This window comes from Pelodiscus sinensis, unplaced genomic scaffold (assembly GCF_049634645.1).
Source record: "Pelodiscus sinensis isolate JC-2024 unplaced genomic scaffold, ASM4963464v1 ctg53, whole genome shotgun sequence".
Classification (NCBI taxonomy): domain Eukaryota; kingdom Metazoa; phylum Chordata; order Testudines; family Trionychidae; genus Pelodiscus; species Pelodiscus sinensis.
The window spans coordinates 6,936-117,401 of NW_027465900.1; the positions used below are offsets into that span (position 1 = coordinate 6,936).

The 110,466-nt window shown below is 52.8% G+C and overlaps 1 long non-coding RNA gene across 1 annotated transcript; it reads left to right on the forward strand.

The window, feature by feature from the left end:
- Nucleotides 1–1,935: 1,935 nt before the first annotated feature.
- On the forward strand, nt 1,936–62,810 carry LOC142824391 (uncharacterized). The gene is made up of 3 exons (XR_012899289.1): nt 1,936–2,193; nt 8,958–9,063; nt 62,679–62,810. It is a non-coding gene; the product is annotated as an uncharacterized LOC142824391 (long non-coding RNA).
- Nucleotides 62,811–110,466: the final 47,656 nt, after the last annotated feature.

A 110,466-nucleotide genomic window follows, 5' to 3' on the forward strand; every position in this document is an offset into this window, starting at 1 on the left:
GAGGTAGATACGCTGGAGGGCAGGGATCGGGTCCAAAGTGACCTGGACAGATTAGAGAATTGGGCCAAAAGAAATCTGATTAGGTTCAACAAGGACAAGTGCAGAATCCTGTACTTAGAATGGAAGAATCCCAAACATTGTTACAGGCTGGGGACCGACTGACTAAGTCGCAGTTCTGCAGAAAAGGACCTGGGGATTACAGCGGACGAGAAGCTGGATATGAGTCAGTGTGCCCTTGTAGCTATAAGGGCATAAGCACATGGTCAGACCAACTGTCCAGCCAGCCCAGTGTTCTGTCCACCGACAGTGGCCATTACCAGATGTGTTCCCTCCCTCAAGGACGGGACACAACAATCCTCACATGATCCCTCCTCTGTCACCCTCCTCCAGACAAACAGAGGCCAGGGACACCATTTCTACCCTGCCTTGCTAATAGCAGTTGATGGACCTAACCTCCATGAATCTATCGAGCTCTTTTTTGAACCCTGTTAAAGTCCTAGCCTTCACCACATCCTCTGGCAAGAAGCTGCAGAGGTTGACTGTGCACTGAGTGAAGAAAAACTTCCTTTTGTTTGTTTTAAGAAGGCTAATGGCATATTAGGTTGCATTAGGAGGAGCATTGCCAGCAGATCCAGAGATGTCATTATTCCCCTTTATTTGGCACTGGTGAGGCCACATCTGGAGTACTGCGTCCAGTTCTGGACCCCCCACTACAGAAAGCATGTGGACACACTGGAGAGGGTCCAGTGGAGGCAACCAAAATGATAAGGGGGCTGGAGCACATGACCTATGAGGAGAGGCTGAGGGATTTGGGCTTGTTTAGTCTGCAGAAGCGAAGAGTGAGGGGGGATTTCAGAGTAGCCTTTAACTTCCTGAAGGGAGGTTCCAAAGAGGGTGGAGAGAGGCTGTTCTCAGTGGGGGCGGATGGCAGAAGAGGAACAATGGTCTCAAGTTGCAGTGGGGGAGGTCTAGTTTGGAGATTAGGAAAAACTATTTCCCTAGGTGGGTGGGAAGCACTGGGATGGATTCCCTCGGGAGGGGGTGAAGTCTCCATCCCTAGAGGTGTTTAAGTCCGAACAAAGCCCTGGCTGGGTTGATTGAGTTGGGGTTGGGCCTCCTTTGGGCAGGAGGCTGGACTTGGTGACTCCTGGGATTCTAGGATCCCATGAGTCTTTGGGATGGCTGGAACTTCCTGCTTTGGGGCTGAAGCCAATCTAACTATTGTTACACCCGGGGGCTACCTCCGTCCGAAAGGCAGATTAACCCCTAGGTGCTGCTGCGCAGCTTCTCGCAGTGCCCCTGGGGCATTTGGTGCTGCCACTGCTCAGCAACCGGACACGAGAGCGACGGGCCCGCGGGTCCCGCCCGCTCCCAGCGCTGGGCGACCGGACACGAGAGCGACGGGCCGGCGGGTCCCGCCCGCTCCCAGCGCCGGGCGACCGGACACGAGAGCGACGGGCCGGCGGGTCCCGCCCGCTCCCAGCGCCGGGCGACCGGACACGAGAGCGACGGGCCCGCGGGTCCCGCCCGCTCCCAGCGCCGGGCGACCGGACACGAGAGCGACGGGCCCGCGGGTCCCGCCCGCTCCCAGCGCCGGGCGACCGGACACGAGAGCGACGGGCCCGCGGGTCCCGCCCGCTCCCAGCGCCGGGCGACCGGACACGAGAGCGACGGGCCTGGTGGGGGGGGGGGGGTAGTGGCGGTGCCTGCCCACGTGCTGGGTCCCGGCCGCAGGCAGTGCAGCTGGTGCAGCTGGTGCAGCTGGGCAGTCCGGGCTCTCCCCGTTTGCACCCAACAGGCTCCCGGCCCGAGCCCTGGGCACTGGTGCATTTGCATACTGGGACGATGGGACTCGGCCTCATTTGCATAATGGCAGGCAGGCGGCGGCTCGCCCCTGCCCCGCTGCAGCATCGCCAGCCCAGCACCTGCGGTAGCTGCCGGGCTGAGCTGCAGCGACCCACTCCCGCCACTAGGGGGCGCGCTCGCCCCCTGCCGCTCTATGGCTCGCGCCTTCTAGAGGGGCTGCCCTGGGGCCGCTCGCGCCACGCCCCTGTGCTCTATGGCGCCTCCAGGAAGGCCCCGCTGGGGGCGGCCAAGCAACTGCCTGTCCGAGCGCTCGCGCGGCTCAGGCGCGCAGCGGGCGGCTGGGAGCAGGCCCTTCGCGGAGCGCAGGCGGCAGCCATCTTGCGTGAGGTGAGCCGGGACGCGGCGGCCATTTGTACTAGGGGCAGCGTCACCGCCACCCGAGCCTGGCAGCCATCTTTCCTGAGGGCAGCCCGCAGCCTGGGTCCCGGCGGCGGCCATTTCGAGAACGGGCAGGGTTAGGCCGGCAACCGGGGAGACGCCCCGCCCCGCCAGTATCGCGAGACTTCCCGTTCGCCCCGCCCCCACAGGCAAGGGCGGAGCGCGGGCCGAGCCCCGCCCCCATAGCTGAGGGGAGCCGCGGGCCGGAGCCCTTGAGGGGCTGGGAGCGGGGGGGGGGCGTCACAGGGTGAGAGCCTGCGGCTGCTGCCCGCCATCCCTGCGGGCCCCTGGATCTAGGGGTGGGGAGCCCCTTCCCACTGGGCGCGCTCCCCACCCCAGCCAATCAGCGCCTGGGGCGGGGGAGCGCGGGACGCCCCCTCCCGCCCGGCAAGGAGCTCGCGCCACTAGCCCCGCCCCTCCACCCGGCCAGCGGCACTTCAAAGCGCCACGTGCTCTGGGGGCGGGCGCGTGACGCCCCCTCTGCTCCGCCCCAGCGCGCGCTGCTCGGGGGGGCGGGGGCACCGCCCGAAGGGTTCAGCCCCTAATTGGCCGGGGGGCGGGGGAGTGGGCGGGTCTCCCCAGGCCGGGTCCCGCCCGCGGAGGCCCCTTGCCCACCCCTGCCCTAGCGCGCCACCTAGCGGTGAGCCAGGCAGTGCGCCGGGGTGCCCCGTCACTCAGTGCCGGGACCTGACACCTGGCTGAGGCTGCGAGTCAGACTCGGGACACACCCCGCGCACGGCTGCCTGTGCACGGCACTTGCCGGGTGTGTCACGGGCAGTTGCATGCTGCTCTAGGATACAACATTCCTGTGTGGCTGGGCGAAGCCACGCGTGTCACCTCTGCCTGTAATTAAAGGCTGTAGCATAATGCACGTGCACTAGGAGAAGTGTTAATTTGGGCATTTCTGAAGTGCACTTGATTTGGCAACCTCTCAGTCCTTAACTTCCCATTGCCAATGGCCCCTGCTTTAGTTCGGCTGAAGCAGCCATAACTAATGTCAAAAATACTTTATGAATTTATGTCCATAATAGCAATACTTAGAGGTGCCAGCCCTGGTTATGTCCAGATACATACCAAAGACTGCCTCCACCCCCAGAGACCCTTATAGTCAAAGTACAAGTCTAAGGATTTTATAGTTATTTGCGGATCTGACTGTCAGGGCTTCTTTTCCCCTATGATGGTCATGAATTCAGATCTGGAACAGGACTCCATAGAGCCTTATAAATTCAGAGTACATAAAGGCACAATTCTGGCACCAGCTGTGAGAGAGAGGTAGGCTCACAGGAGGCCAAACTTTGGCCTCCTGTTTTAATTCATTGAACAAAATTTTTGTTTGCAGCTCAAGAGCTGGGTCAGGGGAGGTATTTTGCATACAGTTCAGTGGTTGTTGACTAGAAAGGGTGCATGATGAGCTACCATAATATCTCCGTGCAATCAGTATTGGTGCTGAACGGTCTTGGCACAGTTACTACACTGAAGCTGTTCTTTACCTTGCAACTCACAGCTGGACACCACTGAAATCCAGTCCTACTCAGGAAGGTCCCCACTGTGTGCATTTTGCTGGCTTTCAGGGTAATTATTATTCAAATCCAGCTGTGATATATAAGGCCAGTGACAGTGTAGCACAAATGCTGCTACTTCAAGCACTTGTATAGCTGCTTCTCAGACACTAGGAGTCAATAGCAGCACACTGCTGCTTTTAGAACAGCCTGCTGCAGAGAGCAGCCAAAGGGTTGTCTGATACCATTTGTGTTAATTCCATTTAAACTATTTATTTCAGCATGAATCTCATCTGCTGGATTTCAAGTCATTCCGTCTGTACATGGGACGGATCTGTATACATGTCAGTGAAAGCCCTGGGGGTGGCTAGCAAAGAAAGAGGTGCAAGGTTTGACAGTACCATTGCTTGTTCCTGTAGCTCTGTTCTGAATCCGGAGTTTTATCTTTAGAGACTATTTGTCACTCTATTGAAGTAGAGGAAAGAGGCCCTGGGGTTTGTTCTGAGTGGGTATGGAGGTTTATATTGGCATGTCACTATGCTGGCTGGAGTTGCTCAACTCCCATAGCTACAGATAAGGAGTTAGATATTCAGACTGCTGGAGTGAGCTCCCAATGTATATTATGCACTGAGAAATCAAGTCCCCCTTCATCAACTTGGTTAGATCTTCAGCCACTCAATTTACAACACTGAACACGTTTTTATGCTAGCAGCAACAGCCTGCTCTTTCAGTGTCTCCTGTTATTTCCATTACATAGCGCTGCTTCTGGAACTGGGCACTTTTCTTGGAGTATTGGCCATTACTTTATAAAACTTTGGTGCCATGGGTGAACCTCTGGCCTGGGGAGGCTAGCTCCCCAGCCCTGCCCCTTCTGCCCAAGGCCCTGCTCCTTCTGAAGCCCAGTCCCCCCACACTGTGGCTGCTGGACCCTGACTCAATATAGCACCACCCCCCGTCAGGAGGCCAGCCCCACCCAGGCCCAGTATTGCCAGGCAGTGTAGCCCTAGCCTTGGCATCACTCAGGGGAGCAGAGTGGGCGGGTCGTAACAGCCAGACTGGGTCAAACCGAAGGTCCGTCTAGCCCAGTGTCCTGTTTGGAAGGCACAGCATAGGATAATGGAATTAAAGAGCATCACGCACATGAATGAGGAGCCACCATTTTATCCTTTAGAGGATTTGAGCTTGCAAAAGTGCCCTGCACCGATGCCCTACTCTTGCCCCTGGAAAGGAGAAGTATCAGGCTCAAATCTTTCCTGCAGGAAGCCCTTGCCTGACGTCACTGAGCGCTCAAGGTTCGCAAGGATGGTTGTCCACGCGGTGACGATTTGGTGTGTGATGCATTTATGACTAATTTAGAACTGAAACATGGTTATCATTCACCATTGCCTAGCTGACTTATAATTAGCAATTGGGTGTGCAGCATAATTAGAGGGAGCTGAAACAAACCTATTGAAAGTAAGTTTCATATGGCAAGAGAGATGCTGATCAGGTACATCATGGAATTCTAGCTCACTTTGATTTAGAAGAGGACATAGTTCTTTGGGCTTGCCTACATGGCAAAACTGACAGGCATAAATATAGCAGAATACTTATTATTAGGGTTATTCCACTCTAGCTGGGCCAGTTTCCTCACATAGACAAGCCCTAAGTAAGGCTAATTAGTCCAGCAAGCGGTAATTTGTTGAAAGAGGCATGTTGAGGTGCTACCTGGCTTGCTCTGCAGTCAGATGCATTTGGGGTAGCGATAGGCTAGCCGGTAAGATCTCTCTGCCTGATAATGAAGCTTTCCAGGAACAATGCAGCCCTTTCCAGGAAGCGCATACCCCTCCGATCTGCCCCTTCCTGCTGTACCTTGTCGCTAAAAAAGCTTTAGCATTCAGGCTTCTTTATTGTTTGCCAACTGTTAAAGAGACTGTTATTTTAGCACCGAAAACAAGCCCTTGTAATAGGGTGTTTGTGCTCTGTGTTGGCAGGCCTGTAATTTGTGTGCAGAGTTATGGTTACCACAGAATTACTCCTCCTGGGGATGAGAGGAAGCTGGCTATGTGGAGGTCAGCATGTTAATGCATAGCGTGCAATGAAAAACACTCTCTACAGGAGCCAGATTCCCCCAACATTAGGAGTTTCCAGATCAGAGTTCTGCCCTGCACCAGATTTGGCTCACTCATGTAGGCAGCGAGACACGCCTTCAGTTACAGCATCATGGAGAAAGGCACAGAGTCCCACAGACACAGAGCTCCAGCCGTAGCCCTGAGCATCACAAGACACAGAGACAGTCGGTGACCTTCAGCATTCCCCCCCAGCCATTAGCATTGCAGTACCTGAGGGCTAATTTCAGCACCCAAACACAGACCTGGGTGCCTGAATAGAGATACTTGTAAACCACCTGTAACGATGCCCCTCACTCCTTGTTCCCAGAGTGCCATTCTCCAGCACAACCAGCCACACCATGCTGACAGTTTCCCTCTGCTCTGTAGCACCAGATGAGAAAAGCTGCACCCTCAAAAGGAAGCCTCCCCCTTGTCCCCCTCTAAACTGAATCCTTCTCCACAGGGAACTAGTAGCATGCCCAGCCCTGTGCCCATACACTCAGCTAGGGGCTCTCCAAGGCCTGTGGGATGTTCCGCTCAGCCTGGCTGCCAGGTTTTGAACCCAAGGGGCTACTAGAGATGGCCAGTACCCATGCTCCCCATCCATGAAGATTGTTTAGGGAAGAGATTAGCTACCCAGGTCTGACACGCCTGTGTATTCAGAGAAAAACTTGCCTCCTCTCAGGGGGACGTTGTCATCTGACTTTCCCAGTCAGCCACCTTGTAACAGCTCTCTGTAGGTGGTAGAGCTAGCAGAGCCACTGCACTTTCCCAGGTAGCTTGTGGGGAAGGGGAAAAGCAAGACTGGGTACTTACCAGCTGATGAGCCAAGCATTGCTCCTAGTTGCAAAGCCTGCAGCTGTGAAGTTCTGCCAATTTAAGGATCCAATCCACCCCCCCCCCCCACTGGCATCCTGGGTGGAAATTAACATAAAAGGGAACTCCTGGCCCATCCAGAGCCTGACCCTGGAGAAGGAAAGAGCTGTGCTAGTGCTACTGTAGGCTGGCACAGCAACTAAGGGCAAGTGTTCTTATTCCCCTCCTAGTAGGGAAGCACTGACAGTCTGCCGATCACCTAAGTGCAGGGGAGCCATGAGGAACAAGACCTACTTCTCGTGCAGCTCTTTTCCTTAGCAGGCAGGTCTCAGAGGCTAGAGCTTGTGAAATCCTGAGTCCCAGGTCTGCCCTTGCCCCACTGGCCTTGAACCTTCCCCTTCCCTGAAGATGCCCTTTTCTTCCTGCTCCTCTGGCTCTGTGCGCTCTTGCAATGGCACTCAGTCCCCAAGCCCTTAGCAGTAATCAGCAAGGGCCTGGAGGTAAGGGAGTGCGGCTGGGTAGTCAGTAACTAACAGGCTTTGCAAGTGTTTAGCAGTCTTCCTTCTGCCAGTGTTCTCCATTCCCAGTCTGCCAGTAGGAACCTGCCTGCGCAAAGTCCCCCGGGGCCCGTGAAGTCTGAGGTCTGTCCTATCATAGGCAGGGGCAGGGGGGTCTTCAGGAGCTGGTAGCCAGCCACCTGCATTCCTCGGCATCCCTTTACCTGGGGCTAGGCCTGCTGTGTAATCAGCAGCTCTGGAGTTTGGGGCCTGTTTCTTCTAGCTCGGAGAGCTTACTTGGGAACACCTTGCTGCTAAGCCTGGGAGCAGTGTCTGCCTTCCCTCGGGCTGCAGGGAGCGCTCGCAGGTTTATAGGCTCTTTCGAAAAAGGGGTTTATTTTGAAAGATCCATGTCTAAACTGCCATTTTTCTAGGGAAAAGCCCTGGGTTGAAAAAAACCGGGGCTGCCATTATGCAAATGAAGCACAGGAAATTTAAATCCCGGCTTCATTTGCAATTTTGAAGTGTCTAATTTCAAGAAAAGGGATGTCGTCTAGATGTACCCTTAGAGAAGGGGAATCTGTGGGGGAGGGGTTGTCAGAGGGGAGCTGATGGGGTGTGAGGAGGTGTGATGGCGCGTTGGGGTTCCCCAGTCTCCTGCAGCCCCGGAATGGCACGAACAGACTTCACCAGCCAGTAGAATACAGGTAGCTTATTGCTTCTCCACGATACAGCGCAGCACAGATGTAATCTAGTTACAGGAACTGGGGGCTAAGAGGCCTCAGTGCCCCCCTTGAGATAGGGGAATCCCAGCCCCCTCCCCAGTTCCTTCTCCCCTGCTTTCCAGCCAGGAACTAACTCCCCCTCTCCAAGCCCTGCCCCCAGCCAGGGCAGCATCCACCTCCCTTTGTTTCTCCCCATGGGGGGTTGGCTGGTTCAACGGGTATGGAGTCACCTTTGCATAATAAGGTTTTCCTTGCTGGGTCTTGCTCCAGACAGCAGAGGTCACCACAGCCCAGCAAGTACCCCCACTACGTCACAGGAGGCTTGAGGGGGTGTTGGAAGGGAGCCGATGGGGTGTATGTGTGTGTTTGTGGGGGCACTGGAAGGTTTGGAAGGGAGCTGATGGGCTGTTTACATGTGGGGTTACTGCTGCATGTTCACATTTTACAGTGTTTCTTGGCCCATGGACTGTGTGGGTTTTGGGGCTCGGGGGCATTAGAGGGGAGCAGTAGGGATGGGATTAGGGACCCTGAAGGATAGCTCATGGGGTTGGGATCTCAGGGGCTGTTGGAGGGAAGCTGATGGGGCATGGGGGTGCTTGGGAGCTTGGAGGGGAGCGGCTAGTTGGTATGTGTGGTGTTGATGCTGGATGTTCACGCTCATGTGGTGGGTTTGGGACTCAGGGGCCGTTAGAAGGGAGCCACTGGGGCGTGCGGGTGGGTTTGTGGGTCAGTGGGGAGGGGATGGTGTTTTCTCTCTGCACAGCTCTGTTGGGGAGGTTCTTTTTCTCTTCTGAAGCCGGCGGCTGTCTCTGGGAATGTGTGTGCAGAGGCCTGGATTCTGGCAGCCCTGACAGCACAGTCACCAGGTTGGTACCTGGGAGACCAACCACAAATGACTGAATTTAGCCCACTAGCCTCCTAGCCAGCAAGGATGTCTGCCCAGGAGGGAAAGGGGCTCTGCACGGACACTGGAGTCACTTGTAGAGACTTGGGCCTCAGAAAGCAGATGGCCACATGGGCCACAAAAGCCAAGTGAGTAGCTTCCTTTGTTCTGGACTGGACTCATTTCATTGCTGTGTATTCCAGCAGGCTGCCCTGTGTCCGTGAGTGAGGGGAGCACCGTCTGCCCGTAAGCCTGCAAGCAGACTGGTGTAGCTGCACACCTGGCGTCTCGTACTGAAGAGATTTTCAGGTAAGCGTGAACGGAAGGTTTCTTTTTCTAAACATTGCCCATCACAGTCAGGCTCGGGGGCAGCCTGCCAGTCTGTCAAATGAGCTGAGGTGATGATAAACCTGTTTGCTTTATAATCTTACAGCACAAGAAATATGGACAACTGCTTTGGATAAAATAGAGCTTCACGGTTTCAAATCACTTTATATTTTGGAAGGAATGGGACATGGGAAACAATTGCCCAACACTGACATGCTGCTCAGACTGGAGAGAGATTACTCTTCTGGCTGGACAGGAGAATGGCGCTTAGAAATTGTCTCGGTAACTGACTCAGCAGAGTTCACCAGTTCAGTATTTGTGGATGCGCTGAACTGGGCATGTGTCGCGGGAGCAGAATTTGGCACGCGGATAGGACGTTCCTGCTGCAGACACATGTTAAACATCCAGCAGGGTTTGTTTTTTCTATATTTTTGTTTAAAAATACTTTACAGACAACTACTAGTGCTTTGAGGAGAGCTTTTTACGTTGAATCTTGATTCCAAGTTTACTATCGGTTAGAGAATAAACTTCATTGACAAAGAGAAAAGATATGCATAATAATCCAATGCAAGTGGCATCCCTGTCCAGAGTGTCCCAGCAATCTTCTGTTGGAGACTTGTCCTTCTGTGGGATCAGTGATTTCTCCATTGCACCAGGCCTCAGCACTTTGCCCTGTCTCCGCTTTTCCTCTCGCCAGTCTCTCTCTGAGCGGAGTTTGCACTGTGTGCCCTGGGTGAGTATTTCAAAGGGGAGGATTCTAAAACCAGGGAGAGCTCACTGACTAGTTGTGTTGTCTGTAACCTTGACCGTTTGTCACCCAGGCATTCCCGGTCTAGCATACTTGTTCTTCTCCGTTTGTATCTCTCCTACATGGCTGTCCATCTTCTTCAGACCTTGCTCTCTCCACCTAAGTTATTTTATCTTTCAGCTGAGGAGTCCAGCAGCCTGACTTGAACAATCACTGCTTTGTGCTAACAGAACTGTAGCCAGTTTCGAAATAGGCTTGGGGGAGTGTCATTGTGGGTGGCTCAATGGAAACGCCAGTGGGAGGTAAATGCCAAATTAATCTTAGGCTGCAGGAGAGATTAACAAACTGTACGGCCTGATGGAGCACTCTCAGAACTACCCTGACCTCCCACGGAACATGCTAGAGAATTTCACCCAGTAATTGCTGCAGAAAATCAGTAGCTTTGGGCTGAGCTAGAAAGAGACCCCTGGTTTGAGAGATACATTTTGGGTGATGGGGAGCCCATCCCATCCCTACGTCAGGTGCTCCACTGGTTATCTGCCCTCCCTGCTGACAATCTGGGGAAGGGACTGGGCTAGAAACTGAGAATGCCGTTATGTACAGTGATGTAAGCCCTCCCCTTCTGCCTTGTGCTCAGGTCTTCACTTATTTTTATGCCATAGTTAAAAGGCTACAAGTAGGTACCTTTTTGATTGGCCTTTGATGAACAAAATCCAAATCATGAAAATGAGATTTTATTTGCATTAGTGTCTATGGCATTTCATTTCATTTCATTTCATTGATGTGGCTTTCCACAGGCAGTGTATACATTGTGAAATGATTTAAAAGTCATCTTATCATAGGAATCTTTACAGAGATCTAAGAGAGGCTCAGTCATGAGATATATTTTACAAATCAGGAGTTCACATTTTACTTTTCCAGTGCAAACTAGACTTGCAAAACTCTGGATAAAGTCTGTGTAGTAAGCACTCTCATTCTTTTTCCTTATGATTTTCCAAACACAAGGCTGCAGCAGACATGGCTTCAATAAAATGTATGAAGGCATAAATCGTTACCCAAGGAACCAAAGTCTCCTTCTCCACAAGGCAATAAAACACTGAAATTACTTTCTGAAAGCTTACCTGCGTGGCTTTTCCCTCCCGGCTTCTTCCCCACATCCATCAGATAAAACTTTGACACCGAGATCTCTTTTGCGTCAGCTGTTCACAAAGCTCTTTTCAGTTTCTACTGCACTGCCTCTTAGAAGAGTGCCTGTGTGGAGTCTGACTGCAGCTGGCTGCATTCTGGTCCATGGAGGAGAAGAAACTGGCTCAGAATCACCCAGGGTGGTGAATCCTTCATGTCCCTAGTTTGTCTGCACTTGAATTCTTAGTTGTGTCTTGACACATGAACTAACAGGAATTAAATACTGTTAGAGACACTGAACAAACCTTGGTTGCTCATTGTTTCACTGTAGGCTCTTAAAGGTCTGTCTTCAGTACAATTCACAATGATGTTTTGTAACGATCAAAACATGACGAAAAACTCAAGTGCAGACAAGCCCTTGTAGGGTTGCATAGGAGTGTGTCCTGACTGGTGGGCTGTCACACATCCACATCCAACACAGAGTTAAAATTCTCCATCCTTTGGAGCCATCATCCATGGATTAGGAAGGTTTTCCTTTTAATAATTGAGGGAAGAAGTAGAAAAGGTCCTGTGATCCTGCCCGGTCTTTGAAGAGTTTTAACGTTAAAATTCTGTTCCAAATGCAGGGTCTACTGTCGGCCGTTTTTCTGCTTGGGATTATCTTGCTTAGGGTGGTACAAGGTTGGAAAGCCAGATGACTCCCACCTCTGGGGATGGCATGCCCAAGAACCACTGGCTCCTGCAGTATAAAACCTGCCAGTAATGCTCTACAGATGCAGAGTACTGGAGCATGCCAGCTGCTGCCCGGGGGAGAGAAGTCCATACGTGCTAGAGTCTAGAGGTGCAGTTCTGCCTTCATGCTCTCCGTGCAGTCCCTGGTCAGTGGGGTACAGATGGTGTAAGTGGGGGGAGAACTTGGCTCCTGACACTGGAATGGCCAAAGTACCATCTTAATCATAGGAGCAAGCTGCTGCAGAAGCCTGGCCAGCAATGATGGCTGGATTCCTACAGCTCCTCACTGTAAAATATAATTGCCCCAGTCACACCCTGGCTCTGCACTAGTGAGCATGGCACGGCAGCACAAACAGAATGCTCTCCGCAATGGCAGGCTGGTTTCCCAAGAGCCTGTATATCGGAAAAGCAGCAGTCCCTTAGCGCGGATAAAGGCTGTCTGCCCAAGAGTGCCTCTGACCTTGAGAAAGTCTGTTTGCTCAATAGGGAGCCTATCAGCTGCTCGAAGCCGCAGAGTGAAGTGATCACTTTGCATGTTTCATTTCTTATTTTACCTTTGCCTTGTAAATTCTGATTGATCAAACAGAAGTGACTGTCCCCGCCAATCTGTCCTGCTGACTTGTAATTCACTGCTTAGCCATTCGCAAGAGTGCGGAAGGTCATATGGCCCTTTGATTGCTTCACCTGGGCAGGGTGCCCGGGAGAGCCAGGTTAATACAAGATTTTAGTCTCTGGGCCAGTGAACAGCTCCCATCTGAGAGCATCCACAGGGTGTTCAGTCGGTGTGTGCCATAATCATCTCAGCTGGTATCCGCTGACGCAGGACGTGGTGCTGAGAAGTAATAATCTGTAGATTTCAAACCCCTGCAGGCCAGTGCTTCTCAAGCCATGAAGCTGGCTTCCTTTCGTCTGCTCTGCTGTGAGACGGAGGCTGAGTGGGTTAATCACTCCACATTGACCTCTGTGTGTGAGAGGTTAAGACAGAGGTGTAATTGTGAGCTTTAATGAATCCGTGTTTGCACAGCGTGTTGGGAAACCTAACCGTGATCCTGGGTTGTTCTCTGACTCAGTACTTGGCTACGCACAAGCGCTCAGTCCGAGTATAAGAAAACCAGGCTTTCGTCACAAGGGAGAGGGAAGCATTGCAATGATGATTCAAAAGCAGACATGCCCCCCGCAACATCCTAGCCAATGTGTGTGCCTCAGTTTCCCCCGCCTTGTGGAAGATGACAGGATGTCCCCTTCCCTCTGCTGCACCCCACACATAGATGTCACCTGAGACCAGAGATTTCTCTGCATGCTGAGATGCATTCAGGTGGGCTCACCTTCCACCCCCAGGGGGGGAGGTGGCTGAGCAGTCCCTTCCTGCTGCTGCTCCCTGCCACATGCCCCCCTCCGCCTTGGATGCTGCAGCCTTTGTGTATTTGAGCTAGTTTGTAGGAGCATGACGTATAAGACTGATCAGTGTTTAGAGGAACCAAGTATTAGACCAGCTGAACTGCAAGAGCCTGTAGGCGGAGGTTTGCAAGATTTTAGCTTAGCTGTTCTGGGCTTTGGAGACCAAATAACCTTTCTGGCTATTTCTCAGGCCACAAGTCAGCGCCTGAGCAATAGCTGGAAAGGTTGCAGGACAAGAGGTACCAACTGGCAATATTGTGAAAGTTTAGTTGAGAAGATTTATTTTAAATTTTAAAATGCTGTAACAGCAAATATTGTCTCTCAGGCATCGCAGCCATGAGACAGGTCAGTGTCAGCGAGAACCCGGACTGCCTATAGAATTAGGGGCCCCTGTGTTTCTAGGGGACACGGACCCATATGGAAGAGCGGGTTGCTACTTTCAGGTGCATGCCCAGAGCAGGACAATTGGGATTCCCTCGGAAAGGCCAGGAGGAACTGCTTCTCTCTTGATGATCAGGCTGCGTGAGGGCCCGCAGTCTCCCCTCCATCTAGGGGGTGCCCGTACGTCTGGGGCCATAATGGGTACACGGAGATATTTCGGAGCTATTAAGTATACAGGCAGTCCCCGGGTTATGTATAAGATAGGGACTATAGGTTTGTTCTTAAGTTGAATTTGTATGTAAGTCGGAACTGGCTCCAGATTCAGCCGCTGCTGAAACTGATCAGCGGCTGACTACAGGAAGCCCTAGGCAGAGTTGCTCTGCCCCCGGCTTCCTGGAATTAGCCGCTGATCAGTTTCAGCAGCGGCTGAATCTGGACTCCTGGGACAGAACAGCTGGGGCACTGCCGGGTAAGTCCCCGCAGGACCAGCCTGGCAGCACCCCAGCTGCTCTACCCCAGGCGTCCCGCAACAAAAGCCTGGTCTGCTGGGGGGGGGCGCACTAGCTGCACCCCGTCCCCCCCCCAGCAGACCAGGGAGACCCGAGCAAAGCTGCGGAGCGCAGAGGTCCCGCCGCCTCTGCGGCTTTGCTCCTGTCTCCCTGCTGTGCATAGGCTTTGCTCCTGTCTCCCTGATCCAGTGCACAGCAGGGAGACAGGAGCAAAGCTGCAGAGGCGGGGGTCCCCGCTGCCTGTGCGGCTTTGCTCCGGGGCAAAGGAGCAAAGCCGCACGGGCAGCAGGGTCCCGCCGCCTGTGCTGCTTTGCTCGGGTCTCCCTGCTGTGCTGGGGAGTCCCCCCCAGCACACTAGGGAGACCCGGAGCAGCTTTCTTGCCCCGGAGGACGCAGTGGCGGGACCGCTGCGCTCTGGGTGGTCCCGCCGCCCGCAAGCTCCGGGGCGAGAAAAGCCCCGTTCGTAAGTGCGGATCCGACATAAGTCGGATCTGCGGAAGTCGGGGACTGCCTGTACTCGATAGGACGCGTAACGTTGGTAACTTAATAGAACTGCTAGAAATAGATGGGCTTGGGACTGCCTGTGTTACTCGCTGGTGGTTTCATGTGTTCCTAGACTAGATCCAGAACACAGAGAACTCGGCTGAACTTGAAGCTGGAGAGGCCGGACCAAACCCCACTGATATATAATGAATACTAGCAGACTTACCCAGTGTTGCCCGGGTCTGGCCTGGGGAGAAGGGAGTGTGCAGGCCACCTGCTTGCTCACCCCAGGCTGGCCTGGGATCCGATGGGGGGTTGGCCTGGTTGGTGCTTGGTGGGGAAGGCAGCTGGGGATTTGGGGAGAGTGGTTTGGGGTTGGGGAGGGGGACTGGCTCAGGGCTGGGAGTTGGGGGCCCTGACTGGGGTTGGGGGATGGGGCTGCACAGGCCTCCCCTGGGCTGGTGCTTCCTGAGCCGGGCCCTAGCCTGGGAGGCAGGATGGCAGGGGAGCATGCAGGCCTCCCGCATTGCTCCCTGGGCCGGTGAAGAGGAAAAGGGGGGGCCCACACAGACTGGCCCAAAGCAGCCATGCTGGGCATCCCAGTGATGCAGGTTGGGGGGGAGGGCTGGCCGGCCCCGGTGCCGCTTCTGGGGGAGCAGCAGGTCGGGGTTTTAGGCAGGGAGGCCATTTCTAGTGGCAGGCTAGATAGTGGATCTCCATTGCCAGCTGGCCTCTCCCTTGGTGGTATGGCTGCCCCCAGTGGTGACTCTTTAGGACAACTCTCCCCTGCACTCCCGGCCCCCAGTGGAGAGTGTGAGGATCGCATCCCTCCTCTTTCTCCCCCTCCCTTTCCACAGTATGGGAAACTATCAAATTCCAGGCACGTCCCATTGTCCTGGCACCACCAAACCCTGACCTTGTTGTACGTTAGGAGAAGAGGAAGCTGGCCTAACAATCAGACTCTCAGGCGCACGCGCACACACACACACACACACACACACACACACACTCTCTCTCTCTCTCTCTCTCTCTCTCTCTGTATACATAGATTAAAGAGGATCAAAAGCCACCGTAGAGTCGGCAGAGAGGAATGTGCACCAGGGAACTTTCACTGTCATGTACTGTATTTTTTCCCCAAGTGACCCCCCCTGGCTCCCAGCCGTGGAAGAGATTGAAAACACCTTTAGAAGCCAGATTCTGAAATCAGATGCAGCTCACAGGGAAATAAAGGCCACCCCTCTGACAACCGTGAGTGTGTTCATCTTGGGCCAGGCTGTAGGCCAAATCCCGGCATTCCCGCTGGTTGGCCAATGGCACGGGCTGAGAGCATATGTTCCGGCACGTGATGGGCTGGCACGGGGGGGTGATCACTGAAGACAAGCCGAGAACTCTGCCAATGCTGAGATGCTGTTACTCCTAGTGACATCACTTTTTCATCAGCTGAGCCTTCAGTGCTGGGCACTGTCCCGTGGGTACCTGGGTAAAGCCATTTGCTAATTGAATGTAGACTGGCGATGGAGAGAGCGTTCGTGAGCCTACGTGAAGAGCTTGCAGTAGGGAGTGCTGCTGGGAAACCTGCTAGCGAATCCCTCCTGCTCCACGCCCACAGGCCTGGCTTTGGGAAGTTGGCGCCTGGGCTGCCCCCGTGCTTCCCGGCCCCATTGTCTGGGCCAGCGGATGCTGATTTGGTGGCTAACAGCTGCAAGGAGATGGAGATGTTTTCCACGTGGGTTCAGGCTGCGTTGCCACCACATAGAGCTGCTCCAAACATGAAGACGATCTTGACAGGAATCGTTGCCCAAGTGTTTCCTGGTGGTTCATTTCCCCGTCCCAGCGCGAATCTTTGACGAATGTCGGGGCTGGAATCTGATGCGTGGTGAGCAGCCCTTCTGTAGACTAAGGCAGCTGTCGTCGGGCTTCTCCAGCGTGCAGCAGTGGCCAGCTGGCTGGAGGGTCTCTGGAGCTTCCTTTTCGTTCCGGGGGAACATGCTGCCTGGGATGCCTGGGGATAGAGTTGTGTCCTAAAAAGTCATCTCCCTTTACGCATCCTGTTGTCGCCACAAGGACAACAAAGGAGCAAATAGAGGGCCACAGCATGGCTCCGCCCGTGGGTCTCTGTGGCTGTGAATGGGTATTTAGCAGGCACAGCGCTGCCTTGACAGGTGGGCGGATAAAACAGTCCAACAGTCTTACGTTCTGTGATTGCCCAGCAGAGGGAGGGTTCAGGCTGGGTTAGGGCGTGAGGTGTTACCGCGAGGATGTGAGTGGTTAACTGGCTAACCGGTAAGCATCACCCTTATTGGTTATGGTTGACCTGCGGGGGCTGGAGTAGCCCCCCACCTACCGCGGGCAGGGGACTGCTCCAGCCTGGCGGGTCCTGCCACAGGCAGAGAGTGCTCCAGCCCACACAGAGCAGCCCGCGTCCACACGAGGCCCTGTCCTGTGTGCTGCAGGCAGGGCCTTTCTGGCCTGGCTGGAGCAGCTCCCACCCACAGCACGGGGCCTGCTCCAACCCAACATGAGCAGGCAGGGGGGCTGCTCCCCCCAGTCCACCCCCCTCATTCAAGCAGTTAAACAAAACATTGAACCCATTGACCAATTAAATGGGATTTTACATCCCTAGCTGACAACTGGAATATAGGTTGGACCTCCCTGGTCCGGCACCCTCGGGACTTGACTGGTCCCGACCCAGGGAGTTTGCCAGGCTAGAGGAAGTCAGTGCTGGCCCCTCTGCTGTTGGCTGCTGGGTCCTGCTGCTGAACTCCGGGCCCTGGTTCCCCAGACTCCAGCTCTTGGCTCCGGCCACTGGACTCTGCTCCCATCTGCCAGGCCATGTTCCTGGCTGATTGGTGGGCTCTGCTCCTGGCCAGTAGCTCCCAGCTGCTGGGCTCTTCACTGGCTCCCAGCATCCAGGCTCCAGCCCTGGGCCCCAGCCCTAGCTGCTGGGCTCTGCAGCCAGTTCCTGCCCACCAGACCCTTGCCCCGGCTGCTGAGCTCTGGCCCGAGCTACTGGCCACTGGCCCTGGGCTCTTCTCCCAGCTGCCAGCCCAGCTTCCTGGTCTGGCAATATCTGTGGTCCTGCTGCACCAAGTGCTCCAATCCCGGAGCCCCCAGATGATGCTGGACCATGGATGCTGCCGGAGCAGAGAGTTCTGGACTAGAGAGGTTCAACCTGTCCTTCCTTCCAGCCCTTAATGTGAGAACAGTGTGGATGAGGACACTCGGATAGACTTGTCCTCCGGCCTGGATTGTGCAGCCTGACTCCCTGGACTCAGCCCACTGGGCCTGCTGTGTTCTAAGGCAGTGGTTCCCCACCTGTTCGAGTACACCGAACCCTTTGCGATCCGTTAAAATGTTGCAGACTGCCCAAGGAGAGTGGCGGGAAGCAGCAGCCAGCACGTCCCTTGGCCCACATGGCTTCCTCAGCTCGTATCCCCTCCATCCTCTGCCCATCCATGGAGGATATGGCAAGGGAGCTCCTGTGGCCAAAGGCAGCTCCTGCCCTGGCACTCTGCCCCTGGCCAGGCACCGAGCCCTGGGGGGAGAAGAAAAGGAAAAGGAAAAGAAAAGTAAGGATCAGGCCCAGGGTGAGGGCTGGAGCCTAAATGGCAGCACAGCTGGCAAAGGGAGGCTGGACTGTGCCCCCTGGGGTATCAAGATCCCATCCCGAGGCAGGAGGCAGCATGCATGCAGCTGGTTGTGAACGGTGAGCCCCAGGCGAACATTGCCTGGCGGAAAGTCCCAGTCCTTCGGTGGGACCGATCCTTTCTTTTCCTTTCCGCAGACCCCTGCAGTACTATTGTGGACCCTGGAGTCCACAGACCACAGGCTGGGATCCACTGTTCCAAGGGTTAAATGTGCACTGGTCTCTGGGCTGTGACATTTGGAAAAGTCATTCCGTTGTGCGTGCTCTTGCTTCTCTGAATTGTTTCCTTGCTTTGAACGTTGACTTAGCAATGGAATCAGCTCTCAGATAAGAGGCCTCGCTCCCAGCTGGGGTAAATTAGCAGAGGTGAGAATCCAGCCCTCTGGAGAGCTCTGCTTCCAGCCGGCTAACTCAAAAACTTTAGAAAGGGCAGGGTACATGGGGAGGGCCTTGAATTCAGTCGCTCCCCTCCTATTACAAGCAATAAGCCTGTACTCATCTCTTTGTCTAGCATAAAATGCATCTGAGGTGCAATGAATCACATCACATCGTTTTTCAGATAGTGCTTGTCTTTGCTCTTCTAGCTAGACTCTTTGGATTCACCCTGGCATTCAGAGCCGCCTCTCTCGACGCGGAGGCAAATGCTGAGTGGCGCTGCACAGAAGTTTGGAAAATCCAGGACAAATATACACACTGAAATGCCGAAGGGACTCAGATGAGCATCCCAAAGGCTCAGGGATTTGCTTGCCGGTGCAGGGCGTAGGTGCTGTGAGCAGGTCGTGCTGATAGACGGAGGCAGGGAGGTGGGAGTGAATGCAGATGAAGAGCACTACAAGCAACACGTCGGCCCTTGGAAAGAAAGTGAGGCAGGGCGAGCACCTCTGGCCGAGTCAGGGGATCAGGGTGTGAGACAGAGGCAGGAGAGTCAGGAGAACAGGGGCTCTGGGGAAAGCTGCAGGAACTGGGGGCAGGCCCTCCCTGGAAAGAGGGAGCAATTATCAAAGAGCCGGGAGAAGGAGCCAGTGCTGGGTGGCTGGAAAGGGCCGGGGGCCAGCACAGGGCTTAGCCCCTGGTCCTTCTGGAGCTGGCCTTGTGGTGTGTGTGGATAGGGCATGCACAGGAGGGGTTTCGGGTGGAGGCAGTGGGTGGGGGCAGGGCACTGGGCTGTGGAAGGGGGTTTGGGTGCGGACAGTGGGCGGGGGCAGGGACTTGGGGTGCATGAGAGGGTGCGGGGATCAGGCTGTGGGAGGGGGTTTGGGTGGGGGCAGGGGCTTGGGGTGCATGACAGGAAGCGGCGTGAGTTCACTGGCCATGGTATGCAGACAGCTTGCCTGCTTGAGTCTTGCTGTGCCACCAGCAGGCCAGCTGATGGCGGGTGGTGAAGGGGGCAGTTTCCCTGGAGCCTGGTGATCCGAAAGGGCCTGGGGCTCCCAGCTGCATCTCCACAAAGGCAGCCGGCATCTTGAGCCCTTTAAATTGCCGCTGGAGTCCTGTGCAGTGCGCTCCGGGCAGTGCCGAGGGCTGGGTGTAGGGCAGGGTGCACTGTAGGCAGCACTAAGGGCTGAATGAGCAGAAGAAAGCGCTTCCAGGAAAGGCCACTGGAATAAGAATGTCTCCCTGTGGGCAGGCTCCAGCTGGGCTCCAGGCAGGCTCTAGTCTCTAGCTGGGCTCTAGTTGGGCTCCAGGCAGGCTCTAGTCTCTAGCTGGGCTCTAGTTGGGCTCCAGGCAGGCTCTAGACTCTAGCTGGGCTCTGTTCTCTTTGACTGAGGTGTATATTAGGGATGTTAGCAACTAGTCGAGTAGATGACCAGTCGAGTCCCCCCCTTGTGCCTGTATCAGAGGCAGCAAGCGGGAAGCAGGAGCTGGGGCTGGGGGGAGCCAGCTTAAAAGCCACTTCCCTCCAGCACCATGGAGGGGCAGGGGAGGAAGAGGCACAGCAGGGGACCAGGCACCAGCTGGGAATCAGCTGACACTACATCTCTGCTTTTTAAATTGAGTAAGAGCCACTGGGGCTGATTCCCAGCTCGCTGATCCAGCTAATGCCTGGCTCGCGCCCGGTCCCAGCTGCGCCTCTGCACTGGCTGGCTCTTACTCCTTTTAAAAGGGAGAGCCTCAGCGGAGTTAGATCCCAGGGCAGGGCACTAACCCCACTGTGACTCTGCAGTTTCCCCCTTACCGAGTAGTCGATGGGAATTCCATCAACTACTCAATTACCTGATTAAACGTCATTTAACATCCCTAGTGCATATATCAGGCCAGGTCCTCAGCCCCATTCTGGCGACACGGTGCTACTGTGGCAAGGAATTCCCGGAGCATAGACCTGCTTGTCTGCTCTGTTCCGCATTAGTTCTGTTCTCCTTGGATGCCCTTCCTGCCCTGGTTTAGGTACATCAGGTTTTAAATTCATTTACCTAAACGATGCTCTTTCCTAGCAGAGAGAAATTGGTAGCTACAGATCTCTAAACAGGCTGCGGTCACCTTGGCAGCCCCCGAGCGATGCTCAGGGCCATTTAGTCCCCAAGCAGCCCAGAACCAGCCTGGGCACGAGGTGTCGAGACCCTAGTGAAGAGGTGCAGATAGGCATTGGCCAGGCGATGAAAGTGGCACTGCGTTTACACCCTGTGAAGGCAGACCTGGGAAAGTAACGCGTTGTATAACTGCCTGGGTACAAATGCTGGACGTCTACATCCCGTGCTGCTCTGTGCCTGATGAGGCTCCAGCCCCAAGGTTTGAAATGACAATGTGCAGTGCAAAGTAAAGGGTTGGTCCCGTCTGACCTTGCTCATCAGGCAACTTTAGAGTCTACATCCTGCCAGCCAACTGCTGTCCAGGGTCCTGGGAAAATTCTTTCTGGAGGCGCTGTTCCCACTGTGGGAGGTCAACTGGAAAAACACTTCTGGCAACTTCTTACTCATCAGTGAGGTGATGCCAAAGGAGGCACCCTCAGCATTCGGTTTAGCGGGTCTTTACTAGACCCGCTAATTCGAACACCGGAAGATTGATCACAGCAGTGTTGATCTTCCTGCATGTCTAGCCCTGGCCTGGCGTGTGGAGAGGAAGTCTGGTGTCAGATTGTTTAGCAATGCAGTGATGTGGGCTGCACCGTGCCACCTTGTCTTGCTTGGCAGTATTTTATTTTGCAGTTATGGTGAATGGTGGGACTAGTAACTTAACAGCTGTCGGTTTTGGGCCTTCTCTGTACCTGGTGGTATTCATGTGTATGTGGCTGTCAGTAGAAAAACTGCTCGTGGTCAGTACTGTAGTGTATTTTGAGATCTGAACGAGTACCAAGAGACAGACAGGTCCTGGTCCTTCAACCCTCTTTCACACAAGCAGTCACAAAGACGAGGGAAGTTTGTAATGGGACTATGATGAGCAGCTTTCGGCCAGTAGCCCAATAAAGACAAGCTGGTCCATCTGTTCAGAGAGGAAATGCCTTCAGAAATGCTATGCAGCTTGTTTTATAGTTAAAAGCTTTCCTCTTTTCAGTATTCAGGCTGCTGAAAACGCCCATGTAATTCATTTATTTTTCTTTTCTCATGGGTAGGTGATTTTATGCATTCCTAATCCATCTCTAGTACGTGGTGTGATTCTTCATTTCTTTCTAGAAACTCATTATCTGGTCTTCCATTCTGATTAATTAGTAGTAGTGCAAATATCCATGGCTGCACAGAGGATGTTGTCAAGACATAATGCCTGTCTATGTTCAGCTTCTTGATGATGGCACAGAATCGAGTGAGTGTCTGAAAGGCTTTAAGATCTTCAATCTCTTAATGTTCTATAGAAATAAATTATGGCGATGGTTGTCTTATCTGGTGTTCAGCCAAAAGGGAGGGGGTGAGCCAATAAGCTGCATTCTCTCCAGAGACCACTTGGATGATTGTGTTTGCATCTGGGCACGCCGATCCTTCAAAAGGTGTTAGTAATGCAATAGCCGCCATTTTGGCTGACATCAGGGCTGGAATGGGGACCTCCAGAATGGAAAGCATGAGCTAAAAAGCAAGCCTTGGAGAGGAGGCTGCAGCAGATTCCCAGCCTGGGGGCTTAAGCACAAAGGGGAAGGAATAAAACACATCAGCTAGTGGGTTATGAGAATCCTTAGTGCCCTGTAGGTGAACAGTGCTTTGCAGGTGTTACTATTTACCCAGCTAGGATCCTGGCAAATCAGAGGGAGTTCAGAACAAAACAATAAAGTGCTCCCCATGCTGACAGCACTGAGTTGAAGGGAATATCCATATTTAACACGTCACCTCAGGACAGGATGCAGAGATAACATTTCACGATACCTTAAATGACTGCTTCTTGGAGCAGCTGGTTCTGGAACCCACAAGGGGAGAGGCAATTCTGGATTTAGTCCCAAGTGGAGTGCAGAATCTGGTTCAAGAGGTAAATATATAACTGGACCATTTGGAAATAGTGACCATAATAAAATTTAACATCCCTGTGGTGGGAAAAACACCTCAGCAGCCCAACACTGTGGCATTTAATTTTAGAAAGGGGAACTACGCACAAAAGAGGAGATTAGTGAAACAGTAATCAGAAGGTACAGTGACAAAAGTAAAATCCCTGCAAGCTGCATGGAAACTTTTCAAAGATACCGTAATAGAGGCCCAACTTAAATGTATACCCCAAATTAAAAAACATAGTAAGAGAACCAAAAAAGTGCCACTGTGTCTAAACGATCAAGTAAAAGAAGCAGACACAGATAAAGACATCTTTTCAAAAGTGGAAGTCAAATCCTAGTGCTACAGATGTGGGCGCCTCATCTTGAAAAAGATATATTTGCTTTGGAAAACGTTCAGGGAAGGGTAACAAAAATTATTAGGGTTTGGAATGGGTCCCATATGAAGACATATTAAAAAGATTTGGACTTTTCATCTTAGAAAAGAGGAGACTAAGGGGGGGATATTGTAGAGGTCTATGAAATCATGACTGGTATGGAAAAAGTTAATAAGGAAGTTATTTACTGATTCCCGCAATATAAGAACAAGGGGTCACCAAATAAAATTAATAGGCAGCAGGCTTAAAACAAACAAAAGGAAGTTTTTCTTCATGCAGCACACAGTCAACCTGTGGAACTCCTCGCCAGCGGATGTTGTGAAGATTAGGACTTTAATAGGGTTCAAAAAAGAACTAGAGTCATGGGGGTTAGGTCCATCAATGATTATTAGCCAGGATGGGTAGGAATGGTGTCCCTAGCCTCTTTTTCTCTGGAGGTGGGTGATCAAATGAGGATTACTTGTTGTGATCCCTCCCTCTGGTGCATCTGGTATTGGCCACTGTCAGCAGACAGGACACTGGGCTAGATGGACCTTTAGTCTGACCCAATCTGTTCTTATGTTCTTAAGGCTCAGACTGGACAGTGAGTCTTTGCTGGAGGTAACCAGGGTGGAATCATTTAGGCTGGTCAGTGGTAAGGAGGATCTCGGATGGGATGAAAGTCAGCTGAAGAGGTGGGTTGTGCCCGTGAAAGCTCATGATGCCATGTTAGTCTCTAAGGTGCTGCAGAACTATTTGCTGTTTTTAAGCAAAGAAAACATTTGCCTGAATACCAGGGACCGATGCTAACTGTGTGGCCCATTTGGCTGTGGGTGGGATTGACACACAGGCCAGCCCTTCATTCTTTTTGAAGCAAGTCTGGGGCGAGTACTTCCCCACAGGTTGTAGGGCAGGGATGGTGCCTCACTGTTGATAATGGGCTGGGGGAGAGAACGGAAAAGTTCTGGGGGTATGCAGCGGGGCAGAGCATATAAATTTGGGCAGAAATGGGGGTGGAGGTGCAGCACGTGACCTGTGCCACCTCTGGAGGGGGAAGTCCTCTCTGGTCAGGGGAACGGATACAATGCCACCCTAAGTTTTCCATCTCTGTTTTTGTCTCATGGCGTCATTCTGTCTTGCGGGGGTTTTGGTGGGGACCATTCTGACGTCTCATCTGACCTCCTACATAACCCCGGCCAAAGACTTTCTCATGGTGATTCCTGCAGCAAATCCATAGCCTCTGGTGGAGGTAGAGAGCTAGCTTTGGTGGCCCTGGCTCTGACCGGAAATGTGTGGTTTTCTCGGGCAAACCCCTTGCTAATAGGTGCCTCCTTTTGCTGTTCGATTCTGCATTTTGTAAGCTCCTGCCTGGGTTCGGTTCCTGTCCGTGGAGATGGCTTGCAAATGAAATGCCCAGGGCAGGCCTACGATTCCTTTTAGCCGACTTGTCCTGCTGCGCATGCGGCTGAAGCGTGTACTCAATGAGGCATCGCAGCTTTTCTGAGTGCCCAATGCACTTGGAGTCTGCTGCTGTGGGAAGAGGGGGATGGGCAAAACGTAATGCTTCTATGGGAGAATCACCGCAACCTGTGGGATGTTTCTGGTGTCTCTGCCCATCACAGGGCACAGATGGGGCTTGGTATTAGGGAGCAAAAATCAAGTCTGAAAGTTAGACTCCCGAGTCCCATTACGACGGTGAGCCCACTGCGTCTAGCTTTGCTTTTGTTTTGCCTTCTTTCCGCACTGGATTACGAACCTGTGTGTAGACATAACGTGTGTGTGGGAAGCCGAGATCCCTGTTTCTAAGAACTGTGCTTGTCCTAGGATGTGTGTTGCCCTTTCCTGCCCCTAGCTCGTCTGGGGCAGGGATTGTCCTGCATTGTGGGGTTATGGTTACAGCTCCCCTGGTTAACCTCGAGGCGCTACTGCAATAGGGATGTTTAATGATAATTACACTGGGGCTTAATTAAGAGGGAGTGTTTAAATGAATTGCGAGTCATTTGGGACCAACGTGCTAACTCCTCCCTGGAAATGAGAAGTGAAGGGAAGATGAGTGTTCTCTGTGCGGTAGCCGGGGCTGTTCTGTGCTTTCAGAGCGGTGACCGGGCTGGTAACCCTGTGGGGGGTTGATGAGAAGCAATGACTCGAGAAGATTAGCAGCAAAGCGAGGGCTGGGCCAGAGTCAGCAGCCCTCTCCCTTTGCTGACTTACCCCAGCGGGGCCTGAGCCACGCCTGGGAGCTGGAGCCCTGCTTTGCCCGGCTGCAGGAGTGGGAGCTGAGGGAACAGCGGTTGTCGTGCGCCACGAAGGGCCTAGCGCAGAGCCCGGGTGTGACGGACCGGCCCATGTCTGGGCACAGCTGAGGGCATCTGCTCAGGGCGAATTGCTCAAATCCGGGGCTCCTTATAGCCCCCAGACTGGTGACCTCTCCACACAGGCCACACACCAGTCCCACAGAGCGCTTCAGCAACCTGCCTGAAGCCTCCCGAGCAAAACCCCTCCGACACCCCAGCAATATCCGTGCCCCGGATGGCCCCGGGCCTATACACAGGTGGGGGGGGGGGTCCTAGCACCCAATCCCACCTACCCCGAACAAGTTCTGTCCGGTTCCAAGAAACCAGCCACAGATCCCTGGTCAATTTACCCTCTGGACCTTACCCACAAATCACGCTGGGCCAATCCTTTAGCATCTAACAACTAAAGGTTTATTAACACAAGAAAGAAAAGCCTGAGAGTAAGGTTGTTAAAGAATAGTACATTACATGCACCGAATCTCCCAGTCCTCGATGCAGGCTCTAGCAGAGATGTTACAGCTGCTGGTTTAAAAGTTCTTGTTGCACATCCCAGGATCAGGATGGGTTCACAGGTCTTCCAGGCTCTTCAATCCCTGCAATGCTGCCTCTGGGATGAAGTGCCGAGCTGAAGACAAAATAGCATCGACAACATGGCCTCTTTATACCCCCTTGTGACGGCGCGTTGGGGGTTCCCCGTCTCCTGCACCCCGAAATGGCACAAACAGACTGCACCAGCCGGTGGAATAGAGGAAGTTTATTGCCTCTCCAGGATACAGCACAGCACAGATGTAGTCTGGTCACAGAGCTGGGCTAGGATGCCTCAGGCCCCCTTGAGATGGGGGAGACTGGGCCCCTAAACTCCAGCCCCTTCTCCTAGGCTCTCCTCCATGCTCTCCCACAGTAACTAACTCAATTCCCTTGCAGCCCTGCCCCCCAGTCAGGGCAGCATTCCACCTTCCTTTGTTCCTCTCCATGGGGGGTGTCTGGCCACTGGTTCAACAAGTTTGGCATTACCTCTGCCTAGCGAGGTTTTCCCTGCTGGGTCTTGCTCCAGACAGCAGGGGTCACCACAGCCCAGCAAGTACCCCCACTACGTCACACCCCTTCCTGGCCTCTTCTGGTCTCAGCCGGTCACCTGGTCCTCAGCCTCTCTCTGCTGGCAGCTCTTGGGTCTCCGCCCTCATGCTTTAGGTGTGTCCTGGGTCCATCAAGTGCCATTGTTCCACAGGGCTTCACTACTCAGCCTGTCCATAGCAATGCTTAACCACATTCCGAGAAATATTCAGCTTCCACACAGATTACAGATTCCTATTTACTCACACAGACATTATACACTCACATAAATAGCGTACACAGGATCAGAAAACAACAAGCTCCCATTCAATACCCCACATGGCCCCCTTCTATATCATTGTTGGGGCCAGCACCCCCACCTATGGGTGCAGCCACGATCCGGCTGCTTCCCTCAAATTCCAGTAACGTGACACCGGGTTCCATTTCTAACCTGGTTCTTCGAGGCTTTGTGTCCAGAGGAGACTCCCCCTCGGCTGACGGGTGGAATGAAGGCAGAGGACGCTCTGGTCCCAGCGCTGAGAGGAGGGTGCCCTGGGGTGTGGCAAAGTACAGCGTGGACGTCTGCTCCGCCATGGGCACGTGGCCCTCAACAGGACACAGGGTATGTCTACACTACCCCCCTAGTTTGAACTAGGGGGGTAATGTAGTCATACGGAGTTGCAAATGAAGCCCGGGATTGGAATTTCCCGGGAACAAGGTGTACAGCTAGTTTGGATAGGAAGCCTAATCCGAACTAGCTAGTTCGTGCCGCGTGTAGCCGCGCGGCACGGGGTCCAAACTAGCTGGCATTTAAAAATGGCGCCGGCCGGCTTCATGCAAATGAAGCCCGGGAAATTCAAATCCCGGGCTTCATTTGCAACTCCGTATGACTACATTACCCCCCTAGTTCGAACTGGGGGGTAGTGTAGACATACCCGCAGGCAGTTGAGTCCTCGCTGTGGCTGTGCGCTGCGCGAACGGGAGCGTCGGCTGGGCTGGGGCCCACACAAACAGTCGACCCTTGGGGCAGACTGGCTGGCTGAAGGTGCTAAACCCGCTCGAGCAGAGAGGAGAGGTTGTTTGTGAAGGGTTGTGAACTCCCACGTGAGAGAACACCGTGGACTTATTTCTAAGCCGCACAGATGTCCACGGGCCACAGGGGATGTCTCGCCTGAAGAAGTACTGTGGGTTGGGAAGCTCCCTCCCCTGACACTTCAAACAGCACCGCCTCCTTCCCTGCACCCGTTGGCTGCCCAGACCCAAGCTACCAGCATGCACCTGGTTCTGGGAAAGACGCTCCCGAGGCGATTCCACAGACAGGTTGCATTTCCTAGCTAATGGCTTTGATTTGTACCCCAGCGACCATTTGCCTTTCTTTATGTGAACCTGGTTTCCAAATTCCAGTACGACACTTTTCATAGAAAATCCTCTTGGCCCACATTGTAAGTAGTCTTGAGGGACAGGTATAACATCCGACTCCATTTTATGTGACTCAAGCTAACGGCCATCGGCAATGATCAGAAGGCCATCTCTCACCCTTACTCCGCGTGACTGGCTTCAGAGGCACCCTGAATAATCCCTGCTCCCAATTTCTTAGAGTGCTGAGATGTGGCTGAGAGGAGGCTTGGAGAGCAGAGCAGTGGACAGTCACAAGCCTCGATTATCTGGTGGCACGTCAGAGAGGTTCCTTTTGCTGTAGAAGGAGCAGTGAAACCCATTTCAGCCACAGGCTAGCCTCTAGCTACTACAGTCTGTGCAGAGCTCCTTACACATTTCCCTAAACACCCTGAGCTGCATTTGCGGGAGATTGTTCTTGCAGTTGAACTAAATCACTTGTCTGGGGAGACGGTGCTAAATGTGCTAATGCATTTCATTACTGTACTCCCGAAGCAGCCTCGGGGACCGTTTCTATTGGGCTTCCACGTGAGGTCATAACAGAGAAAATAAAATCATGGAGGATGATGCTAGATTTAAATTCCTGTCCCACAAATGCAGCCCACTGAGGATCGCTTTTCTTTGCTGGTTACTGCTGGCTGTGAGCATGGACACAGTCCAGAGTCGCTCAGTCTGTGTTGCCAAGGACAAACCAAGTATGTAAAATTTCAGTCTAGAGCCCAGTGGATGGCAAAGTAATTCAGGATTGTGACTTCCTCTCCCTTAGTGCTGGGCACGGTAGGGGTCTGGTCTTGATTTGGGCCTCTGGGCATTATGATAATGCAAGTAACTAGAAACAGTGTGTGATCTCCTCTACACCACTACATGTCTTGGAGTTAGGGTTGCCAGTGTCCGGTTTTGAACTGGACAGTCCAGTACTTGAGCTTTCTGTCCGGGAAACAAATTGAGAAAATACTGGACATAGAAATGTCGGGTATTTTCTAATTAAGTCAGTTTTATTATTCTCATGAGCAGGGCTTGCCAAGTGGCATTGAGCCCCGCTCGCCAGCTGCGCTGAAGCGCACGCTGTGCATGCACAGACTGTGCTGTGCATGTGCTGACCGCGCTGACCCCGCTGCGCAGCCGCACCGGGCTAAAATCTACTTGCCACGGGCGAGTAGATTGCCTGATTTGTCCAGCCCTGATCATGAATATCAGTACGTAGTTGTGTACTGCCTGACTGGTAGACGCGCTCACATTGTGTGAGTGTGTCTACCAGCCAGGCAGTACACAACTACGCAGTAGAGAGGGCGGGGGCAGGGTGGGATGGAATCCTCGGAGCCGGACTCACCCATGTGCCCTGCTGGGACCGTGTGTGGGACGGGCAGCACCCCGGGATCTGTGTGCACCCGGGCCAGCCCTGCTTCCCGCCAGCCAGTTCCCTCCTGCTCCCCCTGAACCCCCTCCTGCCCAGCCCTGCTCTCCACCAGCTGGTTCCCCCCCTGGCCAGCCCTGCTCCCCCCAATCCTCTCCTGGCCAGTCCTGCTTCCCGCCGGCTGGCTTCCCCTCCCGCCACTGATCTCCCCCGTACAGCCCCACGCCCTGCCAGATGGCTCTCCCCCTCCCCCCCACCTGAGATCAAGTGTGTCCGGTATTTTTTTGAAACCAACCTACTTGGAGTAAGCCTGGACTTACTGAGCTGTAAATAGATCAGAATTGGACCCGCAGACTTCAGAGTGGAAGACCATGTCTGTGGTGGAGACGAAACATACCCTCGATTGCCATTCGACTCTCCATGTGGGTATGGCTGTGCTCAGACCTGGAGCTGCAAGTAGGTGATAGATGTGGGAAGTAAGTGGCCATTCTTCCAGCTGGTCTTCACACAGGAGTTGCGCTTGGTTTAACTTGGTTTAAAATCCAAGGCTGTTTAACCCCAAAGTAGTTAAACAAATGCTAACCCTTGTCTGGACGCACTTATATCAGTTTTAAAATGGCTCCAGCAGGTTGGCTTGCCAGGAGTCATTTACAAGCCAGGTGTATTCTACAGAGCCCACTCACAAAATCACAGCAGTTAAACTAAGCCAGGTTAAAATTTTAAACCCGTCTGCTTTGCGTGTGAGACTGGGGCTCAGTCCTGCCACTCTCCAGGCGCTCACCACGATTCACTGGGTGATCTCTGTGGGTCCCCGTGTAAAGACTGAGTTTGGTTCTAGACAAGGGATACTCAGCAGGTGGCCCGTGGGCTGCTTGTGGCCCGTGGCCTGTTTGTTTGCGGACCGCCCTGTGGTTTGGGTTTATGCAAGACTCAACACGCAGACCGCAGGTGGGAGCCAGCACAAAAAAATCGTCAGCATAATGGTCTTCTGTTGCTATGCGCTTTAGTACATTCCTGGACTGTCACTGCTCATTAACAGTGCTGTCATATGGGTGGAAATCGGGTAATCTTGCATTGTATTAATATCAGCAGAACTGACGTCAATGGGGCCTGCGTGTGGTGTAGTCTTGCCTTAATCTTAGTATTCATGCCTGTCAGTGTGAAAGATGCTATTTGCATATATTTGCATATACATTTGCATGATATGCAACCACACTTAGGTTGCGGCCCTCGGCATGTGCTGTGACTATCCTTGTGGCCCCCGGGGCTTCCAAAGCTGAGTAGCCCTGGTCTAGACTCTCTAAAGAGCAAGCACTGAAGGGGGCTCCTGCCTGTGACCACTGGAAGTGCTTGGACTCCCGTGTCGGTGAATCGCTTTCCTAGGATCCCAGCTGCATAGAAGCTGCAGCCCCTGGCCTCGTCGGGGTGTGTGGAGAGAGCTCTGCCGAAGGCACGGTCGGTAGCCGGATCAGCTTAGCAGGGACACCTGCAGCGACTGCAATGTCTGACAAGGGGAAGGGGCAGCTGCAATCCCTGAGGAAAGGGTTGACGATCGAGCCGCACACAGGGAAGGCAGGCTATCTCACCAGCCACTCACGTGCTCTGTGAATTGCTCCCTTCTCAGGGCGTAGGCTTGGCCTGGGAATAGATGGAAGGTTACTGAAAGCTTTAGCTGTCAGCTGTGTGCATTGATGCCCAGGTGAATTGGCACTCGGGGAGGACCTGTCTGGAGTTCTTCCAGGCCATGGATGTGTTCTCTCTTTTGGACAGTAAAATTAAGCTCTTTGTTGAGGAAATCGAAGTGGATACTCTGCGAGTCTTCTGTTCCCGCCGTTGTACAGGCACATACGGTGACTAGATGGCTCTGGACAAACTCCCCTAGAACCAAGCGAAATCCACGAAGCGCCTGGTGTAGGACGAGAGGTAAGACACGCTAATGCTCATTATGCGCTTTCGCGTCAGTAGAGCAGTCACAGGACACGACAGCGCCAACCCTCGCCTCGCCTGGTCTGACAGAAGCGCGAGATCGCACTGCTTGTTAGAACTTCTGTCCTAGGGCGTTCTGTTCTTCAGCTCATCATTAAAGAGCGCTAATAGCGCAGCCCCTCACAGGTCCTGGAGCTCCACTTGCCCCTTGAATCAGCTCTTCACACAGCCGCGCTGCAGAGGCAAAGCGGGGAGATATGTGGCAGTACAAAGGAGCGTAAATCCTTTTGGAAAGTTGCCAGTGCCGTCAATTAAAGAGATTAAAGAAGTAAAAGAGCTTGATGAGATCCTTATTCCGCAGGCACCAGCACAGCATCAAAAGGCAGATTATGTTGATTCTTCTGACTTTGAGAAAACATTTGTTCCTAATGCTGGAAGTGCGAGTCTCTCGTTCAGCCGTGCTTGTTCTCTGACAAGCAGCTTACATGAGCACTTGATTGCGCTTGTCAGGACAGATCGGTGCGAGCCATGTGCACCAATGGGGCTGCGCACAGGCCGGCTCTCGGCAGGTAATTATCTGGGAAGGAGTGGGGAAGCCCCTGCCAAATGAATGGTTTTTAGCTTGGGGAATGCATCCCGGCAGGGCTTCAGTGAGTACCCATTCTGAACTTCCCTTTAAAAGCATGTCTGGGGAGTAACTGGTTAGTTTTTTACAAGAACTGTGAGTAGTTGCAAAGCAGCATCTTTGCTAGTTTAGTCTGTCGTGCTAGTAAAACCCCCACAGCCAAAGGGTGGCCTGATGAGATCTCACCAGGCCTGGTGCTGGCATCTCCAGAAACCCAGAGGGGATGATTGCTCCCGTCGCGTGCCCACAGTGGAATGAGGAGGGTGGAGTATTCCACTGGTACTAGGAAGGCAGGATAAGGGATGTCCTGAAGATTGGGTGCTGGGTCGGGGTCTGGAGTGGTCTAGTGGATAGGGCATTTACCAGGGGAGCACAGTGTGCTGGTTCCGAGTCCTGTCCCTCCTCCCCCACCAACACTAGCTTGCCCAGGGACGGAGCAGGCTCTGGCGTGAGGAAGGCAGGATAAGGGATGCCATGAAGGTAGGGTAGCGGCCTAGTGGATAGGGCACTCGCCTGGGGAATGCAGGGTGGTGAGTTACCCTGTGCAGAACTGCAGTTGCGGTTGTACATGCCGGGCATATTCTGCAGCTGCTCGGTTCCCAGAGGGTGCAGCACAGGGAGGGGCTCCCGCATCGCTCTACCACTGGCAAACAGGCTGTCGGGCACGGCAGGGCGCACCAAACAGGGCTGGAGCTGCCTCTTCCTCTCCCGGGGCCTGATGCGGGGTCATGAGGAAGTCTGGCCAGCATGTGCTGCCTTGGCAGAGAGAGCAGAGCTCTCCTCACACAGCTCCAGCGCCCTGTTTCTCCTCTTGGTCTCGTCTCGTCATTGTGGACCAAATAAGCACCCGATTAGCTTTCTTCGGCCGTGTCTGCACTAGGGAGTTCTTTCCAAACAGTAACTCCTGGCATGACTAGTTTGAAATGAGCTCATTGCTCTTCACCAGCAGGGGTTATGAGTTAGAAATAACGGGCTTGGTAATGTGGACACTCCCCGTGTTATTTCACAATTTCGAAATAACTCCCCAGTGTAGACTGGCCCTTCCAGTCTTCTGGCGCTTCCTCACTCCTCCAAGCCTTACTGAAAATCCGTTTCCAGTCCAGACAGCTCCTCAGCCAGCCCTTTGAAAACGCTTGGATGCAAGTTCTCTGGCCTTGCTGATGTAAACATATCTGGCATTAGTCATTTCTCGTTAGCACCCCCATCCCTGACCCCACACCTCCTCCATTAATATCTAGAACAGTGCAGCCCATCACCACTTTCCAAACTCTTGGAGTGGCCCCATCAAACCTTACTGCCCACTCCTGTTTTGGGGGGACTTCTCTGCAGCCAGAGGCTCCATTGGCCAGTTGGCTTTCTCGGCTGCCATTCCCCCTCGCTCGTAGCACTCCTCACTGCAATTATTTCCAGCCGGCTCCAGGCAGTGGCCGAGTAGCATGAAAAGTTCCTCTGCCTCACGGGGCCAGGATTCCCATCCAGCTGAGCTGACTCATTCTGCCAGCTAATTCATCCCCATTCTTGAGAAAAATCTAATAACCCGCAGTAAAGGCAGCTTCCTAAGCCCTGCCCCTTGAGACCGTCCCCGCACAAACCCCTCTGATGGCACTGGCCCGTCGAACCAACAGTGCGCAGGAGGGTGTGGAAGGAGGGTCTGAGTCCCTGCGTAAGCCATGTCAGGCAGCACTCCCCGCCTGGGACCCTGTTCTTCGGGCAGCCCACGGGCAGCAAGCACCGGTGGATGGTCAGAAGCAACATCCAGAACTGGCATGTGACTTGTACCGTGCAATTGCCGCTCCTAGTGGTGCCGAGACCACGTCCCCAGAGAGAACGAGTCTGCTCGACAGCCTTAGCTGGGAGCCAGCTGGCCTGTAGCTCGTGCACTGAGCTCCCGAGGTCCTGGGTTGAATTCCCCCGTCGGCGTTACACCACTGCTCATCAGGCTGCCACATTTGTTCCCGTGCTGGAATGTGGATCAGGGCTTGGCCCTCCACTTGGTCTGTAACTTTGGAGCTTTGTTTTAGCAAGTGTTACAAAGGCATCAGTGTCTCCTGCAAATCTTCTCACTGACACAGGACCGGGTTTGTAGCATGGGTGGTGTGACGACGTGTCGGGTTCCCCCGTTCCTGCACCCCCGTAATGGCATGGACAGACTCCCCCAGCCAGTAGGACTGAGGGAGTTTATTGCTTCTCCAGGACACAGCACAGCACAGATGTCACCTGGTTACGGGAACTAGGGCTAGGAGGCCTCAGGACCCCTCGAGATGGGGTGACTGGGCCCTACAATCCCAACCTCCCTCCCTAGCCCCTTCTCCCCTGCTTCCCAGACAGTTACTGCCTCCCTCCCAGCCCTGCCCCCCAGCCAGGGGTTGGTCTCTGCCTTCCTCCCTTTGTCTCTCTCCCTGGGAGGCAACTGGTCTGACAGGTTGGGAGCCCCTTGCCTAGTGACTTATCCGCTGTCCTGCTTAGCCGTGCTACAAACAGCCACCAGTGGGGGTCACCCACAGCCCACTGGCCAAGCCTAACAAGCAGCAAGGCACCACCACCACACCACACTGGGTTACAGAGCAGACAGGCCCCCACTACGCCACAGGTGGTCAGTGCTGCTTCTCCAGGAAGGGGCTAGAGATGGGCAAGGGCAGCTGTGCTCTGAGTGTATTTCGCCCTCGTCGATGCTGCTTTGTCTTTTGGCTAATGGCTTGTTAGCTGTTTTGTGTATGTGCTGTGTGAGGCAGTGTCTGCGCCCTGGGCCAAGTAACACCGGCACGGAAGGCCTGGCTGGCCCATTCGTGGGGATGGAAGTTTTGCCATTGGCTGTAATGAGGCCAGGATTTAACGCCATGGCCCTTATAGGAACGTGCCGTTAACGAAGGGCGAGAAGGGGGAGTGAGCGGGTCTCTAAGTGGAAAGGTGGCCAAAGCATTAAACAGAAACATGCCTAGACTCTGGGCCTGGGCTTGAGCTCTCATGCGAATGTCGCTGTTTTCCTACGTACCATTGTGCACTTGAGCCCCCAACTGTTCAGTTCTCACCGGGAGCTCACTGCCGCGTATTTTTCCAGGCAGTTTCGTACAGCTAGAAATGGAAGGCTGCTTGTTGGCCAGGAATACAGTCGGGAGGTAGGCGAGGACGGTACCTTTGCCTTCAGTGGGGGCAGGGTTACGCCAAGCTCTGTGCAGCACAGGAATTCTGGGCGACCGCACCCAGTCGCTGAAGTGGCTTGAAAGCTGAGTGCTGTGTTTGTGACAAGGCAGGAGGCCCTCGGTTCTGTAACTCCCCTCAGCCTGGCACGCTCACTGCACCCAACATTGCTGTCAGGATTTGCCTGGCCAGGGTATAGTGTGAAATCTGCTGACTCACCGGTCAGAGGCGTGGTATAAGAACGGCCAGGCTGGGTCAGACGAAAGGTCCATCTAGCCCAGCGTCCTGGCTCTGCCAGCAGAACATGCCCGGTGCCCCAGAGGGACGGACAGCTGCTCTGTAAAGTTGTGTGTGATGGAAATACGCTTGTTCTGGAGGCGGGATTGTGAGGCCTACGTGTCCCTGCCAGAGGAAAGGGGATTTGCTTCTGCTGGCGTCTCTCGTGGCAGTTGAGCAGGGTGCCCAAGAAATCTGACTGCCAGGGGGTGGGACTGGCCGCCCAGGCCGGATCCTTCGATGTGCCCTGATCTGTTTGCTGCCTCTGAGGCACCTGCATTAGCCACGGTTGGGAGACAGGACCCTGGACTCGCGGGACTCCTGGTTTGAACTCAGCCAGTGTTGGAGTCAGATGAGGGGCAGTTCATTGGCATCTGAGGTAAATACCAGGTACCAGGCAGCTGAGGAAAGAATGTAGAGTCAGCTTGTTGGAGGCTTGGTTCCCAGCCTCATCCTGGCTCTTGAGACAAGGACAACGAGAGAAGCAAAAGGGGCATCTTGTTCTCCATCACTGAAGGACCAAAGAGGCCAGCGCGCTCCCTCTGGCTGGCGGGTCCCCTGGCCCTCCGGGTGGGCCGATGATGCTGAGCAGTAGCTTTGGGTAAGACAGGTGGCCAATGGTTTTAATTCATTATTCATTTATTGTGTGATGTTAGGGTAATGTCAAACCGTACCTGTTAAATGCATGGACAGTAGAGTTAATTTGCAGGATTATCAAAGAATAAGACAGTTCCTTGAAATACTGACCTCTGTGCTGGACACGAGTAAGCCTCGCAAAGGTGCAGCAGCTACATTGATACCGGGGTTCCACTTAAATAGAAAAAACTGGTTAAAGAATGTTTCCTATTGGACTCTTCCTGCCTTGGTACAATAGGCAATCGCTGGGCACTTCTCTGAAGCATGGGAGCTGGTCAGTGCCCCGCCAGCCTCCATCCAAACCAGGATCTGTCTCCGAGATGCTGTAGGGAAGGCTCAGGAAGCCCTGCACATAGCGTGCTTCTCCCCAGCTCCCTCTGCCAGAGGCTGATTCCTGGAGGCAGGAGGATTTAGCTGTTTCTCCATTATGACCTTCCTAAGGTAGCAGTGGGTAGTCTCACCCCTTACAAACGTCCCGTGCTTTGCTGAGCCCAGCTGGGCTCCTGGCCCCACGGTCACACAGGCAGATCCTGGTGTGAGTGTGAACACCAATCCATCGTGCCTTGTCTTCATTGGCCTTGAGAGCGTCTGCTCCCTAGAGCCCTTCCTGGCGGGGGCCCCGCAGCGCTTGGCTGCACTCAGGGCTCTGGCTAGGTCTTGCTCACTTCCTCGCAAGCTCTTAGCCTTGTCTGTGCTCCAGCTTTGGCCCTGCTCCCTGGCTGGAGTGGCGGGCCGGAGTGGGACAAGCTGGGCAGAGACGGGAAGCCCCCGTGCTCCGATCCCATTCCCCAGCTGGAGCGCCTGGGCTGCGCTGCAGCCCTCTCGGGCTCACCCGTGGCTACACCCCTGCTTTGACAGCCAGACCCGGCATCTCCAGTGCAGCGAGCTGGCCTGGGATGTGGCAGAGGGTACTTGGTGCAGTGGCTCGCCATCGCGGGGTGGCACCGGGCCAGTAACACACAGGAGATGCTCGCCACACGAGTTCTGTGGAGCACAGTGGGTGGAGGAGCCGACAGCCCAGGGAAGCGACTTCAGCTGTTTTTAACATTCCGAGCCACCCCGAGGGGGAGCCCTGTGATTGGTTATGTAGCTGGAGCTGCTCCAGGCCCTGGGAACCGCTTAGAGCAATTAGAGCCTTTCTGCTGCCTGGAAAAGTAACTTCCTAGGAAGCATCGCTCCACTGACAGTATCTCCAATAATCAGTGTCCTGCTGCAGGCCGCTCCCTGGGCCGCAGGGCTGGGCGTGGGCGGGGGCGGGAGTGGGCAGGGGCGCTTCCTGCACCGCAGGGCTGGGCGTGGGCAGGGGCGGGAGTGGACAGGGCTGCATCCTGCGCCGCAGGGCTGGGCGTGGGCGGGAGTGGGCAGGGCTGCTTCCTGCGCTGCAGGGCTGGGCGTGGGCGGGGGCGGGAGTGGGCAGGGCTGCTTCCTGCGCTGCAGGGCTGGGCGTGGGCAGGGGCGGGAGTGGGCAGGGCTGCATCCTGCGCCGCAGGGCTGGGCGTGGGCGGGAGTGGGCAGGGCTGCTTCCTGCGCTGCAGGGCTGGGCGTGGGCGGGGGCGGGAGTGGGCAGGGCCGCTTCCTGCGCCGCAGGGCTGGGCGTGGGCGTGGGCGGGAGTGGGCAGGGCCGCTTCCTGCGCCGCAGGGCTGGGCGTGGGCAGGGGCGGGAGTGGGCAGGGCTGCATCCTGCGCTGCAGGGCTGGACGTGGGCAGGGGCGGGAGTGGGCAGGTCCGCTTCCTGCACCGCAGGGCTGGGCGTGGGCAGGGGCGGGCGTGGGCAGGGCTGCTTCCTGCGCCGCAGGGCTGGGCGTGGGCAGGGGCGGGCGTGGGCAGGGCTGCATCCTGCGCCGCAGGGCTGGGCGTGGGCGTGGGCGGGAGTGGGCAGGGCTGCATCCTGCGCTGCAGGGCTGGGCGTGGGCGGGAGTGGCCAGGGCTGCATCCTGCGCCGCAGGGCTGGGCGTGCTCAGGGGTGGGAGTGGGCAGGGGCGGGAGTGGGCAGGGCTGCTTCCTGCACCGCAGGGCTGGGCGTGGGCGGGGGCGGGAGTGGGCAGGGCTGCATCCTGCACCGCAGGGCTGGGCGTGGGCATGGGCGGGAGTGGGCAGGGCTGCTTCCTGCGCTGCAGGGCTGGGCGTGGGCGGGGGCGGGAGAGGGCAGGGCTGCTTCCTGCGCCGCAGGGCTGGGCGTGGGCAGGGGTGGGAGTGGGCAGGGCTGCTTCCTGTGCCGCAGGGCTGGGCGTGGGCAGGGGCGGGAGTGGGCAGGGCTGCTTCCTGCGCCGCAGGGCTAGGCACACACAGGGCCGGGTGTGGGCAAGGCTGCATCCTGCGCCGCAGGGCTGGGCGTGGGCGGGGGCGGGAGTGGGCAGGACCGAGCAGGGACGGGAGTGGGCAGGGCTGCTTCCTGCACCGCAGGGCTGGGCGTGGGCGGGGGTGGGAGTGGGCAGGGCTGCTTCCTGCGCCGCAGGGCTGGGCGTGGGCAGGACCGAGCAGGGGCGGGAGTGGGCAGGGCCGCTCCCTGTGTTGCAGGGCTAGGCACACAGGGCCGGGCGTGGGCAAGGCTGGTTCCTGTGCCACAGGGCAGGGCTGGGCACGCTGTGGGGAGCAGCCTATGAATGCAGGCAAGGGCTGTGCCCAAGCAGAGGTGCTGGATGGGATCTGGGGGAAGGGAGCAAGGCCCAGATGATGTGCTGCGTACTGGCAGGGAGCTGGAAGCGGGGGGACGGGGCTGTTCAAACCCGAGAGCTGGTGCCAGGCAGAGTCAGTCAATTGTCTTTGAAAAGTGGAGCCAAGCAGCCGGCTGCCCTGTTTGCAGTGCTCTCCTGCTCACCACGCTCCTCTCAGCGACGTGCCGGTATCCATCGAGGGGCCTGTTCGCTGAAGTTAATGACATAAGCTTGGTTTTCGCAATGTGCGTGATTCCGTCCGGCGCAGCACAAGGCGTTGGCTGCCAAACTCCATGTGTCTTTGGACCGTCTCCTGGTGAGCGGCAGGTGGGGCAGGGTTGGGATTACGCCCGTGGGGTGCGTCTACAAAGCAGCCTTATTTTGGAATAACTGACCTTAGAGTGCGTCTGCACTGCAAGCTGCCATTTCGACATAACGGCGAGCTGCAGGGCTTCTGAGTCCGGCGCCTGGAGCCCTCATGTCCGGAGGAGTAGGGGGGTGGGAGAAGAGCGCTCTCCCTTCCATTCCTGCTATGGGGCAGCGCTAAACGCCGCAATGAGCTGTTTCGACAGAAGCTGTGCATTTGGCATAGCTCAAGTTGCGTTGCTTATCCCGGCCTACCCCTGCTGTGGAGCTGTGCCCAGGAGAGTTAGGCCTGTGCTGAAATGCATTGCTGAGTGGAGGCTCTAGACCAGGGCTCAGCCGCCTTTTCAAACCAAGGAGCCAAACTACATTCAAATCCAGAACAAGCGGTCAGCAAAGAGCCGCCTAAGGACGCCCATTGGCATGACTGAAAACGTGCAACTTTCTGTGACTGGCGATTGGCATGACAATTAATAACAGCAGACGTGAAACACTGTGCTCAAACTGTATTGAGTGGGACTGCTGCTGCTGCATCTTTTTGCCCAGTTCTTTGAAGTTTGCATCGTAACTGGTCAATTCCAGCTTCGTACGCACATTCAGGCTGTTGTCTGTCAGTCTTATGGCAGGGGGCTGGGACTGAGGGGGTGCAGGAGTCTGGGTTGGAATGTCTGAGGGGCTCAGGGCAGGGGGCTTGGGTGTATGATGGGCACATGGCTGGGCTGGGGGGTGAAGGGGTGTTATGGCAGGGGGCTGGGGCTGGGGGGCTGCAGGAGTCTGGGTTGGGGTGCAGGAAGGGTTTGGGGTTGAGGTGTGGGGGAGCTGCAGGAGGCAGGGCAGGGCTCTGGGGGTGGGAAGTAGAGTATGTGGGGAGGATCTGGGGCCCGATTATCCTACCCCGGCTGGGGCTGGATGAGGGGCCGGGCCAGGATCACTGCAGCCGGGTCATGGCCTCCCCTCCTACCCATGCTGCAACACGAGGGAGTCCGCCACCAGCCAATCCTGCGGCCAGATGGGCACTGGACCAGGGGGCTTGCCCCAGGGTTGGGGCCAGGACACTGCGGTGAGATGGGGGCCGAGCTGGGTTGTGGCAGCAGTTGCAAGGTCCCCAGGAGAACGGCGGCTGGGGACACCACAGCAGTTGGATGAGGCATCTGCCACCCCCAGCCCCTCTCACTGTCCCGGCTAGAAGCACGCCCTGAGCTGGCCCATCAAACGAGCAGAGTGTGTCGCCGGCCCTGCGCAGCACAACCCGCTCTCACCAGGGCACACGGCCTCCTCTCCCCTCTGGGTGCAGGTGAAAGACACAGACAGAGCAGCTTGCCATGCCTCATTGCGCCTTTTAACATTTGGAATCAAGTTTTCATTCTAATTTCAAAAGCTGTGTGTATTGTGGGAATGCAGAAGAGCCAGACTGGGTACCATACTGAGCCATAGGCTGCTGACACGGCTGCTTTGGAAGGCTAAGCTGCTCAGGCGTATTTGGGCGTCTTCCCGGGGAGAGAGGGTACCTGGCTACCAGTGATGGTGCAGAATGCTGCCGTCTGAACTGTTCTGAAAAAGTCTGAACTAAACTCTCAACCAGAGGGTGAAAGAAAAGACAACGAAGATTTAATGTAAGTTACCAAAGGCTTCAATGACTATTCACCGTAAAGGCGGCAGACAAGACTGATTGCCAGCAGCAGCTGTCCAGGGAGGGAGGCAGCGAACTCCTCTGCAGGGGGGATAATGATGCCCTTCGGAGTCCCAGGATTTTTGAGATAGTGGAATGAAGCCTGTAATACAGCTCCTCTGGGCTGTGCTAGTTCTCCTGGCTGTCTCGTTACGCCCAGCTGGAGCCACCTGAAGACTCGTTTTGGAGCCGGTGGGGCTCGCTTTGTGGCCCTCACATCCATTCTGAAGCTTTGACAATAGCTGAGAACTGCAGAACTCTGCTGCTGTCCAACCTGCACCATTTTCATCCTCGTGCGCTTTCCCGGCACACAATGCGCCTGGCCAGGCCTGCCGTGAAGGGAAGGGGGCAAGTGCCCAGGGGTCTGGCATTTCAAAGGGGCTCGGGATTCTGGCTGCTGCCACATGTGGAGGGGTTTGCACAACCTTCCTTGGCTTGCCATGTCTGGCTAAGAAGGCCAGGCCCTGTTAAAGTCCGATGCTGGCGAGCATGCAGGCAGGCCTCAGGCCGAAACAAGTCTGTGGAAATGTAACTTCTTGCCCTCGGTCATTGAGTAAGGCCTGACTGCAAATCGCTAACAAAATGCTGAAACTGCCAAGCGTGGCCGTGACTAACATTTCCAGAATTATCACGCGAGGCCTGCAGGGCCGGGGCGACATGGCGGCACTCCGTGTTTCTCAGAAGTGCTTGCTGCAAAAGGGGCAAACAGCTTAAGAGAATGGCATGGATTAGGGGCCAGGAAGCGAAGGGGGCCAGCGTAGGAGGGAGTGCTGGAGGAGGGATGTGCGTGTGTCTGGAGCAGTGTGTGCCAATGCTGGGGGGGGGGGGAGCAGCCAAATGTCGCTCTGTTAGAAAAGGAGCTTCTGCAAACATCGGCTCGGGAGGTAGGGAGCAGGGGAGCCCCCAGACCCTGCTCATCGTAACTAGAAGCCAGGGCCTGCTCATCCGGCCACGCAGCGCCAGGCGCCTCGGCGTGGGAACCACCGAGACCCCAGACCTCCTGTCTGGAGCACTGGGGGTCCAGGGCTGAGTTTAAGTTGAAGCCTGTAACAACTGGCTTGCACTAGGGATTAGGGTAGAGAGTGTGTTATACCTTGTGCTGTGTTCATAGTTAATGCATGACTCGTACTATAATCATGCTTATAGTGCTTGCAAAATGTATGGGGTTGTGTTACTGTGACGACACGTCGGGGTTCCCCCGTTCCTGCAGCCCCGTAGCAGCGAGAACAGACTCCACCAGCCAGTAGAACAGAGAGGGGTTTATTGCTCCTCCGGGATACAGCACAGACGTGATGTGGTTACAGGAGTCAGGGCCAGGCAGCCTCAGACCCCTTGGGTTAGCGTCCATCACCCCTAGCCCCTCAGCCCTCAGCTCAGGCTGTTCCCTTCATGGTTCCCAGCCAGCAACTGACCCTTCCCCCAACACTCACTTCTTTTGTTCCATCCCTTCCCTTAACTGGTAGAACGGGTTCGGTCACTGTCATGGGGGCCCCTAAGACGCCCCCCCGCTGGGCAGTGCTTACAGACAGAGGCCAGTAGGGGTCGCCCACAGCCCAGGCACAGCAACCAGCAAGGTACTGACACTACATCACAGTTACCTACGTAATTCTTGCTAATGCATGCCTTGCTTACGTCCATGGTAGTGGCTGTAAGATTTGCAAAACTTTTGGGCTGGCTGTAACTGCTCAAGCTTCATAACAAGTAAGGAAGTGGTGAAGTTTCTCTCTCTGGTGTGTTCCGATTTCCCTTGGATCTAAAAATACACAGAACCACAGGACACCGCAGTAGCAGTGGTGGTGGCCAAAGCCTGTGGCCCTTTAAATTGCCGCTGGAGCACCACCGGGCCACGTGCTCCGAGCAGTGTCAAGGGCTGGCTGTTCTTGGCCCCGCCCCTTCTGGGTTCACGGAGCTGGCCCCTCCCATGCTACCTAGCGGCCTGCAGAGGCTGGCGGCTCTGCTGCACCAAACACCCCATGGCAGTGTCGCCATGTGCAGTGCGCACGTGCCTTGCTGAACTCACAGCGCTTTGGCCGAGGTGTGTGTGCCTGTGCCTTAGCCGTGCTCTTGCTCCCCGCAGGGCGGCAGCACTTCAGGCAGAGTGCTGGCAGGGGGCGTTCCCCAAAGGGTCATGAAGGCACGGCTATTGAGAATGGAAGGGCCGGATGATCAAACTAGGAGACAGCATGGGATGGGCAGGCGGGGACAGCAGGGAGATGTCTAAGCAGAGAGTATTTAAGTTAAGGGAGGGGGAAAGGGCCATTCCAGGGTGGGCCAGGCCCTGGCTTCTCCTAGCCAGCTGTGGGTGGGATTGCTAGTCTCTGCAGAGCTCTGGTACCCTGGCAAGGCGGCCTGGGGGAGGGCAGGGGGTTAAGCGCCCTCTTGAGTTTTGGGCCAGGCCCAGCTTGCTGCTATCCTGCCTTGCCCCCAGCCGGAGCCAGAGGAATGCAGGTGGCTGGGGCTGCTCATGGCTGCCCCCTCTCCCCCGGAACGCAGGCTCCTGGGGCAGAACAAAGGCCCCGCCCCTGCCTGGCTCTCGGCTGCAATCCGGAGGGTTCAGGCAAGAAGGGAACTGCAGGTGCAAATGCAAACCCCAAAGGGGCAGCCGCTGCCATGCTGCTTCCTTGCCCCTCTCCCACCTTCCTGCTCCTTCTCCTGCCCCACAGCACACCCTCAGCTTTGCTCAGCCAATCGGAACGCAGAGGTGTGTCCGGCCGACCCAATGGCAGGGCGGGGAGCTTCTGCAGCACTTTTTTCGAATTCATTGAGACAAGCAGGCACAGGGAGTGATGGGGACAGGAGCCCTGTAGGGTCAGGCTTGCTGCAGATTTCACCAGGATCTGCCCGTCCGCCCCTTGTGACATCGTAGACCTGGGTTGCCGCCCGAAGCACAGGCAGGCTAGCCCAGCTTGGGGTGGCTGCAGCAGACCTACAGAATGGTCCCTGAGAACTTTCCCTGCTGGCCAGAAACAAGCATGAGCTGTCATGGAGCCCTAGAGAGCTGGCAGGGATCTCGCAAGGTCATCGAGTCCAGTCCCTGCCCTCACGGCAGGACCCAGCACCATCTAGCGCATCCCTGACAGGCGTCTGTCCACCCTGCTCTTACATATCTCCAGGGATGGAGATCCATGCTCCTTGCTTAAATTACACTTCAAACTTTCTCTTTTGGCCTTTCCCAGCTCTCCGGTTTTTGGGGCCTGGCAATACCCCAGCGCCAATGTGGCCATGTATTTTTCCATTTAATCTCATTTGGCTGTGAGAGTCTTTCCTTGTCGGCTATGGGCTTTGGGTCCGGTTACAGGGAGGGCCATATAAGCTGTTATGCACAAATAGCAATTCCTCTGCGAATGCCTGGACCTTAGCACACTTTCCTGGGGTGCACTTTTCTAGACCTCTTCTCCAGAACACCTTTTAAGGAGCCTCTGCTCCTTTACGTGGGCGGATACAAGTAACTGCTGCCCTTCCACAGTCATGTGGCTGCCGGGCTGTCCATCCTTCTCTTCCAACGTGAGTAATCTTAGCCCCTCTTTGCTGACTCTGGGAGATTTCTCAGGGTGCCGCAGTCTCTCAAACTGGAGCACCATCCGTGAGTTTCGTTGGTGTGATGTTCATTCTCTCAAACACTTCCAACGTAATCCTTTGTATTTGTATAAACCCTTCAGTGCACATAAACCCAAGCCAATGTGAACAATTTGTAAGGTTGCCAACATTTATTACAGTCTAGATCCATGCTGCTAGCATCCATCATTGACTTAGACAGTGACTTTTTAAGAGGTTGTGTTTTAAAGTTTGGTGCCTCTGCTATTTTGGAGCCATCATTCATTTCACCCCTCCCATCTTCGGTAACTAATGCACTTTCTCCCTAGTATTATTTTCCCTCTTTTACATGTTCATCTTAACCCCTGTAGTTCAGCATCAGCCTGTATGTGAATGGTGAAAGATCCAGTTACAACGTGCAATCTGTTCCATGAGTTAGAAACATCTCCCTGAAGAGTCTAGAGAGCATGCAGCCGCTGTGCTGGCCCTCAAGCCAGGAGGTGCTGCACCTCAGTACCCCGAGTTGCAGCACTTGTAACTTACGTTTTAAAGGCTACTGTTACGGCGTATGCACACCCCGTCACAGCTGCGGACAGGTCTGATGGAAAATAGTTTCTAGACCAAGAGTCCCGGGCAACGTTTCAAACCTAAGCGTTGGGGCACTAAGCCATTGAAAGTGAAATGAATGGCAAATTATAGCACTGGTTTGTTTTCAGTTCTGTGCTTAGGTAAATGGAGAAAGTGAAGCCCAGAACAGAAGCCCTGCAGCCTTTCCCTGCCCTGAAGAAACAAGCATTGTGTGGGTTCCACCTAACACTTCCCAGCTCTCTAGTTCTGGAGTGCCGGGGTCGCCAACCTTTTTACACAGGAGATCACTTTCTGAATTTAAGTGAAATCCAAGATCTACCTGAAACCCAAATACCCTTGCCCCACCTCCTTTGTGCTCCTTGCCCCACCTCTCTGAGGCCCCGCCCCTGCTCACTCCATCCTCCCTCCCTCCCTCATCCTCCCTCAATTTCACCAGGCTGGGCAGAGGGTTGGGGCGCAGGCTCTGGTCTTGGGTTAAGCGATTTAGAGTGTGAGGGGCTCTGAGCTGAGCTGGGGCAGGCCGTTGGGTTACAGGAGGGGGTTCCAGGTGCAGGCTCTGGGAGGGTGTTGTGATGGGGTGGGGGGGTGGCTCAGAGAGAGGTGGGGCAAGGATATGCCTCAGGACTAGGGCTTAAGGCATAGGAGGTGGTTCATGACTGGGGTAGGGGTTCAGGATGTGGGTTCCAGCTGGGCCCTGCTGACCTCAGGTGGCTCCTGGGTGGGGGTGCAGTGGGGCTAAGGCAGGCTCACCCCTGCCCTGGCCCTGCACCACTCCCTAAAGCAGCCAGCAAACTTGGCCTATTGCCAGTCCTGTGCCCCCTCTCTGCTCTGTGGAGACAGGATACAGGGTGGGAGGGGGCACCCTGACATCAGCACCCGCCTCTCCCTCCCCTGCCCTGCTCAGCAAGCAGGAGGCTCCTGGGGGAACAGCTCCAAGGCAAAGAGCCAGAGCTAAGCAGCAGTGGGGGAAGGGGCGGCTGAAGCGCCGGCACTTGACAGCCATGGGGCCAAACCAGCCAGGATCCCCTGGCAGAGGCTCCAAGATCCACCGGTAGATCCCGATCTCCTGCTTGGTGACCGCTGCTGTAGTGAATGGCAATCCTACAGTGTGGCCATTGTTCTACCCCCTTCACCCCCCGTCCGCTTGTAGGTGGGGGGCTTGGCTTTGCCAGCAGAGGGTTTTGAGGCAGGCCCCGGGGCCGTGACACAGAAACACCAATGCCTCTGTGAATGGGGAGATTTGGTAAAATCCATGCAGAGGGGATTGTGCTTTTCTATGACCTCTTCCCCCAGATCTCGTTTGAGAAGCTGCGTTTTGCAGCTTTCTGCGGGATCTACTTGGCCAGCTGCTAAATATTCTGGTCTCCTGTTCTACCGACCGTTTAACATTTCGGAGGGTGGCAGAGGCTCACAAAGGTGAGTGCGCTCAGTGAATTTCAAGGAGGTGATGTTTGCTCTGTCAAATCTTCACTGCAACCCACTAGAAACCTCCTTTCCACTTCCTTTGTATTTATCATAGCTCTTCATAGAAACCCGCCCGTGAACATGACCCTAAGCCAGACTGAACAATTTGTACAATTTGGCAGCCAACATGTTTGTTATAGGTCCGCACTGCTAACATCCATCATTTGATTACACTCTGCATAGGGATTCTTCCTAAAGGTATAGACCGTGGTGGGAATAAAAAATTGGTTAACTAGACTGGGCTATTTTAGACACGTTTTGGAGTGACTGGACTATTGATGCAGAACATAGCACCAGGATTCATGGTTAAAGTTGCTTCCCCCCAAATCTGAAATTGATGCCTGTGAGGGGGTGTATCAACCCTGCACTAGGCCTGAAGGAGTTCACCTGGCGCCCCTGGCTGGGGAGGCCCCGCCCCCACAGCCCTGCTGGGCATGCTCCAGGGGAGGCTGGCTATAAAGGCCGGTGGAGCAGCTCAGTCAGGACTGATGACTGCTGCGGAAGGAGGTGCTGCCGGAGCCCCTGGGGGGAGCACTGATGGACCCAGCCATGGCGGCCACGCCGAGAGGGGCTGCGGGGGAAGCCCCTGGACTGGAGCGAGGGGATGAAGAGGACAGCCCACCAGAGACGGGTCAGAAGCCCAGGGCAGAGAGTAGTTCCCCAGGAGCTCAGCGTGTTGCGGTGGGATTCCCTGCTGAGCTACCAGTTGACACTGCTGGGCTGGGACCCGGTGGAGAGAGAGGGCCTGGGTCCCCGGCCCTTCCTCACCAACGCTGTACAGGAATCTCCGCCTCTGTTCTGCTCCTGGCTGCTAGGCCAGACCACACTGACCATGGGGGGAATTGCACTGACTTTGTGCCCATTAGGCAATGCTACCCTGAGAGGGGCGTAGAATGGACTGTGGCTGGTAGGCAAGGGTGCCGTTTCAGGAGGGTGGGGGGAGCAGCAGACGGGTGCCCCAGTCTCTTTGGGAGCGAGGCGAAAGTACATGGCTTCTGTGCATGCCTCTCGCTCCTTGCTGGGGAAGGGAGTGGGCAGAGGAGTCATTCACAGAACCCAGGTACTTTTCCCCCGCTCCCTGGCAGTCAGGGGAACGGGGAGAAAGGCAAGTCACGTCCTGGTGCCCGCAGCTGCTGCTCCCCACCCTGCTCTCCCCACCCGCCCTTGCTGTTAGAGCCGCGCAGGGGTTGTCTTAGACTGGTGATACTCACACCGCGAGTGACATAAAACCACCGTGTGATCGAATCATTAACCAGCCTAAGTCATTAACCGAGAAGGAGGCTTTTATTCTGTTACTAGCCAATTAAGTTATCCACGTGCACTGAGTTATTAACATATTTTCTGGGAGAGAATATCTATTATTCTTTTATATAAAATGTACGTTTCTCAGTCATACATTTAACTATAAATATACAGGACTAGCAGATTTACCCCTCAGGTTCTTAACTCAAATATGGGTTTTTTTTTCACTTAAATCATTGCTCTGGGGTGGAGCATGGGAATGGGGGGGCCAGTGTGCAGGCTGCTTGGGGGGAGACAGGACAACCCCAGGGCTCTCTCACTACAGCAGCTTGAGGCCAGGTGAAAAGCACCTCTCCATGGCCGCTGCAGCTCCAGCAGGCACAGCTGGGGGAGGGGTGCATGTCCCCCTGCTGTGGGACAGACACACATTCAGACACACAGATAACTTTCTGAAATATATAGTAGATAGTATTGCTTTCTCCATCCCTGACCCTACTGCCCCAGTGGGGTTACAGCTGTCCCCATCCCCATCTCTGGCCCTTGCTGCCCCCTGTGGTCATTCTGCAGTATAACTGTCTCTCCCACCAGACCCCTCCCTTTCTTTCTCAGAAAAAGGAATGGAATCCCAGGCATATCCCCTTGTCCTGGCTCAACCAAACCCTGATCTTGCTGTAAGTTAGGAGAAGAGGAAGCTACATCCCGAATGTGGTGAGCCTAGCTCTTACCATTTAGGAGGCGTTGTTGACTAAATGGACTCACAGACAGATGGTCACACAGACAGACACACACATTCTCTCAAAGACATAGTAGATTATAGCCAGCTACTACTGTGGTTCTTTGGGCAATGTCGATCACTGATTTGGCTCCCGAGCTACTGACATCTGAGTATCGGTGGTCTAGCCGAAAACAGGTAACAGATGCAGACAATTGATGTTGGTGTTCCATTTTTTGAAACTAAAAGAACAAATGTAGAGTTCTAGAGAAGGAGGACTCCCTGGCAGGAAAAGATCTTGTCCAATTCTAAAAAGCTGGAGACATTCTTGCTCTGCCAGGCAGTGTTTTTGATAGCACAAAATAGAGGGTCTTTCAATATTATTGAGCTGAAGATGTTACATTATCTCTTCACCAGAATGTCTTACAGCTTGAGCCATTTTTGATTGTTAGTGGCAGGCAGATGATTTGTTATTGCAGGTTTTCCCCTAGTTTTAAATCGATGTGCAGGTGTTTGAATCAGAGCCAGCGACTTAAACAAGTCTGGAAATTTATCAACAATGATGTTTTACCTTATGGGTGTATGTGAAGCAGTTTCTGGGATTTGAATTCTCAACTTGTTAATTCTGTGAGCGTTCCTGTTCATGCTTGAATATGGCTAGCAGCTGGGATTTGCTGGGGGCAATTAAATACTTGGCGTCTAAAGAGTACATATTTGGGGATGTGCAATGAAATCTAATCACTGCATATCTCTGAGCTCGACTACCTTGGGATTTATATACGACAGAGTGTAGGTTGGTGGCGGTGTAGTCGGGGTGATAAATTTGGGAGGCATGCGGTCCATCCTAAAACAAATATGTAGCCTTTTGAAAGCAAACGTTAGATACATTGCACTCAGCTATACAATTTATCAACCCCAGCTCACCTGCTCACTAAGCCTTCTCCCAGGACTCAGTCACACAGGAAGCCACACTCCCTTCATCCAGCATTCACAAAAAACAATCAATTTGCCCACCATCCACTCCATATGTAGAATTATCTCTACCTGAGACAAGAATAGGTGAGGCAGTTTTTTTCCTCCACCCCTGCAGGGTGTTGATGCTGATAGGAACTCAGGCTGCCCACAGCAGCAGTAATCTATTATCACACACACAAAGAATAAAGATGTCTGGCTGGTGGTCGGTATCAAGTGGGATGCCCCAAGGATCAGTTCTAGGCCCGATTTTGTTCAATATCTTTATTAATGACCTGGCTGAGGGGATGGGTTGCACCCTCAGCAAGTTTGCAGATGACACTAAGCTAGGGGGAGAGGTAGATACGCTGGAGGTCAAGGATAGGGTCCAGACTGACCTAGACAGATTAGAGGATTGGGCCAAAAGAAATCTGATGAGGTTCAACAAGGACAAGTGTAGAGTCCTGCCCTTGGGACGGAAAAATCCCAAGCATTGTTACAGGCTGGGGACCGACTGGCTAAGTAGCAGTTCTGCAGAAAAGGACCTGGGGATTGCAGTGGATGAGAAGCTGGATAGGAGTCAACAGGGCGCCCTTGTTGCTAAGAAAGCTAATGGCATATTAGGGTGCATTAGGAGGAGCATTGCCAGCAGATCTAGAGAAGTGATTATTCCCCTTTATTCGGCTCTGGTGAGGCCACATCTGGAGTATTGTGTCCAGTTCTGGGCCCCCCACTATAGAAAGGATGTGGATGCATTGGAGAGGGTCCAGTGGAGGCAACCAAAATGATTAGGAGGCTGGAGCATATGACCTATGAGGAGAGACTGAGGGATTTGGGCTTGTTTAGTCTGGAGAAGAGAAGAGTGAGGGGGGATTTGATAGCAGCCTTTAACTTCCTGAAGGGAGGTTCCAGAGAGGCTGGAGAGAGGCTGTTCTCAGTAGTGACGGATGCAGAAAAAGAAGCAATGGGCTCAAGTTACAGTGGGGAAGGTCCAGGTTGGATATTAAGAAAAACTCTTTCCCTAGGAGGGTGGTGAAGCGCTGGGATGGGTTTCCTAGGGAGGGGTGGAATCTCCATCCCTAGAGGTGTTTAAGTCCCGGCTTGACAAAGGCCTGGCTGGGTTGATTTAGTTGGGATTGGTTCTGCTTTGGGCAGGGGGCTGGACTTGATGACTCCTGAGGTCTCTGCCAACCCTGAGATTGCATTGTTCTATGAATAGCCCACAGGTCAGGGCAAAACTTGGCCTGCTGCCACGTCCGGTCCACAGCCCAACAGGAGTCTCAGCCCGGCTTCCTGCCTGCCCTGTCCACACATACTGCTCAGAGAAGCTGGCTGCGGGCGCCATGTGCCTCTCTGAACAGTGTGATCCCAGGGGGAAGCGGGAGAGAGGCTCTGCACTGTCCCTGTCTCCACCATAATCTCACAGCTCTCTCGGACCAGTTTCTGCCCAATGGACGATGCCTGCTTGCAGGACAGGAAGCACGCGAAATACCCCACCTGCGCGGCTTGCGGTGCTCGGAACAGCACACGGCCCTCCCGTAGCCTCTGGTACCCCAGCCGCTCCTTCCCCCCAACCCTCTGTACTCCTCCTAGACACTGCACCCCAATCTCCTGCCCCAGTAACAACCCCCTCCCAGAGTCTGCCCCTCTAAGTCAGAACCCTCTCCTGCACCCACACCCATACTCCCTCCTACACCATAATCCCCTGCTCCAGGTACAATCTTTTTCAGCCAAACTCCCTCCCAGATCCCCTCCCGCACCCATCCCTTACCCTGAGCTGCCTTCTGCACTCGGCCTCCATGCCAGACCCTGCACCCGCTCCATTAGTATCAGAGAAGAGTGCGGCCCTTGACCACCTTCCAAAATCTTGGTGTGGCCCGCACCAAAAGTTATTGCCCACCCCTGCCCGAGAGAAATCGTATCCCACCTCTAGTTCCACATTCCAAGAACCTCGCCCCAATGTACCCACCTGGCCCCTGGGTCTGCTCATACCTGCAGTTCTCCTAGGCTTGGATGCATCCTTCTCTTGTGTCCTTGGGATGCAGAGTGAACGCTTTCCCTCTGCCGGCATTCTTCAAACCCATGCGAGAGGAGAGCCCAGGGGCTGGGAAGCTATTCCCAGGGGGGCAGCAGAGAGTGCCTGTGAACTCTAAGGGGAAACCCAAAAACTTGACTAAAAGTGACCAACTTTCTCCAGGTTTTACAGTCACCCTGCAGAATGTAACTAACCAAGAGTGACAGGCAGGGAGCGGCGTTTCTTCCCTCTTCTGAGACCTAGATGCTCCCTCCCACATGAACAGCACCGTACCCCCTTTGCACTGGGGACATTTGTGAAGCTTTGGCTGGATTTGTGCGCAAGACAACCACTCTGCCCTGCGCGCTTTTTTATTTTCCAGCCCATGTGTGTTTTCAACCCAAGAATAGCATTTTTCCAATAAAAAAGTGTTCATATTGCATTTGTGCTAATGTACTTCTATTTGAAATAGACAGTGCATTTCCGAATGCTAATAACTCCTGCTTTGTTACCAAGAATAGAAGAAAACAATTAGTAATCAGCAGAGGGAGTTTAATATTTTAATTTTCCAGCTGCTGTTCAGAATAGCTCTGTGCATGCCTAATAGATGCAATTCTTCCAAAAGAAGGACACAGGAATAATGCACCATCATTGCAGAGTCTGGGAACAGAACAGTTGGTAGGAAGTGATAGGCTGGGTGCTTTATTGGCATTTATTTAAACAAAATCTGAAACGCTAAAAACCCATCAGGCGAGGCGTTCCTAACCCTGGCACAGAGCGACAGGCGATGGAGCGCGGGCAGCGGGACTGGATGCTCAAACCGAAGAGAAGGTTTTAACGAAGTCCCTGAGTTCGGGCTGAGGTGGGATATCTCAGAAGCCGACATGCTGCTTTGCTCTGTGCACAGTGGGTGAATCCCTCCTCTCTCAGGCCTCGTCAATCCCGTGGTGTTTGCTGGGCCTGTGCACAGGCTGGCCTGGCTTGTTGTGCAGAAGCACCTAATATTCTGCACTACCCGACGCCTGCCACGCTGAGCTCCACCTCCTGGGTGCAGGTGGCACTAACCCTAAGCTCACTGGTCCGCTCACTTTTCTGGGGGCTGCAGATACTCCGACTCCTCCACGACCTCCCTCAGCCAGAGGGGCCCATCCCCCCATGGCAACAACAGGCCCTGTCAGAGGAGCCAGACTGGGATTGCGCTGCCTCCGCTTGCTGGCGCGTGTCTCGACTGACGGCAGAGGGCGGGTTGCTCCTGCCAGGTGCCGAGGGAGGGCGGAGCCAGGACAGCGTGGGAGGCAGGGCGGGGCTTGGAACAGCTGCGCCAGAGGAGCTGCCACTGCGGGATGCTGGTGCTGCTGCGGTTCCCGGGCGACCCGGCGGCTCCGCGGATGCCACTTGCTGGCTGTGGCCGGCCGCGTCTGTGCAGGGCTCCAGTCCTGAGCTGTGCCCAGTGACCTCCCCCCACGCCAGCTCAGCACGTTTACATAGCGGCCCACTTTGGGCCACTCCCCCTGCGGAGTTGCCAGTTTTGGCTTCTTCCCATGGCCCGATCTTTAATTCCTGGGACTCCAGGACAGCTGCCACTCACCCCCCTGCCAGGAGCTGGGGGAGCTGGGCCTGCCAGGCCTGGAGGAGGGGGAGCAGGGGAAGCCCAGGGAAGTTGGATAGGAAGGAGCCCTGGCAGTTGGGCTCAGGGGGTGGACTCTGAAGCCCACTTCCTGGCTATAGCGGGGCAGAGCCAGCTTCCCAGCCCCTACAGCTGCGTCCTCCCACGCGGCCAGGAACAGCCGGGTGGTTGCACCCAGGCCACCCATCTGCATGGCCAGCAGCATCCCCCCTGCAGCCTGGTGTCCTGGCTGTGAGCGATCTCAGCTGCTGCGCGGCCTGGTGGGATGGACGAGGCCTGAGCGAGAGGAGGGATTTACTCACACCCTTGTTCTTTGGTGATGTTTCCTGAGTGCCTGGGAAAAGCGGGCTCCAAAGTCGGGTCTGACAATGGGACGTAGGAGCTCAGTTCATTGGGCACTCCTGAATATTTTTCTCTTCTAAGTAATGCCTGCTGGTGGGGCTTTTGTCACCCACCGTCACTGAATCCGTGTGCTTCTGGGGAGGCATCTTGGTGGGGCTTGTAATGCTGATGGTTTCCAGATGGCAAAGACCAGGGCAATCTGAACCAGGAGTGAGGGGAAATTCATCTCATTGTGGGAGATGCAAAGACTGAGTTTGGGGCTTGCTTCTTAGCAAAAAATGACACAACTCCTGTTTGTGCTGAGCACCCTGCTGCTCGTTAGAACAGTGATCCTTGCCTCTGCTTCTGCTGCTCAAAGCTGGAGAAGTATTGGAGAGGGCAGCCCGTCAGCTCAAAGGGGACCTTCTTTCAGTGTGAGCAGAAGTGCCCAATGCGAACTTTGCTGGAGATATGAAAACCCCAGGCTTTTCGGTTCATTTACGAATAAGCAATTTGTGTGCTGTATCCTAGAACCTCCATGATACACAGGTGGGAGGGGATGGACGGGCTTTGTAACGCTGAACAAACAGAATGGTAGCTCTTTCAAAAGTTTACAGTTGCACATCGACTTAGTACAGCTGTGAAACTCCATTACCTGGAAGAAGAATGCTGCTCTCCCTTGAAGTATCTGCCATGTGTTTGCTTTTTGACTCTGCTGCTACCTGATTGCACAGTTCCAGTCCCAGCAGAAGGGTGCGGTTGAATGGTCAGTTTGCAACTCTGAGGTTCTACTGTCTTTTAAGGAATATCACCTCAAAGACTCTGCTGTGGTCTGCAAAAGCTGAGACCAGTTGTGCCATAAATCATGGAACCATTTTGAAGCTGGGGTCTTTCTGGCTGGATTTTACCTTCCAAGAAGCTGGCACTTACTAGTTTCCACGCTTTGTCTCTGATTGTCTCCTGGCGGCCAAAGCTCCCAGCTAGCCCCAATAGCATATACCCATTCTCTCACAAATTGTCATCTCCTGGACCCTGAGCCCGTAGGCAGAGAGCTGAGGACATTGAATTTAATATCGAAATTGACACTTCAAATTCAATTTACCACATCTCTGGGCCAGGCCCCGAGCCTGATCACATACATGGAAGCCAGTAGCGTTTAACTGGTTTACACCAAAGCTGCCTCTAGACTGGCAAATTTTTCCGCAAAAGCAGTTGTGCAAGAGGGAGATTGTAAGATTGTCAGTGTTCTTGTGCAAATACTATGCTGCTCCTGCTCGGGAAAAAGACCTCTTGCGCAAATGCTTTTGCACAAGAGGGCCAGTGTAGACAGCTAAAAACAGTTTTGCACAAAAAAGCCCTGATGGCAAAAATGGCGATCGGGGTTTTCTTGTGCAAAACCGCGTCTAGATTGGCACGGACGCTTTTCCACAAAAAGTGCTTTTGCGGAAAAGCATCCGTGCCAATCTAGACGCTCTGTTCCGAAAATGCTTTTAATAGAAAAACGTTTCCGTTAAAAGCATTTGTGGAAAATCATGCCAGTCTAGACGCAGCCCGAGTGAAGATGGACCCCCTCCATCTTAATGTGCCTGAAGTTGCTGTGGGACTTGCATTCTGCACCCTAGGGAGCTGGCAGAAGTGTGCCCCTAGGCCAGGTCCTGTCGAAACAACCCTCATGCCTGCCAGGTACTCTGTGTGACCGCCCTGGCCTCCTGCGAGGGTGCAGCTGCCTCTGCTTTGAGCCTAGCAGCTGCTTAGCAGCGCTGGATAGCCCAGCTCCTGCTCACCCGTGGTGTGAGTCGCTGAGGTGGGAACCAGCTTGAGAGTCCAGGCTCAGCAGCAGCTTCTCAACCCGGTGGGTCATTTCCCAGGTCTGGGGACTCTCGCCAATTGCCCCAAATCGCTGTTTTCAGTACAGCTTCCACTCTGTATGGCCACGGCCGGTGTGTGGGCTAGCCTGCACACAAGCTTTGTGTGTTGGCAGCACGTACCACACCGCATTGCACTCAACAGTCCGCACAGCTCTGCTATCAAACCACCCTGGGAAAGATACTGTTCAAACAAGCCAGTAGAGGAACAATCGGCTGCAATACTCAGCCTATGCTACAGCGAGCAATCATGTCTGGATTGGGCCGTAACCTTCTCTGCTCCATGCGACATTCGCCTCGAGTGTGCCAGCTAATCCCTTCCGCTTGAGCGCAGCTACGCACGCATGCAAATCATCCGCTAGTGGTAACGAGCACTGCACTTGGACCCCGTTCAGCAGAATGGAGGCCAGGCAGAGAGGAAATGGGAGCTGAAACCTGATCAAGCCAAACGTGGCCCCTGTGCATTGCTGCCCTTTTCCTGAAGCCCAGAATTTTGTTGATTCCTTTTGGCTCCTTGAGGAGCAGGTCATACTCTAGCATTTCAAGCACTAGTCCCTGCGGCAGCCCCTGTGTTTGCCCACCTCCCTGTTCACAAGTCTGTATTCTGTTGCTTCGGGAAGTCCCTGTCCGCAGAAAATATCCGGGTTGTATGACCCTGGCAAACCCATTGTGAGGCAACGCGCCTGAGCGGTGCCTGCTGCACCGGAGTCTTGCGTGGAGATATAGTGATTTACCGCACAGGGCCGCGGTCCAGTATAACGAGCCAGGGAAGAGAGCAGCTGTCCCCTCATCAGTGGTTTGCACACACTGTCAATGTTTGCATTGCCTTCTCCTGCCTTGAGTTAGAGTCACAGTGGTGCCTGATTTCTAGTCTCTAATTTTATTTGTGTCCAACAGCTGCCTACCCTGCCTATGAATAATACACGCCAGCTCTGACAGTCAGCCGTTCCGCGTGAGGGGCGCTCAGGTGATCCCTGGAATCGGGGATGTTATGGTCTAGAGTCCCAGAATGCGAATTAGAGGAGTTACACCTTCTTTGTTCTTGCAGGAAGTACTGTTACACTGGAGGGGATCAGCGGGGGCCATCCATTGCAGCTGGCTGGCATATCCAGCACATGTCCTTCAGGCTGCGTAGGGGAACGAGGGAGCAATTAAGTGCTCCTGTGTGGCGGGGGCTGAGCCAGCAGAGGCTGCTGCCCAAAGCAGAGGCCAGCATAGCAGGGGGTGAGTGGGACCTGGGTCACGTGGGCTGACTGCAGACACGGGCTGGGGCAGTGACTGGTTGGAGCTGTGTGTCAGAACCCGAAAGTGAGGAGAGAGCCAGAGAAGCTGTTGTGGGCATGGATCAGAGAGGGGTTCAAGGCAGAACACGGGACTGGCTAGGCAGGGCAGACCTGGAAATCATGAGCAAAGAAAGTGCTTAAGGTTGATTGTTCCTACTGTGTTGTGGGCATTTTAAATAAAGAAGATTGTGCCAAAGAAAGACCTGACTCATATCCTAAGGGCTCAAATGCTGGCCAGCCACTGGGCAGCAAGGTGTTCAGGAACCTGGAGACTGTGTAAACAGCTGTCCTCCTGCTCCGGGCCGGCGCCATCCACGCTGACTGATGGTTCAGGGGTGTCACGTGACTGCATGGAGAAAATGCAGCTGTTTACAGGGACTGGGGGAAAACTCTGTTATGCTGCGGCTGAAGTCCAGGGTCTTGCCCATGTGCAGATACATTTGGCTCAGGCAATTTTTTAGCTTCAGATGAAATCACTGAAGTATGAGAACCAGATTTAATTTTGATTACACTTGTGTGAAATTAAACCTAAGATCCGTTGACTTCATGGAACCTTAATGAACCTCCAATATCCCCCTTCAGCAGCCCCTCCCCTGTCCTCTGTCTTCTGTCCAAGTAACCAGGGTCGTCTGGGCCCCTCTCTTCTCCGTAGGGTTGCCAGATGGTTTTACAAAAAATACCAAACACACGTGCTAAAAATTTGTGGAGCAAAAAAAAAAGAAAAAAAACCAAACCCACCACAACTATGCCTAACACTGAACGGGAACCTTATTAAACAATCAACAGTCTATATTTTACTACATGAACCTCTCAGTGCCGATCGTGGCCCCGCCTCCCCAACCACTCCTCCCGCCCCGGCCTGGCTTCCGTCGGGCGCCCAGCTGGAAAAGCAGAAAATACTGGACATTGCACATGGCTGGTATTTTCTGAATTTTTTTTACTGGACAGAGGGCATGAAAAATGGACTGTCAGGCTGAATACTGGACACCTGGCAACCCTACTTCCCCGCCTCCCCTCTCCTTCCTCCGCTGTTCCCCCTGGCTGGAACCAGCTGGGCAGGGCACCGGGGCCTTCTCTGTGCAGCCCACTGGCCAGACCCGGCCAGACCCGGCCGTGCCCTCTGAGCTGGGTCTCTCCCTGACCAGGGCCCCAGTCGCTGGAGTGTCCAGTTTTGTGCCATTCTCTGTAACAGCAAACTCTCCCCTCCTTCCCCCCGCTGTTAAAACAGGAACACCCAGGGACCCTGAGTGCTCCCACCCTGGTCCACGTCCTGGAGCCCTGCGGGGCTGTGCTGGGGTTGCACACCTGGCTCTCAATGCAGCCCACCGCCTCAGCTCTGTACCAGCATGTCATGCAGGCCAGACTTCGACTTCATCACTTTAGGTGGCTGTCGACACGAGGTGTGCTGCATTGGGCACTACGGGGCATTTGTAAATGCCGTGCATGTTTTAATGGCATGGACATGGTGATGTCTGCAGCTCACATCAAATGCCCTGCCCGTGCGAAGTGTAATAGTGGAGCTGGACGCTAGGACTCACGTGCGTGTGAGTTTCCATATCCGGGCACTATGGCTGTGAGGGTCTGTTTAGCCTGGGAGCGTTACTCCTATCTCAGGTCTGTTTTCACCACTCAGTGGGTAGGAGAAGGATGGGCGCAGCAGGTGGATTGGGTAGAATGAAGTAACTTAAAACAATAAGAAAATATTCCCCGTTTATTGATTTTGTTTTGTTTAATGAGGCAAGAAAACAAGCCAAGTTCAGTTGCAGCATTTAAAGGGGCAGAAGTAAGCCAGGATCTGAGCATTTGTTTTCCTCTAAATTGTCAAAGGGCTGGGTCTGAGTGTGGAGCCATCAACCTCTCTGGTTCAGGCATTCCTGTTTGCCTGGAAACTATGCCCTCGCTCCGGAAATCTCCCAGGCAGCGATGCGTTTGCACAGTGCCAGCCAAACTCTGCTTCGGCGGTGACGTTGGCTGCAAATGACCTGGCCAAGGCGTGGCTCTGCATTTTGAGCCGTTCACTTAAACTTGCCATTTTGGCTAACAAACAAAAGTGCTGACAGCCAATAAGCCAAGGAATAATAAAAACCCGCCTCCCTTTCCATAGTGCACAGAACTGAATCATCCGACAAGCGCTCTGCAATGAACTACTGAGGTGGCACGACAACGCTTTTTGTGCCCCGTGTTCTTCTCTTGCACGTGCACAGCTACAGGTGCTGGGGCCAGCGAGTAGATGGTGCAGATTTGTGGCAGTCCCTTCCGAGTCCATGTGTGGCACTGGGAACATGTTCCTCCTGCTGTTCACCTGGGACGTTAGCTATGAGCTTGTGGTCACCAGGGAGCTTGCGGCGGTGTTTGCAAGAATAAGCGCCCAGGATGGGAAGGGGGTGTTGGCACCACACGATTTCAGAGGGCTCTGTACAGAACGTGTGAGACCCCCTGGGCTGAGGTCTCTCCCGTGTCCAGTCAGACGTGTCTGCCTGTCTGCTGTCCGTGCTGAGGAGGTTGGGTGCTTTGGAGACGGGAGCCACCTTTCACATGCTGTGCTGCTTGACTGGCCACTCTAGCCGCCTCAGGATATGCTCCTCAGTGTTGCTCCCCCGGCCGGATCGCCATGGAAACAGCAGCCCGGCCTGTTGTCCACAGCTGGGAATCCGGAGACGGGGCAGCGGTAGCCGGGGAGACCCCACCCAGCAGGGTGGAGCACGAGGCATTGGACAAGGTGTGTCCGGGGCCTGGCTCTTTCTGCGCAGTTACACAGCTATCACCCTGCCCCCCATCTTGTCTTTTTCCTGCCTTTCCGGGGGGATGGGGACATCTGCGATGGGCTTTTGCTTCTTCTCACTCGGGGGCCAGGTGAGCAAGGGTTGTGGTGGGGTTTTTTGTTTCTCGCTTGTGTGGCCCTGACTGATTTTTCTGTGAGTCAGCGGCCCCCAACCCCAAAAAAGGTTTCCAGCCTTTACTTAACATGACACAGGCTCCTCTGAAGCCCATTTAGCTTTCTCTTTAACTGGGCAGGAACAGGTTAAACCAGATCTGGGACATCTTTGGGACAGTCCATATCTCCTGCCCGGGACACGTCCCCACCCCTCTTACTTTCATAGGGGCTGGTGTTCGAGGTCCTTGCAGCCGCGGGGGCTCCTCATTTGAGCCAGCATAAGCACGGGATGCTCCCGCTGATTCCTACAGTAAGGACAGCAATACTGGTAACAGCGTGTCCCTGCCCTGCGTTCAGTACTAATGTGATCTGCAGCCCACCGCCAGCCAAAGTTACTCCCTTGGAGCAACACGTCTCTCTCTGCATCTCTTGGCAGAGCCGGTGTGTACGTGTAAACACAGTTTGCTCCTAAATCCCTCCCCCTCCCTGCCAGCTGTCGGGGAGAGCCCCTCCAGGCCTTGCTTGCGCAGAGGAAGGGGCAGCAGTAGTGAGGCGAGGCCCTGCACGGCTGGATGGAGCATGAGGCATTGGACAAGGTGTGTCTGAGGTCAGACTTTTCCAGCTACCACCCTCCATCCCAGAGGGGCTACCTCTCTGCAGTGATCTTTGCCGGTGTAAGCAAGTGTTCCAAGGCGGCTTGGACCTTGGTGGTCTGGAAAAGATTGTTTTTCTCTCAGCTCAGATTATCCTCTTCAAAGCAACATGAGGCCCACTAAATCCCCTTGAAACGTTCGTGCCGTGGTCACCAACCAGTAGGCCGGGATCTACCAGTAGATCTTGGAGCTTCTGACAGGGGATCCTGACAGGTTTGGCCAAGAAGCTCTCAAGTGCCGGCACTTCAGCTGCCCCTCCACCCACTGTCCTGCTGCTCCTTCCCCCTGCCTTGGAGCTGCCCCCCGGGAGTCTCCCGCCTCCTGTGCAGGGTGTGGGAGGGAGAAGGGGGGCGCTGATGTCAGGGTGTCCTTCCTCTCCCCACTCTTGTACCCTGTCTCCACACAGAGAGAAAGGGATGGAGGGAGCTTGGCAATGCAAATCTCTGACAGACACACACAGTGTGTGAGTGACATTCTCACAAACACACACTGTCCTTCCCTCTCATCTGTGACCCAACACATGCGTGGGGGGTGGCTGTTACTTCTACAGCTTGCAGAGTGGGTTCTTTGGGGTTTGACTGCTCTGTGCATTTCATCGTTTTCATTTCATTACAGTGGGGAGTCTCGGTTGGAGATTAGGAAAAACTATTTCCCTAGGAGGGTGGGGAAGCACCGGGATGGGTTCCCTAGGGAGGGGTGGAATCTCCACCCCTAGAGGTTTGTGAATCTCAGCCTGAGAAAGCCCTGGCTGGGCTGATTGAGTTGGGGTTGGTCCTGCTTTGGGCAGGGGGCTGGACTCGATGACTCCTGAGGTCTCTGCCCGCCCTGGGGTTCTGTGAGTCTATGATTTCTCTCTTATTCATAAATGTAATTCTTTGAGCAGTGAGTTCTAAAATGCTGAACCTGTCGTGGCTGGAGTGATTATCCCTGTGGTAACTGCTGCTCCTGCAAGTGGCTGGCATGTCCCTGCAGCCCCTGAGAGAGGCAGAACAGGGGGTCTCCACACGCTGTCCTTGCCTGCAGACACCACTCCTGCAGCTCCCATTGATCAGTAATGGGGAGCCTTGGCCAGTAGAAGCTGTGGGCTCAGTGCCTGTGGATGGGGGGCAGCATATGGTGCCATGGAGCCATGGCTGGACATGCCAGCTGCTTTCAGGAGTGGTGCAGGGCCAAGGCAGGAGTACACCTGCCTTAACTCCACTGCTTTACCTGGAAGCCATCTCAATAAAATGGTTCCAGAGCCTGCTTCCTGAACCCCTGTCCCAGCCCTGAACCTCCTCCTACACCCAACCTCCTGACCCAGATGTGAGTCCCCCTGCAACCAAACTCCTTCCCAGAGCTTGCACCCTGAAACCCTTCCTAGACCCCAATCCCACACCCTGGGCTAAGTCCTGAGTCCCTCCCATACTCCAAATCCCTTGGCCCAAGACCAGAGCCTGCCCCGCAACTCCCTACCCCAGCCTGGTGCTAGTGAGTGAGGGCTCTAGAATTGGCACTACTGGAAAATTATCTGGCTGTTACACATGGCCATCTGAGGGGTGCTTGTTGTTTTCATTTGCTCATGTGACAGTTTCAGCGTTAAAAGAAGAGGAGTACGCTGTCAGTTAAAAATGGCTCACCAGAAATAATTAGGACTCCTTGCAGTCAGAAAGGTAACCCGATAAAGTAGTTGACTAGCCTGGGTCCTAGGCTTTTTGTCTTGATCTTATTTTATTAATAAAATCTGCATGTGACTCGATTGCTTCCTGGTCGCCAGGATCCCGAAGTGCGGACATGAGTGAATGTTGGAGAGGTGAGTACAGTAACTAGTATGCCTGCAGAACACTGATGAGACCTGTGTGGTACATGGTGGCCTCCACAGGACCTGGAACTCGGTGCCTACAAAGTGTATTTGAATGACTGTAAATCGTTGCAAAGAATTGAGGTTTTGATCGTTTGGAATGTAGCTCCTGCCTGTACCTGAGCAGGATGACCAGAAAGACTTTGCTCTTGTCAAGTGACAGCCTTCTTCTCCCTGGATTCTTCCAGCCTGGAAACTCAACAGCCACCTGTTGCTCCAAATCCTCCCTTTGTGCCCAGCTGTACATTTCGTGAAATGGAGCGTGATAGGGCAGGCGAGGTAATATCTGGTACTGGGCCACCTTTCGAGCTGCACAGAGCCCCTCAGGTCTTTCCATTTCAAGTCCCATGAAGCGGGGCAACAGAGCAGTGTTCTTTCTGAGGAGCAGGTCGGCTCTCTGACCCTTCGGCGTCCAACCTTCTATTCCACAGTGTGGCCGCGGGGCTGAAATGTGGTCAGGCTTAGTGCCTTCTGGAGTGAGGCTGTGGCGGGTTGGCTCGTTTCCACGTAGGTGTGGCCGGTGAAACGAAGGAGATGGCTTATGAGCATCAGGGAGGCTGGTTACCACCTTCAGGTTTTAATGAATGAACTGTACGTTATGACGTGGGTTCTACTCAGCCTTGGCAGAATTTAATATCTATTGTTGCTATTTTTGGCTGATAATAATGGCTTATTTATAAGCATTTTTTACCATTTTTGCCAATTTGATTTTCCATAGTTGTAGGAAATTATCAGGGAGTCAAGTAATAAGGAGGTCAGACAATAATTCTTTAACTTTTTGAATCGAGTCAACTGTCATTAAAGCTTTGTAATTATTAAAACAGAACTTCTCAGCCTCACATGCCAAAACATCAAGTAAATGTCCTTAAATGAAACTGTTCTCCAGCTGCCTGTCTCTCTTGGCACTTCTGTGCATTTCTTTGTGTGTGGATGGTAATTTTTTTTGGCTGTTTTGGGGGGTGTTTGCTGAAACTGATACCAATAGTTGCTAAGCCTGTCTAGTTCTAACCCTAGTTATATGGCCCTGGGATTGTGTATGGTGCTGGACAGACAAGTTAGAAGGCAAGGTCCCTTCTTCTGTTGAGTTGACAGTCAAAGGCCCTGCTTTTGTGGAGACTCGTGCCTGTGCTTAACTTCTCTCCTGTGTCCCGCCAACTGTCAATGCTTCTCTGTGTGCTGAAGTATGGCCCCAAGGAACGTGGCCGTGACAAACAAGTGGGGTGCAGGGACGGGGGGTTTAAGAGGAAAGGGAAGCAGCCCTGGAGACAATGGCTCCTTTGGGCTGACTCTGAGAGCTTTGCCTGGTGCTGGTTTGGGGGTAGGAATGGAAGGAAGGGAGAAAATGAATGGTGAGCCGCGGAGCCGCAAGTCAACAAGGTACAGAAGTACGTGGAGTTAATTATTGTAGGTGGGGCTTAGGTGTGTTCTTTACTGCAGTTACATGGTTCTCTCCTCTATTTGGCAGAAAACTGAGGCCAGTGATCCATGCAAGCGGGCTTTGCAGTGTGCTCCTCGTGTCTGGTAAGAATTGTTTCCTTCCTGCGCTTTGGCTTCATTAATCTAATTGTATCCCTTAGCATGGGCGTGGCAGCTCCTACGGCTTGGCCCAAAAATGTTTATAATCCGACTTGAGCCAGGGTAACGGATTGTGTCTGGCGTGTTGTGAATCAGCGAGGGTTACGGCTGTGCCGCGGGGCCTCTGAGCAAAGCAGCTTTGGGCTCAGTTTGTACTTGAAAGCAAGAAGTGAGCAAACTCTTTGGTACCCAAAAAAGCCAGTGCTAGGGATTTAGCAGGTTCTTCAGAGCCAGTGCCTTCACATGGTGCCAAGTGGCCTTGTTCTTCCGGAGCAGTCAAGTCTTGGTGAAGACGTGATCCCATCAAAGACCCCCGGGGTGTTCTAAGGAGCAGAGATATTCGCCCCTGGTCCTCACTAAGCTCCCCGGCGCGGTTCTGGAGCGTTGCTGAGGTAGGAAATGGGTTTTCTCAGCCCAGCAAGAGCTGCATGTCAGCCTTGTGTGATGGGTTGTAGTGTCCTTGCATTGCTTGCATTTTGCTGCAGGTGTCTGCAGGGAACTGCATTGCATCAATGAAGCGCAGGGGGCAGAGGCCAGGCTGTAATTAGCTTTGCAGATGAAGATGCAGAGCTGTGTCTGTGCCAGAGGTCAGACTAAAGCAGGGGTGTCCAAACTTTTTTCAAAGAGGGCCAGATTTGATGAAGTGAACAAGCGTGAGGGCCGACCATTTTGCCTGACATTCTTTGAACCATTAAAATTAAATGCAAATTAACTATTTTATGCAAAGTTTATTGCAAACGGCATACTTTTCATTTCGTCACATGGATGACAAATCTAAACAGGTGTTAAATCACTCTGCCTTTCATATCTGAAGGCCAGATGAAAAAAAAATCCAGGAAGCTGAAATATATGTCAGGAACATTGTAAAGTACATGACATATTATTGGTAATAAAGGTTGTCTGTCAACTTTTAAGTTCAAAAAATATGAACAGGAACATAACACCAAGTATACATGTTGTGTCCAAATATATTTATAACTGATTTAGACCATCTGACATTAACTGAGATTTTACAATGTATTCATCTCAATACATATGGATTCGTTGGGGGCCATAAAAGATAGATATTGCCAAATTACCTGTGGGGCCGTATTAAACCGGAACACGGGCCACAATTGGCCCGCGGGCCGGACTTTGGACATGCCTGGACTAAAGGATCTAATAATCCCCTCCAACCAGACAGGGAGTCCCCTCCTCCTCCAGCAGCTTTGTGACCGTGGAGGACTTTGAGGGATGGAAACTCGAGGAAGCCGTCGCTCCCGGGTCACTTCTCCAAAGCGGGAGGGTCAGAAATGCAAGTTTCACCAAGTGGCGTGTCAGGGACGTAGGTGTCTTTGTTCTGTACAATTCAACAAGAAATGAAACCAAGCCCCACTTTTTCATAGCCTGTGTATTTCCACGTGGGCCAGCTGATGCTACGGAGTTACGTTTGCACGGTATTTTACAAAGAAATATCATGTTAAAGGCCCAATTTTTGTGGTGTTACTGAGAAAATGTGAATGATTTTGGATTTCCTTCCAGGCAGAGCCGTACCATGGATAGGACGGTTCAGAGAGGGGGGCGCCCAGGCCTTGTGCTTTGGGGAGCCCCCATGGCTGCCCCAACTGTTCTATGGACGGGACAGTCCCCCATACTGAGGTTAGCCTGTGGGGCCCAGGGTAGCTGGGACCGGGTCCCTCCTCCCCCACACTCATTGCAGCAGTGGAAGCAACAGGATGCAGAACAAAGTATCAACCTGTTCTGCCCTGCATCTTCCAGATGGGTTGCTCTGCTTCACCACGGCAGCAGGTAGGGGCGTGACTTGGCCCCAGCCTGCTCTGCTTCCTGGTGCAGACATGTGACGCGGAGCAACCCAGCTGGGAGAGGAGATGGGCAGCGGAGCAGAGCAGGCGTTGGTCACTCTGCTTCCTGCAGAGGGGGGTTGCCTCTGGCCCCACTGTGACGACGCGTCGGGATTTTCCCATCTCCTGCACCCCGAAATGGCAGGAACAGACTTCACCAGCCAGTAGAATGGAGGTTGTTTATTGTTCCTCCAGCACAGCGCAGCACAGATGTAATCTGGTTACAGGAACTGGGGCTAAGAGGCCTCAGTGCCCCCTTGAGATAGGGGAATCCCAGCCCCCCTCCCCAGCTCCTTCTTCCCTGCCTTCCAGCCAGGAACTCACTTCCCCTCTTCCAGCCCTGCCCACAGCCAGGGCAGCATTCCACCTCCCTTTGTTTCTCCCCATGGGGGGCCGCAGGTCAGACATGTTTTTTGAGTCACCTTTGCATAATGAGGTTTTCCCTGCTGGGTCTTGCTCCAGACAGCAGAGGTCACCACAGCCCAGCAAGTACCCCCACTACGTCACACCCACTCCCCCGGGGATGGCCCTACTCCAGGTCACTGATAAAAATGTTAAATACCATGGGAAACATAGTCACTTGATGGCCTTACCCCATTTACAGCTACTTTGGGGCCTTTTCGTTAGCCAGTCTTAGTCTATTTAACATGTGCAATGCTCATTTTAGGTCAGTCTAGTTTTTTAAGCAAGCGATCATGATAAAAGGGGGCTGCAACTGATGACCCAGAGGAGTCTCACATCCGGCATGTCTGACCCTGAGCTCAATTCATATAAATGTAGTGCGAAAGTAAGCCCCAGAGGAGGGCAGCAGCACCTCCAGAAAGGGGTGTAGCCTCCCGAAGCGCAGCCGGGTGGTGGAAAGCGAGGAACGCAGTCCTGACCCCTTGGGGGCCTGCTTGCCACGGTGCTTCCTGGGCAGTGAGCCACAGGATTGAAAGTGCAGTAGGTAAAAGGCATCTGTCGCGGAGCCCAGGCTGCATGAGGATCATGGGCCTTGGTGCTTGGCACTGTGAGAAGGAGGCTCAGGCCCTGGACAGGGGAGGTAAGAAACATAATAGAACCTGAACAAAGCCCATGCCAGGAGTGCCCCATCTCTAACCCCTGCCTGGCCACCTTCCCACGTGCACCTTCTGGCTCGCCTGGTCTTCTGGAGTCCAAGCGCTAGCGAAGTCCGTACAAACTCCCTGTTCATCCAGTGAGCTGGTTTTACTGCTCTGTGTGCGAGGCACTGGAATATGGGTACGAGAGTGATCTTCCAGCTGGTGTATTGTAGAATTATCTGGCAAAAAGGAGGAATTCAGCACCAGTGCACTAGCAGCGCACTGAATGCTAGTGGCACCTCTGCATTCTCAGGTCTGATTTTGTACATAACTAATGTTTAAATGAGGTGAAACCTGGGGTATGCCAGATGGAGAGACTCCTGCTAGGATACGGTAGTCTGGGAAGGCTGAGACACGCTGCTTTAACCAACTCCCTTGTCCCTTCAGAAGGCCTGGGAACACTGGAGGGGTCTTGCAACTTGTCCTGTGAGTTGCCAAACGCCGGTTCTGCTGAGCCCTGTCCTGGGGGTACTAGAGCAGAGGGGGGAGTGTGAAGAGTCCTGACGTGGCTCTGTTGAATGCAAAGCAGGTTTCTGTCTAGTATTCATGTGCTCTGATGGAGCTAAACTTGTTCCTAAAACCTGGCTCTTCTATTGTATCAAGAAAACCTCTTTAATAGTTTTATTATTTAGTGTCATGCTAATTACATTGTTAAATGTATTGTCATTGTGGGAAAGTAAATGCAGCTTTTTACTGAGCTCTGATTTTTTTTCTTGTTGGATTTGTAATTGCCTAGGCAGATGTTTGATTGGAAGAAATTAGCCGGGGGCACTCCTGCAGAGAGGACTGCTACTCTGCACATGCAAAGGTATTTAAAAAGTGGGCAGCTATCGAGCAGCAGGTCCAGAAGCAAAGAGCAGAGGGAGTTGTAAACTCAGCTTGGAGAAGTGGGAGAATTTCAGATTCCAGACATGTCTCTGAAAAGGCCCACTTCTCTAGTTTTCTGCAGGAGTGATTGATAATACAAAGAGGAGGCAGAGCCAGCCTGGCAGGTGGCGTGCTGGGTTAGCAGCAGCAGCAGGTGCAGTCCTGAATGCTGATTCTTGGTAACGAGCTCAGGGCTCAAAGCTGGAGCTGGTTGGAACATTTTGGACTAAATGGAATGTCAGCAAAATGCGCTGTGTTGTCAAAGCGGAAACGTTTTGTGGAGACGTTTCAGTTTCAACAAGCTCTTCATCAGCAAAGCGTTGTCAGCTCTGGTCTGTGGGAGGGAGAGAGACTGACACATTCTGTTTCTGGCCTGGTGGTTAGAACATTGCCCTGGGCTGACGGAAGCCCCCACAAGTTCTTGAATCTAAGATGTCAAGTGATGGAGAGCCCACCTCCTCCCTCAGTGAGCTGTTCCAGTGCTGCTGGACCTGGCATGACGGCCTCATTCTGCAGTCTGGTTTTAAAGGGCCTGGTGCCACTCTAGGAAAGCGTTATGCTGCTGTGGGTCTCTCAGAAGTGGGGGCACCAATGTCTGAGGGCTACTCTGCACTAGAAGTGCCATGTTGGCACACATGCTAGAGAGCAGTTAGGGGCGAAGCTCCATCCAGATGGGAGAGAACTCTACATTCAGTGTCATTACACCACCTCTGCGAGAGGTGGAAGCTGTGTTGGCAGTTGACCTGCTCTGAGAGTTAGTCTATGAGTGATTTGGTTCGGTAGTTCACCCCTTAGCTCTTGGCACTTGGCTTGGAGGTGTCCCACTCTATGCTGTAAACACTGTTCCCTGGCTGGGACAATGGGATGCTCTTATGAAGCTGTAATTTTGTGTTAATTTCATAAAAGGTGCAAAAGGATGGGGGAGAGAGCACAAATGATAAAAGTAGCTCAAGCAAAAGAGTCAGACTCCCTGTCCTGGGCCTCAGTAACCTTCTTGTGCCAGTCTTTGTGTGACCAGAGCAGAGCTGGAAGACATGGATTGAGCCAGGAACAAGGCTGGAAATATTCAGTGATAGCAATGCCTAGGGAAGGAGTAAACCTTGGAACAACAGAGATGTGAGTAGAACAGGGAATGTTTGGTCAGATGGGATCAGGTTGTTGTTTTTTATTTTTGGGTTTATTGAACTTCTCTGTGTTGAGCCCATATGACCCTCCTCCCCCATACACTGTAACTTTTAAACTGAATCCCAGGGAAGCAATTCTCTGTGTTTTTAATCCTTCTTTTCTCAGTTGCTCAGTTGCATCTAGCTACCAACTATGTTTTCTTTGTCTTGTTAAATAAAAGTCACCTTTTTAAGACCATGATTTGATTCCTAGAAGGCTAGAGGTTATATGTGCACATGTCTAAAATTGCAAGGTCAGCGAATAAAAAATTCCAGGTTGTTTTTTCAAACTCTTCCCAGAGGGAGAGTTAGAGCTTGTGGGTATCCCACAGGAGTTCCCATATGTGTCTTCCTGGGGCCTCCAAGGGGTTTTCTTGCATTTGGGTGGTGGCATGATGCCAAGCCACGGACAGGGAATCTGTGACCTTAGGACATTTTTAACAAAAGGGTGTTTTAAAGCTTTCTGCAGGCCCCCACCTTCTGCACTCGAAGTGCCATAGTGGGGGACAGCAATACAGCTTCTTTCTGAGCCCCTGTGTTTCTGGATGGCCCTGGACTCATGACAGCTCGTTATAGAGCACTTTGGCTTTGTCTGGACTCATTACAGCCGGCTCTTTGGGACTCCTTTCATTGGCATGGCTGTGGTCCATTGGAAGGGTGTGGCAGTTTGATAACGTTTTGTGCTGCATCCGTGGAGGATGGGGGCAAAAGTTCCTTGATGGCACTAAATGTAATGATAGTGGGCTTTAGCTGCCTGGACTTTAATTGTAACCCTTGTGAAACATTGCTCAAGACGACCTACTTTCAAAATGTCAGCACTAGTTTTTAATTAGAAAATTGTTCTACGGGCCTTGTTCCTGTTCTTGACTTTCTGCTGCAGTGATAATTCGCATTCTCCTTTTCTTCTGGCTTCATGTTTCATGAGTTCCAGTCTGAATCATCATTAACGAATGGTGTGCCAGAGACTGAAACTCTGTTACATAGAGCCAGTAAGAGGCAAGTGCTTCAGAAAGTTTGCGTATTCTCTGCAGTGCCCATCTGAGATGGAAATCAAGCCTGCCAAATTTAGGTATAAAAATCCATCTTCCATGGCACCAGGTTACATATACCAAAAATGGACCAAGGCAGCGTGGGCAACCTGCAGCCTGCAAGACATTTTGTTTCCCAGTGCCCATGCACAGGGTTGCCAGATTCCACTGGTTTCTGTCCATGTCATTTTTTTGTACCAGTATTATTAAGGTAACACACACATAAAGCAAGAGCTGAAGGAGGCCACTCATGCAGCCCACTAGCCTAGGTTGCCCATTGCTGGACCAAGGTCTGGTGTCCAAAGGTTTAATTGTTTTTCCTGACCATGAGCCCAGAACTAGGCTCAATGATAAAAACCACACACATGTTCTATACAGCAAGTATCGTGTATGCTGTGCTTGTATTTGGTGGGTAAACTGGTTGCTCCAAATGAGAGTAGAGTTCTCAAATACATTGAATAAGCAAGACTTTGTTACAAGTTCTTAGGGCTATTTTTAGTAAGTAGCTCTCTCTAAATCACTGACATGGTAGACCAGATCAAGATGTATATGTGAAGAAATCTTCATAATTCAGCTTTATAAAATCCAACGTTGTATGTCACTTCCCTCTCTGAAAATACATGTGTGTCTGATACAGTGAGATTTCTGTTCCCGAGTACTGCTATATACTACGTGCCTAGTGTTGTGGATATAATAAAGAAGGATTTTGTGAAGCTTTTGCTATCTAATTATATTCCATTCTAGCCCACCATGTGTCCATACGTCTATTCCATATCCTGAAAGGCACCCTAAACACCAGCAAGTGCCAAGACAAATTAAAGCATCCGATCTAAGTAAACAAGCACATGGTGGAGTCCATATGTTCCAAAATTAGGCTCATCTTTGTTTATAACAATACATTACTCTTTTGCATTTAGAAAGGAAATCAAACCACTTTTTTGCATTGAAAGGACATCCTTGGTGACAGACAGAGTATTAATATCACTTTGGGATATTTTTCAGTTCAGTGGTTTGGAATCTGCCCTAGCAGAGGCCTGTTCCATGGACCCTAGAAATGGACCACTTTCAGCCACTTGGACAAACCCTGTAAGCAGCCTCATTGTGAGCTAATATGCACGTCCCGAAGCAACTTCTGCACATGAAAGAAGAGCTGATATCTGTTTTCTGTCATTTCTGGAGTTGGTGAAGTGTGTGGTGCACCCTGCGTGATAAAAAAAAGGCGTCTCAAAATAAACCGGGGTGACCCTGCTGATTCCCACCAAAGCGCTGCCCAGTGCACCTCAGTCCTGACATGTCACCTCTGCAATTCCAGATCCTCAGAATGTTAAGGGTTAAGCTTAATGACCGTGAGATCTCCATGGACTCCTCACTCCAGGTGGAAATGGATTTTAAATCTGGGATTTCGCTGCTCATTCCAAAGGATTGTTCATGAGTAATGGGAGCTAAGCTAAAAGCTTTGTTTCTCCAGTGTGCAGTGGTTGAAAATACAACCCTTCTCTAGAGACTGGGCAGAGAGCACATCAATGCCTAGTCCCAAAGTTCACTCTTGAAATCGCCTTCCAAGAGTCTAGCAGCCCAACCCTCGTGTCCTGGGATTTTAGAAGCGGTGAGGAGTGCATCGATCCAGGCAGGGCTGGGTTGACTTGGATTTCAAAAGAAAAGGGAGGAGGCCAAAAGTGAAACCTCTTGGGAAGTCAGAGCACTACCGTTTGTGCAGTGGAATGCAAAACTCTGCTATGCTATTCAGTCACTCAGGGGTGCTATGTAACCCCTCCCCCCCCATTTAAATGAATCTCAGCCACAGCTGTCAGACCATTTAAGGATCTTATGAGGAATATAGCTAGCATGAATAAGCAAGCTCTGTGGCCAGTCTATGGGCTTGTCTCCACTACGTGGTGGATTAACACTGCAGCAATTGATAGAGCCCGGTGAATCCATGGATATCTGCTTTACATCTGTGGGCATCTGTAGATATGGATGCAGATATCTGCAGCTCATTTTTGTGCTTGCAGATACAAATTTTGTATCTAGAACCCTGCAGATTTGTGGATATCCACTTGATATCTGTGGGTATCCGCATCTGCAGATGTGAATGCAGATATCCGCAGCTCATTTTTGGGTATATGGCTGTGGATACAAAGTTTGTATCCATGCAGGGCTCTAGCGATCGATCTATTGACATTCGCTTTATTGTGTCTGCTTAGACATGAAAAATCAACCTCCAAGTGCTCTCCTGTTGTATCTGTTACTCCATCAGGACAAGGAGAGTAGGCGGAGTCAGTGGGAGAGCATCAGCTGTCAACCATACTTCATGGAGGACAATGTGGTCAGTAGGTCTAAGTATACCAACGTTAGCTGCACTGTTCCCATAGCTGAAGTTGCGTATCTTTGATGGGGGAGGTGTAATGTTGAATAGGCCTAAATCTGTACAGATGTACATGAGGTGATGTCAGAAATAAACTAGGAACAAAGCAACAGATTGCAGGATCTCATCAACATGCCACTCCTCAATGTTCCAGAGAACTTCAGCTTTGATAGACCGTCATATAGGAGAGACTGGATGCAGTACTTTGCATGATTTTGAATTGCAAACAAACGCCTCACAAACTGGAGATATGAAGGTAACTTCTTTAATTCATGCTGTGGGGTAGCAGGCTGAGAAGATCTTTAAATCCATTGAATCTACTAAAGACAATCACAAAGACAACTATGAAAGGGGTCGGGCTACGTTTGATGCAAACTCTATGCCTCAGAGAAATGTTACTTGTGAAAGAACATGTTTTCCACAGAAAATTGAAGAACCAAGAGGGAAATGTTGGATGTTCATAAGAGCCCTGGATACACTGGCTGGCTGAAAACTGTTATTTGTGGAGTGCAAAATATGAAAATATCAGACACAGTCTGATTATTGGGTTAGCAGATAAAACCTTTCAGAGCAGCTACAACTGAGGATAGACTGAACCGTAGCCACAGCTATCCAGAGAACAGGGCAGTCTGAGCTAATGAAACGGAAAACCCTACAGCAACTTGGCCAACTTGAAAAACCTGAAACTAGCTTAGGCAAAGTCTACACTGGCGCTTTACTGCGCTGTAACTCTATGGCTCAGGGGTGTGACCCCCCCCAGCCCACAAGTGCAGCAATCACAGCCCTGTAAAGTGCCAGTGGGAACCAGGCTACAATGCAAGGAGCCACACTCCATGCGCTGTTAGCAACTCCCCTCGTGGCGATGGTTTACACAGAGCGCTGGGAGAGCTCTCCCCCAGAACTCGCTGTCGCCGCTGCACTTTGAACTTGTAAGCGTGGACAAAACCTTAGAAGCCGTAACAGACCTTTGAGCGTTAAGTCATTATCATAAACCCTCTGAGGCAAGTGGGAGAGCACCAGTCTGAGAGGGACAAATTCCAGCCTGCATGAAGTAGACGCCGTCTCTCGAGAGGCGATGCCACCCGGAGACATGACATGCAGTGTACGCATACCAAGTATGGACACAGTGCAGGGGTTTGCTGCACCAAACAAATACTGGAGAACCCTTATTTCTGGGATGTGTCACCAGTGATGATGACAGAGCCTGTCTGGGCAGTGGAACGGGATGGTCATGGGAACTCCGGCTTTGCAGTTGATTCAGGAGCCAAAGGTCACAGAATTACATTCAACTTCCGCTCCTCCCAGAGCTGACGTCACCTGGCCTGGCCCAGTCCCTCACAGAAACATAGACAAAAGCTTTGCCATCAGAGTGCATGTGCTCAAATAACAACAACTTTCTCCAGTGCAGCACAGCTGCCACTGCGGGCCTAGTGCTCAAACTGTGGTCTGTGGACCCCCCGTTCTCTGAGAACTCCATGGCTAGTTCTGACCAAGGTGTGCACCTGGGCGGCCGCACACAAGACAATGAAGGGCTGCTTGCCTAATTAGTGGCTCATAGGTGTGGCACCACTAATTAGGTGTCTGGATCCTCACCTGTAAGGTGAGGTAGTAGCCTTGGGGGAGGAAGGGGGAGGTAGGAGGGCAGTGGGGGTGGGGAAATCTGTAATGTGCAGGGCTCCAGCAACCAGACAGAGGCAGTTTTTCCCAGCCAGAGTTCTGGGGCTACAGATACTTCAACCGGAGTTGTGTGCTCTTCTGCGTAGGACAGTCAAGCATTTATTATGAAGGTGTTTTTTATATGGCGCTGTTATCCAAAGCGCTTTACAATAGTTACCCAATGGTACAAACATTTGGAAAGACCATTGAGTGACCCACCGAGACCTGCAGCAATTTTCAAGTGGTGGCCTTTCCACTGGGCCACTTGAGAACCACTGGCCCAGTGGGAAAGGAGGCTGGCTCGGCCAGAGGATTTGATGATACTGGAGTTTTCCAAGGAAATCCAGCACAAATCAACGTTCAGGACAAAACTGAAAAATACAGTGTGCAAACACCTCTACCAGACAGTCCTGGGGGGACACTAGCTGTAGGTTTATGTGAATTTGGAGGATAGGATTACTTGGTTGTTGGGCTGTTTTTCCAGGTACATAGAAATAATGTACTTGAAAGAACTAGCAATGTTGTAGGGCTATTGAGAAATTGAAGTGCACTTTGGCTCATTTTGGGATTCCAGAATCACCGGTGATGGATAACGGCCCACAGCTCACTGCAGTAGAATTTGTCATTCCAAATGAAATATGACTTGGATCATATTACTAGCAGACCTCATGACGATACGCGAATGGAGAAGCAGAGATCTGTATAGACAGCCAAGAAAATCCTAAAGCAAAAAGATTCAGTTCTTGCTCTTTGGAGTTCGAAATCAGCATTAAGAGCAGCTGCTAGATGTAGCCCAACACCGCTCTGTGGGGAAGACAGCTCAGAACTTCAGTTCTGTTCTAACCTCTAGAGTGGCTGGATGAGGAGGACAACTCTTTTAGCCTTGTGAGCTGATTTGGCTAGTGAACACTTAACAAATAACACACACTCGGAACTGCTGGCCTAGAACCTAGTGACTGTGTTCATGTCGCTTTGGACGGAGAAAAGTGCTGGAGAGCTCCGGCCGTCCTAAAGAACAATTTCAGCATCCAGATCAAATGTGCAAGAGAACAAAAGTGGAGAACTCCACAGAACGGGCCAAGCCCTGCAGTTTGTTCCTCCCAAAGTGCAATCCAAGAACAAACTCTACAGACGGCAGATGCAGGACAAGATGGCTCACTCATTCCAAACCAACCTGCAGTCGGTCGTTGCCCCTACTGGACAGCCCGATGACCACACTGCTATGTGATCGCTGTCTAATTCCAGGAGCTAGTGGACTGAGCCACTGAAGGCTGATACATAGTGAACTCCAAAGGCCATGTGAGGGGAAGAGGAGAGCTAAGCCACAGTCGCGTTCTGTTACACTGCTCGGCCACTAGCTCAGTGTGGGAAACACCCTGCTCCAACGAACCTCGGCCATATCTGGATGAGCAGAAAGGCCCTTGTGAAGAGCGTGGCTGGGGTATATGTGCAGGCTGAGACCAGGTCAGAGCAGGGACAGGGACAAACACCGTGAGTCAGGCTGAACGGTCACTGCTGGCTTGGGCAGAATACATTGGGGTGGGGGAGCTTGCTTGCTTTGGTCCCTCTGGTGGGGTGGGGTAGCTCTGGATGGCTAGCTGCTAGATTTGGAATTAGCGTGTACGTTTGCTTCAGTAGAATGTCTCCAAGAATGGAACGTGAAGGGATCGGAAGGAAATCTGGCTGGAGAAGCGTACAACGTTGTCAGCGTAGGCCATCCAAGAAGGTTCTGCCCGGTGCTGCCTCTATCTCTGTCCAGCTACCAGGAGCCTTGGCGTGCGCGTAACATAGATACATCTAGTTATAAAAGCAATAGACAGCTGCAAGGATTACTCCCCCTTGGTTTGACTCTCGGGGTGGCTGAGCCCATCTTTACCTCACAGGACCCCACCTTCAAACGGGGTGGACTTTACGCTAGAAAGGGCTCAGCTGCAGACACCAGACAGGGACGTTTTGGGATATTGCAGAGACCTGTGTGCAGAACTCCCTTCCTCCAGTTCAGATTCTGTGGAGAATCATTCCCAAGATTCAGTAATCTGTCTGGGGAGCAAGACCTGAAGGGAAATAGCAAATACCCAGTTCCCCACAACGTGTTCTAGCTGGCTGCAAGTGCTTGGGATCTCTTCAAAGCAATGTTGGACTTGAAATGCATTTTAAAATAAGAGCAAAATAATTAAAGGATAAATTGTTTTAATTATGAAATGGCATTTTATAACTACAGGACAATGCCGAACACTCTATGTCGGGGTGGGCAGCCTCAGGCCTGGGGGCTGGATGTGGCCCCTGAGGCTCAGGGCCCACCCCAGCATTGGGGAGTCTGCACTGGTGCTCCAGCCCCCCTCACTACCCCACTGCAGGTCTGGAGCACACCCAATCTACTAGGCTGGGCCCCCCAAGCTCTGGGGTGGGAGAGGAATGTGGGGCAGTGATTTTCCCCTTCTCAGTCGGGGGGGGGGGAGGGTGCACATGAGTGAGGGTTTTTTTTGTTTCTCACTTGTGTTTGGCCCCTGACTGATTTTTCTGGGAGTCAGTGGCCCTCAACCCAGAAAAGGTTCCCACCCCTGCTCTTGAAATCCTCTTATTAGCTCTTTTAACCATGAATGAACAAGATGCTGCTATAATAGAAAAGAATCTACCGCTACAGAATGTAGACTTCTGATTGCTGTAACAATGCCCTTTCCTTGGCAGATGTGCAGATAGGAATCATGTATCCAATAACTACTCTTCAACTTTCTGCTCTTCAGTGTCATGAGACATTTAGTTTGAATGTCACAGAGGGACATCTGATTGGTTATTGCCACTTAAGGCTCAGAAGTTCTGTGAAGAGCTGGAGATGTACTCGTTAGAGATAATCATTTAGCTACCTTTCTGGCTTGCAAATAGTTTGTGAGCCAGTCCTCATTTTCGAAACACTTGTTTCTCATTAGTAACTGTTAGGCTTGTTTCTGCATGGATGACAAGGACTTCAAATAGTAGAATAAGGAAAAGCAAATTACCCACCTCTGGTCCAGTGTTTGAGCTGCATAGCCATTGCTGTCTACTGGGTGGTTCTCCAGACCCTCAGGAGTGATGAGGGCTCTGACGTAGCTAACACAGCTCTGAACTTGTGTTAAATAAAAAGTCAAGACACGAGCATTTCAGTTGAGCTGAATTTGACCAACTCTCGTGTAATGATGTCCATGAAAAGCAGACACCCCGCTCAGCTAATAATCGGATTTGCTGGTGACTTTGCTCGCTCTCTCCTGCATACATGCAGCTTTGACATGAAGTAGGACGTGCCTGATGGTTTTGTTGTCCTGAACTGCTTGGGCACGGGTCCGTTGCAGCTCTACATAAGGTAACCACAGAGGGTAAGAATTGCAGCCACGTAACTACTGCTAAAGCATTCGTCAAGTTGAACACGTGCTGCGCTGCTTGTCTGAGAAGTTTCTCTGCTTCGCACCACTCCCCTGGCCGCAAGGGGTTAAGGTGCTGTCCCGCAAGTGACTTCTGCTCTTCTTGGCCAGGAGGCCGAACCATCGGTGTCATATTCCCATCATGCCAGTGGCTTTAAAATTCAGTTTCATAAACTCCTATTCCCAGGGCATCACAAGCTGGGTTTCAAGCAGCACCCTGGATGCAGATGGCGAAGCCCATCTGACAGTTCAGAGGGTTGGAAACCCTTATGTATGGTAACAGTTTGCAGGCTGTAGATGGCTGCTTTAGTGCTCGAATAATTTACAATTTGCAATGAATTGGTCTCCCAGCTACACTTTTTAAGATCCCTCCCCCAACAGCCAAATGAAATATTTCCAACAAGGACAGGAACAATCCTAACCCTTTCCCTGAAACTATTGATTAAAACCAACGTTACCTGCAGGAGAAAAGTAAGGATTCAGCCTGGTATCACAGTCCTGTTTTCACTGCAAGCGTTAAATCCTGTTGCTGCCAGTGACTGGCTCTGGTAGCGGTGGGGGGCAGGGAGCGCGTGGGTGACAGTCCTGTATTCTAGCCTTTATACTTCCACCCTTCAGAACGCGATAAGGTGCACACGGGACTGCCGAACCTTTGATGCTTTGGAGAGCGCACTGTCCTGTCTGCCCTGTGTTGCTTGGGAGCAGACACCATTTCCCATGGTGATTCTGTGATGTGCACAACTGGAAGCAAAAATGAGACCCGCCAAATTCATTTCCTCGCTGGCCCTAAGTTGGGCTTTGAACTCTGCTTCTGGAAGGTTGCTTGGACCCTGCTGTAGCTGCCCCCTGTAGTGTGTGTCTATTGTATTTGCTTCATCTTCAGTCTTTAGTATTTTTTTTCTTCTGTGTGGTTGGTGGCAATTGAGGTAACGATTCTCGGACCGGAAGCACAGACATAATGGCGTTTGGTGAGGGAGCAGGGCACGGAGCCCCCCAGATACACCTCCACCTAGAGAGGGGGATGTTGCCATTTCTGTGGGGCTGGGTGGGGAGCCTGCCAGCACCACCAACCTCCCCATCAGTAGTGGGGTCCCGGGGTGCCCCCCACCAGAGTAGCCCTGTCACCAGCCCTGTTCATGACGTTCTCCTGGGGGGCTGGGTGACCACAAGGTGTCACATCTTCAATGTGCTGTCCAAAGAGAGGCTCGAGCAAAGCTGTTCTGAAGTGCGCAGTCTAACGTCGCACGCGCCTGTGCAGACAGCAAGGCTGGGCCTGGTGCAGCTCTATCGCAGCACCTCCGTGCGTGGCTGGCAAGGACTGACGAGCAAAGCCAAGGAAGCACCGTGTGGGCGGCGGCGGAATGCATGCTCTGCAAGCCGCCTGTGTCCAACAAGTGAGTAAAAACCACGTGTTGTGTTACTCATGGAAATGAAAGGCAGGCATGTGCTGTGAACGGGAGACTGGCTTAGTCGGAAGCCTGCATTTTAGCTCTTGGTTGAACCTTTGGGACGAAGGCTTGTTTACTGCTGTGGCACACGCATGGTGCCTTTCATCCGGGATCTATTTTGTAGTGTAGGGTGCTAGGGCAGGAGACTGCTCCTGTGAGAAGATGCTCAGTGTAATTAATCTCTGTCTGTTGGGGTTTGTGTAATTTACATGATAGGCCACTTCTGTACTAGGCATCTGGAGATTCCCCGGAGAGCAAAGATGCCGTGTCGGAGAGATCAGACTGAAAGTTGGGCTGCGTAAGGAGCGAGGGAAGAAAGGCAGAGACCGTTTGCTGCATATTGATGTGATGAGGGTAAGATGATTCTCCCCGTGGCTGTCGAGGGTACTGAAGAGCGCATGAGGCTTGATTACTTGTGCAAGGACCAGCAATCAGTGACTGTTGAAGTCTGAGCCCATGTCCCTTTTGTTCTGCGATTGCCTTCTCAGTGGTAGCAGGCAGGTAGCATGACCTGTCATGGGTGAGCACTGGCCCGGCGAGGGACAGCTTTTCCAGCTGACTCTCAGCACAGCAGACCTTACTCGTGTGTAGCAGAGTGCTGTAGCGTGGGCCCCGGTGGAAGACCCAACCCAGCGCCTCTCTGCTAGCCACATTCACTGCGCCAAGGAGCTGCCATAGTGGCAAGAGATATTCTCTGGCTGCTTTCTCCACGCCAGCAGTGCGAAGCAGCTATGAGAGGATCCGACATCCGGCCTCGCTTGTCCTCTCTCTTTGCATAGGCCTCGCCTTAACTGGCCGGGCCTGCCAACAGGCGTGTCAGCTGTGCTGGGGCCTGGCATGACAGGCACACCTGTCCACCGAAGGCAAGATGGAAATTCCCAAATCCAGCGCATCCGATACCTGGCAGATTGTGACACGCATCATTGCTCAGGTATTATGGGCCGTATAAGAACGTGTGTGGAACAGCAGACGCTTCCCTCAACTTGGACCACTGATGCCCGTTATGATATTGTTGGCTTTGTACCTGAGCTCTGTAATCAGCCCTCCGAGCTCTCCCACACCCCCAACACGTCTTCAAGAAATGGCTAAAATGGCTGGGGCAAATAGTGCCACAAGCCTGAAAGCAGGGTGAGTAAATTCAGGTTTTATGGGTGTTCTCTGACCAGGCCTTTAGTCAAAGCATGTGTTCAGATTGAAGGTCAAGATAGAGATTAAGAAAAATGCCCGTGCTGGAGATCATGAAGAATCTTATTGTGTTGAAATGTACAACACTAAGTAGCTGATGAAATCTTAGGCAACATCGTGACCAGCGTGTTGTGTGGTTTGTTTCCTTTACAAACACTGGTATCCTGCAGCTCTCTTCTCCCTAAGCCTCCTAGAAGAAAATAACAAAGGAGAGAGGAGAAGAAATTGCTTTGACTTCTGTAAAGTCAATTGGTGAGAAAAACCTCTCGGTTCATAATAACCAACGTATTTGTTAGAAGACAAGGCGGGTGAAGGAATATCTTTTATTGGGCCAACTGCTGCTGAGGAGAGACAAGCTTTCCAGCTACACACAGCTCTTTGTCAGGCGTTTAACACAGATTGATGTGGAAAATAAAACTTTAAATATCAATTGGATTTTCAGGGGTTTAATTGCTATGTGATGTGTAAATTCAACCGTGATGTAAATATCTCAAGAATTATATGGGAGCTGTGTATGTATAATGAGGTAATTATGGCTACATTACTAACACAATGAATATTTGTGCATTTAATTAACATTTTACCCGAGAGCAATCCTAATTGAGCTGAGTAGTGTTTAAACCAGTAATACTTATTAAATATTTGTGTTTGCTCTAGCACGTGTCTGTAGGAAATGTTCAGTTGTCTTCAACCGCTGTGCTTTTTCTAGGGGTTAATTTCAGCAAAGGAGAACGTTTCCCTAACACAGACACCAGAAGCTGCAGGGGGTAGCCGAGTTAGTCTGTACAGGATAAACTTAAAAAACAACCAGTGGACAGAGACGGTCATGTTAGAACAGGCTGCTGAGGGCTGTGGAGAAAGTTCTAGCCTCAATGTTCCATTTCTCTCTCTCGGGTAGTCCGCCGGGCAGAGCATGAAATAGTCCCAGACCAGACTCACTGTAATTCTGAAGTCTCAGAGGAGGAGCCGTGTTAGTCTGTAACTGGAAAAACTTTAAAAATAACCGATAGTCTGGCAGCACCTTAGAGACCAACAACATTTGTAGCTCACGTCATGAGCTTTTGTGGGCACAACCCACTTCTTCAGGTGAGTGGAGCTAAGGAGTCCAGGTTCCAAATAAATAGCAGAGAAAGAGAGGGGCGGGGGTGGGAAGAGAGAAGGAAAAAGAAGGAAGAAATGGTCGGTTGGAAAGTCCATGCTAAATAAGCTGCCTTGGCACCCCCACTGGCACTTCGGACCACGCTGCATCCTGGAAGCCACCGGCAGCAGGTCTGGCTCCTAGGTGGGGGGGCCATGGGGCTCTCTGCACTGCCCCCACCCTGAGCACCAACTCCACACTCCCACTGCACAATTCCCAGCCAATGGGAGCTGGGGGAGGGTCTGTGCCTATGGGTGAGAGCAGAGTGCAGAGCCTTTGCCTAGGAGCCAGGCCTGCTGCTGGCCACTTTCAGGGCACAGCGCGACCTGCGGTGCCAGCAGAGGCACTGTGCCGCTGAACGGGAGGGGCTGGAGGTAAGCCCATGCCTAGCCACAGGCACCAACTCCTTGCCCCTGCCCCAGCCCCGAGCCCTCCCAAGCCAGAGCTGCCTCCTGCCCCCGAGGCCCCTTATTCCTGCCTCACTCTGGCCAAAAGATACAACCCTGCTGGGTCATAAACAACCGGCTCACACCAGCAGGTTTGAAAGGCATTGCCCTGTGCATGCTGCATGCCCCCGTGGGAAGAGGCTGAGAGTGCAGGGACACCGCCTCCTCAAACAAGGGTAGCGGGGCCGCCGGACGCCTCTGCTGTGGGTGAGCGATGTCTGCACGGAGGGTTTTCTTAGCCTAGCTATGCTGCGGGGCTCACTCCCCTGACTGACGTACCTATGCTGGCACACATCTAGGCATAGACCAGGTCCCTGTTAAAACACAGTAGCTCCAATTCAGCCCCAGCCTGCTTAGTCCCACACCTTTGAACTCTCTGGAGAGACACCAGTTTCAGTCAGAAGTGCATTTGGCCCTTTGTGTGGTCTAGCTATTGTGATTCCTAGCCCTTCTCAATGGTGTTCCATGTTTGAGAATAAAACAGCCCCCCAAATGCCCTCAGAGAAATGTAGGACTGGAAGGGACCTCAGTAGTTCATCTTGTCCAGTCCCTGGAAGGGATCGGGATCCGGCACAGCGATCGCAGCTAGGCTGTGCCCGTCAGGGTCCGGAGCCACCATGCAGGAGTTGGAGAAATCACAAGGCCAGGTCTTGAGTCAGGGTCCAGCTTGAGTCGGAGGTCAGAGGTATCCCCAGGCTGCCATCGAGAGGGAAGAATCCGGGTCAGAGTGAGGCAGGAGTCTGAGAATGCCCACCGGGAGGCAAAGCAAAGTCTGGTGTTGCAGCTGGCTGACGCCTGCGTGTGGTTGTCCAGACAACTTCCTGCAACAGCCTCTGGGGTTAAATGGGCACCTGGCCAAGGAGAGGGCCGCAGGGTGCTGTCACTTGCTCTCTGGGCTGGTACTTCATGAGGTGCCTACTCTGCACACTGCTCCCTGGATGAGCCTCTTGCATGGCCTCCTACTGGCACTTTGGGGCTATCAGCCCCCCCCCCACAGCTCTGTAGCCCTGGGTTCGAGTCCCCAGATCCCTGTAGTCCCCTGCCCTGTATTCTCTGGGTGAACTCTGACAGGTGTTTGTCCAACCTGGTCTCAAAAACCTCCACTGACAGAAGCCACAGCCTCCAAGGTAAATTGTTCCAGCGCTTAACCACCCTGACAGGAAATCTTTCCTAACGGCCAGCCTAAACCTCCCTTGCTGCAGTGTGAGCTCACTGCTTCTTGTCCTGTCCTCGGCGGTCGAGGAGATCAGTTTATCTCCCTGATCGCTGTAACAACCTTTTATTCACTTGAATACTGGTATCGTGTCCCTTCTCGGGCCTCTCCAGACTATACAAAGCCATCCCTCCATGTTTTCTAGGCCTTTCATCGTTTGTGCTACTCTTTTCTGGACTTTCTCCAATTTGTCCCCTGTCCCCTTCCAAATGCGGTGCCCACGGCTGGACCCAATACTCCAGCTGAGGCCTTCTCAGTGCTGAGCAGAGTGGAAGAATTTCACCTCGCATCTTGCACGCTACACTCCTGCTAATATTTCCCCAGACTGATGTTTGCTCTTTTTTGCAGCAGTGTCACGCTGTCAGCTCCTGCATAGTTTGTGATCCACCTGATCTCCCAGATTCTCTTTCGCAGTGGTCATTCTCCCTCCGTCATTTGGAATTATAGTCCTGCCTCTCAAACTGCTTGAAACCCCTCCCATGCTTGTGAGCAGCGTGACTGTTAACAGTTGCAATGGAGCTTCCAGGGCCCTGTGGCAGACGGCTGGCTAAGCCAGAGCTCTGCACTGTAGTCTGGCTAAAGAGGCTGAGGGGAAACAGCTGAACAAGCCCAGGCCTGAAGGGCTACTAGAAACAGCTATGGGCTTCATCTAGATAAAGCAGAGGAAAGACGCCCGGAGAGGGCAAGGAGGTGCAAGGAGCCAGGGTGTGGCTGAGTGTGCTCCCAGGCAGACGGAGGAGCTGGCTGAATTGACAGTAAGCTTTGTACATAGAACTGACAGTAAAAGCACGGGTGACTGCACCAGGTGCTGCCCTTCACGGCAGGTTGTGCATGTCTTGTGGCTCTCACACTTCTAAAGATGCAGCTCGGAGGCTCTGTAAGTTTGGCCTCTCCAGGTATATACTCTCTGCCATTTTTTACTTCGTAGTGTGTTTCATTCCAATGAAGCAAGTTCCTTTCAATGGAACGTCTGCTGTTAATTTTTGAAAGTGAGACTCCAGAAGATCATCTAATGTGTGTCCCAGCAAGGGGAAGAGGAGGAAATGCTCATCCTTTAGAGATGAGTAGGTTTTCAGCTCAGTGTTTTGGGACACAGATAAGGATGTGGGGCAAGTTAGCTCTTTGCAGTCAATGGCGAGGGTGCCGTAAGGCATAGATATTGGAGCTTGGATGGATTGTGAAGTATCCTGCTTTATGGAACTTGGTCCCTGAATAAAGAATGTGTTCTTGTGGACTCAACAAGCACTTGCCCAATTGTGTTTAGGCAGCAGTGAATGTAACATTTCTTTCTCCTGAATCAGCTGCACTTCTACACCTGTCATCTGAGGGCAGTGGTTAACAAGGCTTGAAGTGAAATGAGAGTCCTAACTGCAAAGTCTGCTAGTCCCGGCCCAGTCCTTGCTGATAAACATTTTGGATGTAAAGATTGTCCTGCTGGACTAGAAGGGATCAAAGCTACGGGAGGAGGAGGACAAATTGTTCATACTACTGTTGGTTTAACATAGACTGCAATTTCCAGTGCTAATGCTCCTGCCCCATTCTCTCTTGATTTCTCTGCATCCTGTTGCATATAAAGCAAAGTGACTATGCAGATGGTGGTTCAAAAGCATTAAGAGCAAATGCTGTTATTTTCTTCTCCTTCCCTCAGTCAATGGATGGATCAGAAGCATGTATGTGAGTGTGATCTAAGTGGGTGATATATTGAGACAGCTGGCTGCGGGATCTCACATGGTGTAGGATGCTACTTCTGAAATGTTCTTATCACTCTGCTTTTCAAACAGTTCCTGGGATGTGACTGGGATGACTTTGTTTCAGAAGTAACTATGGGGACAGTCATTTTAGACTTGATTCTTACTAGCAAAGAGGAAGTGGTTGTGAATCTGAAGGTGGAAGGCAATTTGGGTAAATGTGATAAGGAAATGGTAGAGTTCATGGTTCAAAGGAAGGGAAGGCATGCCAGCAGTGAAACTAGGACCATGGACTTCACAAAAGGCAGAGTTTAACATCCTCAGAACTTACTTGGAAGATCCGTGATTTCATTGATGCGGATAGTCTCACCACCAATGCAGATCACAACTTTTCCATGCTGTCCACTTTTGTGCAGTTCTCTTCCATGTCCTTCTGTGACATAGTGGGGGTACTTGCTAGGGCTGTGGTGACCTCTGCTGTCTGTAGCAAGACCCAGCAAGGAAAAGGGTGAGTCATTATGCAAAGGGGGCTCCAAACCTGTGCGACCAGCTACCCCCCATGGGGAGAAACAAAGGAAGGTGGAATGCTGCCCCTGGCTGTGGGGCAGGGCTGGAAGAGAGTTAGTTTTCTGTCTGGGATCATGGAGGAGACAGCCTAGGGAAGGGGCTGGAGTTTAGGGGCCCAGTATCCCCCATATCAAGGGGGGCTGAGGCATCCTAGGCCTGCCCTGTAACCAGATGACATCTGTGCTGTGCTGTGTCCTGGAGAAGCAATAAACTCCCTCTATTCTACTGGCTGGTGGAGTCCGTTTGTGCCATTACGGGGGTGCAGGAGTCGGGGGAGCCCCAACGCGGCGTCACACCTTCCATGAATCCTCCATAAAGGATCCACCCAACGTGCTGAAGGCCTTCCTCTTGTTCTTTTTATGTCTCATGGATATCAATGGACTATATGCTCTGTCCATCCGTTGTGTGTCAGCCTCGCTACAGGGCCAGCCCATCTCCTTTTCCGATCGTACATAACTTGGATAATAGTGTTGACACCGCTTCTTGCATGCAAATCGTCTGTAGTAATATGCTGTAACGTACTTACACCCACCATGTGTTTTTCCATTTCTCTTTGGGTGGTTTGCAGTTTTAATTCTCCTATAAGCACTGTGTTCCAAGTTTCGCAACCATACAGAATTACTGGAAAGACACTGGTGTTAGGCTTTTGTGGTGGTAGAAAGTTTGGGATCAACAAAAACACTGCAGATTCCCAGAGGCAAAAAACAATCCCCTCTGCCCCCCCCCCAAAAAAAATCACTGTGCAGACTCCCAGAGAACTGGTAGGAAAAATTCCAAGGGAAGAATCTTCTGTGGGATAGAAGAGTTCAGAAAATCAAGGGCAGATTATTAAAGGCAAAACTGCAAACTATCCGAGTGGGAAGGAAAGATGGGAAGAGGCATAAGAAGCCAACATGGCTCCATGGGGCATTCTTTAATGACCTGAAAATCAAAAAGGAATTCTACAGAAAGTGGAAACTTTGGCAACTCACTGAGGTGTACAAAAGAGTAGCACAAGCCTGCAGGGACAAAATCGGCAGGGACAAGGCATACGGTGAGTTATGTGTAGCAAGGAACATAAAAGGCAATAAGAGATTCTTTAAATACATGAGGAGTAAGAGAAAGATGAAGGAAAGTGCAGGTCCTCTACTTAATGGGAAGGGAGAGCAAATAATGGGTGTTATCAAAAAGACCGATGTGTTTAATGCTTAATTTGCTTCAGTCATCGCTAAAATATTAATATTAAGACCAGATATTCAACACAAATGATATTAACAAGGAGGAAGGAACGCAAGCCAAAATAGGAAAGACCAGGTTAAAGGGTAGTTATTCAAATCAGCAGGACGTGATGGGTTTTCAGCCTAGGCTACGTAAGGGCCTAAAGCCATCTTGGGGAACTTGGAGAAGGGCAGACTCTATATTTAACAAAGGGAACAAAAACTGATGGATGAGTCAGCCTAACTTCAACAGCTGGAAAGATACTGGAACCAATTAAGCAATCAGTTTGTGGGCGTGTAGAGGGTAATAGGGTAATAAGGAATAGCCAGCGTACATTTGTTAAGAAAAACTAACAAAGCAACTCTCCTAGTTTCCTTTGTGGCGTGGTTACTGGCCAAGTGGATAGGAAGGCAGTAGCAGATGCGTTCTAGCTTGCCGTTAGTAAGGCTTTTGACATGGTCCTATGTGCTATGCTCATAAACTAGAGAAATGGGGTCCAGTTTAAATTATTAGAAGGTGGGTGCCCAGCTGGTTGAAGGATTGCACTCAGAGTGGAAATCATCAACATGGAATTCAGTGGACAAGTTGTGACAGGTTTGGACTCACTGCCTCAGGGTTTGGACTCACTGCCTCAGGGTATGTCTACACAGAAGCATTACTTTGGAGTAATAAGGAGCGTCTACACTACAAGCCTTTATTTCAAAATAATGGTGAGCTGGAGGACTTCTTACTCCAGCTCCTGGAACCTTCATTTCACAAGGAGTAAGGGAAGTGGGAGGGAGAGCGCTCTGCCTTCAACTTCCTGCTGTGCAGACAGCGCCAAAAGCCGAGTTAAGATATTTCGACTTTAGCTATGCAATTGACATAACTGAAGTTGCGTAGTTTAATTCGACTTTAGCCCTGCGGTGTAGACACACCCTCTGTATCCGGCCCTCGTCTGGGAGTTGGTCAGGCCAGTGCTCCTGGCTCCCGGACCTTCCCCAGCACTGTGTTGTCCAAGGTACTTTCCCCTGTATGGGCAGCTCAGTCTCTTTCCCCGGGAAACTTGGAAAGAGACTGAGCTCCCTCTGCTTTGCAGCCCTTTTTATACAGTCCAACTGGGCCCTGATTGGCTACCTTCAGCCACCACCTGATTGGCTCCCAGCCAAGCACTCTCCAAGGGCTGTTTTAACCCCTTCAAAACCAATGTGGGGCAACTGCCCCATCACAGAAATGCGAAGTCCTATACTTAAGAAGGAAAAATCAAACCCACAACAAAATGGGGACTAACTGGCTAGGCAGTGGTGCAGCAGAACAGGATCTGGGGGTGACTGTGGATCCCAAATTGAATATGTGTCAGCAGTTAGATCCAGTTGTGAAAAGGGCTCGTGTCATCCCTAGGTGCCCTGGCAGGAACGTTGAACGTGGCACATGGAGATAATTGACCTTTCTGCTTAAGCACTGGTTAGGCCTCAGCTGAAGTAGGGAAAGTTGTGGATCAACTGGAGAATGTCCAGAGGAGAGCAGCCAAACTGACCAGAGTCTGGAAAACCTGACCCGTGAGGAACGGTTAATAAAACTGGGCATATATAGCCTTGAGAAAAGAGGACGGAGGACGATCTGATAAGTCTTCAGATATGTTAAGGGCAAAGAGAACAGTGATCAGAGAATGTCCCCTGTCCTCTGATAACAGGGCAAGCAGTAATGCACTTAGTCTGCAGCAAGGGAGAGGAAGGTTAAATATTAGGAACATATTTCTAACTATCAAAGTAGCTAAGCTCTGGAATAGGCTTCCCCACGAGGTCACGAAGGCTGTAGGTGTTAAGGAACAGGTGAGACAAACACCTGTGCGGGATGGCTTAGGGGTTCACGGTCCTGCTGCGCTGCAGGGGGCTAGACTGGATTACCTCTTGAGGTCCCTTCTAGACTGACATGTCTAAGATTCTATGACATTGTCATGTAATAACAGAAAATATGGACAAGCAACACAAGCAAGCAAAGGCTGTAATGGGCCATACCTAGAACAGCACCTCTAGCCTCCTCCAGCTTTCACTGTGCATCTGGTACCTTCTAGAGCAGTCGTCACCAACCAGGAGATCGGGATCTACCAGTAGATCTTGGAGCCTTTGACAGGGGATCCTGACTGGTTTGGCCGAGAGGCTGTCAAGTGCAGCACTTCACCTGCCTCTCTCAGCACGGCCGTACTGCTCCTGCCCTCTGCCTTCAAGGTGCCTCTCACTCCTGGGAGCCTTCAGCTTGCTGTGCAGGGCATGGGAAAAAGAGGAAGGGAGGCACTGATGTCAGGGTGCCCCTCCCTCCACCCTGTACCTCATCTCCGCAGGGGAGAGGGGGCAGGGATGGAGAGAGTTTGCTGGCTGCTTTTGGGAGTGGTGCAGGGCCGGAGGAGGGGTGAGCCTGCCTGAGCCCCCTGGACCACTATCCAGGAGCCACCTGTGGTAAGCAGTGCCCAGCTGGAGCCCGCATTCCAAACCCCGGCCCCAGTCCTGAGTCCCTCCTGCACCTCAAATCCTGCCCCCAGGCTGATAAAAGTGAGTGAGGAGGGAGGATGGAGTGAGCAGGGGTGGGTCCTCGGAGAAGGGGCAGGAAGGAGGAGGGGCCAGGGTGTTTGGGTTTGAGGTAGATCCTGGATTGCACTTAAATTCAAAAAATGATCTTATGCTTAAAAAGGTTGGGGACCGCTGTTCTAGAGTGTAGGTGAGACTCTGTGCGCTGCATGTGGAATTTCTGTTTTGCCCTCAGCCTTCTTAATAAAAGACTCGTGTGAAATAGCCCTTTCCCTGTAGTAGCCTTGACAATCGGGGTAGGGAAGCTGTTCCTTCTTCAAAGGGTTATTCTCCTTGCACCTCTCAGGGAAGCTGCAATTTATTTCCTTAAGCCTGTTGCTCCATGGAGTGAAGAAAAATCGTATTTGGCATGGTAACTCTGGACGCTAGAAGATTTGGCTACCATTTCTGAGTGAGACAGTGTGCGTGTGTGCATGTGTGCATGATTGTGCATGTGTGTGCGCGCACGTGCAAGAGATGACCATTCTCAGTCCCTCTGGTCTCTGGTAGGCCACATTTGAATATGTTTGTAGGAATGAAGTAATTAATTCAGTGTGTAGTGCCTCATTAAGACAGTGCTGGCACGAGTGCCCTCTCTACAGAGGTCTGGAAGGTGTTTCCAATGCTAAAGGTTACAGTAAGATGAAATACCAGCAATGCCCCTCTGCCATGTGTATTGGCTAAACCCGACAGTCTCTGCACCAACGGCTAAATGGACGCCAATCAGACCTCAGGAATGGTAACACGCACAAACCTGTAGGGGAACATTTTAACCTCCCTGGACATTCAGTAATGGATTTAGAAGTAGCCATCGTTCTACAAAGGAATTTCACCAGCCAATTACAGAAGGAGCCAGCTGAACTGTAATTCATTTACAAGTTCAACACTCAACTTGGGCTTGAATAAAGATTTTAACTGGCTAAGGCACGACAAAGGCAATTTCTCCTGCCTTTGATATTCGCCTTTACACATCAAAACCTATGAAGGGACACATCCAGCCTGACTCAGTTAGCATCCAGCCTGGTCCTACAATTGACAGGTAACTGCTTTCGCTGTTATATATGCTCTGGATTCTGACATTTCCTCTCCAGCTCGTCTGAGGATGTGGGTTTTACCCACGAGAGCTCATGCTAGAATATATTTGTTAGTTTCGAAGGGTATGTCTACACTACCCCGCGGGGTAATGTAGGCATACCGCACTTGCAAATGAAGCCCGGGATTTGAATTTCCCGGGCTTCATTTGCATAAGCAGGAAGCCGCCATTTTTAAAACCCCGCTGGTTCGAACCCCGTGCAGCGCGGCTACACGGGGCTCGAACTAGGTAGTTCGGACTAGGAACGAGGTGTACCGGTAGTTCGGAATAGGACCCTAGTCCGAACTACCTAGTTCGAGCCCCGTGTAGCCGCGCTGCACGGGGTTCGAACCAGCGGGGTTTTAAAAATGGCGGCTCCCCGCTTATGCAAATGAAGCCCGGGAAATTCAAATCCCAGGCTTCATTTGCAAGTGCGGTATGCCTACATTACCCTCCTAGTTCGAACTAGCGGGGTAGTGTAGACATACCCTAAGGTGCCACAGGACTGCTGATTGTTAAATTCCCCGAGGCCTTCTGGTTATGACTGTGCGACACTTGGCCACTCCGAATCTGCTGGGGAGAGCAGCCATTAAATCAGAGCCAGTTTTACCCAGGAGCATTCCCCCCCCCCCCCCACACATGTTCTCAGCAGCCCGGGGCCTGAGACAGAGGGAAGCAGTTCTGATTCTCTCTGCATTAGTGCCCCTGATTCTAAGCGATGACACTGAATGGCTGGAGTAAAGGGTGGGGGGAGCATGCTGTGTGAGCTCCCCTCTCTCACTGGAGCTGCTGCGGTTCTGCTCACTGGATGTTCAGTGCAAACTGTGCATGTATCCTGACCGGGAAACTCTCAGCAGCTGGGCAGGACCAAGCGGCTTTATAATCCCTCTCCAGCAAGAGCTGCCTGATTTTTGGCAGAGGGTTTTTGGTGTTTGCTTCTGAAGCTGAGCCAGGCTATTCGAACCCTTCCACAAGGCGTTAAGTATCAGATTTTTACATGCTACCTCTGTGGACTTCAGTAACCTGCTTCGTGTCCTGTTTGTTCCTAGAAGCTTCTGTATGCATCTCAATGGGCCCCGCTGCTGACGTCAGAGACAAAGCTTGCACTCACTTTGGCGGGAACAAGATGGTGCCCGGGGTGGGGTTTCTCCAGTGCGACAGTGCCTGGGAGCTTAATACATCTCAACTGTCTTCACAGAGCCGACCAAGATTTGTGCACAGACCTTCCCGCAACCAGGGTAGCTTGGAATGTGAGATCAGAACCTGTCAGGTCGTCTTTTATGGCTGATGCTGAGAATTCAAAATGATTGTTCATCACTTCAGCTACATCAGCCAAATAGCTACCAGGAATCAAGAACTGTAACTCCTTTTGCCTGAGATTGGGAATTACTGTGGGCTGGAGCGCTCATCAGAAAGTCTGTTTATGAACGAGTCAAGATGCCCAAATTATAGACTTGATTCTTCCTGCAGGAGACAATCATTTCTGTTATTCCTTCATCACAGTTTTACAGCCACAAAATGTTTGGTTTATTTTATTTGTGGTTTTGCCAGTAATGTGGACATCAGGGGCTCGATTCTGGTCTCACTTGCTCCCATTGTACACCAGGGTAACTCTGTAGAATTCAGATGAGTTGCTCTTCATTGACACTTGAGATCTGAATCAGGTTGTTGTGCATGGGGATAAAAATGAGGCCGTTGAAACCAGTGATGGGGTCTGTTGAGAAATCTGACTACAGTATTGTATCCACCAAGGAAGCCAGCTGCAGAATTCCTAGTCTCTTGTCAGATAAAAAGATTGATGTGCCCTGTTGTATTTACCAAAATTCTTTAAATTGTATTTGAAGGCCAAAAGCCCTTTTGTGACTTCACATCTGTCGGTGACAGAAGGTGTTGATGACTCCAATTATGCAATTCACAGAGCTAAGCCAAACGGTTGAGTAATCTGTATTCATGCTTTATTACAATTCTTTGGGCAGGTCTTTGATTGCTGGACATTTTTCTTGAGGGTATGCGGTGTGCTTCAGCGACTGTGTCTGATACACGTGGAGGAATACTGTGTTGTTGAAGCTGCGCTGCCTTTTGTGGTCCTGGAAACAGCAGGAAACATCTGCTGATTTGGAGAAGAAATACTCTTTTCTCTGTGGTGGGAGAGCAGCAGCTTGTGTTACCGGGTCTTCCCAGAGCAAGGGTGTTGAAGAAGACTAGCTATGTCTGCAGTTACTCCCATTCGTCTCCATGCTCCCTTGGACACAGGTTCAGGGGCTGGTGTGAACATCTGCACCCCCTGTCTTTGCTTTGAAACAATGTTCTGAGCTACCTCAGCTGAGTGCCTGAAGGAATGTCAAAATGCTGCCAGTTTCCCATGCACACACCGCTCCACGCCTGACGGACTCCTGCCTGCCCGGATTCGCACGAGGAGAGTAGAGGAGCTAGCCCGGGCAAAGGCAATTCTTTTGTCTGGCTTTGGGATACTGACACAACCCAACCCGTGTAGAAATCCTGCAGCTTACGCCCTTCCCTCATCTTCTTCTTGTGAGATTGTAACAAGCCCAGTCCCGCACCTGGGGCTTCAGAGCAGCTTGTGATCATGCAAGCCCTGGACAGAAATCCTGCAGCCCTCACAAGCAGCACTTCCAGTGAATTCAGACAGGGTCAGACTCCATGTGACCTGCAACATTAAAGCGTAGAAGTGAAAGACAGACATGTTCCTTCAGGGTCCCAGGCTATGCCCATGGAAGCCAGTGGAAAGTTTCTCATTGGTTTGAACCCTGAATTCTGAGTATACTGGGCTTTTGCTGTCCTAGGATTGATTCTTACCATTAATTTAAGAATTAGCCACATAGGACATGTCAGACAGGGTCAGAAGAGGAGGCCATCTAGTACAGTATCCTAGTGTTCTCTCATTTTTTTTCTATCCATGTGTGGAACAAATTCTCTTGCATGCACTGAGGCAGGTGTAGATGTGCACCACCACTAGAAACACTGTGGGTGCTCTGCTGGCCAATAGGCCAGCCGCCCAAGCACTCGGCTTACAGGGAACTCTGCTGTAGCGTGTCTTTAATAATGGCCAAGCCCAGCTGCTTCAGAGGGAAGGAGTGCAAGAGACTTGGGTGAGCCATACTAGAATAATCTGCCCCTACAGGGAGCTCCTTCCTACCCCCTCAGCTGGCCATGATGCCCGGAAGCAGGGGCCATTCTAGTCTTTCCCCAGTTTTGGTGGCAGGAATGAAAAGAATTATCGAATGTAGCCATGGATGTTCTTTTCCTTTGTTTGGCCCCCTTAATTGAGTCCCCTTAGTCTCCGTGACAAATGCTGGTTTCCCGTGAGATGCACTTGTAGATTTGACAGATCATGAGGAATGTGAGAGCCAGCTAATGACGAATGGAAACTCCGAGACAATTGAAATCAGGCAGCACATGGTGGTAATTACCGCACCATGACTGACAGCAGTAAGCAGCAGCCGGCCACCAAAAGAACCGTAAACTGATTAAATTCCATTTATTTTGTATAATGTCCTCAATTTGCACAGCACTCATTTGCATTTGCATCTGACTGTCTGGCTGTGTGTGCTTTCCGCGTTGCCGATCCGTGCAGCATCTTTCTCAGACATGTAAGCTCAGAGTTGCACGGCTGGGCACGTGCCCCGGGCTCTCTGCCATTGCCTGTGCTCGAGGCCAAGGTCTCACAGGGAGGAACCAAAGCCAGGCCGCTCAGTCCCTACTTCCACACTGGAATAAAAGGGTCCGGCTGGTTTTCAGGGGCATGATCACAGGGAGCGCAGTGAAGTGTGGTCCTGGGCACCCCCTTGTGGTGCAGTGAGGCCTTGCAGGCACCTCCCCTCAGCAGTAAACCACTGGCCCCCAGGGTCGGTGAAGTAAGTTGGCCAGACCTAGGAGAAGGGGGATATTGCCTGATGAGTTTCCCCAAGAGTGCTCCTCTTTAGGGGAAGGAGCCTTCCCAGCCCACCTCCTCGGGGCTAGGGATGTCTCCTGTCAAGCACTGCCTTTCCTTGGCTCTGGCCCACAGCTTGCTTTGCTGGGCTGTGCGCGTTACCTCTGGCCAGCTGTGGCTCGCTGCCAGCGGCTCTTCCCGCTGGCCTCTTGTTGCCACGAGCCCCTTTTCTCACTGGCCTGGAAGAGCTGAGTAGGGGCTGGACTTGATGACTTCTCAAGGTCCCCGCCAGCCCAACATCTCAAAGGGTCTGTGAGCCGGCCCCTGCTGGTGTCTTGGCTCTGAGAGGGAAGGCAAAGAACATGGAGCCCTCTTTGCCAGAGTGTGTGCAGATGCTTGGGGGAGAGGGGAGTCCAGTCCACCCTCTGTACAAGTCTCCCACTCTGGGGAGCTCAAAGAACAAGCAGCACAGGTGTTCCCCAAACACAGACTGGTCCCTGAGGTCGTTTCTTCTCTCCACACATCTGCTGAGGCCATTCTCCCTGACCCTTGAGTTCCAAACTTTTAAAGGGACCACACCATGGACAGGAGTGGGTGACCAGTAGACCCTACTACCCTTAAGGGGACAGACCACCTCTGTGTCAGTCCAGTCCAGGCTGGAGAAGAACCTGATGGATCAAAGTGTGAGGCAATGGTGGGAACTCAGTGGTAACCCTGGGAAGAAACAGAGGCCCAACAAAGCCCCGAGGCAAAAGTCAATTCGGGTTCAAAAAAGAACAAGATAAATTAACGGATAAATAAATTAATAGTCCATCAGGGACTGTGAGCCAGGATGGGCAGGGATGGGTCCCTGGCCTTTGTTTGCTGGGAATGGGCGGCAGGGGAGGGATCGCGTGAGGATTCCCTGCTCTGTTCATTTCTTCTGGGGCATCTGGCACTGGTCACTGTGGGCAGACAGGACACTAGGCTGGATGGACCGTTGGTCTGACCCCGCCTGGCCGTTCTGATGTTCTTATCCCGGCACTGGGCAGAAGCTCTGTGTCCCATGCTAGCTATGACCATCACTGCATGCAGCTTCCCAGTGGGTACTTTAAAATGCCCCCAGGCTACAGGGCCATTTGCTTTTATTCCTCTGTCTCTGCCTGCTGAATGCGCCCATGGCGGTGGTACCTGACCTGCCAGCGATCCAGCAAGAAGCAGCGACTGGCAGCGACTCCGAGCTGTACTTGTTAAGCTTGCAAGAAGAGCACCAGTCTGTGCGCTGTCATGGCACACACAGCTTAGCCAGCAGGTGCTGTATTCCGAGGTGTGTTGCTGTTTACACGGGCGCTGAGCTGTCCTGCTGCAGCAGTGTGAGCGGGGCCTTTTGTGGCAGGAGGGAGGACAGAGCCTGGTAACAGGCACTAGCCATGTTATTTCCTTCGTGCCCTTTCTTCTGGGACAGGCTCACACCCTCGTTCAGAGCGACGAGTTCTGCTGCAGAGAAACAGACACTCAAATATTTGCAGAGGGCCCAGGGCAACTGTAGGGGACTACCTGAGTCTGCACCCCCCCCCAACCACCAAGTAACTCCCTCTTTTGCGTATTGGGTTAGTTTATTGAATTAGGTGCTTTGACAATTCGCAAGATGCGCCCGGTTTCCCCCCTGCTCGATGGGGAAGGGGGTTCGGGCCCACCCTCGCTCCGGACCCCGACCCAGGGCCCTAAGGTCAGGACCCGCATTCCTGCCTAGTGCAGGGGGTTGAAAACCCCTAAACTCCCCCGCTCTCGGGGTCCACGCCCCTGCCCTGAGTCACTTCTTCCCCGGCAGTGAGCTGCCGCTAGCCTGGGGGCCCCGGGTTAAGACTCACCCAGGGTCTCCAATAGTCGGGTTCGTGAGATCTTGGCTGTGACGCTCCTCTTCTGCGGGGCTCTCCCCTCTCCTCTGGCCCGTAGTTCCCTTTTAAATTTCCCGCCGGACGTGGGAGGATGACGCTTCCCCCAGCGTCATTACCCGGCGATGCCCCTGGGCGTCCCACTGGTGACGTCACGGCTGACGCCATCCCGGCCGACCTTCCACCCCCGCCGGTGTGCTCCCCCGCGTTGTGGCCTCGCTGGGGCGCCCCTGCTTCCCGCCAGGGGCTCTGCACGGTTTTCTGCCCCGGCGAGTTGCCGGCCCCGCTTCCTCGTCCCCGCGGAGACACCGGGGTTCTAGGAAGGGGCGGGGCTACCCTGCCACAGCAACAGATGCACAAAGTATTGCTCATCTCTTCTCCTGCCTGGGGTTTCCGGGTGCCGGTGGGCCCGGCTGAGTGTGGCGAGCAGTGTCTGCCGAACAGAGCGCATTTTGCATTTCCCGCCTACGCTGTGTTGGCTGACTGCGCCCCCTGGGCCTGTGTCTGAGATCAGCAGGTTCAGTGCTGTACTGTGCCCGGCCAAAGCCAGAGCGTGGCGCTGAGATGGCGTGAGGCAGCAGGAGCGGTGCACAGATGTTCACTAGGGGTCGACTTCCTCCCCTGCCGGGTTTTTGGGAAACTTGTCTGACAGTGAAATGTGATTCCTGCCTTTAATAATACGCTGAGTGTGCAAGGTCTCAAATCTATAACTACCACATCCCACTCGTGAAAGCATCCTGGCTGCTCTGCACTGCGGTGGTGCTAGTACAGTAAGTGGCTGTTACCCACCTGGACAGCATTGTCATGTACCCGTCTTCTGGGCAGAGCCAGCCGCAGCCAGGGCTGGGGGCAGTGTCTTGGGCTCCTCTCCATCCCTCCAACACAGACCTGGCTCGAGCCCCACCCAGTAACCTGGAAACGTCACACCCCACCTGGGTGCTGCTGAGTGCAAGGCCTGCGCCTAGTAGCAAACGAAGGGGTGTAACTTGGCATCAGTCCGGGAGCCACCACAAGCAGGGTCATAGCCCTAACCCCGGAGTGACCATCCCACCCCAAGCCGGATGGCCAGGGCCCTTGTCTTAAGTCCAGCTCTGGAAGTGTCTCCCTGCCATGCCCAGCCCTTCCCTGCACCCCACTCACAGCCGCTGCCCTGAGTCAGGGCATCCGCAGAGCTCAGAGATGCAGCCGCCAAGTTCACCTCCCAGCATGAGGGTGTGTGGGGGAGATAGAGGCATCTCGCCACTGGTCACACACCAGCTGCCGGCTCACTGCCCTGCTGCCTGTCAGTCCCCACCCGCTGCATCGCCCCGGGCAGGGATGCTGCACAGCCTCATGCGAGCTCCGCCCCCAGGGACTGCAGCTCTTAGCCGCAGGGCAGAAGCAGCCCGGCACAGTTCTGCCTCCGCTCACATGGGAGAGGCTCATTGACCAGGGAAGGGGGCAGATCAAACCAGTCCCGCAGTCCCCCGGGGAGGGTCTGTCGCCTCCTGACCAGAACAACTTGCCCCCCTGCGCTCAGAGAGCTCGGACCCAGCCCCTGCTTAGCCAGGGCCCCTCTGCCCACTGGGAGCCCTTCGCTTTGGCACCGATCAAGCACGTCCTGCTTTTCTGAGTCCCCACAATAGTCTCTCACTGCTCCCTACACGGCAGCTGTCCCTGCATTTCATACAGAGAGCTGGGGTTGGGTCCCAATGAGCAAAGCAGCGCTCCAGCTGCTGAATAGCTGGCAAATCTGGGCAAAGCAGGAGCAATCTGTATTTACATAGACACCCCCAGGGCCCGGCCCCGGTCCCAGCGAGCAGGCAGGGACGCATCCCTCCAGGCCCCGCTACCATCTGCAAAAGTAGGTAGCAGAATGGGCCTGGTCCGGAGCTAGCTGAAATCAGTAACGTAGCTGGGCTGTGGGTCCGGCTCCCACTCACAGGTGAGATGGGAACTCGCCGGCTGGGTGTGGAGCCGCTCCACAGCTGGCTAACCGTCCCTGCACCTCAGCCTCTGGCGGGGCCGGGCTTCCGTGAGCTCAAGGACAAAGGGCCCCCTGCTAGGCATGGGCGGGCATGCCATTTGCCAGAAGCCTTCTCTGCACTGCAGACGATGCCTGGGCTGGCAGTGGGGGGCAGTGGTGAATGCAGCTGGCCCCGGTAGGCAGGCCCGGAAACGCGGCACACTCCCTCCCGTGCAGCGCCGCTTTGCCTCCCCTCCCCGGCACACTCAGGCCTGGCTCTCGCACCAAGCCCGTTGCCCATTGCACTGCTGTCCTGGCTTCCACAAGGACCCCAGGAGCTGGGTTATTTTCTGGCTGGCGGAGGCGACGCTTTCTGGCCTAGGAATAAGGAGGGTACCTAGAGAGTAGTGGAGTCCCGAGAGGCCCAGTGGAAACTTTCAAACACATGATCAGTGGTCGGAGATCGGGAGGGACAGAATTCTAGCACGGCAGAAATATCGGTTGTGAGGAAAATCCTGCTGTCAATGATGTTCTATGCCAGCGAGTATCCGTGTGAAACCGTCCCAGCCACAGACACTTGGTACCAGCAGCTGGTTAAGATTCAGAGGGGGATGCTTGATCAGAAGCGGTGGGTGCTTTGTATTCTCTCCCTCGTTTCTCTGCAATGAGGCCACAGTTGTGTAGTTAATTGAGGTTATTTACCATCTCTGGCAGCGGAAGGGAGCGATGACATTAAACTGCTGGGTCTGAGCCGGGGAGAGAGACGCCCCCCTCAGCAAGTGTCATCTGAGCACGCGGCACGTGGTTTGTTCTCCCAGGCTCCTGCGGGGGAGTCGGTCTGCACTGGCGTGGCTCCGTTACTCGGGCTGCGATGAGAGGCCTGGTCAGCAAGGTTCCTGGAACTGGCAGCAAAAGGCGGGGAAGTTTGGGAAGGCCCGGAGCACCTGGGTAGTTCAGTCCAAAGTCTGGGAGTGGCCCCCGACTGAGAAAGTTCTGTCTCTGCACAGCAGAGCTTTCTTTCATTGCAGAGCTCCATTGTGCCAGGGGTAGTGGTGGCATAGGTGGCCGTGGTCTTCACCCCGAGCTTTAAGCTCTGTAAAGACCTCGGTCAGCCCATGCAGCATCTTGGAAGATAAGGACGAAGAACTTGAACTTGATTCGATCCGCGGGGCCATCTCGGTGATAGCGGGTGATTGTCTGTAGAGCTGTGTCAGCTGCATCTGCCTGGCTCTCGTTCCCATCTCCTCTCAGCCTCTTGCAGGTGAGAGAGCAAGAGCCCACGGTCAGCCGTGTGTAGTAATGTAGAGAGGTCCAGGAGGACGAGAGGCTCTCTGTCTTCTGTCTGCTGCCAGGAGGTCGTCGAGTGCTCTACGGTGGTTTCAGTTCCGTGCCTTGGCCTGAATCCACATTGCACCAGACCGAGCCTTGCAGGTGGCCTTTAGGTAGCACCGCCAAGTGTGCTCAGGAGCAGGAGGGGGCACTAGGCAATAGTTGACCCGGGCTGATGCATTCAAGGTGATGTCTCCTCGGTGTCAATCAGGCGGTTATTGTATGTTGGAAGGAGAAAGGGAAGATTCTGTTTGTGAACGAGGCGTGGGCCATTTGGTCAGGGCTGGCACCTGCGGTTGAGACTGCCTTCTCACACAGTCAGTAAAAGCTGTTGCACAACTATGGGTGTCCAGGATGAACTTTAGGCTGTTCCAAGGAAGTTTCTATGAAATGTTCCTGTAGAATGTATGTAAACCAGTCCCTCTGGGGGGTGTTTTCCGAGCTAGGTCATGTGCTGCAGAATGGTGCATTCCGAAAGCTGCAGCGTTGCCTAATAGCCTTGCATACAGCGGCGTGTTCCACCCTGGCTCTGTGCTGTTCAGCTTAGGAAAATTAGTCTTGTTCCGTCTCTTATTGAAAGCTCTCATGCGGTCTCCGAGGTCACGGGGTTATTAGCCACTCTTACTCGGATTGTATTGGCTGCTGCGTTCATGGAAATCCCAGGGCTCCCCTCTCGCCTCAGTAGGAGCAGGACTGGGTTCTAAAACAGCAGTCATTTCTCAGGAGGGAACTTTCAACACGGGAGGGGGAACCGGCCCCATCAGACAAAAATCTCTCAACACTGCCAAGGACCATATTGGATCCCGTGCTACTACCTAAGGCAGCGCGGTGTCTTACACGGTTAGTATCGCTTTCTTACTAACCTGGTCACTAATTGCTCCTTTTTGCCGTGCCCACGAAAGCTGATGATTGTCTGTCTGTCTAATCTCCACACGCTCTATACTCGATCGATGTGTTCGTCTCTAAGATGCTATAGGATGACTCGGGTTTTTGGGGTCTCTATTATGTAGCTGTGAAGGGCCTCCCCGCTGGTCAGTGGGGTGCTCAGTTGACCACTGCCACTTCTCAGAACTGCACCCTGGGCTCTGTTGCCCAGCGAGTGCCCAGAGTCCCCAGCTGTACAGCCCTGCTTTGCTGCATGAGGCAAGCGGGGAGGCACAGTACCTGCTGTGCGCTCTCGCAGTGCCACCGGCCCACCTTTCCACGTGCTCTCGAGTGCTGGAAGAGGGCTCCCACTGCCCGGAAAGCAGCAGAGGATTCTCTTCTCCTGGAAAAACCAAGCAGGTGATCTCAGGGTGTGCTCCGCGGCACCCTCCCAAAGCCAATGCTTCTCCTGCGGCAGGAGGCTGCTTTTCCAAGCCATTGAACCCGTGAATCCTCCTGCGCAGGCCGATATCGAAATCTCCTTCTTTCTGCAATAAGGCTCAAAGGCAATGTCAGTAAATCAATCTGGGATAACAGTCAGGCCTTTGGTCTAATGCAGCTGATCACTGAAGTGGAAATTCATTAATTGTCTCTTTAGAATAAACACCCTCCCAAACGTATGACCTTCGCCGTGCAAGGATATTTTGTCATGTCAGAACTTGGAGGAGGCGCAGTCCAAGAGCTCTTAATCATTCCATGCCTCGTTTGAAAGTTAATAGGCAATCACTGTGTCAACAGCCCATTTGTCACCATTATCTTCAATGTTTCTTCCCCTCCGGTCTGTAAAGGAAGAAGTTAACTTAATGAAACTTTAGCGTCTCAATGGTGACGGGGCTAATCTGGGAGGAGCAGAATCTCTTTGAGTCACCTTTTGAATCAGGAGTTCAGGGCTGGGCCCATTGCTGGGACTCAGATACCAGAATCTGTTTAGTTGTTGACTCCTCTTTGATACCTTTGAACCTCTTTAATCCAGCCACCATGGAAACAGGGTATGCTGGATTGAAGATATTGCTGATCTAGGGAGGGTGCTGCGGGGCTTGGGTGTGAGGAGGATGGAGGTGGGTGCTTATCTGCCACCCCACTCCTGGGGTACATGTGGCTCTAGATTCCCTGCCACTCCCAGGCACTGCCCACCGTGGAGTACAGAGGTTCATGTGTATAGGATGGTCTTCTACAATAAGGAAACTCATGCCTTACTAATCTACTAGAGTTATTTGAGGGAGTCAACAAGCATGTGGACAGGAGGGATCCAGTGGATACAGTGTACTTAGATTTCCAGAAAGCCTTTGTCATGGTCCCTCACCAAAAGCTCTGAAGCAAAGTAAGTTGTCATGGGATAAGAGGGAAGGTCCTTTCATGGATTGATAACTGGTTAAAAGACAGGAAACAAAGGTAGGGATAAATGGTCAGATTTCTGAGTGGAGAGAGGTAACTAGTGGGGTCCCCCAAGGGTCTGTCCTGGGACCCATCCTATTCAATCTATTTATAAATGATCTGGAGAAAGGGGTAAACAGTGAGGCGGCAAAATTTGCAGATCATACCAAACTGCTCAGGATAGTTAAGACCAAAGCAGACTGTGAAGAACTTCAAAAAGATCTCACCAAACTGAGTAATTGGGCAACAAAGTGGCAAATGAAATTTAATGTTGATAAATGCACACTGGAAAAAATAATGATGAGGACTAATTTAGCTACAGCTACTCAAGACAGAGATCTTGGAGTCACTGTGGATAGTTCTCTGAAAACATCCACTCGGTGTGCAGCGGCAATCAACAAAGCAAATAGAATGTTAGGAATCATTAAAAAAGGGATAGAGAATAAGACAGAGAATATCTTATTGCCTCTGTATAAAACCATGGTTCACCCACATCTTGAAAACTGATTACAGGTGTGGTCACCCCATCTAAAAAAAAAATCTATTGGCATTGGAAAAAGTTCAGAAAAGGGCAACGAAAATGATCTTTGGTTTGGAATGGGTCCCATATGAAGAGAGATAACAAGACTTGGACTTTTCAGCTTAGAAAAGAGGAGACTAAGGGGGGATATAATAGAAGTCTATAAAATCATGACTGGTGTGGAAAAAGTGAATAAGGAGATGTTATTTACTTGTTCTCATCACATAAGAACTAGGGGTTAGCAAATGAAATTAATAGCAAAATTAAAACAAACAAAAGGAAGTTTTTCTTCATGCAGCTCATAGTCAACCTGTGGAACTCCTTGCCAGACTATGTTGTGAAGATTAGGACTTTAACAGGGTTCAAAAAGAGCTAGATAAATTCATGGAGGTTAGGTCCATTGATGACTATTAGCCAGGATAGGTAGGAATGGTGTCCCTAGCTTCTGTATGTCTGGAAATGGATGAAAGGAGAGCGATCATGTGATGAATATGGTCTGTAAGTATTGTAGCCTTAGCTGCAATGTATCCCCAGTATGATAATCCTTGCATGTGGTATGTTCTAGTGCAGCCTCAATGGCTTGTACCGAGGATTCACTGGCACAAGTTGTCACCAATCTTGCCTATGTTTTTCTTTTCATTATGTTTGCTGTGCAATCACTGTAGTGTAGATGGTGCTGGGGATTCTGATGGCCTCCAAATTGAGGGTTATGCCTCTCCTTGTGCTGTGGAGTTCAGAATATTGGCTGCTTGTTGGTGCTGAAATATGCTCCTGTGGTTTTACTGCTGGACTGTGGAATGGTGCCCGTAAAGTGAGGTGCCCACATCCCAGCTGGAGGCCCATGGTGCTTGGAATACCACCATTCCAAGCACAGAATGTGTCCCTTGCTGGAACAATTGTGCGTAGTGCTCAGTGCGTTCAAAGGGCCGTAGAAAAGCCCTTTGGCTCGTTGTCATATGCTCCAGGGCTTGGTCTAAGAATAGGTGCTTTTGTGTTGGCATGGCCCCAGAGAGCCTGGCTGTGCAGTCCCTGGGGATGGGGCCAGAGGCTATACTAGCGCATCATTTCACCACGCCACTTGACATCTCTGGCCCAAGACACAAAAGTCTTATGAGCCCTTGTCATGCAGAGCACGCAGGCTACGTCTACATGATGTGCTTCTTGCGCAAAAAGCCTTTTGCACAAAAATTTTTGCAAAAAAATGTCTCATGCAAGAGCACGCTCACACCTCAGAGCACATCGCAAAAGGGATGTGCTTTTGCGCAAGAGCACGTTCATACTGCATGGACGCTCTTGCGCAAGAAAGCTCTGATGGCTGTTCTGTGAATGGCCATCAGAGCAGCTGTGCTTTTTCCTGTAGGGGTTTCTTGCACAAGAAACCCCTCTGGAGTGTCCACACTTGCCTTCTTGCACAATAGCTGTAGCGCTAAAAGCAGTTATGCCTTAGAAAAGGAGATTTACCTAAGGTGGAAAAAGCCCTTTGTTCTGCCGTTTAACTGCCCATTTAATTGTGCAAGAGCTCATTTGAGGTGTAGACGCTCCGCAGGTTTTTGTGCAAAAACCTTGTACTGCAGACGTAGCCTTAGCGTATTCTTCAGCCACAGAGCTCAAAATATAGTTACAATTAGGGAAACTGAGGCACAGAGGTCATGTGACTTGCGTATGGTGAGTTAAAGGATAGAGATGGGGCTAGACTTGCAATCTGTTCTGGCTGGACCCAGTCTGAGCTCCCCTTAATTTAGGGCTTTGAGTTCCATGGCACTGGGTGCGGAGCAAGCAGCTAAGGAAGTCTGTATGTGGTACGTAGGCATCTGGAGTCCTCTGCCAAGAGCTACGACGTTTTGTTTTTAAATGTCCCAGACTTGCCACCCCTGGTCCTAGTGACTTGCAAGGGCACCTTGGCGGTTGAAGGGGTTTCAGGGGAACATCAGAGCGGCCAGACAGGGTCAGACCAAAGGTCTGTCTAGCCCAGTGTCCTGTCTGCCCACAGTGGCCAAGGCCAGGTACTCCAGTGGGAGGGAACAGAACAGGGAATCCTCACGTGATCCCTCCCCTGTCACCGATATCCAGACAAAGATGCTTCCCTTCCTGCAGGATCATCATTCATGTTCTCTGGGCAGGTTTTGGTGACGCTGTCTTGGGCAGTGCATGTGTCCGTACTTGAGCAGCCATGGAAACCGGCAGTAGGCCCACAGCTGTACCATGCAACTAGCTTCTGCCCCCAGCTCGGCGCTTTGAATGACGGTCATGGGAGGACCAGGGATGCGCCCTGGGAACATGGTGCTTTTAGTAGTGTTCGATGCTCTGTTGCAGAAACACGTCCACATTCGGCGTCTGGAACTGCTAAGTAGGGCAGAGCGGGATTAAAACGAGAGTTTCCAGTTCTGCGGTGTAACGGCACAGATGCGGGGGTGCCGTTCTGTCTCGTGTAATTCCCAGGCAGAGGCTGTGCTTAGCGCCCGGCCTAACGCTCTAGGAACTTGTACTCTGTCTGCTGGTGGCGTCAGCATGGCGATAGTCCATGGGAGCGTGCCAGAGCTCAGACGGCTTCCTGGACCCCTGTTTGGGGCTGGTCATTGGGGTGACCCGATTGTTTACCTGCATGAGGAGCGCTGGGTTAGCTCGGCTCCACAGTGGCGTCGGCCCAGGTGGTGTCTCTGGCCATGCTCCCTTTTTTGGGCTGGGACTGGAGGGGTGGGACGTGTGAGCTCGCCATTGACAGCTAACTCCTTAACTCTCTTCTTGGTGCTCACATGCATGGCGAGAGGGTCCCCTTAGCCTGGTGTGACATGACATTCACACACCTGCACTGAGGGGGGCGCCTAGTTACAAGTCAGTAGCTTCCTGCCTTTGAACCTTTAACAAAACTGTCAGTACCCCCAAACCTTCACGCTCTGCTGGACTCTGTGTTTTCCTGCCTGTCACTGCTGATTACGGAGACTGTTTCAGTGTTTGCAAACAGTATTTTCCAATCTCCAGGCCGCTGTTTCTATCTGACTGAGTCAATGATCTCACAATCTGGTGCTCGGCATTTATAATCACCTTGGAATTAGGGTTGTCAGACAGGCCAGATTCATGGCAATGCCAAGTGACAAGGGGGCACTGACAGGGAGGGATCAAAAGGAGGAGACGCCTGTCTAATTTGACAATAGCTAGGTAACCAGCAATGGCAGCTGGAGGAGGTACGATGAGAGTTTGTGGTGCAAATGCGCTGGAGTTTTGGGTTGGCGCTCAGGTCTGGAGACGTTTGTCAGCGTATCGCGTTGGCAGGAAGCAGCCAGGGTGGCTTTGGCGTCAGCTCTCGGGTAGGTTGGCAAGTCAGCTCAGTTATCAGAGTCAGCCCCCACAGCTGGGAATGCCAGGTAAGCTGGGCCTGAAGCTAGCAGGGCTTTGGAAGACCCGTCTGTGACTGGGTGGCTTCAGAGAACTCTGGCTTGTTCAGAGACGGTCCGGCCCATCAACGAGGGGATGACAAAGGGGCAACTCCTCTGAGGCCTGGTGATTCAGAGGGGCCTGGGGCTCCCGGCTGGAGCCTTGGGCCCTTTAAATCACCACCTGAGCACCGCGACACGCGCTCCATGCAGCTCTGAGGGCTGAGGGGGAGGGGTGCTGTGCTCTATGGCAGTGCAGAGGGCTGGCTGCTCTGGCCCTGCCCCTTCCACCTGAGGCCATGCCCCGTCCTTGCAGGCGTTGGCTCCTCAGGATGGTTTTATGCTGGGGCTTGCCCATTTAATGGGGTGTCCTGGCTATTTGCCAGCTTGCACCCTGAGACCCTTTCTGACTTTTCTGTCACTGCATTTGGGGTCTGGAGAATGAGACTGGTCTGCTGATTGATTGGACTCCCAAGTTTTCATTCATTGGGAGGCTTCTGCAAAGCACCCGACGTTAACTCGGCGCAGAAGAGAGATCTGTAAATTACAGATACTGGGGCATGCTGGCTCTGTTCTCAGTGCTCAGCGGGCTTCTTGACTGTGCGAGGTCTTTAGACAAATCCACAATTTATGGTTCACCAAAGCTAGTTTGAATAACGCTTCCTTAAAGCAGCAAAGCTACGGAACTACAAACGCAAGTGTGACGGCGCATTGGGGTCCCCCGTCTCCTGCACCCCGGAATGGCACGAACAGACTCCCCCAGCCGGTAGAATGGAGGTAGTTTATTGCTTCTCCAGGATACAGCACAGCACAGATGTCATCTGGTTACAGGAACTGGGGCTAAGAGGCCTCAGTGCCAGTGCCCCCCTTGAGATGGGGGAGTCCCAGTCCCCTCCCCAGCTCCTTCTCCCCTGCTTTCCAGACAGGCACTAACTAACTCTCCTCCAGCCCTGCCCCCAGCCAGGGCAGCATCCACCTTCCTTTGTTTCTCCCCATGGGGGGGGGGGGGGTGGTCTGACCAGTTTGGAGCCCCCTTTGCATAATGACTCCCCCCTTCCCTGCTGGGTCTTGCTACAGACAGCAGAGGTCGCCACAGCCCTAGCAAGGTCGCCACAGCCTTAGCAAGTTACCCCCACTACGTCACAGCAAGTGCAAAAAGATGTAAAACAGCATGGAAATTTGGACTATTAAAGAACTTGTGTGATGGACCGGGCCGGGTCTGGGCACAGCCGAGGGAGTCCGCTCAGGGTGAATTGCTCACACTCGGCTCCTTATAGCCCCTGACTGGCGGCCATTCCCAAATAGGCCACAAAACAGTCCCACACGAGTGCTCCAGCTGCCAATCCGGCCAGCAGGAAGCCTCATGAGCAAAACCCCTCTGGTGACCCAGCTCTGCCTGTGTCACTATCAGCCCTAGGCCTGCACACCAGGTGAGGGGTTATTGAACCCAATCTCACCCACCCCAAATGGGTCTTTCCGGTCCCAAAGAACCAGCCACAGTTCCCAGTCAATTTCCACTCTTGATCTTACTCAAGAAGAATACGGAGAATACGGTTGTGAAGGAGAATACATCACATGCATCGAATCACCCAGTTCTCGATGCAGGCTCTCAGCAGAGATGTTACAAACTGCTGGCTTAGAAGTCTCTGGTGTACATCCTCTGAAGTACATCTGGTGTCAGGATGGGCCAGTGATTCTCCCCGGCTCGCTGTTCCTCGCAAGGCTGCATCTGGAAGCAGTATCAGAATTGCAGACAAGATGGAGTCTGCCTCATGGCATTTTATATCCATCCCTGGTATCTTCCAAGCTGGACTGGTCACATGGCCCAGTGACCTATCCCTGTGTCCTGTGTCAGCAGTCATGATATTGGCTGGTTTGCAGGTCCCAGACACATTCCTCAGGTGTGTACTGGCCCCTCTGAGAGCCTTGTCCCTGGCGCCTCGCTAATTAGCATAGTTACTGACTGACCATTCCTGGCCCATGGCTCTGTCTCAGACATGGAGTCTTCCAGCATTAACACAGAGCACATAGTTATAACTCCACATGCAGCTATCACACAAGTACATGAACAACATACATAAAATCAGTAGAACAGAAGCTTTCGTTTGACACCTCACATGGCTCCCTCTGTACAGACTTTGGGGCAACCCCCCCCCAGGGTACAGCAGTGACCTGTGTGATCCCCTTAAAACCCAGTAACATGACAACATGATCTGGGAAATGTGTTAAAACAGAACTCTGTGAAGCTATAAACCCTTTTCAAAATGGAGCTAAGTCAGAACAATCTCTCATGCGCTGGTATATGCGCAATTTCCTTTGCCAGCAACGTTCTGCATTCTTATTTAGCTCCATATGTATGAATAGTGCGCCATTTCCTCACACTCTGTCACTTCACCGTCTGCTTGATCCTGCAATAGACTGTAATGGCCTGTCTTGTGTGGGGCTGAACACTTGTATCTATCACGGAAGGCCACTCAGCCAGCTTTTTCACAGACCTTGCTGGGGGGAGCCGTGCTGCTATATGTGAGAGTGTGTTCCTCTGAAACACAAGTGCCTGGGATTTCTAAATTGCCTAGGTGGTTTAGGAGCAGGCTGCACTCCACTGAATATGCACCTGAGTCATTTATGTATATTTGAAAATTCACCTCAGTCCGATTAAATAAAAATCGAACCCCCCAATGTCTGTGCTTCACGAAGATTTGTTCCTGGATTAATATTTATTAAACATGGACAGGAGGAGAGCTGAAACATCCCAGATAAGCATTTTGAACAGGCTATTTTAAAGAATCTCCTTAGAGGACTTGCACAGCAGAGACTGTAAAAGTGGTTCCCATGGTCAGCGATGTTCCATGTTCCCTTTGCAGGACTGAAGTAATTTGAGTAGGTGCCACCAGTCTTACAACTGGCAAAGTAGGGCGCATTATCAGGCCATAGCCGTGCAGGGCTCCATGGGGGGAGAGGTCATCTAGTCTCGCCCTTGTGCGGAGGCAGACCCATGTAGACCTAGAGGAACCTGAACGGGGTCTGTGCGCCTGTTCTTACAACTCTGCAATGGCAGGGATTCCACAACTTCCCGTGAAGCCGGAAGCCTCCCTGTCCTTAGAGTTAGATCTAACCTCCGTCTCCCTCGGCTGCAGAGTAAGCCCAGTTCTTCTTGTCCTGTGCTCAATGGACAGGGAGAACTATTGGTCTCAGTCTTCTTCAGAAGAGCCCTTAGCATGTCTGAAGACTCTTCTTCAGTGCCTCCTCATCTTTTCTCCAGAGTCCAGACTAATGAAGAGCCGTTGGTTTCGTGGTTCCCCGTAGGCCAGGTCTGCTGAACCTGGTGTCACTGCTGCTCCTCTGCTCTGCGTTCTCTCTGGATCTCGCCTCTGGGTCTAGGAGTGCCCATTACAACGGGGCACGGCCCAGCTGGGGCTCTCGGGTGTCCTCACAATGCCAATGTTAAAAACCTGCCATCCGTTAGCCGAGGATGGGTCAGCCCTACAGGAGATCAGAACCGCGGAGTGAGACCTTGAGTACTCTGACCCCACGTTCAGCAGGAAGCCCATCGCGGGAGCAGAGCCCAGGCCTGACACACTGTTTGCGGCCCATGCGGCAGCGCAGAAGGCAACTGTGGTCTGTGTGCGGTGGAGGGGTTTTAGTTCAAGCCTGGCTGTGTCCTTTCCAGGTGCAGCGCTTCTCAGCTGTCAAATGCGAGATCACCACCTGCAAATCAGATAGGACGTGATGCCGTCCCCGCTCCAGCCACACAGGCAGACTGGCATGGGGCTGGAGAGGCCTGGCGGGGCTCTTTGGATTCCCAGCAGTGGTGCGGGGTGCAGGTGGACCCGTGGCCTGTCTGGGTGACCCGAGGGAAGGCTCCCCACTGGAAGGAAGGGGTGTTGCAGTTGAAGTGGAGTTTGATTGCACTCCAGCAGAGACGCGCTGTCCGTGTCTGACAGACGTGTGCCTGCTGCCCATGCAAAGGCGAAATCTTCTGTTTGATAAGCTTTGTCATTCCCCTTGAACACACTTTTGTGGTGCTCTTTAATGAGCGCTTCGTAAAAGTGTAAGTTTCCCTAATTAGTCCCTTTTGCAGGTTTTGACGGGCTGTTCTCTCGCTACAATCATTCATTCTTACTTTCTCTGATCAAAGACCTGTTGAAAATCTCAAATGACGATTGGGTTTATTTGTGTGTACAGGCAGTCCCCGGGTTACGTACAAGGTAGGGACTGTAGGTTTGTTCTTAAGTTGAATCTGTATGTAAGTCGGAACTGGTGTCCAGATTCAGCCGCTGCTGAAACTGACCAGCGGCTGACTACAGGAAGCCCGAGGCAGAGTTGCTCTGCCCCGGGCTTCCTGGAATCAGCCTCTGATCAGTTTCAACAGGCTGAATCTGGACGCCAGTTCCTACTTACATACAGATTCAACTTAAGAACCCCAGGCGTCCAAAGGCAGCTGCTGCTGAAACTGATCAGCAGCTGATTCCCGGAAGCCCGGGGCAGAGCAACTCTGCCTCGGGCTTCCTGTAGTCAGCGCTGGTCAGTTTCAGCAGCGGCTGACTTGGGGACGCCTGGGGCAGAGCAGCTGGGGTTCTGCCGGGTTGGTCCAATAACGCCCAGAGCGGTGCTGTGAGACCAACCGGCAGCGCCCCAGCTGCTCTACCACAGGCGTCCGGAGAAAAGCCGGGTCTGCTGGGGGGGGAGGGCGTACTAGCTGTGCGCCCCCCCCCAGCAGACCAGGGAGACACGGGCGGCGGACCGAGAAGCACCGCGGTCCCGCCGCCTGGGTCCTCCGCGGCTTTGCTCCAGCAGACCAGGGAAATGGGGAGCAAAGCCTCTGAAGACGCCGGCCGCGGGATAGCCGCGGCGCGTCTGGGCTGTCCGCTGCCTGCGTGCTCCGCGGCTTTGCTCCCCGTCTCCCAGGTAGCAAACCCCGTTCATAACTGCGGATCCGACATAAGTCGGATCCGCGTAACTCGGGGACTGCCTGTACTTAACAAGGAATTTTGTCTCTATTTGAGTGCCTGTGACTTTTCTTCCTACTGTCATACCACAACAGTCCTGAGTAGAAACTGAGCTCGTGGCATGTGATGCGAAATGTTCATTTTGGAGTCAATTCTTAGGGGTGAAAGGAATCTCCACAGGCTCATTGTATTGCCTTGGTGCTCACACAACCAGTTTACAATCACATAGACCATTGAAAGCCCGACTCTCTGTGGAGGGCAACCCTGCAGAGAGGGGAGACCGGCGTTCCACTGACCAGAGAGCCGACTTGGATCCCACAAGGGCTTTGGGAAATTTTAACAAAACGACTTGGAATGTGCCAATCTGATCGGACAGAATGTCGAGACTTTCCAAAGCTACTCATACGGCTCAGGCAGGCAAGTACCAAATTGACAATAAGCCATTTTAAGCCCCGCATTCAACAGAAGCTAGCACATCTGGCCATGCGAATGCTCTCTGCTTTGAGTGTCTAGCTGAACAGCAGTAGTGGGCAGCAATGAATTATTTTTATTTCATTCTTTACAGTTTAGTGTTCCCACGCTCAGTCTATCGAATCCAGCCCCACAGGGTATGCTAGCTGAATGCAGAGGATATATAAATCAATAGCCACTAATGCAATAAAATCTAGCAATTTCTTTTTCCGCTGATGTTCTCCATCTTTCCTGCTCTGGTTTTTAATTACCTGCATACTGTATTTACATACGAGGTTAAGTAAAGAGATCATTGATGTTCATTTGGAAATCCACTTTATTAGCTAGTGCTGGGCCTGCAATTCTTTGGCTCAGGAACGTTAGCCATAAAAAAGCCTGGTCTTGCAGCCTTTGCTGCTGTGAGTAACCCTTGTTACCAGGCAGGCCTGTAGCCCTGGGGGCTGGGCTGATGCCCGAAGTCGTCTGCGAAGTGTTGCAGCATGTGTGGGTAATTCTAAAGTGAACACTCCCCGCGGGAGCTGCTGGCCTGTTAGTGGGTGTGTTACAGCAGCGCTGAGCGGCTCCAGCCAAGGTCCAGGCAGAGTGGGCCCAACCCACATTGAGACAGTCCCTGGGAGAAACAGCTCGCAGGCGAAGCCGACAAGACAGACAAAGGGGGAGGGAGAGGAGTATAGCACCCGAGTGGAGTCAGAGGCGCAGAATGAGTCGTGACTTGCGCAAGAACAGCCAGCCGGCTGGTGGCTAGCAATGTTCCCTCTCACTTTCCCCATCCATGATGCACCAAGCCATGTGCAGATATGCACCACCAGGAGAGACACTGACTGCTGGCAGTGGGGCTGTGCTAATCAGCTGGGCAGCATTGGACTCTCTTCTGGGTGGCCACCCGAGCGCCCAGCTTCCAGGGAGCCCCGCTGGCTAATCCAGGAATAGAACCCAGTTCTGGCTATCAGCCCAGGGCCCTAGCGGTAGAGTCATAGCTAGGTTGAGTTACGGTACTGAGGTTGCACCAAGTACCTGGTCCAGCCCTGACGGGTTCGTTTGTCTTGTTCTTAAAACCCCCCAGGGGAGCAGGCTGGCTTCTTCGAAATCTCTGCTCCCACTTTCTTGAGGAATAAGT